The sequence below is a fragment of the Paroedura picta genome, chromosome 14 (assembly GCF_049243985.1).
Source record: "Paroedura picta isolate Pp20150507F chromosome 14, Ppicta_v3.0, whole genome shotgun sequence".
NCBI lineage: Eukaryota > Metazoa > Chordata > Lepidosauria > Squamata > Gekkonidae > Paroedura > Paroedura picta.
The window spans coordinates 15130108-15242772 of NC_135382.1; the positions used below are offsets into that span (position 1 = coordinate 15130108).

Below are 112665 nucleotides of genomic sequence, written 5' to 3' on the forward strand. Positions count from 1 at the left end.
GGATAATTGGGGGGGGGCTGAAGAAGGTGGATTTTGGGGGAGGAGCAGAATATGGATGTGATTCCATAGTGTCTGCACTCTGGAGCTGCCATTTCCTCTAGGGCGGGGTGGCCAAACTGTGGCTCTCCAGATGTCCATGGACTACAGTTAACACAAGTCCCTGTAGCCCATGAACATCTGGAGAGCCACATTTTAGCCACTCCTGCCTAGGAACTAATATCCACGGATGGGCGCCAACCAGGATAATGCAGTTTAAATACAGTCAGACAGAGAGGTCAGTGGTTCCTATTGTTACTTCCAGCCACAGCTGTAGACCTGGCAGAACAGCTCTGTGTTACAAGCCCAGGAGAATTGTTGGAAGTCCTGCAGGCCTTCCGCCAGTCCAGTGCCAGGGCTAAAAAAGCCCTGGTTCTGGTTGAGGCCAGTTTTCTCTCCAATAGTTTCCCCCCAACTACGTAGCGTGAGCGAGAGGAGAGCAGCCAGCAACCACACGCTAAGGAAATGTGTGTAGCCAAAGGAGCACTATCTCTGTCTCCAGTACCCACCCTTGCACCCGCCTTCCTCTCCCTTCTCCCAGGGATGGAGCTTTTTTTTTTTTTTTTGAAGCAAACTGCCTGGAGCAACGAATATGCGTTAAATCGTCCTGGTATCACTTATGAATCTCTAGGAATTTCTAAATCCCGAGTGGGCAGCTCTAAACAAGTGGCTTAAACTTCAAATGCCATGTGGTAAATAATACTAATAATGATGATGATGATGATGATGATGATGATGATGATAAATTCTAGGAACTGTAGCTGAGTCCAAGTTTAAAGAAAATCCTAGTAAGCAGTGAGGTTACATCATTCTGTCTGTTTAATAACACTGACAGCATTTTATATGAGGCATTATGAACCACAACCTGTTATCTGGAGAGGGGATTTGAATAAAACATGCAATCAGCCATCAAAAATAAATGTTTCTTCCTCTGAGAGCTTCAGTGATGTCTGTCTTCTGGATGAAGCTTTTGGAATTCAAGAAAGCAATTCGAGGTCTAACAATCAATCTTCAGAAAGGGATTCAAAAATGCTTTATAAGTTCTGAATACCTGAAAGGGAAGCTGTTCTTTTGACCTTTTCCTGCAAAGCATTTGTTTTGTCCCTTCTGTTCTTGATGGAATATATTGCCTTTGTGAACTGTTCGTCAGTTCGTAATAATGAGAGCTTCAACTTGTATCTAAACCATGGCCTGATTATGACCCAGGGGCTGTATCTGTGGCAACAGCTTCTCCCAGTGCAAATTCATTTGCTACATATTCATGCCTAGGACGATTTAATTAGAACTTAAGCACTTTTTTTGTCTTACGCGCTTTTAACTTGATCTTATTGCAGTGCATGTGGTGCTAAATTGAACATACAAAAATAACAAAACCATGAACAAATTGACAGAATATGGGATAATGGAGAACCTTCCCTATTTAAGGCACAATAAAACATTGGAATTCAGAAGAAAACGGAGGCCAGTACTAGGCTATATAGAACAACCGAATCAAAGCTGATTTCAATCGAAGAGTTAATATAATATTTGCTCTGCAACTTTTAGAGGATGTAAAAAAAACAGGGTATGAACTTTACATTTATGTTTTAAGAAATTTTGGTGGTTGTTCTATGAATGGTAACTGTAGTGTATAATTATAAGTAGTATTATTTTGTTTTCTTTCTGTATATTTCTAAATCAATAAATTGTATAACTGTTCTACATAATATATTTCTGGTAAGGGCTTGGAAGAGGAGCTGATCTCATGTCTTAAGTGCCACCCAGGGTGGCTGTCCCGCCCCTGAGTGCCTCCTCCTCCAACCAGCTTGCCTGTCTATCCAGTGGCCAGCCAATTGCCTTCCATCCCCCACCCATGACCACCCCCCTCCTTCCACTTCCCTCTGAGGCTCGGAGGCTGCAGATCCCTGCTGTATGAGAAGCTGCCCCTGCCAGTGAGTTCCCTAACAGCTGCCTGCAGCCGTTCCAGTTGCAGCTTGGACCCTAGTATATATATAACATTAAAAAAATAAAATAAAACCACCAATTCCTATTCAGTAGTTTGTTTATTCTGTTCTCAATGCTGATGCTTTCATTTTTAAAAAGTCAGTACAGTGGAGTGGAGAAAATGCTAGATCTGAACCAAAGAGGCAATACACCTGTGAACTGTTGCGGGAACAACAGCTGAGAAAGAAACCTAAGTCTTCTACCTTGAGCTACATTGCTCCACCTCCCTGTACTAGAGTTGCCAATTCCTGGCCGAGGGTATAGCTCAGCCTTTCTCAACTTTTTTCCCACTGAGAAACCCCTGAAACATTCTTCAGGCTTCAAGAAACCCCAGAGGTGGCGCAATTGTGCGGAATACAGTTGGGAAGCAGAGCTGTGGACACGCCCACCCAGGGACCCTCCCCTTCCCACACCTTCCAGGCCCAACACTGGCTATTTTGGGAAGGAGGGGCAGGTTGACATAACCATATTTGGTCATATTGCCTGATCAATATTTAACAAATTGAAAACATAAGTTATATATAAGTTAAGTTTTATATAAGTTAATTAACTTCCACCCATTCAGGAAACCCTACAAGGGTTGTTAAGCACCCCCTGGGTTTCACAAAACCCTGGTTAAGAAAACCTGATGTAGCTGCTCACACCTCCTCTTTCCATATCAAGTTGTTTCTCTTCTAAATAAAACTATTTAAGAAGCCTGGTGCTCCGCTTTTCTCTTGCTTATTTAATTTCTGCCAACCATTGCATAGCTTCATTCCCTGGCTCCACCTCCTGAGGCCGCCATTTTGCAGTTGCACCCATCACCCTGTATCCAAAATCCAAAGGTACCCACAGGCTCAAAAAGATGGGCCACCCCTGCTTTAAACCATAAGTTCAATGTGTATAGCAGGGGTAGTCAAACTGCGGCCCTCCAGATGTCCATGGACTACAATTCCCAGGAGCCCCCTGCCAGCATTCGCTGGCAGGGGGCTCCTGGGAATTGTAGTCCATGGACATCTGGAGGGCCGCAGTTTGACTACCCCTGGTGTATAGCATAATATACGCATGTCTTACTTTGCAGCCCTGGTTTAGTGTTATTTTTATATCTCTGCGTAATAAAGTCCAGATTTGTAATTTCCTTCCCTAAGCTGGGAACCGCTCCTATTAAATAGGTTTTAAATATTTGCTGTAGACGCCTTCTTAGGAAGCACACCTGGTTGGTCTTGCTGTTTTAAACCTTTTACTTCAAAGAGAGGTGCGGACATGCCCCCTATTCCACTACAACCGAGAATATTACAGAGGCCTTTGTCACCAGAAGAGTTGTCGTTAATGTTCCGGGTGTTTCCGCTGCGAGACATTAAAAACGAGCAGTTTGAGAGCATCTGTTGAAATTACTCACCCATCACAGATGAGTAAGACAGACAGGAAATAGAACTCTGTATTCAGCGCCTCACCTGGGATCACAGATCAATACGGGTAAAGAGCTGACACAAAATGGCAAGCTGCAAAATGCCACGCCAAGTGAATGGCAAGATGGAAAGTTTTTATCCCTCTGGATTCTATTTTAGGCTGGCCGGCCAGCCAGTGAAAAGCCACCCACTGGGCAACCTTTTGCGATGTGAGCTGCCTCAGCACCTTGTGACCAGGCATTTTCATCTCGATCCGGGACAAAAGGAAAGCTAATTCAGAGAACAGCGATTCTCCAGGCCTTGTCTGTTTCTAAGCTGGGCACGCCCATGAGGGGCATGTTGTCTGTGTTTATGAGCTGGTTTGTTTTGCACCACTCAGAGAAGTCAGGTGGAAGTCTACTCAAACACTGTGTGACAACCTGCCTTGCTTCAGCTACACTGCTGTTTCCTGACAGTAAATACATAAGAGGTTACAGACACAATACTAATGGTGCAGCGGACATGTGTCTGGCAGTCATGGCCAATCAGCGTCTCTCAGCACATGTTTCCAAATGTCTGGAGAGCTGGTGAAGGGGCATTCAGCTAGTCATATCTATTCTACAAGCGTCCTTTGCCTTTGTTTCACTATATGACCGTTTATGCACTGGAGGCTTCATGCTGGGCTGCAGGCTGGAGTTTTAGTCGTGGAATGTTGCCCCACCTCTTCCTGCATCCACATGGGGGAGCATTTGGCCCGGTGCTCCTCATCTGCCCCTGATTTTTGCTCCTGCGTGGGAGCTGGGACAGTGAAGTGCCCAATGCATAAACGGTCTAAGAGTAGCCAACACAATATACGTGCGCACGTAGTTCATGTAGCAATAGAAGAAGAAGAAGAGTTGGTTCTTATATGCCGCTTTTCTCTACGCAAAGGAGTCTCAAAGCGGCTTACGATCACCTTCCCTTTCTTCTCCCCACAACAGACACCCTGTGAGGTGGTGAGGCTGAGAGAGCCCTGATATTACCGAAGAAGAAGAGTTGGTTCTTATATGCCGCTTTTCTCTACCCAAAGGTGTCTCAAAGCGGCTTACAGTCACCTTCCCTTAACTCTCCCCACAACAGACACCCTGTGAGGTGGGTGAGGCTGAGAGAGCCGTGATATTCCTGCTCAGTCAGAACAGCTTTATCAGTGCTGTGGCCAGCCCAAAGTCACCCAGCTGGCTCCAAGTGGAGGAGTGCAGAATCGAGCCCAACATGCCAGATTAGAGGTCCTGCACTCCTAACCACTACACCAAACTGCAGACCTGCTAGGATGGCCCTTTATCAATGTGTAACTTGCCAGAACTTCCTCTTCCTTTGAATAGGGTTGTCAGTCTACAGGAGATCTCTGGGAATTGCAACTGGTCTCCAGGTAAAACAAATCTAGGCACTGGGCACCAACCCTGTGAGGAATCTGGAGGGGATTACTTATTACTTGGGTCGATTGGCTTCCAACATGAGGAACAGGGCACTTAAAAATTCTAAAACAATGCTCAGGTATTAGCTAGAAACAGCTTTGGGCTGTTGAGAGACTTAGAAAAAGCCTCAAATGAAGCAGTCAAGGATGTTTCACAGTTCTCCCTGCTCTAGTCTTGTACAGCGACTGTTTTCTCTTCCCTTCCCAATGGGGGTGGGTGGGTAGGGGTGATGGTAGCGTTATCTTTTTTAAAATATCTGCACATGTCACGTTGCACAACTCTGCACAACTCATTTCCCCAAAGCCTCCAAGTCCAGGCAAAAAAGCTGTGGTTATTTGACCTGTGTTCCTTTCCACTTCCTGCCACTTCCGGAGTATGTTTTTGTCTTCATGAGACTATTTTGGAGAGTTATTCCCTTTCGTTAATATTCATGTTTGTATTTAATCCCCCCTTTCAAAGGGCTCTGCTGCATTTTCATTTTCATGGCTTTGTGTGTCCCACTGCGCCGTGGTTTTTCCTTTTCTGCATGTGATTTGCTCCCTCTAGTGGCCAATTTGCCGTTACATCTCTGTGTGGCTTGCCTAAACACCTGCATGGGGCCAACCAGTTTACAGTTAGATACAGTGATATCATCAGTGTAATGCTTTCAAAAGATGGAAAATAATTCCCATAATTGTGTGAAGCGGGAAGAATGTCACATGCCCCTACAATTATTTTCCTTGGCTCATGGGAACTGTAGTCCAGGGACATCTGGAGAACTACAGATTTGGCCTCTTCTGTTCTAAAATACTGCTCAGCCCAGGCGTTTTACTCCTAATCATGAGCACATACCAGTCTAATGGGCCTCCATGATAAAGGTGGAATACAGATAATGTAAAAAAAGAAGAAACATCATGTGTAGTGGAGCCAGGAGATCTGAGGATGGTCTGCCAGCCAGGCAAGGCCTACATGGAGGTGGTTTGCCATTGCCTGCCTCTGTGCCCTGACCCCTAGTGTTCCTTGGAGGAAATGCAACTCAAATCCTTGCAGGTCTCCCATGCAAATACTAGCCAGAGTTGATCCTGCTTAGCTTCTGAGATCTGACAGGATCAGGCTTGCCTGGACTATCCAGGTTAGGGTTGACAGCTGTCGAAAAAGACTTGTCTGGTCAAGAAAACAAGTCATTAGAAAAACCAGCCAGAATTGACTGTTTACAGAGCCAGCTTGGTGTAGCAGTTAGGAGTGCCGACTTCTAATCTGGCAAGCTGCGTTTGATTCCCCGCTCCCCCACATGCAGCCAGCTGGGTGACCTTGGGCTCGCCACAACACTGATAAAACTGTTCTGACCGAGCAGTGATATCAGGGCTCTCTTAGCCTCACCTCACCATTAATCACCTACTTTTGATATAGAGCAGACATGACTGACCACAGGCATGGATAAATGTAATGTATTAACTGGAAGATCATGTATATAATTGGGGGGGGGGCTGCCACCTGGCATCTATCTATTGATGCACACACGATGTTTGCCTACATCATCATATTCCTTAAGGTAAAATGGAAGGGTTCCTTTTAGTAATGGAAAGAGACAACCTGCCAGACTGAATGTAAGGTCATTGCAGTGCCATCCTAATCACAGTCGCACCATTCTAAGTTGTCAATGGCCTTCTGGGGATGTAAGGCTTTGTAGCACGGCACTCCTTTTACTTGTTGAGTTGCAGGTGTTCAGAAAATATAGCATTGCTTCATCTACCAGACAAAGTATATTGGTCTGGTCCTTTCCTCCTTAACCATGAATCTGACCGTTATAATATATACCTCTCTAAACAGCTTCCTGCACATAGTTAAGTAGCATTTTAGGAGAAACACTGGTGAGCCTTTTTTTAAAGTGTTCAGAGTGTTTGTATATCTGTTCCAGGCGGAGGTGGTTAAGTCCTGCAACAGCTGCACAAAGTGGTTCTGCTGTTCATATCAGATGAGAGGTTAGAAAAGCTGATCTTCTTTCTATCGATCCTCAGAGCCTGCTCAGATATGGCGAGGAGTGAAGAAAAATGTCCAAGGCTTGGATCCCTTTTTCTTTTTCTTTTGGAGAGCCAGTGTGATGTAGTGGTTAAGAGTGGCAGATTCTAATCTGGAAAACCGAGAGCTATTCTGCACATCTTAAAAAATTACATTACGCCAACATAATGGCGTAATGCTAAAAATAATTGTGCCTCCGGCCATTCCTCACTTTCTGGCTCTCTTGCTTCCGTTTGCTTCTTACACTCCACATGCCTGCTTGAAAGGATAGAAGAATGCAATGTGCTTTACACACAACATTCTTCCACCTATCAATCAAGCCAGGCAACCAATCCCCTTTCTCAAACTTTAAAAGAGCCCACGATGCCCACCAATTTTTTTAAAAATTCAATTTTTTTGCTTTGCCTGCATGATTGAACACCTATTCCTTGCTCCAGGCAGTTTGCTTAAAAAAAACATCCCCAGGAGAAAGGAGAGGGAGGCGGGTGCGAGGCACTTCTTCACCTCCATACAGTTCTTTAGTGTGTGGCCTGCTGGTTGCTCCCCTCTAGCTGGTGCTTTTTAACTTGGGGAATCCACTTTATATGATTCCCCAGCTAGCACTTTAAAATGGAGGATGTTGTTAACAGTTTGCTGCTTGGATGCTGGATGTTGGCGATGTCATGCAAAATGGCAAAAATGTAGCGTCTTCAGCAGGTAAGCATTTCATTATGTTTATAGTGTGCAAAAAGGCCCCGAGTTTGATTCCCCACTCCTCCACTTGAAACTCCCTTGGGTCAGTCACAGCTCTCTCAGAGCTCTGTCAGCGTCATCTACCTCCCAAGGTGTCTGTTGCAGGGAGAGGAAGGGTGGGCAATTTTAATTTGCTTTGAGACTCCTTTGGATAGTATAAGGTGGGGTATAAAAAACCTGGTCTTTTTCTTCTGCACCATAAGAGGACAATCTGGAGGTGCAGAGCCGGAACAGTGCACTGTCCACCCTGACATTCTTCCTGAATTGTCAAGACCAGGGGTAGTCAAACTGCGGCCCTCCAGATGTCCATGGACTACAATTCCCATGAGCTGGCAGGGGCTCCTGGGAATTGTAGTCCATGGACATCTGGAGGGCCGCAGTTTGACTACCTCTGGTCAAGACTATTTTAAAATTCTGTTGAAGAAGAAGAGTTGGTTTTTATACCCTGCTTTTCACTACCCGAAGGAGTCTCAAAGGGGCTTCCAATTGCCTTCCCTTCTTTCCACCACCACAGACACCCTGTGAAGCAGCTGAAGTTGAGAGAGCTCCGGCAGGACTGCTCAGTCAGGGCAGCGCTATCAGATTAGAAGTCGCTGCTCTTAACCATTGCACCACACTGGCTCTTCAAAAGCCCCACAAGTCTAGTTTAAGCATTTCTAATTGGGAAGGCCACTACCAAACAACAAACCATTTTCTTAAAGGCATATTAAACACCCAAAAATGTAGACAGAACTGAACGTCACAATACAGACTGGCTGCTGAAGAATGCAGATGTCCCACACCATGTGTTCCCTTTTCCCATAACAGGACATCTGATGAAGAAGGGGATGTCCAGAGCAATAGGTGGTGAAAGGGGATACCCACAGACATGGGTAGAGGTTTCTGTCTTCACGAGGGCTCAGTAATTAAGTAAAAGGAACAAAGCTCTTCAAGCCATGAACAACTAAGCAGGTTGGCGTGTGCCGACAGACTGCTAAAATCTTTTGAGGGCCAGGGGTTTTGTGAACTATATTTTTTTGCACCTTCTCCTTACAGGGTTCCATTAGGGGTTCCCCTTATAGCAGGGTGGCAGCACTAGCAAAATGTAATCAGCACCCTCTGTTTTCCATCACCCATCACCCCTCTAGAATGGGTTATCTGGGGTAACTTATATAGATATTATTGGAGTTTTTGCCGCATCTGTTCTATTATTTCTTTTGTGTATTATTATGCAATTGGGGTTTTATGGATTTTATTGTATGGTTTTATTGGGGGTTTTATGCTGTAACTTGCCTCGAGCCTCCGGGGTGAGGCGAGTAACAAGTCTAATAAATAATAGTAATAGTAATAGTATGAGCCTCTTGTGGCGCAGAGTAGCAAGGCAGCAGAAATGCAGTCTGAAGCTCTGCCCATGAGGCTGGGAGTTCGATCCCAGCAGCCAGCTCAAGGTTGACTCAGCCTTCCATCCTTCCGAGGTCGGTAAAATGAGTACCCAGCTTGCTGGGGGGTAAACGGTAATGACTGGGGAAGGCACTGGCAAACCACCCCATATTGAGTCTGCCATGAAAACACTGGAGGTCTGTCCCAAGGGACAGACATGACCCGGTGCTTGCACAGGGGATACCTTTACCTTTACCTTTACCTTTACCTTTACCTTTACCTTTACCTTTACCTTTACCTTTACCTTTACCTTTTAATAGTAATAGTAATAGTAATAGTAATAGTAATAGTAATAGTAATAGTAATAGTAATAGTAATAGTAATAGTAATAGTAATAGTAATAGTAATAGTAATAGTAATAGTAATAATTAGGAGCTGATTTGACTTCATATTGTTAGTTACTCATCCTTACCATAGAACTGACTCACATCTCTCTTGCATCCGGACCAACATTTGTTAGAATGAATTGTTCTTAAACTCCTAATTCCTCCTCGCTTTCTCCCTGGCTCTTTGATTCCTTGTTTCTTCTGATCTTGCTTAACGTTCTCAAGCAACTCTGAAGTCGGTGCATTAACCCGAATAATATAACTTTCCTAATCCAATATCAGAATTACCATGGAAACCTCTCAGCAACATGAAGCAATAACATAGATCCGGCCGATAACCACGGTAGCCTCAAATTGAAATTCACAGAGAGGATGAAATGAAACGCTACTTATACATTACAGCCGGAGGGTAACCAAAAATGACAATTGCCTCAGCCAACTTCATTTGTTGACTTTAATGTAATAGAAATTCTCTTTATTTAGTTTCGCATTGGGCAGCCAGGGGCTTTGGCCCAGAACAGAGCTTGTGCCTTTAAGAGACCTCCTGATGGCACCTGGTTTGGCCACTGAGTAATACAGAGTGTTGGACTGGATGGGCTATTGGCCTGACCCAACATGGCTTCTCTTACGTTCTTAGGAACAAAGTTATCTAGTTTAAATGTTCGGAGGAACTTGGCTAAGTGCCAGAAAGACATGCAGGCCAGAAGACTCAGAATGATTAAGGAGGGAGTAGAAGACCTGCGAAAGCTGGACTGCTCGTAAATTCAATACACAAGGATTGCCAGCCTCCAGGTGGCACCAGGAGATTCTCTGCTATTACAATTGATGTCCAGATGACCAAAGCCAGTTCCCAAGGAGAAAATGGCTCTTTGGAGAGTAGATGACTCCCTCTGCAGGACACCCTTCTTATTCTGCTCAAAGAGTGGCCTTTATGGCATTATAAGGCTTCTGAAGTCCTTCCCTGAACCCCGCCCTCCCCAGGCCGTGTGCACTAACTGCCATCGTCACCTCCAACTTATGTCGACCCTATGAAGAGCTGTGCTCAGGTCTTGCAGACTGAAGGCCAAGGCTTGTTTTACTGATGTGCTCCTAAGTGTGGTCACGAAAAAAGTGGACGATTCCAAAATTGTAACAAAGGAGGGACAGAATCTGTCCAGTGGCTTAATTAAGTATAAGAATATAAAAAGTCTCTTATCTCATTTATTTAGACTTTGACTTTGCCAAAACGGACTCTAGATTCATTTGTTTTCCATTTTCAGTCTGGCTTTCGTCAGTGGCAATGAGTCCGTCCTTGTTAATGTTTGAATATAATGAGGCAAATGCTCTTGTATAATAGAGAGTCAAGGCTGTGAGCTCTTGGTCTCCTAAGCGTGGTCAGGCATGCATTATTGTCTTTTCCAGGGACTCCTATCATTTCCCTAGGCTCCAGCTCCCAAATCGTCAGGTATTTCCCAACCCAGAGCTGGCAACCCTTTCAGGTAAATCTGTAGATTCAAGTGTGTAACCGTGTTGGTCTGAAGCAGCACAACAAAACAAAATCAGAGTCCGGGGCACCTTTAAGATCAACAAAGATTTATTCAAGGCTTGAGCTTTCGAGTCTGAGGAAGAGTGCTTGCACTTGAAAGCTCATGCCTTGAATAAATCTTTGTTGGTCTTAAAGGTGCTCTTGGACTCTGATTTTGTTTTGTTGAGGTAAATCTGTAGTTTTATTATACTTTACTGTAAAGGAAGAAGGAGATGACCCCTGTTTGGTTGGTTTAAATGGTATTTGTAGAAATGCACCCTTTTCTTAACTGCATAGTAGGCTGGGACAGAAGATGCATATTTTATTTTGATTTTTTCCCCTATGCTCCTTGGCTTTGTGCACCCAGGGCAAGTGTTTCACATTGTTGGAATTTGCAAGATCTGCAGTGATCATAACTGAGCAGAATATGAAGGGTGTCCTGCAGAGGGTCTTGCAGGAGATATATATTTAGCATAGATAGGATAAGAACTTCCTGATGATTTTTCAAATTATTTCTGCCAGTGTCCTGATTGGCTCAACAGACTTCCTAGTAGTTGTTTTTTTTTTTCTTTTTTAGCATACTTCCTCCTTGCTTGCCTCTAGAACAGTTGTTGAACAGAATGACTGCAGAAAACATCTAGCTAGGCCGTTTAGCTCTCTTCTCTCCACTTTCAATACATAGTTGATTCTCTTTTATTCTTTAAGTATCCTGGTGCTTTATCCTCTCTGCATATGCAAACTCAGTCCACACACATGAACCTTCTTATGGCTCAGAGTGCAATTCCCCCTTTGGACTGTTGGCACACCAGTTTCTTTACAAGTAGCACCAGAGATGTTTGGGCATTCAGATCAAGGACTAGTGGGTTTCATCACAAGCTTTGCAACAGCCGGTGAGGGATACAGCGCTGTGCGGGTCAACCGCTCGCCTTCCTGCGTGCCAAGGTTCTGCCATAGAAGCAGCTCTGGCCACGGTCTATTTATAGCGCTGGAAGGAGAGATGCATTATAACTATAGCACATTATCCGGTACCGCTTCATTGATTTGAATGCTTCTTTATGGCAGCTGTGGATTTGATCGCTGTCCCTCTGAATGCTTGTAGAGATACTCCGCAGTTACTTGTACTGCCCAGATTGCAAAGTGCTGTTCACTGAGTTGTGGGGCTCATTGCTGCGCATCATCTTTCGTGTTGCACCGCAGCAGTCACATGTTCTTTTAGTGTGTGTGTTTAGAATGCTCCCTGTTCCTGTTGCGTTACACTGACCTTCACAGCACTTCCTTGAACAACTCTGGGGGGAAAGGCTCCGTAATAAATTGCCTTTTGTTGCTGACGCTCTCGCTCTCCGTCCTGAGAGGTCAGCATTCTCCAGAAACAATAAAATGGCTATAAAGAAGATGAGCCTTTTGTTTTATGCTTAAGCACTAATTGCTGTTCTGTGTTATTGAAAAGGCGGCTGGGTAGCCATAAGCGGTGCGCTGCTTTGCTCTTCAGTGGTATTGCTCAAAGATTAAGGACTGCTGCAGAACACGGATCAGGGCATAAAAGGCTGTGCATTAATAATAATAATAATAATAATAATAATCTGTTGAACATAATATATTTCTGGTAAGGGCTTGGAGGAGGAGCTGGTCTCATGTCTTAAGTGCCACTCAGCAGTTCACCCACTCAGGGCAGTTGTCCCGCCTCTGAGTGCCTCCTCCTCCAACAAGCTTGCCTCTCTCTCCAGCAGCCAGCCAATCACCTTCCGTCCCCCACCCCTGACCACCCCCTCCTCCTTTCACTTCCATCTGAGGCTCAGAGGCTGCAGATCCCTGCTGTGTGAGAGCTGCCCCTGCCAGTGAGTTCCCTGCCTGGGGGCCTCCAACCTGAAGCCTTTCTAGGTCCTGGGGGGAGGGAGAAGCCATCCACAGAGTTCTTCCACCACCCCCACCCCCACCCTGAATCTAGCACCTGTTATATTCCTGAGTGCAATGGGCTCAGCCCTTAGCAATAATAATAATAATAATAATAATAATAATAATAATAATAATAATAATAATAATTGTTTTTATACCCCACTTTTAACTACCTGAAGGAGTCCCAAAGGGGCTTACAAACACCTTTCCCTTCCTCTCCCCACAACAGAGAGCTAGTTAGGCAGCTGAGAGAGCTCTGTCAGAACAGCTCTGAGAGAACTGGGACTTATCTGAAGTCACCCATCTGGCTGCATGTGGAGGAGTGGGGAAACCAAACCTGCTATTTAACCGCTGATACACTTTTAACAACTGAGGTCCACCAACTGTTGGTTCCTTTGGTTTCAAGCCGAACAGCAGTCCCCCTCTCAAAATCAATTTGGAAACTGTCTAGTGCAGTGGTCCCCAACCCGCGGGCCGCGGCCCAGCGTCGAGCTGCGAAGGCCTCGGCGCCGGGCTGCAGCTCCTTCTTCCCTCCCCCCCGAAGCGAGAAGCTCGCCAGGCCGCGAGCAAATCGGCCGCCAAAGTGTCCTATTAGCTCACGGCCCAGCAAGCTTCTTGTTTCGGGAGGGGAGGGAAGAGAAGCTTGCCGAGCCGCAAGCTAATCGGCTGCTTTAGCGGCCAATTTGCTCGCGGCCTGGAGGGGCCGGGAGGGGAAGCCGCGGCCGCCGGCATGGCAGCAGCGCAAACGCACATGCGCGGACTGCCGCACATGCGCGTTTGCACTGGGGCTGCTGTGCGTGCGCAGGCCCCCGGACCGCCCTCTCCGCCCACTACTCGGCAGCGAACCGCGGCAAGCGGAAGGTTGCCGACCGCTGGTCTAGTGGACGCAGAATGCCACGGCTCGGTAGTATAACTGGGAGTCTGAGGGAGCATGTGTGTTATTCCCATCCTGCTGTCATTCCACTGGCTGCTCATCAGTTTCTGGGCTCCGTTTAAGGTACTGGCTCAGGACAATGGAAGATCCAGGATTAAGATTCTTATGCCTTTTTGAAGGTTGAGCTAAATATATATAAGCTCTTAGGACTGACAGGGTGGTTAACTTATATATTTAACGAGGCATCCTAACTGGACTATAAAATGCTCATAAGCCCCTGCAGGGGCACCCTGAGAATTGCTTGGTCCCTCCTGGCCACCAGTGAGAGGTGGGGTTGTCAAATTCAGGTTGAGAACCTCCTGGAGACGTATAGATGGAACCTGGGACCTCAGTAGGCTATAATGCCAGAGAGTCCACCCTCCAGAGCATCCGTTATCTTCTTAAGAAGTAATTACTTTGGCTCGACCTTTAAAGCGGCATAAGAATCTTAATCCTGGACCTTCCATCTCTGTCGCCTGGAGATGAGCTGTAATACCAGGGGATCTCCAAGTCCTACCTGGAGGTCTGGCATCCCTAAGCACTTGGAACTTTCTTCACAGGCACACCAACCCTCCTCCCGTCTATTTTCTGTCCAGTGCTGAGAAAGAAACAAAAGGAGAAGCATACTACTGAGAAAGTGCAGAGTATCTGTTCCTCATCACTAAATATCTGAAGTCTTTTGCTTGCACCTGCATTTAGTACTTAAGAGTCAGCTGCTCTATGCCTCTAGAGACCGCGTGGCATAATGGCTAAAGAGCAGCAGACTCTAATCTGGAGAACTGGGTTTGATTTCCCCGCTCCTCCACATGCAACTAGCTGGGTGACCCTGGGCTAGTCACAGTTCTCTTAGGGCTGTTCTCACAGAGCAGTTCTCTCAGAGCTCTCTCAGCCTCACAGATCTCACAGGGTGTCTGTTGTGGGGAGAGGAAGGGGAAAGGGGGTTGTAAACCCCCGCTTTGGGACTCCTTCAAGTAGTGAAAAACGGGATATAAAAACCAAATCTTCTTGGGTGTCTGTTGTGGGGAGAGGAATGGGAAGGCGACTGTAAGCCGCTTTGAGCCTCCTTCGGGTAGGGAAAAGCGGCATATAAGAACCAACTCTTCTTCTTCTTCTTCTTCTTCTTCTTCTTCTTCTTCTTCTTCTTCTTCTTTTTCTATACCCCTCCCTCTCCTGTCAGACCCAGAGAAAGAGAGAGGTTAAAAATAATTAGAAATACAGGAAGAAAGCACAGTTCAGTTTTTAAAAGAAAACCCTACTTTATATTTCTCATTGGGTGGGCTCTCAGTAGGGGAAGCCTCTAATTTTGTTGTAAGAATATTGGTGGGAAGAGTCTGCCAATACATTAAAATTTGCATTTTATGCCAATTTCTTGATCAGTTATAGGATAGAAATTAACAGCACCTTCATGGTATGTCTCAAAAGTAGTAGAGGGTATTCTCTCTCTCTCTCTCTCTCTCTCTCTCTCACACACACACACACACACAGACACACAGAGAGAAAGAGACAGAGAGACAGAGTGCATGTATATGCATAGGAAGGCCATTGCTCATAATGTGCATTCTGGGATTCCATCTCTGAGGTCTACAACATTAATAAAAACAAAAGGAGAGGGGAGACCCACAGCTGCAGCTGTAATCAGGATGCACTTAGCGTTGTGTGGTGACTCCTGCTCTAGATCATGGTGCCCCAAAGACTTGCTCATGAGGCTAGAGAAGTCTGGGAAAATGCTGAACTAGTAAGCAGCACAACAAAACAAAATCAGAGTCCAATGGCACCTTTAAGACCAACAAAGATTTATTCAAGGCGTGAGCCATAGTCTGAGGAAGAGTGCTTGCACTCGAAAGCTCCCACCTTGAATAAATCTTTGTTGGTCTTAAAGGTGCCACTGGACTCTGATTTTGTTTTGTTGTGCTGCTTCAGACCAACAGGGCTACCCACTTGAATCTGTCCTTAGTGATGTTATCTTTTGTTCTGCATGCTAGGGCTTCAGCAAGTAGTTCTGGCTGCCTTTTGGCCACGAGGTCTTAAAATGTAGCTTTTGCTTTGTTCAGAGGGGTGTCTATTTGTAACCTGGGACTGGTCACACCAGTTGTTCTTATCAATAGAAGAAGAAGAAGAGCTGGTTCTTATATGCTGCTTTTCTCTACCCGAAGGAGTCTCAAAGCGGCTTACAATCCCCTTCCCTTCCTCTCCCCACAGCAGACACCCTGTGAGGTGGGTGAGGCTGAGAGAGCCCTGATATCACTGCTCGGTCAGAACAGTTTTATCAGTGCGTGGCGAGCCCAAGGTCACCCAGCTGGCTGCATGTGGGGGAGCACAGAATCGAACCTGGCATGCCAGATTAGAAGTCTGCACTCCTAACCACTACGCCAAATAGACATCTAGGCTACAGAGATCAGCTCAGTGTATGTGGGAGGGTGCTGTTGGGGGCTTCACTTCTTCACTGGCTTTGAGTGGGGAGGGTTTCAGTTGACTGGCCTCCCAGGTCCTCTGGCCTCATCAGGGTTGATGAAGGAGAAAGTGAATCATTAGACACCGGGATCGTTTCCTCATTGAATACGAGCCAAAGATAAAATGAAGATAATTGGCTGACACAGCTAAATGTCATAGCAGAAAGTATAGAAGGCTAAAAAAAAAAAGAAGACGAAGGAGAAGGAGGAAGTACATCATGCAGAATTTTCCAGTCCTGTAAGTGGCCTTCAGCAGAGCAAATGAACAGCTGCCAAAAAATCAGCATTTGCTCCATTAGTCAACAAGATCTTCAGAGGCGGGCAGGGGAGGGAGGCAGGAGTGACTGGGATAGAGATAGAAGGGGTGTGTGTGTGTGTGTGTGTGTGTGTGAGAGAGAGAGAGAGAGAGAGAGAGAGAGAGAGATGGGTTTTTGCATGCCTCATTTTACTACCTGAAAGAGTCTCAAAGCAGCCTACGATCACCTACTCTTCCTGTCCGCACACCCTGTGAGATAAGTGGGGTTGCGAGAGCTCTAATTGAAGGTCACCCACCTGGCTGCATGGGGTGGAGGTATAGGGAATCAAACCCGGTTCTCCAGGTTAGAGGCCGCTGCTTGTAACCAGGACACCAAAGGGGTGGAGTTACCCATGCTACCTGGGGAAACGCTGACAAGTTACAGGAAAGATCACTTGCCTGTACTGCTTGGAATCTGGGGCTGTTCATCTTAGAGGATCTGAACAGGAAACATTACAAGGAGTACAGCCAAGTTATCTTTCCAATATTTCCCAAGTGACAAGGTAGCCTTGTCCCCTTTCTTTGGCCAATACACTTTGGAGGTTTTACTCTTCTATAACTTACCTTTAATTGTTCATGGTGTTATTCTATTTTGAACTACATACCCCAGATACAATTAGTTATTGTTTTTTTTTTAATAATAATTTTATTGTTTATTATTATATGAAGCATTTACAGAAAAGTTGTAAAGAAAAAGCGACCAGTTGATATGGTTTGCCATCTCTTTTAACATAGATATTTAGTTCTCATCACATATTATTCCTAGTCTAGAAGTTTTTACCATTTTTCTTAGCCAAGTGATTGTTAGTACATATGAGATCTGTTATAGGAATACATGCTGTTATTATCTTAAATGATATTAGGTCAGTCTCCTTCATAAGTTGGCCCTAACCCAAGAATTACTACTGTTGTCTTGTTAATGCCTATAAAATATGGTTTGTCATCCTCTTTTGGCATACATATTAACATACATATTCAATTCCCATCGCATATTAATCCTGATCTAGGAGTTATTACCATCTTTCTTAACAAAGTAGTTGTTGATACATAGGAAGGTATAATCTATTATAAGGATATATTCTATTATTGTCTTAAGTGATATAAAGTCAGTTCCCTTCATATATTAGACCTGTCCTAAAGGTTGCTACTGCTTTTTTTTTTTCTCACAAGAAGCCAGGAGAATACTCCATTGTTCAGCTCATCTTTCAGGTGGTCGCAGAAAATGAAATTGTATTTTTTTCCATAGTAGCGTGTTTCTGATTGTCCTTCTGTCAGGGCCAGAGAAATCTCTTGCTTGATTCTTGCTTGTAATCGCCTTTGAGGGGGCTCTGAATCCTTTGTCAATCTGGATCTCTTCCTCTGGTCGCACAGAAGTATCTCCTGATAGCTTCCTAGTTGCTGTCGCTTTTGAATAGACTCTTTTTATTTTGCTGATCCAAGTCATTTCCTGCTCTGAATAGACTTCCAGGTTTTTGGTACTTTCCTTCCATGAATCTGTTTTCCCAGGTTCTTTAAAGATACTTTGGGTTTTTACATCTCTGGCACTCTCTCCCTCCAGTTGATTAACTTCCAGACATTGAAGTTTCACTTGATTTACTGTTAGCTGAGCTGCGTCATCAGCTGGTCTCTCCGGATCTTGGGCTCCATCCAAAAGCTTCCCCTTAGTCCCACGAATTTCCTTTTCCAGCTTATTGACTGCTTTCAGTATCTCTGAGTTTCCTTTGCATAACAAATGGAAAAGCTGTGCCTTAGTTAATTCTTCCATAGTTCTAGGCAGTCACAAACTATAAACAGAAAGTCTCGTGAGGTCTCGCGGGAGCACGAGCGATCCCAAATTATCAGTTTGTCGATCTCCGTATCAAGTCAAATTCTCCCACTGAACGTTCACCCATAAATCTTCAAGGCACTCTCTTTGTTTGGTTAATGGGTGTAATTAGCTGGGAGTCTCTCACTCGGGGAAAGAAGGAATTCGCTTGTAAATTGGTTGAGGGGGGGGAGGGAAGAGCTTGTGAGAGGAGAGAGAGAAAAGCCAGAAAGCTTTCAATTCTTACTGTTGTAGGTTCCAGCTTCTGTCAGCTTCTGCTCCTATCGATCTGGTAAATGATGATCTGGGAAGAATGTGAGGTCGGCTGGTCGTTTCAAGCTTGTAAAGTTGTTTGCGACAAAGACGCCATCTTGACCTTGAGCTCAAGCCGCTATTAATCCAGGGAGGTCTTGCTTCTCCCTACGGATCTGTAGGACCCTCAGGTCACCGTTCCCGGTTCCTGGGGCGACCGGTGAGCAGATTTGCGTATCTGTTCAGGTCAGCCAGGTGCATAAGCCCCTGACCCTCGGCATGGCTTAAGAGCTGAACTGAAGTCCAGCTTTCTTTATGGCGCCCCTGGTGGTTCTCCACAATTAGTTATTGTTCTACCTTTCATACTTACTCACTAGATCATCCCAATTCCCTTCATTGTTCCCTGATTTTGCTCCTTTTAATCCCACTGTTGGACCTTCTGATGGCATCTGGTTTGTGTCTGCCATGTCACATAGAGCAGCAAACACTGGCAGGGGCTCCTGGGAATTGTAGTCCATGAACATCTGGAGGACCACAGGTTGACGACCCCTGACGTAGAGTTTTGGATTGAATGGTTGTGGTTCATGTTCCACTCAAAGGGCTTGCTTTATAATGCTTCTTGTTGCCAAGTTTCCTGTCTGCTCACATGATTTTCACCTTTTATTCCTCTTAGCTGGTCGTGATAAGGGAATTACACTCTCTGTTGTTAAATTCATTTTCTTTGCTTTTAAAGTTAGGAGTGTGCACATATCATCTAAACCTGGATATTGAATTTGTATTAATTTTTCATTTTTAATTCATTCATTTCAAAATATATAATATTTTGGGGCTTTAAGAAATTCACCCTTGAATTTCTGAACAGGGCCAGAGAACTAGGCAGGACTAAATTGACACATGAATACAGATGCTGAAATACTTCCATCCAGTCAGAAAAATGATCTATACCATCATGGAAAGAATCTCCAGGGTCATCTAGTCCACCCCCTGCAGAATTCAGGAAAAGACCACAAGAGCCAAGCACAGACACGATCCCTTCCGGCCCACCTACTCACAATCTGCCTAAGTTCATAAAATCAGCATTTCTGTCTGATGACTATCCAGCCTCTGCTTAAAAACTTCCAAAGAAGGAGAACCCACCACCTCCCGAGGAAGCCTGTTCCACTGAGGAACCGCTCTAACAGGAACTTCTTCCGGATGTTTAGTCAAAAATTCTTTTGAATTAATTTCATCCCATTGGTTCCAGTCTGACCTTCTGGGTCAACAATATTTGTTGTATCATAGAATGATAAAGTATGGTACTAAGCCATTTGTTTTCCTTAAGTTCTTTCTCGGTTCATACGGCATGATATTATATTTATAAGGATTGTATAGTTTTTTTCTTTCCTAGGAAGTTTTTAAGCAGAGGCTAGATGCTAAACTTTACCAGAGCTCACCACTTATTAGCAGCTGATTCACAGAGCCCCATAGAATACTTTGAAAGTGGTCAGTGGCTAACCAGACAGTAATTAGATTCAAGTGGGTAGCTGTGTTGGTCAGAAGAAGCAGAACAAATTTTGTCTAATGGCACCTTTAAGACCAACAAAGCTTTATCTATGCAGAGATAGCTAAATGCTAAAACCAGTTCCTGTAATAGGGCTTCCCAAATTAACGCTGTAAAAATCCTCTTGAGACCATTCCTCTAGCAGTCTTCCTTAAATGTTATCTTCAGTGCAATAACCAGAGAGAAGAAGAGAACCTCCCACCTCCCGAGGAAGCCTGTTCCACTGAGGAACCGCTCTAACTGTCAGGAACGTCTTCCGGATGTTTAGCCAGAAATTCTTGGAACCTGGAGATTTAAAATTTGTTCTACAAAGGATTTGTGAGGTTCTCTGTTTCAGGTGTTAGTCCTATTTCTTAGCCCTCCATTTCAGTGCTCAAAACTGTCTTGGAAAGTATTTTGAAGAATATTTCAGCACATCTTTGACAAAACCCTGGTTTTAGGCCTTCTCTATGGAAATTTTGGAACCAGCTCCTTTCATTTTTGAATGGCCTCCATTAAGGCTCGTTTAAGTTTAGCAGAACAGCCAGAAAATGAGACGATGGTGATACAACAAATGGCAATAGAAAAACAACAGCAGTTTGAATACACAGCTGAGACATGAATAGGGTTGCCAGCTCTTGGATGGGTCATTCCTGGAGGCTTTGGGGGAGGAGCTCGAAAAGGGTGGGATTTGGGATGGGGGGGTGGGGCTCAGTGGAGTCCAATGTTATGGAGCCCACCCTCCAAAGCAGTCATTTTCTCCAGGGGAATGGATCGCTGCCATGTGGAGATGAGCTATAATTCCAGGGTGATCCCCAGGTCCCACCTGGAGACTGGCATCCCCAGAGTAGCCAGCTCTGGATTAGTAATACCTGGAGACTTTGGGGGTGAAGCCAGGAGTGGGCAGGATTTGGGGCAGGGCAGGACCTCAGTGGGGTATAACGCTATGGGATATTTGAGACAAGTAAAAGTACCCTACAGAATTCTCCCAACTGCAGTCTGAATGTGAACTGGATCTAGTTAAATAAATGTAAGTTTACTTTTTTTGCAATGTAATAATTGGGAGATTTATTTACTGCACTCAGTATCATGCAGCTTCTATGACTGGGCAAAACTCTGCTATCATAACCAGCTTTGATTCCCCCTCCCCCCTTGCATGCAGTCAGCTGAGTGACCTTGGGCCAGTCACAGTTCTCTCAGAGCTCTCTCAGCCCCACCTACCTCGCAGGGTGTCTGTTGTGGGGAGGCCATTGCATGCCACTTTGAGAGGTGAAAAGTGAAAAGCAGAGTATAAAAACAAACTCCTTCTTAGCCAAACTTATTCATAGTTTTGTTGTCAGGATAATATGGAGGATGGGAAGACCATGAATTCCACCATGTGCTCCTTGGAGAAAGAGGTGGGATACAAATGGAAAGGCCAGTGTGAAACTCTCCATTTGAGAAAGCTGGTCACTGTCCTGCTTTAACAACCCAAATTGACCTGTTTTCAGTCCATCTGCCCAGGAGGCAGCCACCTAGGGAGAGCTAATACATGTGCAAGTACCGTGTGACACATTAAGGCTACAAAACTCCATGTGATGTTTGCTTGCTTTGATTTCTGTTCAATGGAACAGCATGATGGCTGTGTATTTGGCTATGTGTGTTCTGCTTATTTTGAAATCATTTCAGTTGAAGCTCCCTATTAGAAATTAAAGCCAACCCTTGACCACTGCGGAGTCAAGGAATGGATTAGCAAAATCAAAGGTTCTCCTGTCTCTGCCGTCTGGGAAACATGTTTTTCTCATTTTTGAGGGAGCCGGGTTACCATAGTGATCAATGAGGAAAGGACACGGTTACCTAGAGACAAAACTGTTTCTATCCACAGAAGCGGCTTTCTCCGTATTTGTTTATTGATGAAGGATCAGAGGAAGCCCCTCACTCACAGAACAGCCGGGAGGCTAGAGGTTCTCCCCACCCACTCACATTAGAGTTTCTGGGCACAGAGCAAGCGAAAAAAGAAAGAGAAAAGAAAAAAAGTGGGGGAGGAGGAGATGTCCAGCATTCCCTTTCAACAGGGTGAAAAAACCCTTTAATTTCTCCCCATCACTTTCTTCAATGACAAGCTATTAGCCAAGCAACAATTACTAAAAATCACAAACAGATCAATATCAAATTTTACTAGAAAACGGAGTCCAATATTAGCTTATATTGATAAAGTGGGATGGAAAGAACAAATTGATTTATATGAGGTAGAGGCAAACGACGGAAATGTGTAAACTCAGAGGGGGAAATATAACGGGTCCTTTGTGGTTGTATCGATGAGGTAAGTGGGGGGGGGGAGTACAAGATGCATTATGAAATGGCAGCTTAATATTTATCGCCCTGTAAATGCCCTTTTCTTGTCTACATTCTGTAATGTGTAGAGGTTTTTTTTATTTCCTGGATAAATAAAAATGTATAGTAAAATATAAAAATGAATAAAAATCACAACGGCTACACATGCTGAAATTTTGGGTGTGTTTGGAACCTTGGGGCAGGTAAGGTCCTCTTTCAAGCCTACGCTGGCATTCAGTTATGTGCCGGAGGAATATGTTTGGTCCAGAACGTCTTTTTCTTACAGGCTCAAGGATAGATTGGGAAGTAATAGCAGCTCTGGAGCAAACCAAGCTGAGAGGCCCATGTGGTGCTTCCGGCCAACACTGCAGGGGCCATCGGCATAGAGCCACAAACAGTGATTACCTCTCTGGACTTCTACCTGAAATCAGACAGCAGTGCATGAAAACACAATTGGTGAACTGATTCCATTGTTGAGGAATGGTCTAAGCCTGTTTTTCTCAGATTTTTTTTACTACTGAGAAACCCCTGAAACATTCGTCAGGCTCTGAGGAACCCCAAAAGTGGCACACAGAATTTGGCTGGGAAATATGACTGTATCTGTGTTTGCTGGGGGGTCAATGGTCATGACTGGGGAAGGCACTGGCAAACCACCCCGTATTGAGTCTGCCATGAAAACGCTAGAGGGCGTCACCCCAAGGGTCAGACATGACTCGGTGCTTTGCACAGGGGATACCTTTACCTTATGTTTATTCGGGGCCCCTCCTCTTCCCTCCCAGGACCACCATTGGGAGGGGGGTCAATGTGACCATATAGGGTCATATCACCCAATAAATGTTTAACAAACTTTAAAAATATTTTAAAAATTAATTAATTCCCACCCATTCATAAAAACCCTTCCAGGGCCATCAAGAAACCCCAGGGTTTCATGAAACTCTCATTGAGAAAGTCCAGTCTAAGCCATGACCCTGCAGTGGTTGGGGTTGCATTCCGCTTCTTCCTGGCCAGCAGCAGCCCTCTATGGTAGTGGCCCCTTGAGAAATTTACATTTCTGTATAGGTTAAATGGCCAGTCATCTCTGAATAGGATCACATTATGCTGCTTTATACTGAATCAGATTCTTGGTCCATCAAAAGTATGCAGAGATCTTTCACATCACCTACAAGTAGAGATGCTAGGAACTGAACCTGGGACCTTCCGCATGCCAAGCCGAGGCTCTACCACTGAGCCACAGCCCTCTCAGATACTAACAGAGGTGGTTTGTCCATGCCTGCCTCTGGGTAGGAACCATGGACTTCTTTGGTGGTCTCCCATACAAGTATGAACCAGGGCTGACCTCCTTAGCTTCCAAGATCTGAGAAGATCTGGCTAACCTGGACTATCCAGGTCAGAGCAGAGACAAACAGAGGTGGCCTGCCATTACCTGCCTGTGCTTAGCAACCTCGGGCTTCCTTGATAGTCTCCCATCCAAATACTAACCAGGGTTGACCCTCCTTAGCCTCTGAGATCAGATGTGATTGGGCTAGCCTGGGTCATCCAGGTCTTCATGGCACTCTTCGTTTATCACCGTTTTATCTTAACCTGGATTTGTATGGCTTTCGATGCACCATAGTGCTCACCAAAGGTTGGATCCAGTCAACTTCTTCATCCCATGTTGGTTGCTTCCCCTTCTTGCTACTCCGACTCATATGGATTCCGTACATGCAGGTCCTGTGATCCCCCACTGTGACTATTTCCCCTGTTCCCCACCGGGTATCTATCAGCACTAAATGCAGTAAACTGGGGAGAGGTTGTTGAACTCTCACTCATACACATGGGAGCCAAAGAGACCTTCCAATAAATCCAAACACAGGGTTCTTATTTCTTTTACAAGTGCAACTAAAGTACTCACCTGAAAATACCCCTGTGAGCTTTCACCAGCCACAGGGAAAGTTATGACAGTTTTACCTTGCCACTCCCAGATTATGCCGAACAGCCTTAAAAAGTTCTGCAGGGCCTGTAAAAAAAAGATTCTAAAGAAACAAATAAACAAACTTACCTCGCAGGACAGTTGTGAGGGCAACACAGGGAAAGGAGAATCATGACTGCTGCCCATGACTGCCATGACAGGGAAAGGAGAATCATGACTGCTGTTCATGCAAAAGTGCATTAGACAGACAGAAGGCAGATAGAAATCACATACTTCCAAGCACATATAGTCTCTGCTTACCTTTATTTGGCTTTGCCTTGTTTGGCCCATCAAAGACATCCATAAACAACTTTGTAGGTAGCATCTGGATGATTAAGAACCTAGAATTACAAAATGGAGCGCTGCTCTGTGCTGATTCCGATCAAGGCCTTCCTGCACAATCTCAGTGACCCAGGTGACTTGAAACTCACCACCCTGCAGAAATGCAGGATATAGAAACAATCTAGGACCAGTTCCCTGGCCGGATGGGAAGGATACACACGGATGTGGATCCAGTGGCAAGACTCCAGCAGTGAGATCCCATTCGGCTGCACCTTGGATGTGAATTCTGGCTACCCACGTGAGAGGTTGAGTTGCCAGACTCCAGGAGGGACTCAGGGATCCCTTGGAATTACAGCTCACCTTCAGACTGCAGAGACTGATTCCCTGGAGAAAACGGCTGCTTTGGGGGGCAGGCTATGTGGCATTCTACCCCACTGAGGTCCCTGACCTCCCCAGGATCTACCCACAAATCTCTAGGAGATTCCCAGCCTAGTCCAGCAACCCTACCCCCTATACCAGGGGTAGTCAAACTGCGGCCCTCCAGATGTCCATGGACTACAATTCCCAGGAGCCCCCTGCCAGCATTCGCTGGCAGGGGGCTCCTGGGAATTGTAGTCCATGGACATCTGGAGGGCCGCAGTTTGACTACCCCTGCCCTATACCTTCCCCCCCACACACACCAAGAGCCAAGGGGGACCTGGACACCCTAAATGGGAGGGCTGAACTGATTGGATCATTCCTCCTCATTCAGTGCTTTCTTTCCCAGCTAGGCAACTGCTAAGTGAGAAAGAGAGCCTGTTCAAGTGGCCCCACCCAATTGCTTCCATTATTCACTCGCTCTCTTGCTGCTGCAGCCTGAAACCTCGCCTGCGGGAAGTGACAGTTGTGCTGCATAAGACACATGGCCCAGAGTTGACATGGAGCCATTTCAGTGGTTAATCCATTTGGATTTGGGATTGCGTTAATGTATCCTGCCTAGAATAAGGAAAGCCATTAGACAAATGTGAAAATGGAGACGATTAAATCCATGGGTTCAGGAGGACACGGACGCTCAGCCCCAACAACAAAACTGGAACCAGAAATACTGAACACCAACCATCAGAACTGTGGAACTTGTATACAAGTTTGCAGCTCCTGCCAAGACACATAATTGGTCATTAACAGAGGCCTGTGATTGGTCCTTAAATCTCTTCAGTGATTGGTTGTGCCCGGGGAACTGGCGAATCCTTAACAGCAGTTTTGGACCTCCGGCTCAGCTTTCAAGCTCTTAGTCTCTGAATGTCTACAGACACAACAGAGATGTTGTTTTCTTTTTCTTTTTTATCTTCCTGCATTATAGGTGATGAGATGCAAGATGACAGGTGCAAGGAGTCTTGAAGAGCCTGAAGGGAGCACCCGGCCAGATGCACTGCGCACAACACTCTGCCACCGCAGCGCAAGCATCAGCAAAACATTTTGCTCAGCAGACACCAGCTTTGCCCACCCCCCACCCCCGAGTACATGGCCAAACCAAAACAAATAGGGGTTGCGTGCAGCAAGGCACGGTTTCCAGCGTTCTGCGAAACAGGTAGGTCAAGAAGCTGGTGAAGCTAGGAAAGATAGGGCAGAGAGGGAGAGAAAAGGAAACAGGGTGGCTGTGCAGAAATGGGCAGCTGCCGGTGTTCATGGACTGGAGGTAAATAATACTCCATTTGTGGTGGAAAAGCAGGTGATGTCCAGTCCCGTCCTTGCTGACTTACAGTGACCACTGGTGAGGTTTTCAAGGCATGTTCAGGGGTGACTGGTCATTGCCTTGCTGTGCAACCTCAGCCTGGGCTTTCTTGGTGGTCTCTCATCCAAATACAAACCAGGGTTGATTCTGCTTAGCTTCCGAGAACTTCAGCTTCTGTTACTCACACAAGCCATTATTTTCTCTCCGAGAAGAGAGATGGAAACCTTCGATGCATAAGAGAGGGTGTGTCGATCTTTGGCTAGAAAGACCGGGGTTCAAAATTCCTGAGTGACAGTTTCTCACCTTCCCATTCTTTCCAGGATTGTTATGAGGTTTATTAAAAAATCTCAAGGTCTGCATCATGTTGCGAGTTCAGGGCACCAGGAAACTCAGAATTTATTTATCGTATGGCGTGTATAGTGTAGCCAGGCGATTCCAAGATTGCCTGGCAACTAGGCAAGGGATGTTTGGAGGTGGCTCCTCATTGCCTGCCTCTGCGTCGTGACCCCTAGTATTCCTTGGAGGTAAAAGGTAAAGGTAAAGGTATCCCCTGTGCAAGCACCGAGTCATGTCTGACCCTTGGGGTGACGCCCTCTAGCGTTTTCATGGCAGACTCAATACGGGGTGGTTTGCCAGTGCCTTCCCCAGTCATTACCGTTTACCCCCCTGCAAGCTGGGTACTCATTTTACCGACCTCGGAAGGATGGAAGGCTGAGTCAGCCTTGAGCCTGCTGCTGGGATCGAACTCCCAGCCTCACGGTCAGAGCTTTCAGACTGCATGTCTGCTGCCTTACGACTCTGCACCACAGGAGGCTCTTGTTCCTTGGAGGAACAGTACCCAAATCCCTGGAGGTCTCCCATCCAAATACTAGCCAGGTAAATACTAGCCTGCTTAGCTTCTGTGATCTGACAGGATGAAGCTTGCCTGGGCTATCCTTGGTGCAAAGCATCAGGTGAGCCTCCGGAGGGAGGCTGTTCCAAAGGTGCCACCACAGAAAATGCCACGTTTAGTTGCCGCCTGTCTCACCAGTGAAGATTATTTATTTTTCGCAGGGCATGCATAGTGTAATGTGAGGACTGCCTGGCATCCCAGCCAGGGACATTCAGGGGTGCCTTATCTTTTCCTGCCTCTGCACCATGGCTCCTAATGCTCCTTGGAGGAACTCCATCTGAATCCCGGGAGGTCTCCCATCTAAATACTGGCATGGGTGTTTCGTTTCTGAGATCTGATGGAATCAGGCTTGCCAGGGCTATCCAGGGCAGGGCCCGAACCAGACATTCAGCAGAAACATATCGGATCCTTTGTGCTCACGTGAGGCATTTCCAGTATGCAGAAACAACTGTGAATAAGCATAAACCTGCACAGTGCCAGACAGTGTGGAATTCCTTTCCCCCAAATCAGATGTATGAGGAGTACAGTTGAAACAAATCTGCTCCCAAGAATTCCCTACAGAATTCTCCTCTGCAAATGCTGATGTCAGATTTCTTTTTTAAAAAAAGTCCTCACAGAACGTTCTTGCATAACACCCCCTCAGCATAGGAAATCTCTCACAGGAAGCTTGACTACAAATCTCCCACCCCTGCCGAGGATCCCCTTTGGGCATGTCTCACCTCAGTTTTGATCGTGGGGGTCCTGCAATGCACTGACAGAAGCGCTGTTCCCTTTTCACTTCATTCACATCCTTCTATTGACCAGCAGTTTGCATGCAAGTCCTCCCTGCCGCCCCCCCCAATGTGGCAAAACAAACCATCGGCCTGAGAGGAAACCTAATTTCTCAGCGACGAGAATAATAAATCAGCCAGTCACCCAAAAGATGCTTGTCAACGGTGACAAGAGCCGCCGTGACAGTGCTCACATTCAATCTGTAACCCTCCCGTTCCTGAGCTTTCAAAGTTGCTGACAGGTTGCCCAGAGGTATTCCCACACAGGTTCTTAGTGTCACTCACGGCTACTGTACTCGTGTCTGACACACGGTGTTGGCAAACAGTTTCCATCTGCGATTGCTGGCTGAAGTCTCAGCCTTCTGCTGGCCTTGGCTGGTGAAAAGTCCAACACGGTGGCACTAATTGCATTCCAGATGGGGAGACTGGCTCTTGGGGGAAATGGCTGCAACAAGGAATATCTGGCACCGTAGAGTTTCTGAGTAAATGTGTCCAACTTATTCACAGGGGTGCATAAACGAACCGAATATAGGTTTCAGAACAGTTATTACTCAGGCATGCCATTTTGAAGAAACAAAACAATGTCTTTTTTGTATATAATATGTGCAATGAGGCATTTTTCACTGGGCCAGGGAATTTTCCAGGGCAGCTTTTTTTTTTTTTTTAAGCTTTTGACTTTGACTGGAGGAACCCTGAAATATTTCTTCAAGGAACCCCAGAAGTGGTGACATGCGCCTCTGGAGAAATGGGTGCAAAAGTAAGAAAAGTAATTAGAAAAAAGCCACCCTGAACACTCCTGGGGAAGGGTGGGGTAAAAATCAAACAATAAATAAAACTAAATAAATCTCGCCTTTTCTTCCTTCCTTCTCCACACCTATCACCGACCTACCTTTGTCTGCACCCTTGATCTGTCCACTTAATGTCTCCCTAGGAAAGTCTAGCTGAATTATGTGGTCACTGTCAATAGACTCAGTACCAGCATGATGCATGTTGTTATTTTAACTGGGCTTTTAAGGGGGTTATTGTACTTTAGATTTTTATCTTGTAACCCGCCACGAGCCAGCTTGCCAGGAGTGGTGGGGAATAAATTCTAATTCTAGTTTTAGTTCTAATAATTTATTTGTTTGTTTGTTTGTTTGTTTGTTTATCATACTTCTATACCGCCCTCCCCGGAGGCTATAATAATAATAATAATAATAATAATAATAATAATAATAATAATAATAATAATAATAATAATAATAATAATGGCAGCCACCCGGCCCAAATGCATGGTGGTTGCTGGGCCAGGCCTGGCCCTGTTGCTATGGTAGCCACGAAGCCAGGCTATACACGGCTTGGGCCCTACTTTCTTGCGGGAAAGCTTGCCTCCTTATGCCTTTCCCAGGGCTTTTTTGACCTCCAAATCCATCCCCATCCCTGTCCCCCCCCCATCCATGGATTTGCATTACAGAAACTCAGGTTTGGAAGGCTCAACAATATTGTTGTGGTTGCCTAACAACCTCCATAATGGCACTGAGAACTTATTGGTGCAGTTTCTGACTTGGGAGCATTTCAATGACCCAGTGTTTGTTCGTTTTTAGATCTACTAATCCGGACAATGTGGCCCACTTTGGAATTAGAGATCTGGTGATCACTATCATGGTTTCCATTCGAGTTAAGACGTCATGCAGATGCATTCTGCACTAGCTGAAGCTTCATTAACAGGGCAAAGAAGTGCATATTAAGTAATCCAGCTTCAACGGAAGCTTTTCTGGATAATGTAGTCAAATCCTTTCACTATGGATGGTAGGGAATCATTCAAGGCAAACCAGACTGCAAGGTATGTATAGTCTGTCTTGAATGATTCCCTATCATTCAAGAAACATTTTCAGAACCAAAAGCTGTATCAAATTTATTTATAAAAATAGTCAAGAGAGACCCATTTTTTGAACAAGTAGAAGCAAAATGTACACAGCTATATTAACTATACTAGGGTGTAAAGAGCATGCAGACATGTATTTCATTTTGTTATGGTTGTACATACAGGAAAGACATGTCAAATTGTGTCCAGATGAACCGAGAAAGCCAACGGATGCCTGGATTTAAATGAAAGCTTTATTACCTGACTCTAGACTTAATGGATTTTAGCTACGTTTCATCAACTCGCATTAAATTTGATCTCTTTCTACCTGTTGCTTCTGGATTAAATGGAACCGTTTGCACTAGAGATGGGTGATATGCAATTAATTTCCCTGGTTTCTCCTGGAACAAGTAGTTTACCAGAAATAGGACTTTTAAATTGCTAAACGCCCCTACCATTTAAAATGGAATTTGCAGATTAAAAAAAAAGAAAGCTTCTAAATTGGGTTCTAAAGTTATCAGAATGGGGGAAAAGTCCAAAACTTATGGAAAATAGCAAGTGTGCCAATCCAGTTGCACTGATACAACTGGAAAAGATTGGTGAAAGTTGCTAGGAACACTTCCCTCTGTTGTATAGCGTTGTGATACATTCTAAGAACTTCAAGTTAAAGCAGCTGTGTTTACTTCATCTGGTCTAGATCAGGACTTCCAGAGGGTTCCTCTAGAACAGTGGTTCTCAACCTTCCTGATGCCATGACCCTTTAGTACAGTTCCTCATGTTGTGGTGACCCCCAACCATAAAATTATGCAAGTGTTATTTCACAGAAATTAAAGTAAAACTGACCAATGGCGTGAAGATTCATTGTTCATGATTGTATATAAGTTGGTTTTTTTCTGGGGTTTCTCAGTTCAGTTCTGTCCCACCATGCCAATCTCATTCATTTCTGATGCTCCAGACAGATGAACATTGTATCTCAATCTACCCCACAAGGCTGTTGCATGGATGCCATCCCCCCACACGGCCCAGCTGCTTGCCCTGCCACGACCCCTGTGAAAGGGTTGTTCGACCCCCAGGTTGAAAGCCACTGCTCTAGAGTCTTAGAAGCAGAAGCAGAAGACAAAAGCAATGGAGAGTTGCTGTCTCAGTAGACAGTACTCCTTGATGGATTGATGGTCGGATTGAGTATAATGCAGTTTCATGAGTGTTCTTTGTCCTCTCAAGATTCTGCTAATCCAAGCTTTCTCGACCAGGGTTTTGTGAAACCCTGGAATTTCTTGATGACCTTGGAAAGGTGTCCTGAACAGGTGGGAGTTAATTAATTTAAAATATATTTTTAAAAATTTAAAAAACATTAATTGGATGATATGACCATGTATGGTCATGTTGACCATATATGGTCATGTTGACCTGTTCCCCCCCCCCCCAAGATGGCCAATGATGGGCCTGGAGGGGGTAGGAAGGGAATGGGCCTGCGTGGGTGTGCACACAGCTCTGCTTCCCAACCACGTTCTGCACAGTTGCACCACTTCTGGGGTTACTCGAAGCCTGAAGAATGTTTCAGGGATTTCTCAACAGTAAAAATAGTTGAGAAAGGCAGTGTTAATCAATGATAAATTCAGAGATATACACAGGGGTGCAATTGAGCTAACATCCTGGGTAATACTTGTTGGGAAATCAATTGTCACATCTTTTTGAAAGCTGTCACATCTAACAGTAGTGAATTTCATAAGCTAAATCACACCCAGTATGGAAAAGTGGAGGGAACGGAAAACCAAGGAATTGTTCTTTTGGGGGGCAAAAATAGGACTAGACGTTGGTTCTTGGTCATTGCATCTGGCTAGGCCACAAGATAACTTTCTCTTCTTTAGAAACCTATTTGCCTTTCCCCCTTCCTCTCTTCCCCTTTCATTGATTCTTCCTGTTTGCCTGGTTATTTGATCTGTCTGATTTAATCTGTCTGTTGACCGAATAGCGCAGGTTCAATGTTCTGTAGCAAAGAACTGAGACATGGAAACCAGAAGAAACTGCACAGCAGTCGAGAGATTTTATTTCAGTATTAGCAAAATTAGGATGCAAATGTCATTCAGTTGAGTTCCTCCATCCTGAATCTCTGTGTGGTTTAGCTCATGTTTTCCTCTCTTTTTCAGAAAAACAGAATAACATAGGCTTCGTTGACAACCCAGTTACGCCATTCCCATCATCAAGGCCAGACTTAGAAGCTTTTTACAAGGCTGGAAAATCAGTAACAATAAGGCCACAAGGCTATCAAGCTGCATTCAATCCAGATGGTTGTTTTTCAGGCTGCCAGCTATCTGTCACAACCTGGATGAAGGAAAGCAGCTATTGGCTCCCGTTTCTCTATGTGTTTGCCTGGGATCCCTTTCTTTCTGTGAGATACTCCTAGGGATAACACTAATTTGCTTCCAAAATTCCCTAAATAATTTGGATAGCAAATATGCTAGCAAACATTATCTGAGTGCGCAAATATTCAGCAAGCGTTTTAGACTGGTTTGTTATCCATTTTTTAAAATGGCAATTGACATTTGACGATAGCTTGCCAACATGCAGAACTGAGCGCTTCAGATGGTTCGCATTAGCAGGGATTGAACTTCATGCATTCATCTAATCAAGAAATATACTTTTGAATAGATAGGTGGGAATGGAGAAATTTATATACCGCCCTCCCCGAAGGCTCAGGCAGTTTACATGAAACAAGGAATGATACAGATAACTCCATTTATAGTAATAACAAGGTGATAACAACAGTAACATTAACATAATACCAACAATGTATTTATTTGTTTGTTTGTTTGTTAAATTTCTTGCGGCGGGTTACAGGGCATGCTAAAATCCCATAAAACCAACCCCTAAAAGCACAATAAAATAACAATTGGCAATAAAAATAAAACAGCGGTGACTAAACCCAATTCCCACTCTCAGGGGAGGCAAAAGAGGAGGGTCAATAGTACCTGGCTATCACTAGATGTTCCATTAAAGAACGGTGGTAAGTCAGGTCTTTGAAAAGTTTAATTTGGATGTGCAATGTCTGAAATAAAAATTTGAACTGTAAAATTTGGCAAGATTCTGAAATTAGTATTTTTGAAATTGTTTGCTTCCGGCTAGTTAAAATCAGAGAAGGAAGTGAAAATATCTGAGCAGACTCATGTCTGAGAATCTGTCCTCTCCTTTTTCAGGTCCTCCTTTCAAAACCAGAGCTTGACCTTACTTCTTGCTCGTGCTTAAGGGTGGTCAAAAAAACTGGGGAAAAACTCTCTTGCCATTTAACAGAGGCTTAAGTATGTGGAACTGGACAGGTGATGTTTTCGTGGTAGGCAGGTATCACCTAGTAAATAACACCCCATTAAGCCTCTGTTAAAGGGACAGAATTTTTTTCTCCAGTTGTAAGAGAAGAAATATGTGCTGTTAAATATTTATTATCCTTCTTTCCCTTGTAGATCAATACAGTGTTCTATTCCATTTTTTTAAAAAAAATAGAAAATACAGTAACACTGCAATTACCCCCACCAGCCCTCTAAAATTTTGCATTTTAAACCCCACTAGAAACACTCATAAAGAAAATGGTGTATCAGCGCCTCCTACAAACTTCTAAAGATAGTGCCCCCCCTCATTTCCTCAGGGATAGCATGCCATAGGACAAGGGCTACTGTAGAAAGATGTAGAAGATGTTGGTGGGCTGCCTTAAATGGGGGTACAACCAGTAAGGAACAACCCAAGATTTTAAGGGACATTTCATATTTATGACTGGAAGCTTTATCCCGAATAATGGAGGTGGTGGTGCCTGCTGGTACTCTGTGATTTGTAATTTTGTAATCCAGGGAGAAAGGCGGATTATAAGTGATGTGAATAAAAATGAAACCAAGAATGGTCAAGCAAAGAATTATTGTTAAATCTGTGGGTTCAGAGCTGGACTGGACACGGACACTGGAAGTGATTTGAACTCTTTATTGTGACCTCAGCATGGTTCAATGAAGAACTGAACTGAACCAACTCCCTCCCAAAAAACAGAGAAACAGGAGGAACACAATTGCAAACCATCTCCGCTATCCACTGCAACACTTTGGTGTTTGGATATGTAATGTTTTGCCACCAGATGCCCGTAAGGGTTGTTACGAGCAAATTCTGTCATGTGGTGATTTTTGCCCTTATGGTTTTGACAGTAGCCCATAAATTGGTTTGCCATTAGTATAAAGCCGTTAGAGAATAAATAATTGCTCCACTTTTGACTACTATAGCGAGCTGTTCAACGGAAGATCTAGTTAACACCTTTATCTTGGTGGAGGCCATGTATATATTACTGAAACAGTTACTATTTTGTCATGTAGCCATTGAGGATAGATTGATTTTTTTAAAAAACACATTATGTATTACTTGTGTTCATGACAGTATAGTGTTTTTGAAAGAGGCCAACTGATCCTTTAATAAAGAAGAAGAGCTGGTGATTTGTAACCTGCTTTTTAGTACGTGAAGAAGTCTCAAAGTGGCTGATAATCTCCTACCCTTCCTCTCCCTCAATTGATACCCTGTGAGGTAGGTGAGCCTGAGAGATAGAGAGCTCTGAGAGAAGAGGAGGAGGAGGAGGAGTTGATACTTATATGCCGCTTTTCTCTACCCGAAGGAGTCAGCTTCCAATCACCTTCCCTTTCCTCTCCCCACAGCAGACAACCTATGAGGGAGGTGAGGCAGAGGGAGCCCTGATATTACTGCTTGGTCAGAACAACTTTATCAGTGCTGTGACGAGCCAAAGGTCACCCAGCTGTTTGCATGTGGAGGAGAAGGGGGGAATCAAACCCAGCTCACCAGATTAGAAATCCACACTCCTAACCACTACACCAAGCTGGCTCTCTGGGACTGGCCCAAGGTCACTCAGCTAACTGCATTTGGAGGAGTGGGGAATCAGACGTGGTTCTCCAGATTAGAAGCCACTACTCTTAACCACTATACCAAGATGTCTCTCAATAAAGACAATTATGATTACTAGTTCAGATGCTGGGCGATCACCTGTAAATCACAGGGTGCAACCATGCAGAGCAAGTAACATTTAATTGGTGCACACACAAGCTACAACCCAACAATTGATGTGAGCACAACAGTGCATTTTTTTTGTCTATCCTGCTGGAATATAATACTTGTGGGAATGAAATATGCAGCCAGGTATGTGAAGAGTGAAACCCTTTATTTAGATACTGAAATATTGATACCCCCATATTTTCCTCAGGCATCAAAGGTCAAAATTAAACCATCTCAAAATTAAAACTTCATTAACCCACTGCGAAAGAACATGTCTGCATCTCCTCCCCATTAACATCCCTCACAAATAAAGCAGATTTATGATGCTGTCAGAACCATGCCTGCTTTTGCCATTTGTTTTTTTATTGCTTTGCTCTGTTCTCTGCCCATATAATTGATTATCTTTAGATTGCTAGGTATGAATTATAGCTGTAGGGGGCTAGTTGGCTAGTGGGGAATTTCCTGCCCTTTCACCTGGCTCCGCTATCTCTACAGTGGCCTTGAAGGATGGTTGTGGCTCTCTGGCTAGCTGAAGGATGACATCCTGGAATCTTTGTACCCAAATGGACTGGCAGGGGGAGCAGGGGGGACTTGGTGGTTAAGTCAGCACAATGGACAGCAGAAGTTTAATCTTAGCAAAGCTTCCAGATTGCTAGCCTTCTTGTTCTTTTCAATAAAGAGATTTTCCCACAGATGGCATTTTCTTATTGAAAGCAACTGGCTGAAACTACGCAGATGCCTCTTCTGTAATATAGCACTGGAGAAGATTATAGATACCATGGACCACAAAAAAGACGAACAAGTGCATTCTAGATCAAATCAAGACTGAACTCTCTCTAGAAGCTAAAATTACTCAACTGAGGCTACTGGACGTGGTCTCATGATGAGAAGACAAGAGTCCCTCGACAAGACAATAATGCCAGGAAAGCTGAAGGCAGCAGGAAAAGAGGAAGACTCAGCATGAGATGGAGCTACTCAATCAAGGAAGTGATGGCTTTCCATTTGCAAGACCTGAGCAATGCTGTTAATGAAAGGATGCTCTGGGGGACATTAATTCATAGGGTCACCATAAATTGGAAGCATTTTGATGACACTTGACATGCCCACAAAGTGTCTCCTAAAAACTACTAGAGGTAGTGATCCTCACCTTCTCAGGAAGCCCATTCCAATAGATGGAATTCACTACAGTGAACAAACAAATAGAAGCTGGCAACCACACAACTGCAGTCGGATCACAGGGACATGTGGGGAGGTGTGTGAGTTCTAGACTGTGAAGGGCTTGTTATAACCAGGACCTTGAACTGAAGTCCAAGACCTGTTGCTTCGTCCTCCGTCCTCCTACATATGATGCTTTAGCATCTGAACTGGCCCCAAGTTCTCAGTTGTTCATGCAATGGAAATATTTAAAAATAGATGTGGCTTTTCACAGTTTTCTGATGTAGCAAACCAACCTCCAGTTCTTTCAGCACCAAAAGTCTCAAGTGATTCTGGTTAGTGGTCTAATTGATCACAGCCTTGTACAGTCTGAGGAAATTTCACAGTTCATTGCTTTTAAGAACATGTTTATCCCAAAATGTCATCAGTGTTGACATTCTATGAAAAACTTGAGCTGAAATAACCTTCTTTGATGGCTTATTTGAAATATTTAGGAATGGGCATGAAGAATTTTGGCTGGTTCTTGGTTCGCAAAGTGAAGTTTGTAGCAGATCAAGCAGCACGAACTTTCAACAACCTTTCAAGCTGTTTGTGGAGGTTTGTAGTGGTTCATGAATGGATATATTTCCAGACAGATTGTCTCTGCTCAATCTAGATGTTTACCAAGCTCCAAAGCAACAGGGGGCAGAACTTGGAAGGCATACAGAGGAGTGTCAGGGAGAAGTCCCCTGTGACTAGAGGTCTCTAGCTTGCACGGGATCTATTCTGTACCCTCTTGAAGCTCCTTAGCCTGCTCCTGTCAAAATGACCATCATTTCCCTAGAAAGCACTTTCTTGGGGGCATCTTCCTTGGGGGACTGTAACTCAGACCCCATAAATCCAATCCCCACCAAACCTGGATGGCAGGTAGAAGACAGCCAGCCAGAATTTCCCCTGCAGGTTTGGCATCTCTAGCACTGCGGGGATTCTAGGAAACCATAAACCTCACTAACTGAACCAGTTCATTTGGACCCTAAACATTTGTGATGGATTGTGGTTCGCAAACTGGCCACACCATGAAACACGAACAAAACCAAATGACATTTTCCCCGGTTGATTTCCATCCCTAGAAATATTTGTATGCAAGCATCCATTGCAGGAAGCCTTCAGAGTCGCCTGAGGATCTCCCTTTGTTGTCTGCACCAGAAGATTGAAAGAATATATAGCTGCCTTATGTCTACCAGGAGGCTGTTCTGCCAGAAGATGGTCCCCAGATGAAAAAAAAAATAACTGCAGGTAATCATATTAGACACATCAGTATGGCCAGTATTGCGTGATGCCAAACCTGGCCAGCAGAGGCAAACCAAGCCATGGCTATTTCCGCATGGATTATCCATATGATTTCAACCTCTGGAATTACAGCTGTTTTCCAGACTACAGACCAGGGGTTGTCAAACTGCGGCCGTCCAGATGTCCATGGACTACAATTCCCATGAGCCCCGGCCAGCGCTGGCAGGGGCTCATGGGAATTGTAGTCCATGGACATCTGGAGGGCTGCAGTTTGACAACCCCTGCTACAGACCCTTAATCATAGGGTCTTAACACCTTGTTTAAGGTAACTATGATTTGTGTCTTGAAATTGCTAAGGAAGGGATGCTTTTATTCTAAAGCATAAAGTTTAGAATTATTGTTTCAGGGCTGTGTTGTCTAATGGGTAGTGCATTTGGGGCCTTCATCTTCAAAGCTGATTGGTGCACAGCATGTTCAGCTGGAGACTTTCTGGGCCACCAAGAAGTGATGGACTTTGGGGAGTGGGAAGCTGTGAAGGAGGGAAATGCTAATGGTTTGGACTGGGAAAGACCAATGTTCTGTGGGAAAACTTAACCTCTTTTACAGTCAAAAGAAGTCTATTAGTTGCTGGCATTCATTCTAAAACAATATATGTTAATCTGTAAGGAAATTGCATTTCCACTTCTCAGATACATTTTTTTACTAGGTGATGTTACTTGCCTCCTGGCCATGGAATCTTCACATGCCCATTTCCCCATCTGTTAAGGGGCAAGACTTCCCCCATTCTGGATTCTAGGCTGGGGCAAACAGGTTTAAAGGATGAAAAGCCCTCCTTTATTTGTAATATGGCAAAGAAGGAAACGTTCTGCTGGGTACAATTTAGCCAGTAAAGATAAGAAAACCAACACTTGTTGGATTTCCTTCTTTTATACAACCATAGTGGTTCAAGTTGTCAATCTCCAGGTGGGAGCTGGAGATCTCCTGGGATTACAACTGATCTCTAGAAGACAGGGATCCGTTCCCCTGGAGTTGTTTGCATTGGAAGGAGGACTCTATCCCATTATACCTCATTGAAATCCTTCCCATCCCCAGGTTCCATCTTCTCCACTCTCCACCACCAAAAATTTCCAGTTATCCACTCCAAAGCTGGCAACCCTAATTGAAGGTCTAGGAAGCCCATCCCTTTTTCCTTCCACTTAACTGTGGTCCTTGTGAGAGCAAAATGCAGGAAATAAGAACTGTAAACCCAATAGATGAAAATAAATTGTTTACTTCCCAAAATCATTACCAGTTATCACAGTTACCTCCATTACTGCTTCATTTGAAGCAGACAAGACTTGGACATTACACAAAGTCTGAAACTTTCCTTACACTTCAGGTATTTCATCCCCAAGATTAATTGTGAAGTTTTATTAGCTGAGGCATCAGGTATGAGATTTCAGTTCCAAACACTGAGCTAAACCCAGAGACTGTTCAAATACTAACCCTTTCCCCGCTATGTTCCCTAAAGGCATTTCTGTAGCTTTACCACCACCCAGTGGACATATTTCTCTTCTCACTGTGCCAACCCAATGTTAAAGGCTGTACAAGTGTGTATATTTGTAGAACCAGATTAAAAATTAACCTTGGAGAATTCAAAGGAGATTAAACCAATATTTCCCTAATTTCAATGTAGGCAGTATTCTCTGTCCATACGGGCCACTCTCACTTAATGCTTAGACTGCAAGTCTGAGAATGCATGTGTGATGGACAGTAAATGGTTAATGCTGTAACTTGGTCTGAGAAATTTGAATGATAGGGGAATCAAATGGGAGGTTTCAGTTGAGAGATTCAATTAGGAGTGGCAGTTAAGAACTGACTGGGAAGAAGGGCTAAGGGAATGAGTGGATCAAGAAGGATCCCCACTCAAGCCTGAGGGAAATAGCTTCTAGAAGATGGGAGTGATCCCTGTTAAGTGATTAAGAAGGGAAATTAGAACTTGTTTGAATGTTCCTACCTTCATCAACCTTAGTGTCTGTTAGACTACAAAGCTTATGTTGGTTTATATAAGCAAAGACTGCTGAGAAATCTTTCTCTGCTCAAATAATAGAAACAGTTATTTATGACAAATTATCTGCTGCTAATTTTTATCCAAAGTTACCTCATTCCTGTTGCCTTTTAAGTACTAAATCTGATTCATACTTGATCATTTCCCCTTAGAGTTAAATTAAACAGTTTGTTATTTTTGAATTACCATCAGCTTCTTGTGTGCCATTATCAAATCAGTCTCCTCCCTCTGTTTTCTAGCCTGGGTCAGTTTTTACCAATATACATTCAAATGACTTGGTGGGACATCGAGAGAAAAACACAGAAATAATTAAAAGGGGGCTGCTTAGCCAAAAAACAAGTAAAAGGGAAATCCCGTTAGGGAGTGCACAATTGTCATTGTTTGAAATCTTTTCTATATGAATGTAAGAAAAACCTTGCTGGATCATACCAGCAGCCCATCTTGTTCAGCATTTTGTCTCAAACAATGACCAATAAATTAATCAGTTAATCTAGAGAATCAACAACAGGGCATGTTGCTTCCCAGCACTAGTAGTCAGCGGTTTATTGCTTCTGAACATGGAGGTTCCTTTTAGCTCCCACGGCTGGTAGCCACAGATAGACCTATGAATTTCTATGAATTTCGCTGTTCCTCTTTCAAAGAAGTCCATGCTTGTGGCCATCACTATACCCTCTGACAGTGAATTCCACATTTTACCACTTGTTGAATAAAAAAGTACTTCCTTTTGTATGCCATGATTCTAGTGTTCATCAACTTTGAGAACCTTTGAGAAGGAGGAAATTATTTTCTCTGTCTACTCTTTCTGCACCTGAGCTTGTCAGATCTTGAAAGCTATGCAGGGTCAGCTCTGATTAGTACTTGGATGGGAAACCAACAAGGAAGTCCAGGGCTGCCATGGCAGAGCCAAAGTCAAATCACCCCTTGAAGACCCTTCAGGGTCCCCATTAGTTGGGCGTAAGTTGATAGCACTTTCCACCACCATCATGTAATCCAGGGGTAGTCAACCTGTGGTCCTCCAGATGTTCATGGACTACAATTCCCATTGCTCATCGGAATTGTAGTCCATGAACATCTGGAGGACCACAGGTTGACTACCCCTGACTGTAATCTTCTTTCTAAATGGGAAAGTCCCAGGCTATCTATCCTTTCCCCATAACAGAAGAGCTCCAACCCCTTGATCACCTTTGTTGCTCTCTTCTATATTTTCCCCCCTCTGCAGTGTCCTTTTTGAAAAATGGAATATGGACTATTCCAAATGAAGCCACATCTTGGATCTGTACAGGGGTATTATACTTCTTGCAGTTTTATTTTCAACCCCTTTCCTAATAATCCCCAGCCCAGAATTTGCTTTTTTTTCCACTGCTGAAAATTGACATTTTCATGTTGTATATGCACTAAGACCCCCAAGGTCTCTTTCCATCTCCATTTCAGCAAGTTCAGACCTCATTAGCATATACCTGAAGTTGGGAATTTTTTGTACCATCCTAAATAATTTTGTGTCATCTGCAAACTTGGCCACTACTTTGCTCACAATTACAGACCATTTATGAACTAATTAAATAACACTGGCCCTTAGTACCAACCCTTGTGAGAGCCAGCATGTTGTGGTGGTTAAGAGTGGTGGCTTCTAAACTGGCGAGCCAAGTTTGACTCCCTGCTTCTCCACCTGCAACCAGCTGGGTGACCTTGGACTAGTCAAGAACCCCCATAGGGATTAGGCAAATGCTTTAAAAACTTGCCCTTCATTGCGAAAAAGAACATTTTGAAATAAACTACCAGAAGACCAACGCCATGGCATTTGGCAAATGTCCAAAATCTAGAATATGGATGCTAAATGGGCACAAAATTGAACAAGTAACCAAATTTAAATATTTAGGTGTATATATTCAAGCCTCTGGAGCAAAGAGCATCCATTATTCATATACAACAGAACTAGGGCAAAGATAAGAAAATAACATACTGAAATTCTATTGAACAAAGGGCAGATTCTTTATACCAGCAGCTCTGAAACTATACTCTGCTAAATCTCTAGTCCAACTCACTTATGGTGCATTTTTGGGTGCTCCGATAGCAGATATTATCAAGCTTGAAAGGGTCCAGTCTAAATTCCTTTGGGCACTCCTCCAACCTCCATGCTGTGTAACCAGCTCCATGGTATGTCTGGGAACAGGAATGTTAATGGTCCAAGATGAAATCTGCCTGTCAGCAATAGGAATGTGGCTGAAATTAATACATAATACACAGGGTATAGCTTCTTTAACCTTGAATGACCACTTCCAATCTTCTTGGACTAAGGCTGTCCATAGAGGAATCCAAAGTCTGGGCTTCTCCATACACTTATTATCCCAATTAGTTCATGATCAAGATCCATCATTGGTTAAGCAGCGGATACGGGACAATCGACATCAACTGGACCTGAGTAAAGCTCTAACTATTTTGACCCTAGTTAAAACAAGATATGTTCTGGCCCCTGTCACTTATCTGTCTCAGCTGGTAATAAGTAAACAAAGAAGGGCATTTACCCTTGCAAGATGCTCCGTCTCGCCTTCAGCTCTTGTAGAGGGTCGCTATAAGAACATTCCCCTTTCACTGAGACAATGTTTTTGTGGGAGTGGCAAAATTGATACAAGAGAGCATATATTGTTCCACTGCACTTCTTATGTAGACATTCGTAGCAACTTGATTGAACCACGCCTTAAAAAGTTGCCAGAACATCATTTTGTAGATCGAGCAAAGAGGCTGCTAAGTAATGAGTCCCCCCAGGTGGCAACTCAGCTGGCTAAGTTTTGTGCTGCCGCCATAAAAATCCGATGCTCTAAAGTAGCATAGTTTTAAGTTCTATTTTATGATCTGTTTTAAATTGTATTACATAAAATGACCATATTATTTTGGCCTCTTGGTCTGAACGACTGTAATAAAGTTTAATAATAATAACAGTCCTGATAGTGCTGTTCTGACCAAGCAGTCCTGTCCGAGCCCTCTCAGCTCCACTTACCTCACAAGGTGTCTGTTGTGGGGAGAGGAAGGGAAGCCACTTTGAGAATCCTTCTGGCAGGGAAAAGCAAGATATAAAAACATTGCAAAATTCCTCCATAGGATTTTCAGATAAATTGGAAATTGAAACACCTTGTCTTTTAACACAAATGCTTTGTTATGGTTATGCCAAGAAGGGTGCTTTGACATTGAATTTCCCTAATCATTCTCTTCTTAGAGCCTCTTGTGGCGCAGAGTGGTAAGGCAGCAACATGCTGTCTGAAGCTCTGACCATGAGGCTGGGAGTTCAATCCCAGCAGCCGGCTCAAGGTTGACTCAGCCTTCCATCCTTCCGAGGTTGGTAAAGTGAGTACCCAGCTTGCTGGGGGGGTAAAACGGTAATGACTGGGGAAGGCACTGGCAAACCACCCTGTATTGAGTCTGCCATGAAAACGCTGGAGGGCGTCACCCCAAGGGTCAGACATGACCTGGTGCTTGCACAGGGGATACCTTTACCTTTACCTTTTTAATCATTCTCCCCTGCTAAGTGTCACCTTTTAGACTAATTTCTTGCTGATTCTTTGCAGGTAAGATGGAGCTCTTACCTGGGCTCCTACTGAAGATGGCCATTGTCATGTGGAGGACTGCAAGCTTGAACAAGGACTCCAAGATAATGGGAACCTTTGAGAACCACTTTGACTTCTCAGTTAAGAAGCCTACTTTAAAATAACAGCAGCTAGGGCTTGAATATAGTGAACAACAGAGAACTTGCCTGTTAATACTTCTTTTGGGGTCCCTTGCTCAATCTGTTGCTGTGCTGAGCATATGCATGTGCGTATTTTCTTTTTAATAAATGTTTTATAATTTTTAATGTTGGAAAAAGTGGTTCTAGGATTCTGGAGCTGATATAGGCAAAGGCCTCTTTACCCAACCTATTTCCTAGCCAAAGTTTGGAGGCCTGCATTCTTTTCTTAACTGCTCTGGGTGGTTTGCTGTCTGATCCAGGGGGAGAAGCTGTTTTCAGAGCTTGTACCTATCAAGAGTATCTGTTTGGATCTTGACCTGAATTTGGACATGGCAGTTAGAAGAAGAGTTGGTTCTTATATGCTGCTTTTCTCTACCAAAGGAGGCTCGAAGCTGCTTACATTTTCCTTCCCTTTCCTCTCCCCACAACAGACACCCTGTAGGGTAGGTGAGGCTGAGAGAGCCCTGATATTCCTGCCCGGTCAAAGCAGTTTTCTCAGTACTGTGGCGAGCTCAAGGTCACCCAGTTGGCTGCATATGGGGGAGCGCAGATTCAAACCTGGCTTGACACATTAGAAGTTTGCAGTCCTAAAAACTACACCAACCTGTCTCTCTCTCTTGTTCAGTTACCCAATGAAACTGTCTGCAAATCATCATGAAGAGAATTCATCAAACCAAGCACCGGTACCAATATCCTGAGCCCCCCTGCATGCTGAGAACCCATCATCATGCCATCAGGGATCATAGGTCAAGGCAACCTTGCAGGATTGTAATAGCTCATCAAGAGGAAAATTGCCTTTAAGAAGAGGGCTCAAACAGTGCCTCAAAGGCTGACAAAAGACTTCAATTGGAAGCGTGGATGTTGATGGAGCAATGATGACAACTTTCTGAAACGATCATTCAGTTCCCAATCAACTGGAAATTGGTTTTGGTTCTGCATTGATTGCACGTTGGTTTAGGACTACGTCTTTTTCATTCTCCGGATGGAGAAATGCTTCTAAACTTTCACCCACGGCAGAGCAGAAAGAACAACAATGCTGTGTCTCCCGCGATGCTTTTGGATAGGTTAAAGAATTAGGTTAGAAGCATCTTAGAGATAGCTTTAGAATGCTGAGGCTAAAAATTAAGTTGTCGTAATTCAACCTTCCAGCTAGTCTTACGAGTTGACACCGTAGGTCTGGGTGTGTTCTGCCAGGTGTAAACCTGGGGAGCTGAGGGCTTTGGGGTTGGCCTGGGGATGGAATGAAGGGTGGGAAGTTGTAGCACTGGTCCAGGTCATGCAGCCAGGTCCCCTGAGGTAGAGACATATAACCCTATGTAATCATATTGCTCTTTGTACAGGTTTTTCAGGGTAATTAGTCCCCTGTGTCTGGCTGTTGATTTGCTGCAGCTAAAATAAAAGCATAAAAGGCTTTCTGGTCTAACGTGTTTTGGGGGAATGTCACGTTAGGCAAACAGACCCTGTTAGGCTGCAGGGCCATCAATGTCTTAACAGATGTAGTGAAATATTCGGTGTAGAGCCAGTTTGGTGTAGTGGTTAGGAGTGTGGACTTCTAATCTGGCACGCCGGGTTCAATTCTGCACTCCCCCACATGCATTCAGCTGGGTGACCTTGGGCTCGCCATAGCATTGATAAAGCTGTTCTGACCGAGCAGCAACATCAGGGTTCTCTCAGCCTCACCCACCTTACAGGGTGTCTCTTGTGGGGAGAGGAAAGGGAAGGCGATTGCAAGCCATTTTGAGCCTCCAGGTACAGAAAAGTGGCATATAAGAACCAACTCTTCTTCTTCTTCTTCTTCTTCTTCTTCTTCTTCTTCTTCTTCTTCTTCTTCTTCTTCTTCTTCTTCTTCTTCTTCTTCTTCTTCTTCTTCTTCTTCTTCTTCTTCTTCTTCTTCTTTTCACCTGAGTCCCTGTGAGCATAGGTCCTCAGAATCCAAGCAGCTGGTGTAACGCAGACCTTGAGATTACATTGCTTGGTGTAAAAGCTACACACTCAACATAGCAATTTTGGTTTAGGAGCTCCTTTGGCGCAGCGGGACTAAAGAGATACTACTGAGGAAAAGGAAGCAGTATGCAGCTTTCCCCTGTTACTGTTATGATTAGGCTCAACCCCTTCCTGCTTTGAATGCCACTGTTTTATTTTTTTTTAGATGATCTAAAATTGCTAGGCGACACGTTCACAGTTTCAATATACAGAGAGTGGAGAACCAGGCTGCTTAAGAATAGTTTTATTCACGAAGAAAATCAAGTATGTATCAAATGAGAGTGATCGAACTATCTAGCTAGCTGTTGTCTGCAGTCATTCTTCTGTTCAACAACTGTTCTGGAGAGAAGCAGGGAGGAAGTGTGCTCAAAAAATAGAAAGTCTCCTGCTAAACCAATCAGGACACTGGAAGAGATAACTTGAAGATCATCAGGATGTTCCTATTCTAACTATGCTAAATACCCATCTCCTCTGATGCCTGCTGAAGGACACCCTTTATGTTCTGCTCAGTTATGCATACTGCAGCTCTCGCGTATTCTCTCACAATAAAGAAAGCTTAAAAGTAAAACAAGCCCTTACTGTAAAATCTAACTTGGGGAGTTAAGGTTTTCCAGAGATATAGCCCATTTTGAGGATGAATGTGATCTGATTTGAGGAGAGCACCCGAACTCTAAGCCCTGGACTACCCCAAGATAGTTTATGGCTGAATACGAAGTTCAGAATAAACAGAACAGGCTAAACCCCTTGATAAAACACCTGGCAGGGAAAACTATATGGATTTCAGTTTGGAAGATCACAAGTTGTGGAGGCCTCAAATGGCAATACTTCTGAGACTCTTCCAGTGGTATTAATAGGAAAGTGGTGGCCAAGAGTTACTCTGTTAGCACAAAAAGCTTTGAGGCACAGAAATGATGTCCACGCCCCAAGAAAAGCTCTGAAGGGTACATGTGTGTGTTTTCCTGACTCATGTAGAACAGGGATTCCCAACCGGGGTTCTGGGGAACCCTGGGGTGCCACCAGGCCTTTCCTGGAAGTTTGGATGGCTGCCTGCCATTGCATGATTGGCAGGGGCACGTTAAGTTGAGGCTGACAGATATTTCTTTTTGCATCGTTAGTTGGTGACTCAGACTCAGTAAACCTTTATTGGCATACACAAAGACAATCCAAAGAAACAAAACAGATTAAACAAGATTATGCTCCTGCTCTTGCAAACATATGTTATTTATTTGGAAGATGGTTCCAAGGACATCGGCTACCCTGGCAAATTTAACGGGATCCTATTCTGAAAGCATTAATGTGATGGCGAGGGATTTAGAATTGGCTTTGGAATTTAAATCCATCAGATATGACTGGACTGAAGCTCTTTGGGAGAGAAGACTGGACACTCCAAGACAATATGTGGTAGTGCGTCTGGGACTTTACAGCCATGTAGACAGAGTCTTTTGAGGGCGGGAATCTGATGGAATCTTCCCCAGGACACACTTGGGGGAAAGGAGTTGACTCTGGCCCTCCTTGCCAAATGAGAGTCCAGTTGAGGGAGATAAGCTGGTAGGAGTTTCTTTAGTTGGTGTTTGATTTGGTTTGATACGATTTAAATGTCTTATGTTTTTTACCGCAAGCTTCCTGAGGTCATGCGGGAGAATCACAGGACAGAAATGTTTTAAAGAAACTGCCATTTCACCAAGCCTGTAGAAGCCAAACTTTTTAGAATAGCTATCAGCTCTTCACAATAATTACTTTGTGGGTAAAGACAGTGGTCTCTGTTGGACTTCAAAGTTTTCCTGCTATTTCTTTTAATTCTGTTCTTAAAATCTGATGACTTTATTGTTGTCACAGGATCATAGAATCATAAAATTGGAAGGGACCTCATAGGTCATCTAGTCCAACCCCCTGCACTATGCAGGACACTCACATCCCTATCACTCATCCCCTGTAACCTGCCACCCCCTTGAGCCTTCACAGAATCAGCCTCTCCGTCAGATGACTATCCAGCCTCTGCTTAAAATTTTCCAAAGATGGAGAACCCACCACCTCTTGAGGAAGGCTGTTCCACTGAGAAACCGCTCTAGCTGTCAGGAACTTCTTCCGGATGTTTAGATGGAATTTCTTTTGAATTAATTCCATCCCATTGGTTGTGGTCAATCCCTCTGGGGCAAGAGAGAACAACTTTGCTCCATCCTCTATATGGCAGCCTTTTAAATACTTGAAGATATTTGTCACCTTGGGTGTGCTTAAATAAAACACTCTTGTAGCACCTTTATAACTAGTAGTATCAATCACATTTATTTGAGGTCATAGACCAAAGAGAAAACATTTTAACAAAAGGTCAACAGTAGTTATAGATAAAATATTATCAGAATCAAAATAAAATTGATACTATTGATATATAAAAATAGAACTAAAATCAGGATTCAAGAAGCACAGATCCTTATAATTTGATATTTGGATCTTTATGAGCTATGTATATTGAAGCACAAAACTTTGCAACACATCTCAAGGATTGAAGAATTTTAATCAACCCAAAGTTTTTTGACGTGCATTCTATCAGACAGACATGAAAGTTTGTCTAATAGTGGCAAAATAGTCCTGTGCTGAAGCTTCTTATGGGGAACCATCTGGATTGATAAGAATCTCATCTTATCAATGAAAGGAGGCTTGGTTATCTAAGTTTAATTAAAACCACAAATAAAAGGGTCCCAAATGTATTCTGGCCTGCACTCTGACCATGCCCACCTCACACAATTTGAGACACCATTCATTCATTCATTCATTCATTGTTTGTAATTATATGCCACCTTCCCCAAAGGCTCAGGGCGGTTTACATGAAACAAGAAACAATACAGGTAACTCTATTTCTAGTAATAACAAGGTGATAACAACAATAACATAATAACAACAATAATATTAAAGAATGGTGGAACCTGCAAAGAGCATCAGCTCAACTCATACTGAGGCCCAGTGGGTTGGGCGGATTTGTAGTAGTCGTCGCAGGAGGGAGGCTTGGTGTCTGTAAGATAGCTTGTAAGAATTTTGACTGGACTTTTCCTCAAAGCATCAGGCCAGAAGTAACCCATCCCAAGTGTGTACCATACAGAAGTCACAAAAGTGATTTTGCTTTATTTATTTATTTCTCAAATGTATATGCTGCCCTTCCCTGAAGGCTCAAGCAGGTGCACAACAATTTATAATTTACAGTCATTGAAACAATTTAAACCATTTAAAACTAATCATTTATGTTTAAAGCTTTAAAGCAGCAGGAATGTAATGTCCCCCTTTTGTGTGAAAATATTTAATTATGGCTCAAGCGGAACTCTTGGTATGGTCAGCAACATAGTTACAATGAGCTAGATTGGATCCAGAGGCCTGTATTATTATGCCCAAATATTTCAAGGTTTTGATTTGCTCCATCAATTTTCCAGTTGTTATTTTGGGGCACTTTCCAAAAGCCATTACTTTTATTTGGAGATGCTGAATTTGGCAATATTTGGTAAGTCTGTTCAAGGCTTCATCAATGCTCTCGATTCCAGAACTCAGTCATTGATGTTGTGTCTATAGACCTGCTGAGGACTGAGCCCCCATCAGGATCATGGCTTACAATGTAATTGACGAAAGCACATCTAGATCCCCTCTGCCACATCAAGTCAATTTAAATGGAAACTGACCAACAGCACAAACTGGCCAGAAGATCCACTATTTGCTTTTGTATATAAATTGGGGTTTGGGTCAGTTTCTGGTTGACTGCTCCTTGTACCATGTTGGGATCTTAATAGAGAGCTCAATTCACCCCCAGGATCTCTGGCCACCTCCAAAATCACAGATTTAACAATTGGCATATATAACAATGATATATGTCAATGTGCTGATTTGGGGGGGATGAAATCTGATATCATTCATATAATTCACCATATTGCTTATCTATAAAATGAACAACTTGGGGGCCAAAAGACAGCCTTGCGTGGCACCTTTCAATGCTCTAATTGGGTCAGTGAATAATAATATTTTATTCCAGCATCAGCTTTCCGGTTCTTCAGATGCAAGGAAGTGGGCACCTTGCTTTGGATGAAGAGGGTGCCAATAGACCAGAGAGAGAAAGCTTCTGCCTTCAGAAATGATTAAGGGTATTAAAAAAAATACCAAAGGAAAAAGAGTGAACCATGAATGGCAGCTTCTATAGGTAACACAACAGAACTGAACCCATTCCAGATCCCAATGGATTCCTGAAGATGCCTAGGGCAGCCCAGCCCAGCCCTCCTTTTACCAGAGGCCACATTCTTTGTTTCCCTTGCCCCTTTCCAGCATTTCAGGGCGTTTCAATGGAAGCAGAAATTGTCAGCAGCCACGTGGGTCCCAAATCCCCCTCCCCCAACACCCTCCACAACAGACCCTAATCCACAAAGCACATCACTCCGGGGACCCACGCCCTCCCACCTTGCAACCCTTGCCTCTCACTCCTCTCCGTACCCAGGAGATCTCCCAACCCCCTTTTCGGAAGACAGCCCCGGAAACATTCGGGGGAGCCTTGCCGTTCCCTTCGGAGACGCCAGCAGTCAGGGAGACCCTCCCCCTCCCCGAAGAGCCCAACCCACCCAAGCGCGCTCCCAAGGCGCCCGCACCAAGCTCCCGGAGCGCGCTCCCGGCCAGCCGCGCCACCCGCGGGCAAAAGCACTCTGCACATGCTCGGCAGCGGTGGCGGCGGGGGAGGGGGCGGCTGGCTGGCTAGCGGGGCCCCCGGGCGGCCATCCCAGCATGCTCCAGGAGGCGAGGCGGCCACCTTCCCTTGCGCAGCGCATCTCGTCTCCGCGGGGCCGCACTGCGCCGCCGCCGCAGCCAGCCACGCCAGAGCCGCCCGAGCGGGCCCGGGGAAGGCAGGAGGGCGGCGGCAGGCGGTGAGTCGAGCGGCGCGGCCGGCCGGGCGAGGGCGAGAGGGAGAGAGCGGGGCGGGAGTCCCGTTCCCGGAGGGGCAGGCGGGGCTGGTCCGGGGAGCCCTCCGCCGCCGCCGCTTGCCTGCCCGCCCGCCTGCCTGCCTTCGGCGGGGCTCGATCTGGCTGCGCTGGAGGGCGGCGGGCGGGCGGACGCGGGGCTGCAGCTCTCCCCGTCTGGGGTTCTTCGGCCGCTCTCGGGAGCCAAGCCGCCAAGGGGCGGTCCGGGTGGGCGAAGCGCGCCCCGGGGACCCTGGACCTGAAGCGGAGCGGCGCCGTTGCCCTGCAGTCCGCCCGTCTGGGACGCATCCCTGGCTGCTTGGAAGGACGAGAGCGCGTCGGGGGTCGTGCAGGCGGAGGGCATGGCGTGGGGGGGACGAGACGGGGACGGCCGCGTGTTACAGACGGGCGCTGCCTCTCCCCGTTGGACGGATCCCCGGGTTAGTTTGATGGATATTCCGATGTGGTGTTTTAGGGCTTGCTGTTGGGTGGCTGGCGGCTGTTTCTGGGTCGAACCTGTGGTGAGGATACTGCCACACCACGCGGGCAGCAGGGAGTCGGACAAACCGATCCTGTGGCAGAGTTACACCGAGGAAGGACAGACAGACAGACAGATTGATAGATTGATAGATCAATAGGGAAATCCACCAAAATGCCAATATCTAGGTGTGCAATCTGTGCAGTCACAGCTGGACCAACCAGTCCCAGTCCGACCAGCATGGTCCGTAGGTCATTTTCAGGACTGCTTCTCTCTGTGCCTTGCAGTTGCATTTGCTGTGGCTGTTGTGACCCCCCCCCCCGAGAGACCTGTGGTGAGCGAAGGAGACTGCTGGCCCTAAACTCTTTGAGACCTGTGCCATAGCATGTGGAGCATAACAGCTGCCGTGACCCCACGACTCGGCTGAGGGCCTGGGGCCTGCCTTTCTCTGCCTTTCTGCTTCTTGTGGCGGAAATGCTGGTATGACATAACACTTGCGTTGTGGTTTAGTCAACACAGCTGCCACGTGAGGAGATGTATATCTCTGGTGGGAGTGACAAGAATATGCGGAACATTGGTGAATACTCTTCAGGCAGGCCTCTCCACAAGGTGGGGGGCCGCAACCGAGAAGGCATTGTTGATGGCCAACAGTATGGAGGAAGAAAACACAACATGGCGTCATGTTGTGGGGTTCCTCCTCTCCTGGCTTCCCCCAAACTGCGCAGAACTACATGGAAGATATTATGAAGTTACTTAAACCATTTCCGCATTGGGGGACATACCTCACTTTGAATTTCCTTTGGATGCTGTGAGTCCATGCTAGGCCTTTCTGCATTTGGGCTTGCCTCCCCTTGTGGCCAAGGCTGAAATTTGCTTTGGATGCTTTCCACACTGAGGCTAGTAGAGGCAGCCTCCCATCATGATTTGCTCCTTTCCCCTTCTTCAAAGGTCCCTGGTTGCAACTTTTTTCATTGCATCCCTTAATCCCACCATTCTGCACCCTTGATTGCATCCCCCCTTCCCCAAAAGGGTTCTGAACTTCTGAATGTGATTAAAGAAAAAAAACTTGAGTTATAATGTTATAACAACATAACACTGCTGCGTAAGTCTGCAAGACTGCTTTTTAAAAAGAGAAACAGCGTTGTAACGCAATCACCCCCTTTTTCTTTTCTTTTTTTTAATAAAAGGCAGATTTTTCAGAATGGAGGGGAGAGAGAGGATGACAATGAGGAAAGGGGTGTTCCTAATCAATTCAAAATGGCAGGTGGGGGAGAACCCTGGTTGCATGCATTTCAACATTTGGCAGGCCCCAATTGGACCCCATTAGTCCCTGTTTTAATAAATGAAAACCGGTTTTCTGGGTATTCCTTTGTGTGGGACAAGTGAGGGGGCAATTTGGGTCTGTGCCCAAAGAGGCGCATTTCAGTGCGAAAACGGACCAAAAATTCAACTCTTTTATATATAGTGTGGCCTCGCCCCCACGAAATGGCGACCCCAGGCTCGAACACACGTGGCCGTAAAGTCCGGGAGAAGAGGCGCCCGTGAGCGTGTGCTCATATATATGGCTATATATAAATTTGTTGAATGTTCAGCCTGGAGAAAAGGAGGTTGAGAGGGGACATGACAGCCCTCTTTAAGTATTTGAAAGGATGTCACTTGGAGGAGGGCAGGATGCTGTTTCTGTTGGCTGCAGAGGAGAGGACACGCAGTAATGGGTTTAAACTACAACGATATAGGCTAGATATCAGGAAAAAAATTTTCACTGTCAGAGTAGTTCAGCAGTGGAATAGGCTGCCTAAGGAGCTGGTGAGCTCCCCCTCACTGGCAGTCTTCAAGCAAAGGTGGGATACACACTTTTCTTGGATGCTTTAGGATGCTTAGGGCTGATCCTGCGTTGAGCAGGGGGTTGGACTAGATGGCCTGTATGGCCCCTTCCAACTCTATGATTCTATGATTCTAAAATGCAAACCCAAACTTGAAGAAATTATTGGGAACAGTGGCCTATACTACTGCACATAACGTGTCACATTCTCTTCCAGATTTAAACTTCTGGTTGGTTCTACAATCCAAATCTACTGCATGGTTTATAGAATGTCCCCTCTTGTTGATTGAATGGAATCATTCTGCCTTGAGTCCAAGCGACAAAGCCAGACTACAAACGATGAATAAATCAATGAATAATGGGAGATGGTGCAAATCTGCAGACACCCAGGAATAGCTTAGGGGTGCGAAGTGGATGTCGGCAGTGAGAGGAAGGGGTCAATGGAAATGTCATCTCCCTGGTTTGGGGTAGAGTATGACGCAGGGAGGCTAATTTCTAGCAGTGGCATGCTGGTCATATGATGCACTGTCTTCGGGTGGTGATGCCAAACCAGGGTTTTGTGAAACTCTGGGGTATCCTGATGGCCCTGGAAAGGTTTCCGGAATGGGTGGGAATTAATTTTTTTAAGTTCTTATATTTTGTCAAGGCCTATGGCTATATATAAATAAATTCTACACATATTTTATAAGTTTGTAAAACATTTGTTGAATGATAGGGCCATATATCGTCATCTCTATTTTACAGGCCCTGTGGAACTTTGACAGTGCCGTCAGGGCCTTCAGCTCTCCTGGGAGTTCATTCCACCAGGCAGGAGCCAGGACTGAAAATACCCTGGCCTGGTTCGAAGCCAGGTGTATCTCTCTGGGGCCAGGGACCACCAACAGATTAGTGCTCGCAGAGCGAAGGGCCCTTCAGGGGGTATAAGCAGACAAATGGTCCTTCAGATAGGCAGGGACCAAGCTGTGGATGGCCTTAATGATCAGAACCTTGAACCTGATCCGGGCAATAACTCGTAACCAGTGCAGCTGCCTCAGCATAGGTTGGACGTGGACCCTCCAAGATGGACTCGTGAAGACCTTAGCAGCTGCATTTTGTACCAGCTGGAGTTTCTGGGTCAAGGACAAGGGTAGGCCAGCATAGAGTAAGTTACAGAAGTCCAATCTAGAGGAGACCATCACATGGATCACTGTGGCTAGACAGTCTGGGGGCAGGTAGAGTGCTGGTAGCTTCGCTGGCAAAGATGGGTAAAGTGCCATGCATTGAAAGTCAGAATCCTCCAGAATCACTCCCATATTCCTTGCTGTGGACAAGATGTTAAGTTGTGCCCCTGCAAAGGTGGGGAGACACATTTCCAGTCCTGCCCATTCTTGCCCAACCACAGGACCTCCGTCTTGAGTTTCAGGCGGCTCTGCTCCAACCATCCAGTTATGGCTTCCAAACATCTGGCGAATGCATCTGCGGGGGAGTCTGGGTGGCTGTCCATGAGGAGATAGAGCTGGGTATCATCTGCATATTGACGACAATCCAGCCAACCCAAACTGTAGACCAACTCTCCTAGGGGGCGCATAAAGTTGCTAAATAGCATGAGGGAGAGTATTGCGTTCTGTGGGACCCCACAAGGGAGTCTGTAAGGGCGCAACAGAGTCTCCCCCACTGCCACCCTCTGTGTCCGGTTCCAAAAAAAGGAACACAGCCATCGAAGGGCCGTTTCCCCAAATCCCAACCCGGCGAGGTGGGGGGCAATAACTCTTAGTCTACCACATCATAATGTGTACACAGCTATGCTTCACAACCATATTCTGCATGATAGCATCACTTGTGGGATTTCTTGAAGCCTGAAGTATGTTTCAGGGGTTTCTCAATGGTTAAAAAAGTTGAGAAAAACTGGGCTAAACCAATGGACGAATATGGTGTGTACATGTTAAGTGTTGTCAGGTGGCTTCTGACTTTATGGTGACCCGATGAATTAGGGGCCTCCAGAATGTCCTGGCATTGACAGCCTTGCTCAGATATCTCAACCTGAGGTCTGTGGCTTCCTTGATTGAGTCCATCCATCTCATGTGGGGCCTTGAACTTTTCCTAGCGCTACTGTCATTTACAGTAACTCTTGGCTTCTCTTAATGGGACCAAAATGAGTTGGCTTCAGCTTAGTCCTTTTAGCTTCTAGGGAGAGTTCAGGCTTGATTTGATCTAGAACCCACTTTCTTTTTAGTGGTCTCAAGTGTCCATAAAACTTTCCTCCAACGCTGCTATTCAAATGAAGCAATATTGGGAGAGGAACAACAAAAAACGGTGGTTGCCAGGACAACTGTTGATTAAGAAAGTACATTGTCACAGAGTAAGGAATGTTTTTTGAAGCGTAGAAAAACTGCGAGGGAGGGAATATTCGGTACTCTGCCTGTCTTGAACTGCCTTCACTTTCCTGGTTTTTAGCGAATATTGTAGTTTCCACAGAAAATAGCGGACAGAAGTTCTGGTTGTAAATTGTGCCAAGATATTCCAATTCTCATTTTTGGCATTGTAGCACCAACGATCACCCCGAAGCTGATAGCCAATTTTGAAACATCTGTTTTTATTTTCAGATGACTTATGCCTGCCAAACATACATACACAGATCCTTTTATTCATGTATTGTGTTTTATTAGCCTTGTCCTGATGCAATGCTGTCACGATGACAAATAGCTTTTATATATTGTTCAGAGTTGTTCATATTCAAGTCCTTAAGGCAGCCTTATAAGGTTCTGCTAACCCTGTAATTCAGGCAGGGGATTGATTGGCTTACCTGAGTCCAAGTGGCAGGTCGGACATGACTGAACGGATCCATGTTTTTGGCAATTTTTAAATTTTTTGTAATTGCAAAATTGCTAATTTTGACTTTGCTGGACTATGACCGTAATAAAGATATTGTCTGTCTGTCTGTCTGTCTGTCTGAGTCCAAGTGGGTTAAGGTTTGGGATGCTGTGCTGTGGTTAAGACAGTTGTTATAATCAGGACCGTTTGATGGGTCTTACTCCCAAGAAAGTGATCTTAGGGTTCTACTACGTGCGCGTTGGGGTGTGTTAACCTACCTGTCCCCTCACTTTGGATTGGCCATATTTTGCTGTTTGTTGGAAATGAAACAGGGACGCCTGAAAATATTTTCCCCTCAGCCCATCTTTTTCATTTTATTTATTCACGCTAAGGCCATTGAAGAATTGTAGACTAGAGAACTTGAAGTCTTGCGGTGTGTCATTTTGGTTGGTCCTAGTAAAATTAATATGTGGCTTTTGTTTGCTTGTGTGAATGTTTTGGGAAGCCCGCCTCGGTCGATAAATGAGTGGCTAATCAATAGATCCAAACCATCTGTCATAATTTATCTTTCCTCCAAGGAACTGAGAATGGAGGGCAGTGTTCTTACATTCAGAAATCAAGGGCATTTATATGTATAAATTCTATAAATATGCCTGATTCTATATGCTAGGCTACCAATTATGCATATACTGTTAAGGTGTAATTATCTTAGAGTTGGAACATCTGAAATAAGTGTTCCTAAATTTAAAGTACCACTGCAAGACTGTTCAGGACTGCATATATATGCCCAGTAGAGCTTGGTGTAGAAGTAAGGAGTGCGGACTTCTAATCTGGTGAGCTGGGTTTGATTCCACGCTCCTCCACATGCAGCCAACTGGGTGACCTTAGGCTCATCACAGCCCTGACAGCTGTTCTGACCGAGCAGTAATCTCAGGGCTCTCTCAGCCTCACCTACCTCTCAGGATGTCTATTGTGGAGAGAGGAATGGGAAGGGGATTGTAAGCCACTTTGAGACTTCTTCGGGTAGAGAAAAGCAGCATATAAGAACCAACTCTTCTTCTTCAATACTTGAAGACGTAGAGCGCTTCAAAGTGCTGTATCTTTGCATGGGTTTTTTTTTTTTGCCACCTGAGAGGTAAGAAAAAATATTTGTGTGAGACCCTCCTCTGGTTTCTCCCGCCACATCAGTGTGACAACATGGAGAAAACATTTGTGTCCAAATCTGAGATGTTCTACCGGGGTGTGGTTCAAGAATTCCATCCTACGAGGAGGGAAGACTTAGGTTAACAGGTGCTAGTTCAGGTGATCACAGGTAAGGGGGCTTTCATCCAGGTCATTTGGAACAACAGAGATGGCCAAAAACATCAACAATGGGGGACCAGTCTGTTTTTTTCATTCAATACCAAGTTATGGGGTTGGGCTTCCATGAAGTGTGTGTCAGCACCAACAATCCTTTATTTGTCCCTAGCTGCATCCCCCATAGGTGTTTTTTGGTTTCCCAAACAACAGGTGCATGCATGGGTGTGACAATGAATGAAGGAGGGAGAGAGGCAGGTCCAGAGCTTGGTACCCCACTTCCTTGGTTACTTAGCTGGACGCTGTCCAGTCAGCACTGGAGGGCTTCTCATTGTGTGATATGAGTTGCATTTATGTAAGTCAACTGTAGTGTCGGGACTAGGGTCAGGAAGAATTGGGTTTGAATGCCCACCCAAGCTGTTTTGCTGTGCTGTTTATGCCACCAGCCATGAGGGTGGAAGTCCCTTCTTGTCTCCTCTCTAAGATAAATTGTATCCTCAGGCACTAGTCTTAGGGAATTTCCTTAGGGGATTCTCCACTGCATCCTATTTATTTATTTATCAAATTTATATGCCACCTTTTCCCCAGGGCTCAGGGTGTCTCACAACATGTCAGCAATAGAACCGCGAATTAAACATTCTGCATTTAAAATAACCAAATTCACATTTAAAACCAGTCAAATGTTTGCCGTCTCCTTTCTGGTAGGAAGAAGTGGGTACAGTGCCTTGTTATTAAGCATTTCTGAGTGGAGTACAGATGTTGGTTGCACTTGTGTGGGGAGATTAGCTATCGATAGTTGTATTTCTAGGCCTCAACCATAGGCTTGGTGGAACAGCTCAGCCTTACAGGCCCAGCGGAACTGCTTCAAGTCCTGCAGGGCCCTGATCCCGGTCACTCTTTACACAACCTGCTTTGTCTTTTGTACTCGCTTCGGCTAGATATGCTTACAAAAGTTTTGCGGAAGCTGCTGGAGAAGGCAGAAAAGACACTGGAAAGGGCCAGCCAGAAGTAGAGCAGATTCTGGCAAGATGTAGTTGTGCTCCCCCTCTGTTCCCACGAAGCCCCCTCGAGCTGCCTGCAGGTGAGGGATCCTCCCCTAGCCCCTTTGCTTCTTCATCACAAACACCACAGCCTTCCCCTGGGAATACGGATATTCCTATGCGGGCTAGCATATCGGAGCAAAAGGAGACTTGAGCTCATTTACCTCTGGACCTAAATTCCTTACTATTTGTCCCCTGTTCTGTTAAAAATTAATCTTTTCAGCAGTAAGAGGTCTGCAGAACTATTGTGGAATGCCCTCCTGTTTTCTTTCCCTCCCTTTTTTTTGTTGCTGAGTGCTACAATATGGCTTTTACCCTTCACCTCTTAGTTATACTTTGTTTGTTGCTAGGCTTTAGTGCAATGTGGTTTCATTCCCCCACACACACATTTCTTGCGGCAGGCTTTTTCCATTGGGGCTCCTCAGGTGATTCTAGTCACATACATGGAGGGACCAGATGGAGAAAATTTATGTCGGTATCCACAACTCTCTCTACCTCAGCTTCCCTTTCCCTTTCCATTGAAAGATGTCTGATAGATTTCACATCCTCTCTGCCTGAATTTCTCCAGCGGATTCCTAGTGTTGATACTACACTTGATCTTAGCCAAAAGGCCGAGAAGCGATCAAAATTCGTAATAGAATAGTCTGTTTTAAATGAATCTGGACAGTCTACCTTTTCTATTTTCTATTGTTATCTTTTAAGATGTTTTAATTCCCGGTTTTAATGGATGTTTCATATGCTGGTCTATGACCGTAATAAAACTAACTAACTAACTAAAACTTCCTAGTGCTGATTTCAGGAACATGGAAAGTGGCTGCAAGGGGGTAAACTTTTGGACAAAGACTTCTTGTTTTGGCAACAAGGTCCCCAAACAACTCTGCCAACCTTTAATGTGTTCCTTTCAGCCTGGCTTGTTGTTGTTGTTTTTATTATTATTTAGATTTTTACTCCCCTGCCACTCCCGAAGCCAGCTCCTGGAAGGTTATAACAGTCCATTAATGAAAAACAATCATGCTGTTTGGAGTCAGGCTAAAGGTCCCCACCAAATACAGTGTTATCAATCACCCAAAGTTCTGGGCTACTGATTCTTAAGGACCAAGGTGTATTCAAAATGATCCGTCCTGGTTTTTGATAGCGGGGCCAAAAGGTAAGTATTGTGCTATGCTTTCCCTAACTCATTTGTCATCCTGAAGCTGCCCCTTTTTTTTATCTGGTAGATGTGAAAATCTAAATTGGAAGCCAGGGTTATTTCAAGGCTTATTGTTTCTTCTGACAAAGCTACTTTGTTTTTTTTTGGTCTCTGGTTGCCCTTCCAGGTTAGCATGTGATAATGACCAATGTAATAGTCAAAGGTGGGAATTAGGATTCTGACTCTCCTCAAGGAAGCTTCACTAATGCTGACCTGATCAGAGAGAGAAAAAATGAGTAAGCCAACAAATCTGTAGCTGAATAAAGATGTGAATGTAGTGTTCTAAGAGAAACCCCTGAAACATTCATCAGGCTTTGAAACCCCCCAGAAATGGTGTGATTGTGTTGAATATGGTTGGGAAGCACAACTGTGTACACACCCACCTGGGGCCCCTCCCATTTCCAACCACTTCAGACCCTTCATTGGCCATTTTGGGAGGGGGTGGGTGAGTTGACATAACCATACATGGTCATATCACCTGATAAATGTTCAGCACATTAAAAAAAATTATTTAAAAAATTAACTCCCAGTCATTTGGGAAACCCTTCCAGGGCCGTCGAGAAACCCCAAGGTTTTGCAAACCCTTAGTTGTTTGTTCTAGACTGCTTCCTGTGTACTGATGGGAGAAGATTTTCTTTGCTGGACACAGCCACCCCAGCTTTTCATGTGCACACACAAAGCTGGGGCAGCAGTGGCAGGAGGTTCACAAAGGTGGGGTAGTGTCACAATGCTATCCCACCATGTTGGAAGTGAAAGAAATGTCCCATTCGGATCCACAGCACCGTGAAGTGCCATGGAGCGGGATAGGGAATTTTGTGTCCCTATTGGGACACTGTAGGCATGGGCCCAGAGCCTCTTGTGGCGCAGAGTGGTAAGGCAGCGATATGCTGTCTGAAGCTGTCTGCCCATGAGGCTGGGAGTTCGATCCCAGCAGCCGGCTCAAGGTTGACTCAGCCTTCCATCCTTCCGAGGTCGGTAAAATGAGTACCCAGCTTGCTGGGGGGTAAACGGTAATGACTGGGGAAGGCACTGGCAAACCACCCCGTATTGAGTCTGCCATGAAAACGCTAGAGGGCGTCACCCCAAGGGTCAGACATGACTCGGTGCTTGCACAGGGGATACCTTTACCTTTACCTTTAGGCATGGGCCCGGCCCAGCATGGCTGCTGATGGTGCCTGCATTACAAAAGGGAATGCTGAAAAATCAGTGTTTTCTTAACGCATAACATCAGAGGCCCTGAAGCTGGTCAGGGCCAGGAGGGGGCCATGCTGACGGCGACGTTGTGTATCAGTAGGACTTTGCCCGGTTGCTGTGTGAGCTCTGGCCCGGATTATCCCTCTCGTGCATAATCAGACCTAGTCAAGCTTTGGGAGAAAGTTGTCAAGAATTGCTTGGGGGGATTAAGAGAAGCAGGAGTAATGTGTGTGAGTGGAGGTAGTTAAAAGTAACAAAGAGCAGGAAATGGAACTTTGAATTTTTGATAGGCGAATGTGATCTCAAGGGGGGGGAGAGACTCAAAGAATTGATTTTTTTAAAACCTAGAATTGACATTCTGGCTTTTTTTATTTTCAGATTTTGAAATCTTTAATTAAGAAAGGTTGCAGACCGCTGGTCTAAGTAAAGACAATATGTAGCTTTGCACCTTTGTATGTGCCGTACATTAAATCACAAATGTCCTTCATATATCTAATTATTTTGTACAAACAGATCTTGTAGTTTTTTCAAGCCTGTCTCTCTCTTGCCTCTGTCAAAATATTTAAGACCATGATCTGATTATCTTTAGGAACTGGAGCAACATAGCTGGGAAATGAGCCTTCTGGAGACTTTTATACCCTACCCTGAAGACCTGAGACCATTTTCCAAAAATGTGCTTGTTGTGGGGAGAGGAAAGGAAAGGAAAGGCAATTGTAAGCCACTTTGAGACTCCTTCAGGTAGAGAAAAGCAGCATATAAGAACCAACTCCTCTTCTTCAGTAATATCAGGGCTCTCTCAGCCTCACCCACCTCACAGGGTGTCGTTGTAGGGAGAGGAAAGGGAAGGTGATTGTAAGCCGCTTTGAGACTCCTTCAGGTAGAGAAAAGCAGCATATAAGAACCAACTCTTCCTCTTCTTCTTCTACTGGCCTCATATCCCCTGCACAGGGCAAAACAGTATTCTTAGGGGTGTGAAAAAAATAACTATTTGCATCTGTCCAGTCTCCCAGAGACGATTAATCGTTTTAATAATGTTTTCTTTAAATAGCCAGCTAACAGAGAATGTGAGCAGAGACTTGAACCTTGGTTTCTAAGCTTCAGTCTAGCACTTTGACCACAACATCACACTTCTGGTGTTGTTGTATAAGAGCACTTTGTACCTTCTAAATCACTGGAGTGCTTCGAATTCAAGAAGGGGTGGGGGGGGCTAGAGAACATATATATTTATACTGCACACATTGCCACCCCCCTGTGGAGCTCAGCACTGCCATTAAGGTTTCCAGAATAGCCCCCAAACATAAACAGCTGCACATCCTTAGCTGCCATCCCACTGATGAAAACTTGCCCTCATTTGATAGGTCAGACCAAATAAAGCTTGAAGACCTTCTAACAAAAACGTTCTAAACCACATTTGTTGTCTCTTTCTTCAGAGCCAGCTTGGTGGTTAATCAGGAGAACCAGGTTTCATTCCTCACTCCAGCTGGGTGGCCTTAGATTTTGTTCTCACAGAGCAGTTTTCTTAGAGCTCTGTCAGCCCCACCTGCCTCACAGGGTTTCTGTTGAAGGAAGAGAGAGGGAAAGGTATTTGTAAGACACTTATGGACTCCTTCAGGTAGTGAAAAGTGGGGTATAAAAACTCTGAGAACCAACGTGATGTAGTGGTTAAAAAGCGGCAATCTCTAGCCTGGGGAACCAGGTTTCATTCCCCAGTCCTCCACATATAGCCAGCTAGGTAACCTTGGGTCAGTCATAGTTCTCTTAGGGCCAGCGCAGTTCTCTTGGAGCTCTCTCAGCCCCACCTACTTCACAAGATGTCTGTTGTGGGGAGAGGAAGGAAAAGGTGTTTATAACCTCCTTTGGGACTCCTTTGGTAGTGAAAAGTGGAGTATAAAAAAACCGTTCTTCCTCTTTTCTGTTGTCTTTGGCAAGGCAATATTCTGACAGCCTTGCCCACGTTTCATCAATATAAGAGTAATCATATGCTCTTACTTTACAAGCTTGTTGTAAGGATTCCTGCAGTGAGGTTTATGAAAGTGGTTTGAGCGCTCAAAATCTTTCCACATGTGTGAGTAACGTCACAGTTATTATTCAGTCTTCTACTTTAGAGGTGGGAGTCGGTTTTCAGAGTTTTGTCAAAAGCATTCATAAGCAAACTTTGCTCATTTCTACTTCTATCTTCTCTTGCAGAATTGCCTCATCATACGGTCGTTAAGTTTCTCCAGACCCTCAGCCTTCTCTGGTTGCTATATTGGGGTGTAAGAAGATACCTGCTGTCTTCACGTGTTCCTACTCAGACCTGTTATTTGAGCCACTGAGCAGGTAAGCAGTTTCCCAATGTTATGACAGTGGCTGGTTTTCTGACAGGCCTGCAGGAGAGCCAGCTTGGTGTAGTGGTTAGGAGTGCGGACTTCTAATCTGGCGAGCCGGATTTGATTCCCTGCTTCTCCCTCGCATGCAGCTGGCTGGGAGATCTTGGACTCACCACAGCACTGATAAAGCTGTTCTGACTGAGCAGTAATATCAGGGCTCTCTCAGCTTCATCCACCTCACAGGGTGTCTGTTGTGGGGAGAGGAAAGGAAGGTGAGTGTAAGCTGCTTTGAGACTTCTTTGGGTAGAGAAAAGCAGCATGTAAGAACCAACTCTTCTTCTTCTCATCTTCTCTTACCTTAGCTCTTTCAGATCCACCTGCTTCACAGGGTGTCTACTGTGGGGAGAGGAAGTGTAGGCTGTAAACTGCTTTGAGACTCCTTTGTGTAGCAAAAAGTGGGGTACAAAACAACCCCAGGTTTCTGGCCTGACCCAGTAGGCAGCTGCTTGGGAAAGCAGACTCCTAGGTGAATGAAGAACCTTTGTAGGGTGAACACAGACCTGGATTTATTTATTATTTTTCTAATCTTCCATTTTCCGAGGGTTCTGGGCAAGTTACAACATGTAAAGCACGCAATTAAAAGTTTTACAAAATTATAACATAAAATCTTTAAAATTACTTTAAACTTAAAAATACAACTTCTAAAAATACAAAAAACTGCTATTGCCTTGCGGCATATCCTTACCAAGAATGAGGAGGATAACAGTGTGTAAGAATATTATTCCTCCAATGAGGATTAATTAGGTGGATCTGGGCAGAGAGGCCAGCTAAAATTCTGGTGTTACTCCTGGCCTCAGCAAAACAGCTCTGTCTTACGTGCCCTGCAGGATTGCTTAATTTGCTGCAGAAACCTAATCTTGCTGTGTAGAGTGGTCCACCAGGCAAGGGCCAGGACCAAAAAGGCTGTGGCCCTGGTTGAGGCCAGTTCAATGGGCGGGGGGTGTGCCCGGGAATCCTGAGTAGATTTTGACTGCTCAATATAAATATTATTTGCCCCAGAGAACTGGACAGCACCTTCTGCAGCATGCTACCTCTGTTTTCCTGATTGTATCTTCTTTCTGTCCAGTTTGACATCATTGAATGCCATGGAAATCCCTTCCCTAGGAACCAGGAAAAGTCGCTATAGTTAGGAAAGCTCCTTGGGGAAAGCATTCTCTTGCTAGACACAGAATCGCACCCCATTGCAGCATCAGTGGTGGGAAAAGCTGTCAAGTTACATCGGATTTCCTCCCGCTGACTTTCACTTCACCTTCATCTAAACCTTATCCAGATTTCCTTATGATATGTCCTCGGATGTAGACTGAACAGAGATAATATACATCCTTGCTGGACACCTTTGCCAATTGGAAACCATTACATTTTTCCATATTCTGTCCTAACAGTAGCGGTTTGCTCAGAGTACCGATTGTGCACCAAAACAATGATATGCTATGGCACACCCCTTCCTTTAAAAACTGCCCACAGTTTTATATGATCCACTCAGCTCAAAGCTTTACTGTAATCTATGAAATACAAGTTGATTTTCTCCTTAACTTTTCTTGTATGCTCCACTAACCATCATACATTTGCAATATGATCTCTAGTGTCTTTTCTGATTTCTTGCTTAAATATGTGGCATTTCTTGTTCCATATATATTGTAAAAATCTGAGGATCACTTTGTTTGCAAGATATTCATTTTGTCCTTTAAACTAAAGCCCTACATGGTTTGGGTGCAGGGTATTATTGTGATTACATTACCTTTGCTGCAGTTTTTGACATCTCCTTTGTTTAGAATTGGAATGTAGAGTTAGTATTTCCAGTCTATAGGCCACTGTTTTGTTTTCCATATTTGGCATATTCTTGTTTATATGTTGATAGACTCAGTTTCTATAGCTTGAAACAACTCTATTGATTTCAGCTCCTGATGTTTCACCAAAGTGCTTTAAGTGCAGCTTTCCCGTCACTTTCTAAAATTGCATGTTTTTAAAAAAATCATCTTAGAAGGAGTCTTGTCATCCTTTCATCTTGTCTGTATAGTTATTCAGCATATTCTGTCCATGTTATCTTTATTCTGAACATGTGGAAGAAGATAAACCTTCAGATACTCTAGTCCCAAGCCATAAAGGGTTTTAAAGGACATGATGAATACCTTTAGTTGGGCTCAGGAGTGGATTGGTAGCCAGTATAGTTGCTGTAGCATTTGAGACATGTGCTCTCAATAGCTGGCCATGACCAGCAGTCTAGCCACAGAATTCAGAACTAGCTGTATCATTGGCTGATCAGATTCTCTGATCTGTAATCAGCTTAAATAATAACTGAAAAATACCGGTATTTTTTTGGCTTGGATTAGCCGCATGAACACCCCTAGTTACCATTTCTTGCTAGTCTGGGAAACAGACGCATATTGTACTCTGGCTATTAGCAGTAAAATCCAAGGTTTCGTATCAACATGCTTGAGGATAATCAGGAAATTGCCTCTCCTAACAACCTTCTGTTGAAGGCAGGCACTATTTATGTGGGTGTGGGTGTACTTTCGAGCCAGTCTGCATCTGCCCATCAATCTCCGATCTTGATGTATTTATTTCCTTCGCTTTGTTTCCCCCTAGAATTAAACCCAAACAAATGGTAACCATAGAAACCAAGCTTGTTATTCCAGTTATTCCATCTGGTAAACTCCTTTATTATGCCGCATGCTATTATGCCGCTCACCCTCCACATCCATGTATTGACTGTATATGAAATATATATTTATACATTTCAGTGCATCTGAAGAAGTGTGCATGCACACAAAAGCTTGGACCTCAAAAAAAAACTTCGTTGGCCTTCAAGGTGACTCTGGACTCAAACTTTGTTCCAGGGGTAGTCAAACTGCGGCCCTCCAGATGTCCATGGACTACAATTCCCAGGAGCCCCCTGCCAGCGAATGCTGGCAGGGGGCTCTTGGGAATTGTAGTCCATGGACATCTGGAGGGCCGCAGTTTGACTACCCCTGCTTTGTTCTGTCAGGTTTCATTATTCATAGAATCATAGAATAATAGGGTTGGAAGGGACCTCCTGGGTCATCTAGTCCAACCCCCTGCACTATGCAGGACACTCACAACCCTATCGCTCATCCACTGCATCGCTCATCACTGTATCACTGTATTCCAATCATTCATCCTTGGGTCCATTTACCTGTGGTGTCGGTGATAGCTGTAATAATGGCAGACCCCGCAGTCCTGCTGATCCAGGGCACCAAGAATTTTTTCACAAGTGTCTTTGTTAAAAAAAAGGGGGGGGGGAATGTTTTTCATGACTGCCCTGATTTTAAATCTACACTTGCCTGGTCAACTTGTGACAAGTAAGAATTGCCAGAAGGCAGATGGGTGGGGGAGTTCAATTGAAGGAGCCTTTTCTTTTGAGTATTAGCATGCCAGGAATAACACAAAAAAGGATGTATAAGTCCCCCCCTCAAAATAGGATTGTTAGACAGCGAGATCCCTTTTGCTACGGTCACCCTTTATGGCAGATTTTACCATTGAGAAACCCCTGAAACATTCCAGGCTTTGAGGAACCCTGGAGGTGGCATGACCATGCAGAATATGGTGGAGGAGCAGAGCTGTGTACACGCCCACCTGGGGCCCCTCCCCTTCCCACCCCCTCCAGGCCCATCATTGGTCATTTTTAGGGGGCGTCAACATGGCCATATATGGTCATATAACCTGATAAATGTTTAACAAATTTAAAAAATATATTAAAATTAATTAATTATTAAAGATTAATTGACAGAGAGGCTGATTTTGTGAAGGTTCAAGGAGGTGGCAGGTTACAGTGCATGAGTGATAGGGCTGTAAGTGTCCTGCATAGTGCCGAGGGTTGGACTCGATGACCCAGGAGGAGGTCCCATTCAACGCTATGATTCTATGATTCCCACCCATTCAGGAAACCCTTCTGGGTCCATCAAGAAGCAGCAGCAGTTCCCAAAACCCTGGTTGAGAAAGCCTGTTCTATGGCCAGAGTGACCAAACTATGGCTCTCTAGATGTCCATGGACTACAATTGCTGTGATCCCAGGGGTTCTGTGGCTCGCTCTTGGTCTGTGCGACTGTTTAGAAAGAAATATTTGGTAGATAGAATCTGAGCAGCCAGAGCAGAGACCACTCCCCAAACCTGCCCCGGAGGACTTACAGTTCTTGACGGGGCACCGTGTGGTTGGGGTATTTCTGTTGCTCATTCCGTTTGTATTGTTTCACTGTTACTTTTTCAAATACCGGTGGAAGCTTCCTCAAGGTTTTGGAGAGTAATGATGTTTAAAGATAAATATTTGTGTAGGCGATCTTGCTTCACTAAATGCTTGCATTGGGTTTGAGTTCTTGCCAGGTATCTGCCCATTTGAGATTTGAGCATTGGAGGGCTAAAGAATGCACAGTTGTTAAGGACTTAGGGCTTTAAATAAAACAACAACAACAACAACACGTAAGCTTGGAAATTCTCAGGATGCCACAAGCCACACCCAGCACTTAAATCCAGTTTTACATGGTTAGTAGGTGGAAGCATGGAAAACTCACAGTTTATCTTAAGAGTAACAAGTCAGACTCTTGTTTGAATATTTTAATAGCAAATTGCTTTGCTGCGGTCATAGGGAGGGGCATGTTCTCTCTTTGAACATGAGCCATCTCTGGCTTGCTTTCACATGTGTCGAAATCCTTCTTGTAAACCTTTTACGAGTGGCGGTGGGGTTGGAAGACCCCCTTCCCCCCGGGCACAGCGCTGTAATACATCGTCTCAGAAATGGCTTTTCAGAAAGCAACCAGGGTTTGCCATTTATTGGAACACGTTGGCCTCATGCTTATGGCTTACTTTCTACTTTGAGCTTAAACGGTTTTCTTAAGTAGCAAATTTGTGTGGTTGAGAGGAGAGAGAGGAGAGAGAGAGAGAGAAAGAGAGAGAGAGAGAGAGAGAACACGCACTGTCATGTGGTAAGGCCTCAGTAGTTTCGAAACTTTCCTTTGAAATCCATACGTCACGTTTAGTGGGTAGATTTCCCCCACTGTTGGCTCCATCTCCAGTTGCAAGAGGGTGGGACAAGAAGCCTGTGAGAATTCAGTATCGGAAGCAAGAACAGGTGGAGCAGAACAAGGATCTTCATTTGGGCGAGGACAGAGAGCAGCTTTCAGGCAGCTTTCTGGCTTGTTGTCCCCAACCCCCACGTGTGACAAGCTTCCGTGAGAAGTTCAGCTTTAAAAAAAAAAAACTGGACAAATTATTAACCATAATTTATAGCGTCAGACTTGATCTGATTAAAGGTTTGTTTTCTTGCTGGCAGAGGTGTGTTCTGTAGAGACTGGTTCTCTCTTCTTCTTCTTTTTTTTTTTTTCTCTTAAGTTTCATTTTTGAACAGCAAACGGAGAACCGCTCGTATTGGTGGCTGCTGCTCCAGCTGCGTGTGTGTGTGTTGTAAAAAGGATGGTGTTTCTCTAGCTGCCGCACGCAAAACAACACATTTGACCATGAGGACTCTTCGCAGGTTGAAGTTCATGAGTTCTCCCAGCCTCAGTGATCTAGGCAAGAGAGAGCAGGCTGCCTTGGATGAGCGGGGATCCCAGCAGCGACGGGCCTGCTCCAACGCCACCTGGAACAGGTAGGGTCTTGCACGACCGTCCCCGGCCTCTTCTCCCTTGCCTGGAATTCTCTCATAATAGGTGTCTGCTTCAGAGTGTTTGTTTCCTGCTAAGATTTGTCTCTCTGTGTGTGTTTTAATGAAGTTATAAAGCGCTTTGGAATGCTGAGCAGTATGCTTTTTGTTTGGAAAAAATGCACGTTGTGCCCATTTTCTGTTCACAAGGAACATGAACATGAGGATCATTTGCAAAAATAATCCTGCACTTCTGTTGTCCGTATCCTACCAGCTCAGCACATTTCATTGTGCTGCAGGTATGGAGGACTTGTACATCTTTAATCTTGGCACAGGAGGTAGATATTCAGTAGGTGTGGCTTTTCCTGGCACAGTGTCATAGCGGTGGGGGAAAAGCACATCTGATGCAATATTTTCTTTTGGGCAGTTTTGAAGGGTACACAAATGAACTGAGATCACAGGAGAAGAAGAGGAGTTGGTTTTTATACCCCGCTTTTCACTGCCCAAAGGAGTCTCAAAGCGGCTTACCGTTATCTTCCCTTTCTCTCCTCACAACAGGCACCCTGTGAGGTAGGTGGGGTTGAGAGTGCTCTGATAGAAATGCTCTGTGGGAACAGATCTAACAGGACTGTGACTAGCCCAAGGACATCCAGCTGGCTGCATGTGGAAGAGCGGGGGAATCACACCCAGCTCACCAGATTACAAGCCGCCACTCTTAACCAGTATACCGTGCAGGCGTGTAAATGACCAGAAACCAACGATTGCTGTGAATAATGGGTGTGTTTTATAATAAATACATTTCCATTACATATGGTCCTTAAATATTAACATAGAATACTAAGGATATCACAACAGTCGCTGTGATTCTGTAACGTAAATTGAGGAAAGTCCTAGACTTGGGATACGGCAGAAAAGTTTCTGTAATAAACTGTAGACAAACAGACGGAAGACTTAGCTTTGTGATGCCCCAAAAAGCTTCTGTGATAAACTGCAGACAAGCAGACTTAAAACTGTAGACGAGCAGAGGACAAGAATCTAGATGTAAGCCTGTTTCGCAGTTGATCTTTCTCAGAGTTTATTCTTACTGTGTCTTCCTCAGAAGTTCTCTCCCTATTATTTGTAACTTAAAGGAAGGAAGTGAGCCAGTCTTTTATATCTTTTCTTCTGGAAGGCTACTGTTAAAACAGGAGGCTTTCTACCTGATCAAGGCAAAACTAAAAGACTGGCCCACTTCCTATATAAGCACTTTGTTATAGATAATAGGGAGATCTCTTCTGAGGAAGTCATAGCAAGTAAAAACTTGGAGGAAGATCGACCCTGAAATGGGCTTGCATCTTGATGCTCGTTGTCTGCGTGTCTACAGTTTTAATCTTTCTGCAGTTGGCATCATGGAAGATTTTCCGCAGCGTCACCAACCTAAGGCTTGTCTATGGTTTACTACAGAAGCATCCCAGGACTTGGGACTGTTGTGATTTTCTTATTCTTCTTCCCATTAATACGTGAGGATTTGAAAGGTACAGCATCCTTTGGGACAGCGGCAGAGATTAAAAAGGCAAGCCTTTCCATTTCGGATCTATTGTCAAAAAGCTTCACCCGCTAGATCTCTGCACATCAGACTGCTGTTAGGTAGAGAAGCCACTTTGGAAAGAGGGAGGTGAACCTGCATGGGGCTTGTACATAAGCAAAACTTTCTCTCTCTGCTTAGCCGAGGCTTTCTCAACTAGGGTTTCATGACAGCCCTGGACGGGTGGGAGTTAATTAATTTTTAATATATTTTTAAAATTTGTTAAACATTTATTGGGGGTTATGACCATATATAGAGCCTCTTGTGGCGCAGTGTTAAGGCAGCAGACATGCAGTCTGAAAGCTCTGCCCACGAGGATGGGAGGTCAATGAGTGAGCTGTCACTCTCTCTCTAAGTTCCAAACTGGAGTGCAATGTAGCATCCACAGCATAGTATTTCCCCCTTAGGAAGGACAGGCAGGCATACACAAAGACCTCAGACAGAATACAGTTCGGTCCGCTTTATTTGTAGGGCTTCACCGCAGAGAAAGACCTCATACAGCTTTTCATGATTCTGTCTCCAGTTAAAATCCTGCTGCAGACTACAGGAGCTTGCATTTAGATTACATGTGAAATGCATACGCTTACAGGAAACAGATACTGGCAACGATGAGCAAATACTCTTGAGCAAGAACTTGCATGTCCCATGTTAACCAACTCTTTAAATTAAACCATAATTGAGAAGCTTCTGGGTTCATCAGCTGATCTGTTATGTCCACGGGTTTCCCAGGGAATGCCCCAGTTCCTCCAGAAGCAATTTCATCGTCTGTTGCACGACCAGTGGAGTTCCTGGAAGCCAGAGAGGAATTCTCTTGAACAAGTTGTCGCTCCAGCATAGAATAAATGTAGATCGTAATCGACAACAGACCTTGTGCGCTTGACAGAAATTTTCATCATCCTGAAAGACTTGCAGTAAGCAAAACGAGAGGTGCCTGGGTTTAGGGTCTGCCAAGTCAGGAGGTTGTAGGCCTTAAATTTGAAATGAATGTACAACAGAGGGAGATACATCCAGATGGGCATGTCACATCTGTCCTTTGCCTGCACTGATGGAGCAAGTATGTTTGTAAGAAAACTGCTACCTCTTTTTATTACAGTTACAGACTTCTTTTTTTCGTGTGTCTCATAAATTTGGGGGGATGAGGTTGAATCAGTGGCACAGAAGCACATTCGGTTGTAGTTTGGAGCTTGCTACTGCTGTTGAAGTACTAAACGGAAGCATCCATGCTTTACCCAAAGGCTGTTTCTCATTGATTTGACACATGATTTGAGAGCCAGTTTGGTGTAGTGGTGAGGAGTACGGACTTCTAATCTGGCATGCCGGGTTCGATTCTGCATTCCCCCACATGCAACCAGCTGGGTGACCTTGGGCTTGCTACGGCACTGCTCAAACTGTTCTGACCGAGCAGTAATATCAGGGCTCTCTCAGCCTCACCCACCTCACAGGGTGTCTGTTGTGGGGAGAGGAAGGCGATTGTAAGCCGCTTTGAGACTCCTTCGGGTAGGGAAAAGCGGCATATATGAACCAACTTTTCCTCTTCTTCTACATGAGCCGTGGAAAGTTAAGCGAATCCACAAATCACCCCTGAACATAGTTTTTGTTGCCAAACTATCCGGCAGGGTGAGGATCCTTGCTGGCTTTCTTCCCATGGAGGAGGCTTGCAGGATTTCTTGCCTTGCTGGAATCCTTGGAGGTTGCAGTCCTGGCTCGCTTCAGGAGATGGCTCCTATCCTTTCCCAGACCAGGATGGAGGACAGGATGCTTTCCCAAGATGCCTTTTCACTGATTTCACTGCAATCGAGAGATGGGTTGTGCTGCTAGAAGCAGGAAGTGAATCCACCATGGCTTCTCCCAACCTGTCATCGATCCTGGCTTCTTCCCTTTGTTGTTGAATACAGTTCGGTGTCCCAGTTAGGGGAAAGATCAACAGATGAAAAGGGAACCACCCAGGAGAAGCTCTGACTGTGCCATCCCCCACATTTTGGGTTATTGTGGGTGAGGAGAATCCTGTGTGATTCCCTGTTCCTTCACATGCAGCGAGCTGGGTGACCTTGGTGACTTAATCCACTTCACAAGACTGTTATTATGAGGGTAAAATAGCATAGTGTTACGTATATTGTCCTGGCCAAAATGAGGTAATATTCATTTAATATATTTATAAAAGTAGAAGAAGAAGAGTTGGTTCTTATATGCCCCTTTTCCCTACCCGAAGGAGGCTGAAAGTGGCTTACAGTCGCCTTCCCATTCCTCTCCCCACAACAGACACCCTGTGGGGTGGGTGAGGCTGAGAGAGCCCTGATATTACTGCTTGGTCAGAACAGTTTTATCAGTGCCGTGGCGAGCCCAAGGTCACCCAGCTGGCTGCATGTGGGGGAGCGCAGAATCGAACCCGGCATGCCAGATTAGAAGTCTGCACTCCTAACCACTACACCAACCTGGCTGTGGAATAGTTGCCTGGCAGCCAGGAGATATGATTTTATGGTTAGCTCTATCACTACTTCAGGGAGATTTGCCAACCTCCAAGTGGGGTCTGAAGATCTCTTGAAATTACAACAGATCTCCAGATTTCCTCTAGAGAAAATGGCTGCCGTGGAAGGTGGGTTCTCTGTCCTTACACATAACTGAAGTCTTACCCCCTCCCCAAACACCTGCAGCCAGCTGGGTGACCTTGGGCCAGTCATAGTTCTCTCAGCGTGCTCTCAGCCTCCGCTTACCTCACAGGGTATCTGTTGTGGAGAGAGGAAGCGTAGATGATTGTAAGCTGCTTTGAGACTCCTTCAGGTAGTAAAATGTCAACTACTGAATGAACAGGTAAAAGACTCGATGGTTAGCAATCTTGCACTGTGCTCTGGCAATGCGGTGCTATTTCTCAGCCCCTCCTGAAATGGGTGTGGAAGTGGTATCTTGAAGATTCCACATTCCCAGCATGTTTTGTCTTGGTAGGGATTCCCCCCCTGCATCCCAGACTGAAAAGAACCTGTCAGGTGAAAGAGAAGCCGATGCCAAGTTTCAGCTATGTAAATGTTTACTTTATAACTTTGTCGCTTTCTCAGGAACCTCCATAACAGTGTTAAATACCTTTTTTTAAAATCAGCGAGCACAAGACAACTAATTGCAAACACCAGCTTAATTACACCTCTCCCAGCTTCGTTAAGGCTTGCTACATTTGCATAGCGCTAAAATGACACAGGCACCATTTTTGTCGCTGTTGGGTGATCGTTTGTCTGTGGTAGAACTGGGGCTCAAGTCAGCCCATAAAATAACTACGGTGCCGGGGTTTATGACTTTCACCCTATCGCTGTAGCCAAAGGGCATGGATGTCTTCTGTGCCATTTAAAAGGTAGCTGCTAAGGGGAAGGATTAATCTGTAGCATTGGGAGAGTGGAGAGAGGGGGCCAAGTGGAAAGAAAAGCTGTGTAGACCTTAAGAAATACACAGAAACATAATAGAATAAGAGTTGGGGTTTTGGTACCCTGCTTTTTACTACCTCAAGGAGTCTCAGAGTAGCTTACAATTGCCTATCTTTCCTCTCCTCACAAGAGGCAGCCTGTGAGGTAGGTAAGGCTGAGAGAGCTCTGTAAGAACTGTGACTGGCCCAAGGTCACTCCGCTGGCTGCATGTGGAAAGGGAGTGGGGAGTCAAACCCAGTTTTCTATTTTAGAGGCCTTTGCTCTTAATCGATACACCAAGCTGTAGCAATGTAGATAACCAAGGATTTTACTAATAATTTGTGTAGGCTGAAATCAAGCTCTCCTCTCCAGATTGCATGTGGGATAGCTTGGGGCGGGTTCAAGCATCTGTCAGAGCTTTGGCCTAGTCTTCCTCAGAGCATGCTGCTTTCATGCTCTGCATGTGGTTGAAGTGTTTCTGGATGCTTAAAGTTAAAGGTATCCCCTGTGCAAGCACCGGGTCATGTCTGACCCTTGGGTCCCTCTAGCGTTTTCATGGCAGACTCAATACAGGGTGGTTTGCCAGTGCCTTCCCCAGTCATTACCGTTTACCCCCCAGCAAGCTGGGTACTCATTTTACCGACCTCGGAAGGATGGAAGGCTGAGTCGACCTTGAGCCAGCTGCTGGGATTGAACTCCCAGACTCATGGGCAGAGCTTCAGACTGCATGTCTGCTGCCTTACCACTCTGCACCACAAGAGGCTCTGGATCCCTACAACATCCTATACCAGGGGTGGCCAAACTGGCTCTCCAGATGTCCATGGACCACAATTCTCACGAGCTCCTGCCAGCATGTGCTTGCAGGGCCTCATGGTACTTGTAGTCCATGGACATCTGGAGAGCTACAGTTTCGCCACCCCTGTCCCAAGCTCCCCAGAACTGCTCTTTTCTTGTTTGTTTGAATAAGTGCTTGAACTTGTGTTAGTGCTAAATTGGGTTCCATGGCTAGATAATCACTCAGAGAAAGGAGTGCAAGGTAGACCAGGATTTCTAAAAAAGAAAAAAAGAAATTCGAATGGAACAGTCACAAAATAAAATCGATGGCAAAAAATGGAAGTAATTTAAGGAAGCTGTTTGCTTAGTAAGGAGCTAAAGGATGAGCTGAATATCAAAGAGGACATTACTGGAAATGGGAAGAAGGCAAAGGCACCAGGCACGTCTTCAGACAAGTAGAAGGTCTTTTAGAGCCCTTTCCAGAAAAGCTAATGTTCCAAAGCGGCTCTGCTCTTCTGTTTTATCCTCACAAGAGCCCTGTGAGGTAGGTTAGGCTGTGAGTCACAGTATGAAAAAGGAAGAAAGATTCAAAACATAAACAGAGAAAAGCAGAACCTTTCCAAGGCAATTGGTACAATAAATTTTATATATTGATAATTTTTTAAGGACCAACTAAAACGGTTTCTAGATATGCTCCGTTTTCACAATTTTTCTTCAGTGGTTGATTCCTTATACTCTTATCAAACAATTCTTATATATATAGATAGACCACCGGCTCTGTAAAGTATTGTGGGGAATGTCACCATCCCCCTGCTACAACAACATCGTGAGGTAATCCAGGCTGAGGCGGTACAAAGGATAGGTTGGAAAGTTAACACAGTGAAGTTCAGCCAAGTCAAATGGGCAAAGAGAGTCCTGACTAGTTATTAGATGAGGGATATCTACCATGATAGTAGAACATGCGAAAATGATCACAAATGGCACACTGAGTCCATAACGTGGCGTATAAAAAAAAGGGGTGGGGAAGGATTAATGCAAGTTCAGGCTGCATTGTTGTTGTTGTTAAGTGCGAAGTCATGTCCGACCCATCGCGACACCATGGACAATGATCCTCCAGGCCTTCCTGTCCTCTACCATTCCCCGGAGTCCATTTAAGTTTGCACCTACTGCTTCAGTGACTCCATCCACCACCTCATTCTCTGTCGTCCCCCTCTTCTTTTGCCCTCAATCGCTCCCAGCATTAGGCTCTTCTCCAGGGAGTCCTTCCTTCTCATGAGGTGGCCAAAGTATTTGAGTTTCCAAATAGTATCCAAGCTCTAGGTAGTAATAGAGCTACTGTATTCCACAATCGTTAGACCTCATAATAAATGCTGCTATAGTTCAGTTTATAGGTGCTACACTTAAAAGTTATAGGCAGATGGAACAGTTCAGAGGAGGGCAGAGAAGGTGTTTGAATATCTGGCAAATAAATTTTATGAAGCAGCTTGAAGGGAACTGTTTAGTCAGCAGAAGAAAGGGCTTGCGGGGAGATATAATTGCTCTCTTCAGATGCCTTGAAGTTCTCTGTCGTTCTGGAGGGCCATAGATCTAAAGGGCTTAAGTTACCGGGAGGGCAGATTTCAACTGAACAACATTCCTAGCAAAAAGAGCAGTCCAATAAACCGAACCTGTTACCAAGTGGAGAAATGGGCTCTCCTTTTCTGAAAGCGTTCAGGCAGATGCCGGATAGCCATCTGGTGGGGTTCCTTAGGCCTTCTTGCATTGACCAAGGAATTGGGCTATATGGCATCCAGGCTCGGTCCTTTTTTAGGACTGTGACTGTGAGGTGGGGGAAATGGAAGTGTGGGGCTCCTGACCGAAAGGTAGGGTGGTAGGGTTAGCAAGCTATACACCGATTTTGGTTTGTTGGGGAAGCAGGACTGTCAGCCTTGACCTTACTGGCTCAAAGAGTCCAACTTCCTTATTAATGGTCTACAGCAGGGGTAGTCAACCTGTGGTCCTCCAGATGTTCATGAACTACAATTCCCATGAGCCACTGTCAAACATTTGCTGGCAGGGGCTCATGGGAATTGTAATCCATGAACATCTGGAGGACCACAGGTTGACTACCCCTGGTCTACAGTATATGTGAAAAACAAGCACTGGTATGTTTCAGGTTCAGCTATATTGAACCCAACAACTATCAGTATTTCTCGATATCCCTGAATCCCAATACCGGTATGGTATTCAGACTTGGTAAATATTCAGGAATGCCAAATTGTTTTGGCTCCATTATAATCGATGGGGACTATAAAATCAGAGTCCAGTAGCACCTTTAAGACCAACAAAGATTGATTCAAGGCGTGAGCTTTTGAGTGCAAGCACTCTTCCTCAGACTATGAATGGACCATCATGACAGTCGGAATATAAAGCAAAAATTAATTCTGTTAAATTAGTAAACTGTGTCACACATCCAAATATAACCATATGACAATTCTTTGCCAAAACAGCCAATCAGTCCCCGCAAATTCAAAAACGTAGGAGAAATAAAATGGGTCCCCATAGGTTATGAAGGAGAATTGATCTGGGGCTTTGGGAGGGGCTGTATTTTGAGGTAGAGGCACCAAATTGGTTATATAGTGCTGGTGCCTCTCCTCAACTGCCCCCTCCCCAGTTAAAAAAAAAAGATTAGACTAGGGGGTTCAATTCTATGGACCCCTAAATATCATTACTATTATTTAAATTTATTTTCCGCCATTCACGGAGAGCTGTCTCGGGGTGGATAAACATAATAAATGTGCCCCCCATTTCCAGGGGGGGGAAGGGCATCTAAAGAGATTGCAGTCCCTTTAAATGCCTCCTCTACCCCTAGCCGCAACTTTGGCTTGGAGTGAACTTGAGTCTGAAGGCATTTAAAGGAACTCCAATCCTTTTAACTCCAGCATCTGGTGGCCCTGAAAAATCCCAAATATTTTCAGTGTGTTCCTGACTCAGCTATTTCGGTAGCCAGACAAAAATCAAAATCTGTATCCAGCTAAATTAATGCTCCCAAAATACTGACAAGGTATTTTTCAGGCTTGTATTAGCCGAATGAACACCCACAGTCTGCAGTGTTGGGCTTCGTTGCAGTGGTCTTCAGAGGAGGTTCATGTGCCTTATGATGAACTGCAAAACAGCAGTCCTGAAATCCTTAGCCTTATATTCGCTTGCAGTAGAAAGGAAAGGAGTGATCTGCCATGAATGGCTGCGTTCTGGAACAAAGGAGAATGAACAAGGGCAAGACATAAACGCTGCCAAAGCGGAGCAGGATTAGATTAGCAGAGGTCATTACCGCTTCCTGCCTGCTCCTTCCTTATGCTCTTTCCGCAAAGCAAGAGCAAAGCGTCCAGCCTTACTATTACATGGTATAGTCAGGTGTGTAGCCGTGTTGATACGAAGCAGCAGAACAAAATTTGAGTCCAGTGACACCTTTAAGACCAACAAAAAGTTTTGTTCAAGGTATAATGCTTGCTTGCACACAAAATCTTATACCTTGAATAAAACTTCATTAGTCTTAAAGGTGCCACTGGACTCAAAATTTGTTCTATGCTGTTCATGTATCAAATCAAATGCATTATAGGTAAAATTCAGGCCCCAAGAGTAGGGGACACTCTTTAGGGTCGCCCAGAACACGAACACACACAGATTGCTGGGGCACAAGAGGCAAGGAGCTGGTCATATCCCGGCTGGGCATCCCATTTTCCAGTATAAGTGAGTGGGCACAGGGTGGGGTGTTGTACTTCAGAACAGCAGGCCCCAGCATGGTGCCCAGGGGGTGCTTTTCTGATACCTGCCAAGTGTTTTTAGAAAGTGGGGTTCCTGTCCAGTAAGGCTTATTACTGGCTGCGGAGATTAAAGTGATGGTTGAGTGGCAGGTGTCACTACAGAGTTTATTTTTATTCTTTGATTCCCCTTGCCCAATTTATTTATAAAATCTATTCTTCTCGTCCCCTGAACTTCAGCCGCGTGTGGGTGTGAGGCTGGCTCTGCCTCCCACAGTAGTTGTTTGGTGCAGGGGTAGTCAAACCTATGGTCCTCCAGATGTCCATGGACTACATTTCCCATTAGCCCCTGCCAGCAAATGCTGGCAGGGGCGTATGGGAATTGTAGTCCATGGACATCTGGAGGACCACAGGTTGACTACCCCTGGTTTGGTGGACTGCTTCCCACAGCAGCCTATTTTGTGGTTTCTCCCACAACTGTGTCAGAATTCCAAAGGTGCCCACAGGGTCAAAAAGTTTAGGGACCCCCTACTTTAGAACATAGTTGCCTGAAGGGCAAAACCTAGAGCTGGGTGGTCTTTCTGCTGTGATCCTTGGGAGGAGGCAGCGTACCGTGTGCTGGTTACATGCAGCAGCTCTCCGGAATTACTCAGTGTGGCCTGGCACTCAGCCACAAAGAAATGGTTCACATGCTGTCTATTAAATGTAAGAACCTGCCCTCCTTCTTGCATGAGAAGACTTTCCCTCCCTGTCTCTTTCACTCTGTCCTTACATTATATTGTTATCTTTGAAAAATTATGTTGTGCAAATGGAAATTTTAAAAGGCAAACACGATGGGAGTATAGATGGGTTGTTTGACTGTAAATAAATGGCATGGTCTGACGGCCAGGAAAAACACAGCAGGAGAGATAATTATGTAAAATTAAAGAAAAGCTGAGCTGACATAGAGAAATGACGAATTACCACCCTTGTGAATGGCCTATGTGGTGATTATCAGTTTGGGTTGCTTTGGTAATCCAGAATGTCACTTGGAGTTTGGGAAAGGAGAATAGGGCTATCAGAGATAACACGTTGCTGCAAGCCAGTGCAGAAATGGGAGGGCCCAGGAATAAAAGGAAACATACAGGGGAAAAGCTGTGCTTGTTTTTCTTCATCTTTCCTGGGGAAATTTGGGGTACGCTGGGGGGGGGGGAATTCCTGTAATGAAATTTTCCTTTTGAATGAGTGAAATGGAAGACAATATTTTGCCCAAAATGTGCAGTTTGTGCTTTTTAAGTATAAGACAATCTACAGTAGCGATCCCCAACCTGTGGGCTGCGGACCACATGTGGTCCTTCGACTAATTGGAGGTGGGCCCCGAAGGACGCCTTCTCCCCCCACCCCCGGCCCTTTACTTCATCCCCCCTGGCCTTTTACAACACACTTTCGGTGTCATTGTCTCCCATCACTCCCAGATGGGACTATCTCGTTGCAGAGAAACAAGCTCAGGGTTCCCATTGATTTGTCATTGTCATGAGTTAAAATTTCCATGAAAATAAAATGTTCCTTATGTTCATTGTTGTGGCGTGTCTGTATCTTATTTTGGAGGGATGTTTAAACATTACCATAGCGATCAGAGAGCATTAGGGCAGTGGTTGAGAGTAGAGGAGTAAACTCCCCCCCCCACCGGGCCTCAGTAAAAGGCGTTGTGTGGTCCCTGGTGATAAAAAGGTTGGGGACCACTGATCTACAGCATTACATAATGATAATTCCTATGTGCACTTCAGACATCTACAATATGTTCAAGATTTTTTTGGGTTAAACATAGGTAATTTTAATGTGTTTAATGGCAATATACCGTTGCTGGAGACTTGGGGGGTGCAGGCTGGGTTGGGCAGTGTTGGGGAACGGTGAGACGTCAGTTGTGTAGAAGGCCAGAGGAAACACCACCAGCCCTCCGGGGACAGCGATTTTCTCTAGAGCAGGGGTAGTCAACCTGTGGCCCTCCAGATGTCCATGAACTACAATTCCCATGAGCCCCTGCCAGGAATTGTAGTCCATGAACATCTGGAAGACCACAGGTTGACTACCTCTGCTCTAGAGGACCAGATCTCTGTTGTCTGGAGATCAGTTATGATTCCAAGAAATCTCCTGGCTTCACCTAGAGGTTAGCTAATTCACCTGTAGTAGTGATAGACTAGAGCCAAACATAAAATCATGCCCCCCCGGCTGCTAGGTAACTATTCCAGGGTTACTTTTATAATTGCTTTATGTGTGTATCCCCTTTTTCTTGCCAGGACAGCACACATAATGCTGTGCTATTTTATCCTCATAACAATCCTGTGAAAGAGATTAGGTCACCAGGGTCACCCAAGGTCACTCAGTTGGCTGCATATACAGAAGTGAAAAATCAAACCTAGTTCTCCGGCTTAGAGACTGCTGCTGTTAACCACTGTACCAAGCTGGTTTGGAGGGAGAGAAAGAGAGAAAGAGGCCCAGTGCACATATAATCTTAATCATCATTAACAGCCTTAATCCTTTTTAAGATTCCAAAGACTCATGGTTGAGTTTGGTGACCTAAATGCTGCCCCCAGAAAATGTGTTTAAGGCGACAGTTTGTTACCTTTCAGCAAAGGGTATGAAAATGTTCTTAACTGTGGCTTGTTTGCTATAGACGAACACTTAGCCATGATTAGTGAAAGCTCACTTCAAATTTAGCTCATCATCTTGGTTTACAGCCACTTTTAAAGCACGGTATAGGTATTCAGGAGCAACAATGGTTAAGGAAAACATATAATGATGTCTTCCCAGAACTCAAAAATATTCATAGAATAGAATCATAGAGTTGGAAGGGGCCATACAGGCCATCTAGTCCAACCCCCTGCTCAACACAGGATCAGCCCAAAGCATCCTAAAGCAAAGAGAGAGCTTGGTATAGTGATTAAAGTACTGGATTAGGATCTAGAACAGTGTTTCTCAGTGTTTTTACTGCTGCGACCCAAACTTCGGCGGTGACAGCATGTGTGCGCATGCATGCGTTGGCGCACAATAATTGAGGCAGCGTGGAGGCGGCCATAGCCATGACTTGGCTGCCTCTGCTGTCTGCCACCACCTGCCACCGCCCACCGCCACCATCATGGCGGCCAGCAACCTCGGGACCCCGCGGAAGGGGCCAAGTGACCCTAAATGGGGTTGTGACCCCAAGGTTGAGAACCACTGATCTAGAACAAGCATCCTCAGTGGGGGCCAGATGGCTTCCTGGGGAAATCCTCACACATTAAGGGGGCCGCAGACTGAAAAATGTGAGAAGGGTGTATGCCCAAAGGGTTTATGAGGTGCTCTGGTCACTGAACTGATGAGATACTCTTTATGTCATGTATGACATCATTAATTGCTAGAAACCTCGACCTTTGTCAAAGGAAAGAAAAACAAATTATGTAATTCATTCCATTGTGTGTGCTTGTGTTAGTGCATTCAAGGGGGGGGGGAATGAACACACATGCTTCTCTTGGTGAAATGTTCTTCTGTCTTGCATATATATATAAGCCAAGGTACATTGAGTGTAGTTATTTCATTCTTAGGCCTTTTGACCTCACTCATTGTGCAAGCGGCCAGCCTACTGCAGGAATTCCTGGAACCTGAGAAGAACTCCTAAAATGGCCAAAAAAGGGTTGAGAATGGCTAATCCAGTTGACTTTCCTAGGGCAAGTTTTGTGGCCAACCAAGAATATGAATCCCAGTTTCCCCTGTTTTAGTACATCCGTTATGCAACGTGGCCACCATGCAAGGTGTTTTAGGTGCTCACAAACAGGAAGAGCATTTGATGTTCCTTCACTTCTTCCACCCACCCCTCAGCCCTGCAGTTTCCCCTTCTGTCTCTCTTTGGCAGACACCAGCATAGTTCCACCCTCATCTGAGAATGCAAGGTGTAAAATCTTCCTGCCGGATTGATTACTAACATTCTTTTCCCACTTGTTTTCTCACAGTATCCACAATGGAGTAATAGCTGTTTTCCAGAGGAAAGGCCTTCAAGAGCACGAGCTATACAATCTCAATGATGGAGTCCGGTGAGTAAAATCATCAGGGACATTCTCTTGCAATATATTTTGCAAGAGAATCTCTTTGTTGCACGTTCTTCTTTCTTGTAGCCTTTGGAGGATACTGTCTTGTTTTATACAGTATGGATGCAGTACTAGATGGTGATATAATTGCTCGGTCCAGAGCTGTCCCTCTTTTTAAACATTTCAAGAGAATTCACTGCAGCTCCTCATATCTGGAGAGTTTGCCATCCTTAACACTCAGGTGCACTGAGAAGGTATCCTTGCACTCAGGATCAAACTGTCATACCAAGGGGCTATTTCTGGGTCTGTTTTTCTTGAATTTTGAAAAGGAGCAATAGATGAACAAAATGAATTGGCATCATGGTGCAGTCTCATTGACTGGTTTTGTCGAACGACTTTGGAAAGTGTCTTGTAGTCTCTCTGTGTTTGTACTGCTGTAGCCTTTGTATTAACGTCACCGTTTGAAAGACCCAGTAGGAGTAGGATGGAGGAAGGTCCATGTGAGACCCCAATTCACGCTGGTGGCTTGAAAGGCAAGGAAGAGGATTGATTTATTCACGGTATGGTGTGGGCAACTTAGCCAGGAGATCTGAGGATTGTTTGGCAGGTGGGCAAGGAAGTTCGGCGGTAGTTTGCCATTGCCTGCCTTTTTAGCGTTCCTTGGAGGGAATTCCGTCAAAACCTTTGGTGGTCTCCCATCCAAAGTCTAACCAGGGTCGGCCTTACTTAGCTTCTGAGATCTGAAAGGATCAGGCTTGCCTGGGCTATCTGGGTCAGGAAGGAAGAGGAGCAGCCTCAGCTATAAGCCTTTGTCCTACGAATGAGTTTTGTTAGTTGGATTCAGTTAGAGCTGAAGATCAAGAAGAGCCCTGGCACAGTTGCTGGCACAGTTGTGTCCCTCTGTAATTGAGAGCAAAGTTATGTCCTGTGCTGGAGAAGTTACTGGATGTTCTCATTAAAACATGTTAACACTTGAACCGTGATGTAATCCAAGCGTAGTCATTTTAAAGGGCTAAAATCTCTTTGCATGAGCTGTCCTGTTTCTTTGTGTAATTCACAGAACGGTACAAAACCAGAGTCAATTAAAGGTAAAGGTATCCCCTGTGCAAGCACTGGGTAATGTCTGACCCTTGGGGTGACGCCCTCTAGCATTTTCATGGCAGATTGAATACAGGGTGGTTTGCCATTCCCTTCCCCTAGCCTGTGTTATGGTAACTGGCATTGGATTTCAGATTTTCCTGCAAACTTGGGACTTCCTTCAAGTTTGTAGAGAAATCCCCCCTGTGTTCCTTAACTCCATTTTGCAGATCTATTATCCCCACAGTCTAGGAGAAGAAAAAGAGTTGGTTTTTATACCCCACTCTTCACCACCCAAAGGAGTCTCAAAGCAGCTTACAGTTGCCTTCCCTTCCTCTCCCCACAACAGACACCCTGTGAGGTTAGGGGGGTGGAGTGAGCTCTGACAGAACTGCTCTGCAAGAACAGCTCTAAGAAAACTGTGACTAGCCCAGGCTCCTTGTGTGATTCTATGATTCTGAAATTCATTTTCCAGGAAACCCATGTGCCCTTCTTCTTCATACCATTAATACACCAAGCAGTACAATTTATTCCTTTTATTACCACCATGGGCTTGTTGAAAACTAAGTCAAGGCCACATAGCTGGTATCTGGAGCAGTGTCTAATGAAAGAATGATCCTACCAAACAAAACACTTACTCCCCTTTCAACTCAGATTAGAACTTGAACATTTAAGCTTGGGAAACAAAGATCCAATGTTAACGTGCTACAATGAAATCCCTTTTCTGTTCTAGAAATAGTTTGATAACTTGGGTCTTGGTTATTATTTGACCATGAAACAGTGTGACAGTTCTCAAGTGGCAATCCTACACATTGGCTATCAAAAACACTGTAATAAAAACTGCAAGAAGCTCCCTTTTTTGGTGTATTGTTCTGCAGCAGTTATCCAAGCAGCTGAAAGAGAGGAAATTAGCATTGCTGACTCAAGCTTTTGGGGTATTTTTAGCTGCTTCCAGATGTTGAAGTTGTGGGCAAAGCAAACATGAATGTTAGTTTGCTCTTTTCACCTTTATATCCAGAAAAAATATAGCTGTGCATGAGGGGGGAAAAGTGCTTGGACTTCTGTGCATCATTTACTGAGAGTCCAAATTGAAAGGGGTTGATCCCAGAGCAATTTACTGGGAGAATACACTGAGCAAAAAACTTGGTTCTGATGTTAAGCATAATGTTGTTATCCTGCAGGATTGCGTGACACCCCCCCCCCCTTCTAGATATCAAGAAAAAGACAGTCATGTGGTTTTTTTTAGAAAAACAAATGTTCATTTGAGAAAATGTTCTGATGCCCTAAATAGACCATGGTCAAATGTAACCTCCTTAATTTGACTTGCATTTGGTAAACACATTTCTAGAAGTACTGCATGTACTTTTGAATACTGAAAATAAGATATTGGGTTAAAGAAAAAAAACAGTCAAGTATTGTCTATATGTTATCAGAACCAATTCATAGAATAATAGAGTTGGAAGGGACCTCCTGGGTCATCTAGTCCAACCCCCTGGACTATGCAGGACACTCACAACCCTCTCGCTCATCCACTGTAACCGGCCACCCCCTTGAGCCTTCACAGAATCAGCCTGTGAAGAACATCTGCTTGGAAGTAAATGTTGTGCTCTTACTCTTAGGAAGATTAGCCTTAGGATTGTAACCATATTTGAGGAAAGTCAAAGTTTATGTGTAAATTGTTCTATAAACCTGTACAAATGTAAAGGCAAGATAACTTACCCTTTCCTTAAATTGTTTTAATATTAAGCAAAAATACCTGAAGGCACTGAAAAGTGTTGGGACAGTAATTTTCGCACAAGCCAGAGAACTGTGCATGTAGGTGTCCACTTCTGGGAACAGGAGATTCACAAGCCCACATTTCTGCCCACATTGGAGCAAAACAACTACCCCATTGGGTCTCCTGCCCAGGGAGGCTTCTCTTTGTCTCCATTCATGTGTTTACTCTGGTTCTCTCTTACTGCCATCATCAAGTCAGTTATTAGGGCACATTCTCCCTGAGAGTACACGCCCACACGGGGCCCCTCCCCTTCCCACCCCCTCCAGGCCCATCATTGGCCATTGGGGGGGCAACATGACCATATATGGTCACATTAGGGCTGATCCTGCGTAGAGCAGGGGGTTGGACTAGATGGCCTGTATGGCCCCTTCCAACTCTATGATTCTATGATATTACCCAGTAAATATTTAAAAATGTATTTAAAATTAATTAACTCCCACCCATTTGGGAAACCCTTCCAGAGCTGTCAAAAAACCTCAGGGTTATATAAAGCTTGAAAAAAATAATGAGAAACTGAGTTGATAGGTAATATGTTTTGTGGTAGCAGTAATGAGAAAATACAGTCAACAGTATGACAAACAAAGCCAAAGAAAATTTGTGAAGGCACTGGGGTGCTCTTATTTGTGGGCTCTAGGGCAGTAAAGAATACCTGCTACCCCCTCCCCTTTCTAGTTGTGAAGCGCATGACTGAATAGGGACTTTAACGTGTTTTCACTTAGACCAGACAAATCAAAATGTTAAAGAAATCTAAAAAGGAAATAATTGGGTAAACATGAAAGACAAAAGGAAAAGGTGATAAAACCACAGTCTTCTGGCCTTAATCTTATATACCCTGATGACAGAAACTTAGAATAGGCAATTTATTTTTGGGATGGCAAGCATTTAGAAAACACTCATTAGCATTGTCCCAGTAGTTAGAGGATTTTCCCGTTGTGGTGTTATCAACAGGTGTTCGCAATGGCTCCAGATTGAAATGGAGACTGATTTAATCCCTCATGGGGGTGGGGGGAGCACCTTTTCTCTCAGGTCCAGGCATTCTCATCATTGACCCCCTTTCCTGTCTCCAAAGGATAGTTCATTCTTTCCTTTTGGCCTTCAAAGTTCTGTAACTAAAGTGTTGACCTGGCTATTGTCCTACACAGGCTAGGGCCAGTTGAATTTCTCTGGCACTGGATAACTTCAGGGTTGGTTGGAAGGTCACACCTACTTCCGTTTCTCATTCCCTCCTGCCTATCACCTAAAGGCACTTTGTAACCTCTGAGCCTGTGATAGACTATGATAAAAATGATAAAAATGTTGTGGTATGGAAATCCTGGGGTTCTAGGCATTTCACTGTACTACCGAATCAGGTTCAAGGTTCTTACCTTTAAGACCCTAAACGTTCTGGAACCTTTGTACCCGTGGGACCACTTTCTCCATTATGACCCCCAAAGAAATCTGCAGTTGAGTGTACAAATCCTGCTCAAGTTTCCTGGCCCCAGAGAAGTTAAATTGGCGTCAATCAGAGCCAGCCTGGTGGAATGCTTTCCCAAGCGAGATCAGGACCCTGCAGGACTTAAAACAGTTCTGCAGGGCTTGCAAAGCTGAGCTATTCCTCTGAGCCTAGAGCTGAGGCCTATAAATATCACCATTGAGCTGGCCTTCCGACATAAACACAAAGGATAACATCTGTATGGCCACTCAGTAGTTAACAGCAAGCACCCCACTACTCACTCCCTCCCTCCCCCCTCGTCAGAGGGACTGTTTTAAAATATAAACCTGATTATTTAAAATGTTTTAATTATTGTTTTATTATATAGTATATATATTGTAAACTGCCCTGAGCCCTTGAGGAAGGGCGACCTAGAAATTTGAAAATAAATAGACTTTTTAAACATTTGGATTATTATATGGATTTATGGTTTTATTCTTCCACCCCACATTTATAAATCAATAAAACATGCATTTAGTCTGTCACCTAATTCCTAGGGGCAATCGCCTGGAAGATATTAATTACAAGTTTGAAACTGCCAAGTTTGCCTAATATTGTGCTCGCAATGGCATCCATGAAATTAATGGTGATTAGTTTTACAAAATAACGACTCTTCCATTGGAGAGGGGAAAAAAGCACTTGAAAAATTTTTTAACCTAACGCTCTGGTCAAGGATGAACTAGATCTTTCTGACAAGAATGTGAGGATATTGCCAAGTATCCAGAGTGGTGATTCAAGCTACACTGAGCATTGGAGGTTGCTTTATACCCAGTAGGTCAGTTTGTTGAGTCTATTGGCAGAGTTCTTTCCCAGCCCTGCTGTCAGACACCCTTTAATTGGAGCTGCCAGAGATTGAAACTGGGGTATTCTACATGCAAATGAGGTGTTCAGCCACTGAGTCCTATACACATGAGAACACCTGGGACAGGTATTATCTGTTGCAGGTTAATGGAAGTGTTTGCCTAGAGCAGGGGTAGTCAACCTGTGGTCCTCCAGATGTTCATGGACTACAATTCCCATGAGCCCCTGCCAGGGGCTCATGGGAATTGTAGTCCATGAACATCTGGAGGACCACAGGTTGACTACCCCTGGCTTAGAGAAGTGGCATATATTTAATTAATTAATTAATTAATTAATAGGATGGGTGGAGGGTTGTCACAAATTTTCCAGCAAATGTTCTGAAGCCCTCACATTGGCAATTGGAATGGAGGCAAATTTGAAACATGTATGGGGGTTCAGACACCAACTCGCCTGAGTGGAAATTCCGAAGCCTACAGGAGCTCCAGCCAGCAACATCTGCTGACCTTCAGTTCTGCTCACAAGGCCTTTGTGCCAGCTGCCTCATCTGCCCCTTCCTCTTTTCCTACACTTTCCCAGTCTATCGTTTTGTGAGGTGGAGAAGGAAAATGGAAGCCAGATCCTTTAAATATATATCTTGCTTTTCTTCCCATGGGGACTTGAAGTTGTTTAGCACATTGTTCTCCCCTCCTGTACCATCACAGAAAGAAGCCTGTGAGGTTAACCTGAGAAAAATTTTTCTGTAGTTGAATCTATTTCAGGTAATCTAATTGTTTTTCTTGCATCATACGTGTTCTGGGCTGCTACTTTGCCACTCGGTATATACTTGTAATCTAAGAAAATGAAGGCAGTATATATTCATAATATTTATTACAAAATCTTGGGCCACTGTGTTTTGTAGATAGGAACCTTCTTCATTGCAATATTGTACGAAGAGCGTTATGTGATGGTAACAGGGTTTTTTTTGTTTCTTTCTTGGAAACAGGCAGTTGCTGAAAACTGAGCTGGGATCCTTCTTTACGGAATATTTACAGGTTTGTTCAATTTGCTCTTTTGTCATAGTCTTCTTTTCCCCTTCTTCATTCATTGGTCCACCTTCACCAGTGATGCATAGCAGATGTCTCTATCCCAGTAACCCACCGTTTGAAAACCTCTTTGAATTTTTGTACAGTTCTCGGAGGTACACAGGAATTCTACACATTTCAGTTGTATACCGAAAAGATATTAGAGATTTGTTTGAATTTACCTAAGCAGCAAAATCTCAGCAAGATGATAAACCTGAGTTTGGGCCACACGATTTCCACGTGCGGATGGCTTCACCCTAAAAACAAAACAAAACACCCTCCCTGGAAAACTAATATATTAGGGTGAAAGCAAGGTTAGACTTCTCCCTAATGTACGTTCTGTTTGCATTCTGGGATTTTATTTGACTGGAGGAACATCCCAACCGCAATTAGAAGTGATAACAGTTTGGGCAGGGCTACCATCTCAGACCCTCTTGTGGCGCAGAGTGGTAAGGCAGCCGTCTGAAAGCTCTGCCCATAAGGCTGGGAGTTCAATCCCAGCAGCCGGCTCAAGGTTGACTCAGCCTTCCATCCTTCCGAGGTCGGTAAAATGAGTACCCAGCTTGCTTGCTGGGGGGTAAACGGTAATGACTGGGGAAGGCACTGGCAAACCACCCCGTATTGAGTCTGCCATGAAAATGCTAAAGGGTGTCACCCCAAGGGTCAGACATGACTCGGTGCTTGCACAGGGGATACCTTTACCTTTACCTTTTACCATCTCAGAAAGAGAGAGGAGTCTAGTCATTAATTTAATAATGGCAAAGTTATTTTAATGAATTGTTTTTTAAAAAGGACCCTGTGATCAAAATAGAAGAGAAAATCTGAGCAACAGGACTGAAGAACTGAAAAATTACTTTGTTTTATTTACAGAACCAGCTTCTTACAAAAGGCATGGTCATCCTGAGGGACAAGATCCGGTTTTATGAAGGTATTTGAGACCTCAGTTAAGCCAGCTGTGCCTTGCCCAAAATACAAGCTCTGTGTCTCTCCACATGGGCCACATGCCCCACATTCAGTGCCATTGGCTTGAAGTTTGTTTGTTTTCTTGGTCCTGCTTCCCTACAGCATTCATGCATCCCCCAGGGTTTCCCTGGCTTTCTCTGATCTTTCCAAAGCCTAATTTGCTCCATAGTTTTAGGAGAGATGGCAACAAAACTGGGGAGACTGCTGTTTGGTTGGAAAAATTCAACGGAGAGCCTGCACAGCTGCCATTTCCTCTTTCAGATGTTTTTTTCTTTTGTTCTTTCGGTCAGCAATTTCATAGTGCTACATCAGTATTCTTTTATGCCAAGTTGATGACAGATCTTTCTCTCCCTTAAATCTGAACAATTTGGAAAAGAGACGATGCCTGACCAGAAAATACTGAAACCACAACACAATCCAGTCGTTTGATCTTATAGGGAGTCTTTTCTTAAGTAAGAAATGTCCCATTTCCCAGAGGTTCAGAGGTGGCATAGTCTGCACTATCAGGAAAACACCTGCTGTAGTTCCCGGTAGTGTTGCTGGGTTTTAATGGCCTGCAGTGGGGAGGGACTTCCCCCAGACCAATTCCGCACAGGTGGAAGAGGGCGAGAAAACATTCATATGGAAGTGGGGCTAATCCCTGCTTCCACATGACACAGTATCCAGGCCTCCTCCTGGGCCTGCTGAGTATTGGGCCCTCAGGTGCCCCACACTAAGGGTATGTGGGATAATCTGTGTTCCCTTAGCCTACTAAGAGGGCCCCGTCCTACAGTGGCCCAAAGGGGGCTAAAAATGCCCCGGTCGGCTTTGTGGTGTTTCACTGCACCGCAGGGCAGAATGGGGCATTTTTCTTATTTGGCAGGATATTGCAAAATAAAAAACAAACCATGCCCCCCCCCCCTCTGCGTGGCGGAACCTATCTGCCGCCGCTGTGTTTCCTAGGGGGAAACATTTCAGCACCAGAGCAGATCTGGCACTGAAATGTGTTTCCTGTGGGGACACGGAAAGCTGCAGATCAGAAAGCTCCGCAGCACCATTCTGCCTGGTGGGGTGGCCACCGTGCAGTATTAGCTTCAATGACTCCCAGTTGGGCCGTGGCTGGCTGACAAGTGACTGACTCTTGGGTTCATTCTGCACACGTTGGATAACGCACTTGCAATGAGTTTTCGGAGCGGGACTTTCCGAAGCAGCTTACAAACACCTTTCCTTTCCTCTCCCCATAACATACACCCTGTGAGGGGAGGTGGGGCTAAGAGGGTTTTGAGAGAACTGCTGTGTGAGAATGGCTGTAAGAGAACTGTGAACAACCCCAAGGTCACCCAACTGGCTGTATCATCACCATCATTTTATTCTCATAGCCTGCCTTTCCTTGGTAGGCTCAGGGTGGGTAACCCTCAGGATTAAAAACAGTTGATACAATATCTTCCTGGAAATTACAAATAATAAACCATTAATTAAATAGACCTGATTTAGGTTTTCAGATTGGTTAAATAGATTAAAACCCACCTCTTCATGTAATCAAAATCTTTCTGAGAGAAGGGATTGGGTCGGTTTTTGGGCAGATTTCTTCAAGATGCGGGGAAGTGGGGAATCAAACCCAGTTCTCCAGATTAGGGACTGCTGCTCTTTAACCCCCACACCACCCTGGATCTTAGCGCCTTTCCTGTCAACGCCTTTGCTCTTCATATAGGTCAGGGGTAGTCAAACTGCGGCCCTCCGGATGTCCATGGACTACAATTCCCATGAGCCCCTGCCAGCATTCGCTGGCAGGGGCTCATGGGAATTGTAGTCCATGGACACCGGGAGGGCCGCAGTTTGACTACCCCCAATATAGATCCTAGTTTCAAATGTTAAAAAAAGGTAGATGAAGTTGGTCTACATTATTTATTCCATGTTTTGAACAGCTCCTGGGTAGCTGCTCCTGTTTCTCTTTCTCATTCCTGTGGGTTTCTCCCACCCAACCCATAAAACCTTCTGGCGAGATTGAAATTACATAGCTTTAGCCAGGCATCATTCCTGTCTTGTTTGAACTACCAACCTCGCCAGTAAAATTTAGTAGCCTCATGGCAGTTGTATAAATTAATGAGAGGAACAAGTTTCAGCAAGGTTTGCACTACAGCGGTAGCCCTTTTTATTGTTTCAGATAAAGTCAGAAACTTTTGCCATCACTTCAGTTTCTTAAGAGCTGTCAGCAAAGGGAAATAGAGACCACTTGTAAGAATTCTTTTATCTTCTGGAGGCCTTCTGCCTCTTGGAGATTGGTCATATTAGCTAGATGTTGAATGAATTGAATCCCAAGACAGATTGATCTACCTGCAGTTGGAATTTAAAAGGCCACCACATGTTTCGTGTTTCCATGTCCAGGAACAAAGTATACACTTTTGAATGTAATTTGAGCCACATACATACACTACTTTATGCTTGTCTCTTTAAAAGTGGCGACCAGGAAGGGGATCTACTCTCTTGCTGGTATAGTAGAACAAGTTCAGATGTGACATGCATGTGCTTTATACTCAGATTTTTTCCAGCTGTGTACCAATTTCATTCAGACTGGTCCTCCCTGTGCCCTTTGACCAAATACATTTGGGTTTCTTTTCTGTTTCTAGGACAGAAACTTTTGGATACCTTGGCTGAAACCTGGGATTTCTTTTTTAGCGATGTCCTGCCCATGCTTCAGGCCATATTCTATCCTGTGCAGGTAACATACCAAAGGCAGACAAAAGTCCATTTTGTTCTGAGTTCACTGAAATAATTCTGCTAGGGATCGACGGGCTACGAAAATAAGGATTATTGTTTTCAGTAGTGTTGGAATAAGATGAGGAAAACAACAATTACCTTGAAGTTCTGCTATGGTGCAGATGTGGCTTGAGAAAGACCTTTAGTGTTTCAGCTAATGTCCAGATGTCGGTGGGTCAGCTTGAGGCCTGACTTTGCTCAGGTTGCTTTACTCTGTCTTACCATACAGAGCTTTGATGTGTTGTCAAAAAAAGATGCTCGGTATAACACAAACATTATGATTTATCACATGTCGTATAGCTTCCTGACCTGGATAGCCCAGTTAAGCCTGATATCATCACATCTTGGAGACTATGCAGGGCCAACCCTGGCTCCTATTTGGATGGGAGGCCTCCAAGGATTTGGGTGGTCCTTCGTGGAGCCAGGATTTGGCCAACCGCCTCCAAACATCCCTTGCTTAGCTGCCAGACATTCCTCAGATCTCCTGGCTGCCCTACACTCACAATACAATAAAAATAAATAAATAGTGTCACATAGCCAGGGGGTCCTAAGATTGTGCCTACCTCCGTGTCATGACCCTAGTGTTCCTTGGAGGTCTCCCATCCAAATACTAGCCAAGGTTGACCCCGGTTTGCTTCCCAGATCTGATAAGATTGGGTTTGCCTGGCCAACACAAATACAAATGAAACAGATAGTGGCCTATATAAAAGTGAGAAATAAATACATAGAAGGAAATAAAACATGTAAATAGGTGTCTTGGGAATACAAGAATCTAAACAGGGAAAATAGGTCACAATCCATTCATACTTCCCTTCCTCTGAATCCCATTTGTTTTGGGATTTAAGCACATGCTTGACTCTCTAGGACCTGAATACAGTTTCAGTGGACATCAGCAGATACTGAAGGGTGTAGCTCTGCTTGGGATTGCACTATATGTGTCTTCTACATAACAGCTTGAAAGCAAATAACCCGTAAATGGTTGAACGCTCTTGTTTATTTCCTTTGTGTAGGGGAAAGAGCCCTCTGTCCGCCAACTTGCACTTTTACACTTCAGGAATATTATAACCCTCAATATCAAACTGGAAGATGCTCTGTCCCGTTCGCGAGCAAGAGTTCCGCCTTCAATTATTCAGATGCTGCTTATCCTTCAGGTATATATATAGATTTTTCTGGATTTTTAAACCTGTCTCTCTGCATCACTTGCAATTATCGGTTTTGAACTCTCGTGGCTGTTTCCGCCTTTCAGGTACTCTGTGCGTTGACTCTCTTCCTGTAGCGAACCAGTCATTTATTGCATCTTGTCCCACAGATAGCAGGGCTTTCTCCATTTCCACCACAAATGTTTGTTTCTTGGGACGTAAGATCGTTGAGGGTACTGGTAGTGCAGGACTGTAGGTTCACCAGATCGTCTAACAAAAGAGCTTTTACAAACTGGAGAAAAGTTAGCATTTTTTAAACTTGGATTTCATTGACACGGTTTACTCCTGCGCAGAGTAGTTGCGGAAACTTCTACCACACAGAGATGTTTTGCACCTGTTGACTTTGGGAGAACCAACATTTCATGACACAAGTTAGAACAAATCAGAAAAATGTGTCCGCAGTATCTGTTGTGGGAGACAGACTTTCCCCATCACAAAATGTGGAAGAAGAAGAAATGTCTTTTTCTGCCCCACTTTTCACTACCCAAAGGAGCCTCAAAGCGGCTTTCCCCCCAAAGAGACACCTTTGAAGTAGGTGGGGCTGAGAAAGCTGTAAAAGAACTGTTCTACAAGAACAGCTATGAGAGAACTGTGGCCCAAGGTAGTGCAACTTGATGCACGTGGAGGAGTGGGGAAATCAAGATTAGGGTCTGCCGCTCTTAAACACTCCACCACATTGGCTTTGAATCCCACTCTTCTAAACAGTCACCTATACCTGTGCGAGGGAACAATTAAATCAGGGCTTCATGAAACCCTGGTGTTTCTTGACAGCCCTGGAAGGTTTTCTCAAATGGGTGAGAGTTAGTGTTTTATTTATTTATTAAGTTTGTTAAATGTTTATGAGGTGATATTTATTTATTTATTTTTTATATTTATGTGGTCAGGTTGACCAATAATGGGCCTGGAGGGGGTGGGAAGGGGAGGGGCCCCAGGTGGGCATGTCCACAGCTCTGCTTCCCAACCATATTCTTCATGATCGCACCACTTCTGGGGTTTCTCAAAGACTGAAGAATGTTTTGGGGGTTTCTCAACGATAAAAAAGTTGAAAAAAAAACGGCTAGATAAACACTCTAGAATGTTATATTCCCGCCTCAGTTCTGTTCAACTTGGCCAAGTATAACATTCTGAGGATGAGGAGGAGGCAACCTGTAGGTTTTAAATCTTACATTTAAATTTTATAACTTTGATTTGTAGTAATGTTTGGCTACTTGTATTTTAAATATTGGATTTGAATTCTGTTGTGATCTACCCTGAGCTGCTAAGGGAATGGCTGAATATGAATGCAGATTTAAATTAAAAGTTGTATCTTGTTATTATGTATGGAAGGGTGGCATGGATGGCATATCGTGGTGTGATCCTTCTGGTTGATGGTAATTGCCGATGCAGCTCACTGTCACTCACAGGGTGAGCATCAGTGACCTAATTTATTAATTTAACTTTCTTCTCTCTGTATTCCAGGGTGTTCATGAATCGAAAGGAGTCACGGAAGAGTACTTGAAACTGGAATCTCTGTTACAGAAAGTTGTTTCCCCTTATTTGGGCACCTATGGCTTGTACTCTAATGAGGGGCCCATCACTCACTCATCTTGTATTTTAGGTAAGACAAGAGGGGAAACCAAAGAGGACTGATGGGAGAAAAGAAAGCCCACTGGTCCCTTTTGTTCACTCTTCCCCAACTATGCCCAGTTCCCTATTTTAATCCCCAGTTTGCAAAATTGCCGTTTCCTTACCTTTCTTGCAGAGTTGCCTCTTTTATTTGCCTCCCAGCAGGTTTATATAAACTGACCTTTGGTAGCACTTTGAGGCAACTGCACATGCACAGAGGTCACTGTTAATTAGTAGGGGGACTTGCCTTTTTTTTAAGCCCTTTTTCTTATTTAAAGACAAGTGTCCCATTTCTGTACATGTGTCCCCATCGTGTAGATTTTTTGATCCGCATGCTGGGGCAAAGTTTGGAATTGAATATATAATTAACATGCCTTCCTCAAACAGGGCAGGTATTACTGATTTGACACAGTGTTGTGGAGGTGGGGGGGAGGCTAGGTGAAACTATAGTGAAGTCCATAAATTACGAGTTTTCTCCTGGGATCAGGAAAATTATTTAACAGGTTTAACCACCTTTCAGTCAATAAAACAAATGCCTTTGGCAGTTTACAATATCAAATCTCTGCAGATAGCATAAGGTCAGGAAAAAAAGAATGAAAATACTTGGTATAGCCTGCACAATCCTTGTTCTCCTTCTGGTAGCTCTGGGGTCTTGGGATGAGAGTACAGAGTCTGCAGATAAGTGAAGAGGTTGAAGAGGTCAGGGCTTTTCATGTGACCCCAGGGACGTTTGCAGCCAACCATTCTCCATTCTCCAGTTCCTCCAGCAGTGGCTGGTTTTGCAATGTGGGAACCACCTGCCAGCAAAAAGCTCCTGCAGGCAACGGCACTGCCTGTACTCCGGTGATGCCTGGGGGTTGGGAGGGGGAAATGTCATCACCAGGATATTTCCCTCTGAAGTTTTGTGGCCAGCTTGCCATGGACGTTGGTTTTCAGTGGCTGGATCCCTCTCACTAACTACGCTGCTACTGATTTTTTCCATAGTCATCTCTGCCATGGCTTTCCCAGAAGACACAGGAGTGTAATGTGGTTGGGGGCAAACAATCTAAAATGGCTGGTCCTGAGCAGTCGCTTTGGCAGCTGACACAAACATCTCAGGACTTAGATACCATGAGAGAAAGGGAGGTTCAGGGAACTGAGAGTTGGTGCCATTTCAGGGAAAAGGTTGGCATCAGGTGCGGAAGGGTTGTAAACAAGTCCTCTCTTAGCCTGCTAGAGAAATCTGTCCACTCCATAAGACAAAAGGGCAGAGTTTTCCTCCTTTGCAAGCAATATCATCGGCTTGTTGCCACCTAGTGGCCAGTGTGAGTGGTCTTGACAGCATCTGCTGTCTCAATGTTCTTTTGAGGCTAAGTGGATAAAGAAGAGGAGCTGTTTTCTCACTACCTGAAGGAGTCCTATAGTGGCTTGCAAACACCTTTCCCTTCCTCTGCCCACGAAGGGCTATCCATGAGATAGGTGGGGCTGAGAGAGCACTTTGAGAACAGCACTAAGAGAATTGTGACTAGCCCAGGGTCACCCAGCTTGGGTCACCCAGCCAGGGTCACCCAGCTTAGCTACTATACCACACTGGCTCTGTAGATGTCAGTGAAATCACCGGGTCTCCCAAGTCGACAGCTCTTAGCTCCTCCAAAAATAGCATGGCAGAAGACTATAACTCAATGGAGCCACAACTGAGAAATGTCCTGACACACAAGTGGACAGCTTCAGGCGAAACTGGAACCCACGAAACTGGGTTTGGGAGGCAGATGTGCCTGCTTGGGATCTTCCAAGAAATTAAGCCCCAACTAATCTGGGTTTAAGTCAGCCTTTCTCCACTTTTTTACCATTGAGAAACCCCTGAAACATTCTTCAGGCTTCAGGAAGCCCCAGAAGTGGTGTGATTGTGCAGAATATGGTTGGGAAGCAGAGCTGTGTGCACACCCACCTGGGGCCCCTCCCCTTCCAGCCCCATCATTGGCTATTGGATGGGTCTACATGACCATTAATTCACTCCCACATGTTTGGGAAACCTTCATAGGGCTGTCAAGAAAGCATTCTAGGGCTGTCAAGAAAGCTTGGTTTAAGTGATTATGAGACTCTTGTGCAAGAATATAAGAATTTATTTGTTGCACTTGACTCTTGCTTTCAAATTGCCTTAAAAGAGTCAGAACCAAGTCTGGGAAGTTCTGCATTTGATAATTTCAGCAATCCAGGGGCCTTATGAGAACGGCCCCGTGTTCATTTGCCTTCGCATGAAGTTAGTTCCTTAGTGAAGTGGAGCAGAAGCGCACGCTTGCGGGTTAGACAAGTTACGATATTCCCAGGTGCACAGCTTCAGAGCAGGGTAAATGCTGCTATGAGAATGCGGGTGGTCAGCCAACGGTTCACAATAGTCAAGGAGTTCAGCTTTATAATCGCCTGATTATCTTGATGAAGAGGTGGAGGAAAGGAAAGACGCTCTTGGCACCCAAACTGCTGTGCCTCCCCCAACACCTCTTGGGAACCCTCAGCAGGCAGTTCCCTCTGCCCAGAATCCGTCTCAGCACCCGGAAACCTGAGAAGGCAGAAGGGAAGATTAGAAGAGGGGGCGCTGCCGACAAAAAAGTGAGTGAAAGGAGTCTTGAGTGGGTGGGGCTGAGCGTGGGGTGGGGGCAGACAGAAGAAGGGGCAGTGGCCAAAGTTCACGTCTTGTTAAAAAAAAAAAGTAAATAAGAACCTGCTAAGGCTTAAGGGGGTGGCAGGTTACAGTGGATGAGCGATAGGGATGTGTCTTGCATATTGCAGGGGGTTGGACTAGATGACCCATGAGGTCCCTTCCAACTCTATGATTCTATGATTTTGACCCCCAGTTGTAACAGAAAAGCCGCATCCAGATTGTAATGGCTTCATGTGTTTATCAACAGAAAAGCGATTCTTCCGGCGCTCGAAATCCGGAGACATCCCTGCCAAGAACCCTGTGGTGCGATCCAAAAGTTACAACAACCCCCTGCTGACTCCAGTAGCCGAGTACGAAACGGAGGGGGCAGCCCCCAGCAGCTCCGGCATCCGGAGGCACTCCGTCTCCGAGATGACTCTGTGCATGGAGATGCAGGACTACTCCAACCTGACGACCATCATGGACAGCGGCTCCAAGAACTCCATGGCCACCTCCAAAAACTCACACCCAGGAGAGCCGGAACGGCTTTCCGCCGGCTCCGGGCAGCACACTGGTCACCTCAAGGCGTCGGAGCCACCGAAAGGATTCTTGTACCCAGGGGAGGACCCGAGCAGGGCGTTTCAGCTGTCCAGAGACCCGGACTTGCTGGCCATCGCCCCTACCGCCAGTCCCGAGAACATAGTGGACCAGATTCTGGAGTCGATAGAGTCCGATTCCGATGGGATTTTCATGGAGTTTGGCCAAAGCTGCTCCAGTTCGTCAGAGTACAACATGGATGTGAACAGACCGAGCATTCTCTGAAGGGCTCCGTGCAAAGATCTCGGCTCATGCTTAAGGACGCAGCTTTGGAATGCAGCAAAACCTGCCCCGTGTGGTCTTGAGAGGGGAGCAGCAATTGAGGGAGGGAATGTCGTTCGGACCAGAGCGATATGAGGGGGACTGATAGAAGATTTAGGTAATGGTGGTGCCATTAAGTTGTAGGTGTCAGTCAGTCTCTCGCCAGGTGCCTTCAGCTGCAAACCAGGCCCTTCGGAGGTACAGGCACTGCAGAACACGAAATGGGCCTTTGCAACAGACCTAGCTGCAGGATGTCTGACCTGCTCTCCGGCCTCTCACTGCTGTGCTACTCAGCCGCTTGCTCAGCAGGCCCGGTCAACTGATGTGTCCCCAACTTCTAGACATGACTGACCAGCCTCGTTCTTTCATAGGCCTGATTCTCCACGTGGTGAGGAAATTGCTTCCACATGGTTGAGGATGCTGTGTTGCAGCAGGGATCTTCAGAAACAGGAGCTGGGGGGATGTGCAGGTGTTGTGGTTCCTTCCTACAGGTGTGCTGCTGGTTCCCTGGCACGTTGCTGTGGATTATGAAGAAGAAAAGAGCTTGTTTTTATTATACCCTGCTTTTCAATACCTGAAGGAGTCCCAAAGCGACTTACATTCACCTTTCCTTCCTCTCCCCACAACAGACACCCTGTGAGGGAGGTGGGTCTGAAAGAGTTCTGAGAGAACTGCTCTGTGAGAACTAAGAGAACTGTGACTGGCCCAAGGTCACCCAGCTGGCTGCATGTGGAGGAGTGCATCGTTTGCCCATACACTGGCCAGATATTGATGGTGGGATGTGCTATTGAAATGGCACAAAGGGCCATTTCAATCCTTCAAAGGAGGCACTGGGATTGGGGGGGTTTAGGATGTCCCTGTCTGGCAGCTTCCAGGGTGGGGCTTTAGCAAAAAGTTAAAATGAAGCTGGATATGTGATCTCACCCTTCTGAGCTAAAGTTAGTCCCTTTGAAGTCCCATTGATATTTCTGGGTTGGAGGCTTATTAAGAGCGGAGGGTCTGGTGAGACAGAAATTCTCCCTGTCACGGTTCATTCCAGCTTGCGGTTCATCACTCGGTATGGCCATCCTATCCTGAGGAATATGGCTGCATGAACCAGCACCAGACAGACATGTCCTGCCACTTGTTACTGGTGTCGTCCGCTCCTGAGTGGGATGCAGCTGCCTGCATAGTGAAGGGCATATTGCTCCCTACACAACAATATCTCTTGAATGGCTGGAGCCGCCTTGGTGTAGCGCAGGGGTAGTCAAACTGCGGCCCTCCAGATGTCCATGGACTACAATTCCCACGAGCCCTTGCCAGTGAATGCTGGCAGGGGCTTGTGGGAATTGTAGTCCATGGACATCTGGAGGGCCGCAGTTTGACTACCCCTGGTGTAGCGGTTAAGAACAGCAGCCTCTAATCTGCAGAACTGGGTTTGATTCCCCGCTCCATATGCTGCCAGCTGGGTGACCTCAGGCTAGTCACAGCCCTGATAGTGCTATTGTGACCGAGCAGTCCTCTCAGAGCTCTCTCAGCCTCACCCACCTCACAGGGGAGAGGAAAGGGAAGGCGACTGTAGGCCACTTTGAGACTCCCTGGGGTATAAAAACCAACCCTTCTTCATATTTTTAAATCTTGTCTTTAAAGCAGGCATTTTTCTTTGAAAGATAAACATTTCTTTAGGGCTCAAAAGCAAGAGAAGCTTCCCCACCACCGCCGAAGCAAAGCAAACCTGTGACCATCAACGGAGCAGAATGTGGCATGCTTTACTAAGCCTCACGCTTTGTGTAAGCACTGCTCTGACCATGCGGCAAATGAAGAAGAACCAAAATAAATAGCAGTGAGCTACATGACATGATCCATAGACCTGGTTGCTATTTTGTACACATTTAATTGGAGGACTATTAAATGGACTCCGGGGAATGGTAGAGGACAGGAAGGCCTGGAGGATCATTGTCCATGGGGTTGCGATGGGTCGGACACGACTTCGCACCTAACAACAACAACAACAACAATTGGAGGACTATAGGGGAGAAAATGCAATTGTTAATATCTCTGCCCAGCCACAGAGAGCATTTCAGCAAGAGATGGGAAGGCAAAGACCTCACTGGTCATCTACCCTCAGAGCCTCACATTGTTCCTGCATTTATTTCATTTGAAGGGGGCAACTGCCAACCAGCCATGGCAGTGGGCTGCTGTAATAGTATTTCCAGATCTCTGCTGCTCAGGGTAGAGAAGAGGAACTGGGTATTTTGTACCCTGCTTTTGACTACCCAAAGGAGTCTCAAAGTGGCTTATAATTGCCTTCTCCCCACAACAGGTGCCCTGTGATGTGGGTAAGGCTGAAAGAACTCTGAGAGAACCATGGCTGGCCCAAGGTCACCCAGCAGGCCTCATGGGCCTCAAAGTCACCTTTCCTCTCCCTACAACAGACACCCTGTGAGGTAGGCGAGGCTGAGAGAGCTCTGAGAGAACGGTGACTGACCCAAAGTCACCCAGCAGGCTTCGTGTCTCTCAGAGTGACTTGCAATCACTTGCCCTTCCTCTCCCCACGACAGGCACCCTGGGAGGTAGGTGAGCTCTGAGGAAAGTGACTGGCTCAAGGTCACTCAACTGGCTTCATGTGGAGGAGGAGTGGATGAATCAAACCTGATTCTCCAGATCAGAGGCCACTGCTCTTTAACCACCACACCAAACTGGCTCTCTGGTAGGGATTCAGTCCCATGCAGTGCTTTCCTTTTAGAAGCTGGTGGTTCATTCATGCTAGTTTGTTTCCCATGATGTGGCCAGTGGGCACCCGGTACAGTTCACACCAAACGTACGCATATTGTGTGTGTGTGTGTCACAATTTCTACAAGTTGGCGCCGTGGGGAGGAGAAGCAACTTCCATTTCCCATCATGCTCCACCGATTGGCCAGCCAAACATCTTGGGCTGTTCCTGCCTGCTGTTGAAGTCGAAGGGGAGGCAGAACTTTGCCTTTCCCTTCCTGACGCCATTCTCCCTGAGCAGGGCAGAACCAGCGGGGATGTTGGTGAGGCAGCTTCTCTCCTCCTCTGCTTGGCTGAAGCTTGACAGTATTTTTGCACCTGGGTTTCCTCCTCAGGGGCCTGCCAACCAGGGCAGGTTCCTGAAATGGACTGGAGGATTCTGGAGACGTCCCTTCGCTAGCTGCTTTGCTTTGGAGGAAAGGCTGTACTTTCTGTCAGTTGAAATGTTTATTCACCCTACTGCTCACCCCCGAGAGACATACCAGGTAGGGGCTCATGGGAATTGTGGTCCATGGACATCTGGAGAGCCACAGTTCGGACACCCCTGCTATATGATAAATAAATAAATGTTCTAAGATAGTAAAGAGTGACAGCAGGGCTTCCTAGCACGCTTTCTCTCCCAACGAAAGTGATGCAAGTATTCGGAGCCCAGTTCTCCACAAGACAGTGTAAAGAGATCTGAAGCAGCAGATTTTCTTAATGCCTTGATAGATTTCATACCTGTCTGCCCAACATTGGTACCCAGCTGTCTGGAATCAGCACCTCACATGTGCCTGAGCTAGAGTTGTCCTTCCCCCAGATTTAAGGGGAAGGGCCAGAGAAGCCCTCTCTGCAGGGCTTCCAGGTTGCTGGAACAGATTAGCAAAGGAGCTGTGCTCTTGCTCAAAAGTGGTGTCTGTCTGTCGGGGCTGGGGGAATTGGGCCTTTTCCTCCCTTGGAGCAAAGGGAGGCAATAATCTGAAGGCACACAAAGAAAGCAGTGCGAGGAGGAAGTGTTACGGGCCCAGGGGTAAGAAAGCCATGACCAGTTTGGCCTCCACTTTCCCCATCTCCTTCCTATGGGTGAAATCACACCTCTTGGACCTCTCCCCCACCTGTAGGCACAACTCTTGAACAGAGGACAGGTGCCTGGTAGATCAGGGCATTTTAGAGATGAGACCAGGCTCAATTTATACCATCTTTGCATTTGTACAGTGCTGTAAATTGGAAAACAATACACTTATTTTTCTACTGCATGTATATATAAAGTGCTGTTGTTGTTTTTTCTTGCTCTCTGTGCAGCACATTGGTGGGGCTTTGCGCCTGTGTGGAACTTCTTTGTAAAAACTTCCAGAACTGTTGGGGAGCACTGGGGGGAGGGGGGGCCTAGGGAATCTTTTCCCTTTTAGGAAATAATTAAATGCTTTTTAAAGACAAGGCTTGACTTCCTCAAAACGTCCGGCATGCCAGCCAACGTACAGCATTAGATGGCCATTCTTGTGTGTATATACAATAGGCAAACAGTGTTTTCAGGGACTTTTTAAGTGTGACTAATCTTTGTTCACAATGCGATAGTTTGTGTATCATAATACACTCTTGGAGTTCAGCGTTGTCAGTGTTATGCTGTTCTGTCGCTAGCCCTGTTGTGACCATATGAGACTGTTTCCACCCAGATAACACACTTCCTTTATTGCTGGATTTGTGTTTCCAGGTTTCCCTTTTGTTTTTGCCGGCCACTCTGATTGCCGAAAGCAAGATACCTGCGCTCAGGTAGCACAGAGGGTAGCAGTTAGCAGCTGCCTCTCTTTAATATTGAGTATGCTCCCAATTTTGCTTGACAAAAACCATAAGTTAAAATTTTATTTACTCTGCCAAATGTGTTAAATAGTACAATTAAAACACAATAAGTTTAGGCTTGATAAGACAGTAAGGCAGAATAGTTCAGGTTTTCCAAAAAAATCAGTTTCTTTCCAATCACCACACGCACACAAAGGCACTCTTCTTTTTCTTGTGGATTCAAAATTCCTGGAAATCTATTTCTACGGGTGCCTCAGCTTCATTGTATCTGACTCCCAACACCAGTTCTGGTCGTCTTGGCTCCAAACAAAGGCATCTCCATAGAATGGAGCCAACGAAAGGATCTCGAACTGAGCTTGATTCACAGTTAGTTGGGGGGAAAGAAGCACAAGTGGTCCCAGGGGCAGTTCTTTGAACAGCAGCCTCCTCCAAGACTGGGATTGACCCCTGTAGTGGTGGTTCCTCGTACATTTCTTGCTATGACACCATACCAGCTGAAGCAGCTTTGGGAACCAGAGCCAGTCTCTGAGGGCCTACAAAATGCCATTCCATTCTCAAGAACTCCCATTTTATTTTTATCTGGGTTTTTTTTGGTGTTGTACAACATTTATAGTCCACATTTCTCAAAAAGATGCATGTCAGAGAGGTGTGCATACCTTGGTGGGGGGTGTGGTCCAATGAAAAGGTGGGGGGAGAGATGTAGTCACAAACCACACCACTAAATTGTCCCATGATCAGAAATGCCAGCCTTCCTTGATCTCTTCGGAATGTTGCATCTGCTTCCCCCACCCCCTCCCCGAAGGAGAGAGACCAGGATGATCCAGGGCTTGGAGTCTAAGCCCAGTGAGGAAGGTTGAGAAAAGACATGATTGTATCTGAAAGGTTGGAATTTGGAAGAGAGCAGGGAGCAGTTCCTGTTGGCAGCAGAGGATAGGACCCACAGTAATGTGTTTGAACTACATGTAGAACGGTATCGGCTAGATATCAGGGGGGGGGATCACAGTAGTTCAGCAGTGGAATGGGCTGCCTAAGGAGGTGATGAGCTACCCCTTCAGTGCTGGCTTTTAAGCAGCAGCTGGACAGATACTTATCTGGGCTCTTCCCACCCCCCCCACACACACACACCTTGAGCAAATTAGATTGCCTGGGCTCCCTTGACCCCCCCCCTGGTGTCATCTGTCTGAGCTGGGGGAGGGAGGGTTGGCCGCTGCAGAAGGACGGGCTATATTTTAGATGTAATGGGGTTTATGGTTTTATGGAGAGTTTTAATATGGGGTTTGTACACTGTTAGCCACCATGAGCCAGTTTTGCAGGAGTGGCAGGATATAAGTTGAATCATGAATAAAGATGCTTTAGGCTGATCCTGCATTGAGCAGGGGGTTGGACTAGATGGCCTGCATGGCCCCTCCCGACTCGCTGATTCCAACTCTTCCTGCTAGCGGGGCTCCTTAATGTTAGGGCTTGGTTGCACAGCTCGTTTGATCTTATTTACCGATGAGGAGGGGTAATGAAGCGTAGTGCTGAGTGTTTTCAAAGATCTGCAGCGCCAATTTATTATGCTCACAACCAGAATCAGCCTCTCCATTTACTGGTTGCTCCCACTGACAACTGCTTGGTTTTGTATTGGTGTGAAGATCAATTTCAGTTCCAGGTTCATCACAACAATCAGCAGCCGAATGTCCCTGGGATTATAGCCTGGTCAAAAGTATGGAAATAAACTTTGCATTTTTTTGCTTTCTGGGTAAATTTTTGAGTCAGGTAATGAAGCCTTCAACACCAGTATACACATCCCTGGGACTTACTTCTGAGTAACTATGCACAGGATGACGCCAAGCAGAGTAAATCTAATGAAATTATTGGGATTAAAATTCTGGGAAGAGTCTAGAACAGGGGTAGTCAAACTGCGGCCCTCCAGATGTCCACGGACTACAATTCCCAGGAGCCCCTGCCAGCGAATGCTGGCAGGGACTCCTGGGAATTGTAGTCCGTGGACATCTGGAGGGCCGCAGTTTGACTACCCCTGGTCTAGAAGACTGCAATGCATAGAAATGTCTGTTGCAAACCACCATACTCTTAATGCACCACCATGCTGTGAATCGATCGATTAAACCTAGATAACGCTTGCAAAAAAAAAAACATCACTGGAAATGCCTGTTCATACAGTAAACTGAAGTTTCTGACACTTCAAAGAAGGGAATAAAATGTAAGTTAATGATTTTTTTTAAGGGAGGCGGAAGTGGGCCGTGACATGGAAAGCCATCGCTGATATTCTGTCTGCTCCAGTTGCCAGAGTACGGAGGAAGACTACAACCATGTCGCGCTGACAGCAAAGAATGTGCCAGGCAAAGATACAAAGCGGAAAGGAATCCTTTATGCCCAAGAAAAGTCCCTTTGATCTCGGAGCTATGAATATTACTTAGTTTCTGTGCACTTGATTAACGAACACTTGGAAATATTCGTGCAGGCAAGGGGGTTCACACATACGGTCCCCCAACCCCAACTGTTTCTCACTTTTCTCTCCCAAAGGTAAGGGAAGGAAAACATCAGTGGCTCCTGCCTTCTCCTCTGAACCAATTTAGAGTCCAGTGGCACCTTTAAGACCAAGTATTATTCAAGATATGAGCTTTCGTGTGCACACAAAAGCTCATATTTGAATGAAACTTTGTTGGGCTGCTTGCCCTCTTCCCCTCTTCCCCAAGGGACAGTGGTAGCTTTCCCAGCCACCCTTCTGCCTTCTCCCAGCCACCCTTCTGCCTTCTCCCAGCCACCCTTCTGCCTTCCCCCAGCCACCCTTCTGCCTTCTCCCAGCCACCCTTCTGCCTTCCCCCAGCCACCCTTCTGCCTTCCCCCAGCCACCCTTCTGCCTTCCCCCAGCCACCCTTCTGCCTTCCCCCAGCCACCCGTCTGCCTTCCCCCAGCCACCCTTCTGCCTTCCCCCAGCCACCCTTCTGCCTTCCCCCAGCCACCCTTCTGCCTTCCCCCAGCCACCCTTCTGCCTTCCCCCAGCCACCCTTCTGCCTTCCCCCAGCCACCCTTCTGCCTTCTCCCAGCCACCCTTCTGCCTTCCCCCAGCCACCCTTCTGCCTTCCCCCAGCCACCCTTCTGCCTTCCCCCAGCCACCCTTCTGCCTTCCCCCAGCCACCCTTCTGCCTTCCCCCAGCCACCCTTCTGCCTTCTCCCAGCCACCCTTCTGCCTTCTCCCAGCCACCCTTCTGCCTTCCCCCAGCCACCCTTCTGTCTTCTCCCAGCCACCCTTCTGCCTTCCCCCAGCCACCCGTCTGCCTTCCCCCAGCCACCCTTCTGCCTTCCCCCAGCCACCCTTCTGCCTTCCCCCAGCCACCCTTCTGCCTTCCCCCAGCCACCCTTCTGCCTTCCCCCAGCCACCCTTCTGCCTTCTCCCAGCCACCCTTCTGCCTTCCCCCAGCCACCCTTCTGCCTTCTCCCAGCCACCCTTCTGCCTTCCCCCAGCCACCCGTCTGCCTTCCCCCAGCCACCCGTCTGCCTTCCCCCAGCCACCCTTCTGCCTTCCCCCAGCCACCCTTCTGCCTTCCCCCAGCCACCCTTCTGCCTTCCCCCAGCCACCCTTCTGCCTTCCCCCAGCCACCCGTCTGCCTTCCCCCAGCCACCCGTCTGCCTTCCCCCAGCCACCCTTCTGCCTTCCCCCAGCCACCCTTCTGCCTTCCCCCAGCCACCCTTCTGCCTTCCCCCAGCCACCCTTCTGCCTTCTCCCAGCCACCCTTCTGCCTTCCCCCAGCCACCCTTCTGCCTTCCCCCAGCCACCCTTCTGCCTTCCCCCAGCCACCCTTCTGGCGGTCCACCTGCTTCCCCCCCACAGCAACAATGATGGTACTCCTCCCAGCCAAGTGCCTGCTTTCCACTGGCAGTGCCGGCAGCAGCTCTCTCCTCTACCCACCTGTTTCCCACCCCCTGGCAGCAAAGGGCCACCAGGCCTCTCAAGAATCCCAGGCTGCTGAGAAGAAGTAAAGCCAATGAGGGCAGCATTTCCACACAGGGACTAAGAGTTGAATATGTGAGGGATTTTTCCCCCCTGGTCAGTTTTTCACATTTTCACACTTCCCTGCAAACTTGGGATGGGCTGCCTGGCTTGATTGACAGGCGGAAGAAAGTCGCATGTAAAGCGTGTTGCTCTCTTCCACCATTTCAAGCAGGCATGTGGAGTGTAAGCAGCGCAAGAAGGCAGCAGACGAAACCGAGAGAGCCAGAAGGTGAGGGATGTCTGTAGACGTGATAATTTTTAGCACTATGCCATTTCGCTGCCATAACGCTGTTTTTTGCAATGTGCGGAAATGCCCTGACTATTTTTGTTTGCATTTTTTAAAGATAACTTCTATTTCAAAGAGAAAAATGTACAAAATGTGTAATATTAGACCACTTTTTTCATTTTGAAACAACGTGCTAACAGGGGGGAAATCTACCCTATAAAACCACTCACTGGGGGGGGGGCAGAGCATTAACTCTAGTCCTAGAAAATGGCCATTTAAATTTTGGACTTGTGATTTTGTCATGAGGCAATTGTACATTGGTAATATCATTGCAACTGTGGGTTCTTGTAGGCTTGAAGTACAATTTTAATTTTTTTAAGGGAATATTATTGTTTGTTGCTGTGAAAGATGTCATGTACCACATGTCAGTTTTAGGATTGCAAACATGCCCAGCATTAAAATTAACTGAACAAACACATCATGGGCCATATGAAGGAGCAGCCAGCGTTGAAGAGAAATATCCACATGTCCTTTTTAAGGATAGCAAAGAAACTGGTTACAAAACACAGCTTAAGAGCTTGCGTGGGACAGCGCTGTCAAAGAGGCCTTCTCCAGAATTTATTTTGGATTGATTGATTGCATGGCAGGGGTGTGATGTAGCCAGGAGATTAAGACTGTCTGACTGCCAGGCTGGAGTTGTTTTGAAGCAGTTTTGAAGTTTTGAAGCAGCCATGGCCTGTCCCCGCATCATGACCCTGGTATTCCTTGGAGGTCTCCCTTCCAAGTGCTAGCCAGGCCGATCCTGCTTAGGGTATGAGATCTCATGGGATCAGGCTTGCTTGGCCTGTGCAGGTCAGGCCACTCCCCAGGAATCTCCCCACTGCACTTACAAGACCCCGCCATACTTTCAAAACATTTTCATTAACCGCAACAGGGATCCAACAAAGATCATTTTAATCTAGGCTGTGTTTGGGTTTTTATCTCTTGCGCGACGATGATGAGTCAAAGCAAAGCTTTGAACAAGATGGAATTTCACTTGCAAATCTGCTCTCAAAAGATGTTCTCCCTCTTGAAAGGGTCTAATTGACAGGAGTGAAAGAACTGGAGATGCTGCATCTTGGATTTGGGTTAGGTGAGGAAATGTTGTCAATATGCAAATGGGAAGGGAAGAAGCAACAGCCTTATTCCCGTTTGCAACCATTTTCACAGAAATAATTTGCCGGGCAGTTTTACAAGGGGAAAATTAATTTGGCTTTCTCCTCTGACAGCCATAAAGGTGTCATAAAACACTTGACTTCAGGTGCTTTCCCTTTCCCCACCAGTGGTTAAACAGAAGCCGTGATTTCTTAATGATACGCCATTTCACCGGAATGCTCGCTAAAGCACCATTTTAATTGACATGTAGCCTGTCCTAGGAAAATAACACACAAACCTCTGACCATTCAATTACCATATAAATAGGCACACATAGATCATCCCTTGTACCAGCATCTTGTCTCTCCGATGATGAAAATATGCTAACAAGCAAATGCAGCTTTTCGTTTGAATAACAGCTTATCGCTTCTGTGCGTCTCGGACGGTGAATGCAGCACTGGTGGAGAAGAGTTTTCGTCATTTCTGTATAGTTCGAAGGTCACCTTTGCTCGAGGAGAGAAAATATCCCTGGATTTGGGAATCTTTAAAACATCAGCCCCTGCCAGGAGGCAGTTGGTCAAGCGGGATATAGCATTTGGGTACATTAAAGTTGTATATTCTCTTTTTGTTTCAGAAATGGTTCTGTTCGATGGGGCCGGGAGGGAAGGGGACAGGTGTCACTGTTGCTAATTCCAACCAGTATCTTTTTTCACTCCATCAAGTCCTTCTTGGATTCTTGACAATTTTGTAAGGAGACAGGTTAGATCAGGGATTTCCAATCAGGGGTTCGCAGACACCCAGGGCCCACAGGAGCTCTAGAGGGGGTCCACAGCCTTTCCCCTCCTGCCTTAATGGATTTGGCCATAAGCTAGGAAACTGGTCCTCCACCTGCAAGGCTCACTGGGTAGCCATGAGTGCAAAAATCAAAAGGGAGAGAGTGGGTTTTGCCATTCCTCTCCCCACAACAGACACCCTGTGGGGTGGGTGAGGCTGAGAGAGCCCTGATGTTACTGCTCGGTCAGACCAGCTTTATCAGTGCCGTGACGAGCCCAAGGTCAGCCAGCTGGCTGCATGTAGGCGAGTGCAGAATTGAACCCGGCATGCCAGATTAGAAGTCCGCACTCCTAACCACTACACCAAACTGGCTCTCAGCCTGGCAGGTAAAAGGATCTCCTTGTGTACATGAAACTGTTATGTCAGAATCTTGTCATCTTTATCAGATGCTATTTCTCCCCCTTGGAAATAGTGGGGTTTTCCCCATTCCAGATATGCACCTTCCTCCTTCACACACATGAACTCCCCTGTCATCTTACACAGCCACAAGGATAATAATAAAAAAGTATCACTTGATCCTGGTAAATATATAAATTGGATCTCCATGACATTTTTGTTGTTGTTTACCATCCTGGTGCATTGCTGATGACAAAACGAGAGAACTCCCCTAAGTGACAGTGCTATGGTCTGCACAGCATGACATGCATTTGGAAAAGTGAATTAAATAAGGCAAATTCTTGCCTCTGTGCTTTGTGTCTGTGCAGCCATTCACGAGATGCTTCTTTTCTCAGCTGGAGAAACCGACAGGAGGAGTCCTAAAAGAGGTTGCAGCTTACTCAAATGATTCTGTTTCAAGACGGCTGCAAGAAAAATCTCTAGCTCTCAGGAAACGCTGCACTTTCCCTCTCTGTCTCTCCCACTGAGTCCATTACGCTCCCCGGGTCTCACTACCCTAAAGGATGGAACTTTGCAGGAAGCCTGATTCTTGGATGCTGTGACTGAATGGGAAGAGGAGCTGGTGTTAACGGAACTGCGCCAAGGTAATTTCTCCTGCTGCAGGAGATTCATTTCTGATTTAGACACATCAGTCCCCAAGTGGGCATCTTCGGGGTCCAGTCTCACGAGGCAGCTGTGGCCATTGTGTGGCCATAAAAGTCATTTCGATAACATGCAAATGATTAGTACCTGGTTGGTAACTATGAGGCTCTTCAGTGAGGAGACCTTGTCGACTCTGAATGCTCCAGCTCAAAACGGATGTATTTTTATAGTCTCTAATAAATTGATCGGTCAAATTGTTGGAACTGATTGACTCTTATCTGCGTCTTTCCTCTGGGATTTCAATATAATCTCCTGGAATATAGCCAGATGGAAGAGCAAATCCCTGGACGTAAACTGTATTAATTACTTGGAATAGAGCCTCTTGTGGCGCAGAGTGGTAAGGCAGCAGACATGCAATCTGAAAGCTCTGCCCATGAGGCTGGGAGTTCGATCCCAGCAGCCAGCTCAAGGTTGACTCAGCCTTCCATCCTTCTGAGGTCGGTAAAATGAGTACCCAGCTTGCTGGGGGGTAAACGGTAATGACTGGGGAAGGGAATGGCAAACCACTCCGTATTGAATCTGCCATGAAAACGCTAGAGGGCGTCACCCCAAGGGTCAGACATGACCCGGTGCTTGCACAGGGGATATCTTTACCTTTAAATATGGACCGTATTTTATTTCAGGAAAGTTGGTCATCGGACACTGTAAATATTAAAGGATATAAAGCTTTCCATTTAGCAGCCTATAAAATACACACCAGGGGCTATCATAAGGCTGTCTTGGCAATTGTGGTCGAGTCCAGCTTGCAGTGTAAGGTTTCCTCGCTTGATACTGGTCTGCCATTGGTCAAGTCTCCAGGCGAGCAGGGAGAGAATGGCGAGCAGCCAAATTAATCCTGACGGGAGTATGCAAAGCCTGGTCATAGGAACCGAGCCAGAAATCAATCACTCCCAAGCCAAGTCCATAAGGGCAAGAAGAAAGTCAAGAGCCCAAGCCGAGGTTCAGTCAGGGAAGCAGGGTCCAAGAAGAACAGGCTCTGGAGGTGAAGGTCCGGTAGGAAAGACATTACCAGCACAATGCGCTTCTGCCTCCCATCTTTTTAAAAGCCCAACCATGCACAGCTGCCTCAGCCCTGAGACGGGACTCTGCAAAGAATTTTGTGGACAGGATCTGCCTTGCGCAGCTAGCCTCACATTCCTGCTCCTTTCCTGTGAGGCAAAGCACTGCTTCTTATGCTGTTGCTTTTTGGGCTCAGAAGACAAGGGTGAGGAGCCAACCACAGCTGGGGCTTCTGCCATAGGGTGGGTGTCTAGAGGCTGGAGAGGCTGGGTGCTTGCGCCTGCTTGTGGCTTGGGTTCTGGGCTGGGTCCCCTAGGCAGTTCTGGTGCTTCTGAGATCAAGTCAGTTGGCAACGGCTGAAGCTCAGGGTCTGATTTTGGCAAGACTCTCAGAGCTGACTCTTCCTCAGAGTCAGGAAGGGTTGCAGCTGGCTGGGGCCTGGCGTCTTTGGCAGAAGCAATTTTGATTTCCATATCTGATTTGATTTTAATTCTGCTAAATGCTTATCTCCCGCTTTCTGGAAATGAGAAGGATCTTATTGCAAATTGGGATAAATTATCTGATTTTACCCGCTCTGTAACTAAAATATTTCCAAATAGTCAGTGCTGGGTATGCAGACATTAAGAGACTGTGCAAGACTCGGAGCTTGAGAGATGAGCCTGGGATCCTGAGCCCTTCCTTGGGATTTGCCAGCCCCAGGCTCCTAAACAATTGTAGAATTATGGGCCAATCAAGGCCAGATTTGTACCGGAGTGGGCTGCGGTGGGGAAATTTATCTCAGGGTGGTCCAGGGAGTGCTGCTGCAGGGCCCGGTATCAAGCAGGAATTGGAAAAGTGGGTGGATGGAAAGCCAGTGCTTTATAAAGGCAGCATCTACTTCGGTCATGAGGTTGGCTTTTCATAGAATCATAGAATAATAGAGTTGGAAGGGACCTCATGGGTCATCTAGTCCAACCCCCTGCACTATGCAGGACACCCACATACCAATCGCTCGTTTATATACCTCTTTGGCAGCACTGGAACACACTCGTCCTGATGCATCACCCCGGGTGTGCACCGTTTCGTTTCCAGACACCGATGAAAGCTGCTCACAAGAGGGCCAGCTTGGCATGGGAAGACTTTGGGGGTACACATTCATTTTGAAGTGGGGCAGTCTATGCATAACAGCTCCAGGACTTGGTTACTGGGGGGGGGGGGGCTGAGCCAGGGTATTATTTCCACCATGAATGCTGCAAGCTCTGAGGCAGTTTCATTGTTAGGCAGTGTTCAAGGTGGCAGTTGGTGGAGTCCATGGTTCCACCAGGCTTCTGATTAGGATTATCAGCTCCATTGGCCCAGCCAGTGGGTGATGGGGGGGGGGGGACTTACTAGGAGGGAAGAGGGTCCGGAGGGAAAGAGCCTGGTAAAAAGTAACATTTTTGTGCCACACGGAACAGACATAGGGACATTGGTGACATGGGGGGGACACTCTGGTTTTTGGGCAAAACTCTATGGTAGAATTAGCTTCGTGCCTTAGATTTAAAACCCAGAGCGCCCAGCCTCTGACATCAACAACATCCCTATGTCACTTTTGAGTGATGTAGAAACATGGCAGACCCCTCCTGCTCCTGCTAAGTCACTTCTGGTTTGTGTTTGGTTTCCCAGGCACCAAACCGAGGGATTCCCAGGCCCCAATTGGGGAATGGTAACCCTCCTTCTGGTTTGGTTTGAACCACCATAGCCTAGAGGTTTGAAGTCCGCATAGTTGGCAGTGGGCGAATGGGGGTTTAATGCTTACAAAATTTGTTTTATTCTTGTTTCACAGCCAGACCAATTATATTCCAGGCATTTCATGTTTTGTTTTTTTTTTGCAACTGAATCAATTAATCCTGCAAGAATATTTAAACCATTAATTGCATTTATCTGGCAAGCTAAGAGCCAGTGGTCTGGTCACTGGTGTACTGCAAACCTAGATTTTAAATTGCAAATCAGTTCGCAGGGGATTCTTTTAGCTCAAAGAAAGCTGCTTCTTGTAACAGTTTAAGGCATTTAACAATTTCTTAGGATTAGCATTAAAAGCATTGGCTGCCTATTTGCCACTGGCAATTTAATACCCGTAGTGAAAATAAGGGGTGTCGTTGCAGGGGTAGCGCTGCCAGTTCTGGGTTGGAAAATACCTGGGAATTTGGGGGATAGATCCTGAGGAGGGTGGTCTTTGGGACGGAGAGAGACTTCAGTGGGGTATAATGCCATAGAGTCCACCTTCCAAACTGGCCATTTCCCCAAGTAAACTAATCTCTATGCCACGGGTAGCTGAACTGTAGCTTTCCAGATGTCCAGGGCAGGGTCTCATAGGAATTGTAGTGCATGGATATCTGGAGAGCCACTGTTTGGACATCTAAAGGATTTGGCAGTCCTAAAGGATTTGGAAAATCAGAATTATCAGGCATTTAGAGTTCATGACACTGTAGTAAAACCCTATTTCAAATATAGCAGAATAAGAACCAAAACTGGGGGCATTTCCGCACATCACTAAAAATAACATTATCCCAGTAGAATGGCATAGCGCTAAATATTATCGTGCCTCCAGGCCACTCCTCACATTGCTGTCTCTCTCTAGTCTGCTGTTTTATCGTGCTTCTCACCCTCCACAGCACTGCTGGAAATA

General features: G+C 45.3%; 1 protein-coding gene and 1 non-coding gene across 7 annotated transcripts; one reads left to right on the forward strand and one right to left on the reverse strand.

Annotated features, from left to right (window-relative positions):
- Nucleotides 1-49356: 49356 nt before the first annotated feature.
- PRR5 (proline rich 5) lies at nt 49357-98536 on the forward strand. 6 transcript variants are annotated; one of them, XM_077309675.1, is made up of 11 exons: nt 49357-49790; nt 60222-60370; nt 61820-61951; nt 67345-67600; nt 81024-81104; nt 87207-87255; nt 88156-88213; nt 90855-90946; nt 91995-92135; nt 93642-93780; nt 96674-98536. In XM_077309675.1, the coding sequence occupies exons 4-11, from the start codon at nt 67470-67472 to the stop codon at nt 97225-97227; spliced, it is 1245 nt and encodes a 414-aa protein (XP_077165790.1). In that variant the 5' UTR covers nt 49357-49790; nt 60222-60370; nt 61820-61951; nt 67345-67469; the 3' UTR covers nt 97228-98536. The 6 variants fall into 6 exon arrangements, with proteins under 6 accessions (XP_077165790.1, XP_077165791.1, XP_077165789.1 ...); XM_077309676.1 differs by having other exon boundaries at nt 60222-60345; XM_077309674.1 differs by lacking the exon at nt 60222-60370.
- On the reverse strand, nt 57674-57872 carry LOC143824110 (U2 spliceosomal RNA). The gene has a single exon (XR_013226693.1). It is a non-coding gene; the product is annotated as a U2 spliceosomal RNA (small nuclear RNA).
- Nucleotides 98537-112665: the final 14129 nt, after the last annotated feature.

What these genes read in the sequence shown, in the direction of transcription:
- PRR5 (XM_077309675.1), top strand. Translation starts at nt 67,470, where the DNA reads ATGAGGACTCTTCGCAGGTTGAAGTTCATGAGTTCTCCCAGCCTCAGT. An exon ending in TCCAACGCCACCTGGAACAG is followed by an intron (nt 67,601 to 81,023) that starts GTAGGGTCTTGC and finishes GTTTTCTCACAG; the next exon opens with TATCCACAATGGAGTAATAG. An exon ending in TCACTCATCTTGTATTTTAG is followed by an intron (nt 93,781 to 96,673) that starts GTAAGACAAGAG and finishes GTTTATCAACAG; the next exon opens with AAAAGCGATTCTTCCGGCGC.